The following is a 117416-nucleotide window of genomic DNA, read 5'->3' as shown; positions in this document are numbered from 1 at the left end:
GTGTCTGTTTTCCCAGGATAATCTGTCCTTGTGTATTCTTTTGATTTCAGTTGGACTTAGGTTCCCTTTATTACTCTATAAAAAAATCTAATTTAATATAAATTTCATTAATCTTTGGGGAAACTTAACTGGTGTCTTCCAACATTTTAAAAATATATGTTCTGGATATTCCTACATGCACAGAACAATGGATATTGTTTTAGTAGGTTTTGTTGTTTTAATAATTATCGCCTAATTAATTTTACAGGTAAATTTGGGATTCAACACTGGATTTATTAGCAAAATTATCATGTGTTTTAGAGAAATGTGGGGCTATTTTTGCCACATTTTCATGCTAATAAATAAATAAAAGATAGACTTAAAATGTTGAAATATTGGAAAAAAAAGATAGAGACTGAAAATTAAATTCAGTTAATTAATAAACAAATTTTAAAAAAATCTTTAAAAGTTTATAAGTTTTTTTAATATATATACATTTAAAACAGATTCTGAATATATTTATATGCATTAATTTGTAAGCAATAAATGAGATTGATTCAATTATATTCAAATTCAAGCTTGGAAATTATTGACACATGTTTATGAAACTTCTTATAATATTAATTAATTCTTAATCAATTATAAATGATGAAAGTGATTAAAATATGATATGTTGAGTCTGAGTTGGTCCAAGCGGTTTATTCCTTGAATGCCAACATCCTTTGATCTACCGGCAATTTACCTGTACAATTTTGTTGACGTTCAAGGAATAGGTGTCAGTGGTCATTACAACAAAGGTGCATGCTTATTAAAACATTAATACTAATTAACAGATAGGTAAATTACAGGTGACTTATTTCAGTTCATATTTCAGATAGTTATTCCAGTTGTTAAAATCTGTTTTTTTTTTTATTTGTCTTTTTTTGCTGTTTCTACTCATGCATTTCTTCATAATATCATACATGTACATGTATAGCACAATAGACATTTGAATTATATTTGTAGTCCAATAACTTGAAGATATTTCAATCGATCATTCAAGTTATGTAGGAATACTAGTACTGGAATAGTTACTAAGGATGAAGTTTTTGTTCAGTTTAATAACACAATGTAAAAAATCCTTTTTTGCTGTAAGTGGTTTAAGGACTATACTCTTATTACTATAAATTGATATCACATGAGGCATAAAATGTAGAAAATAAATGTATTCATATTAATTAGTTAAAACGTTAGTATGATAAAGAATGAAATCATTAATATAAAGTTCAGAGTTTGGAATAATGTTTATTGAATTTCTGAATTTCTTTAATATTTTGTTATATTCTTGCATATTTTTAAAAATCTACTGTTTTCCATATAAGAAAGGTTTATTAATCTCAACAATTAAATACTTGTAAAACATTTTAATTGTTATAAAAACACCTATTGTTATAATATAAACATCTATTGAAATATTTTTGTTGGCATTCAAGGAATAGGTAACATATAAAATGTTAGAATTCGAGGAAGACACCGTCCAAGCTCACCAGTTGGTGAGATTTGTTCATTTTGAGTAGTGCAAGCCATATATTTCTTATAAATATGCTGATTTCTGTGATTTCTGTGATTGGAGTCAAATGCACAGTTAGATGTTACTTCTATTACCAACAGACTAGGGAACCAGAACCTGATACACATTGGGTTCAAGTTTTTACAAGACTTGACGTGGTGACAGAATTTACTGGCAGTGTTCTACTCATGACAGCCGTGCCACCATCAACACTCTCAACATCATACCTCCCATGATAGCCGGTAACCACAACCACCAGCCAGACCCAGCCAAACTCAGTTGACACAGTACTCCAAACTATGAAAGACAGAGACGAACTCACACCAATACCCACCATCTTTGAGGAAGAGTTAGTAAAACTTCGCAACAGAGAATGGAATGACGACACCCAACAACTAGTTCAACAGATACCTACCTCCCAGTCATGTAAAGACCAGTTCTACAACCAGCGACACAAGACAATACCCGCACTACCTACTTCACTACCAGAACTACAACTACAAGGAGAATGGACACTCGCCGACGACAACAACACCAACGGATGCATACTACTCTTCAGTACTAGACAGAACCTTACCCATCTTGCCGCAGCAGACACAGTTTATGGTGATGGTACATTTTGTGCTTGCCCTACTCTTTTTTACCAGCTCTACACTTTCCATGACATGGGTGACGGTGTAATGTTTCCACTCGTGTACAGTCTAATACCCGGAAAAGATCAACCCGTTTACACAAGACTACTGACCTTACTACTAGACGCTTGCCAGAACTTTAATATCAGACTCTAACCAACCACACTCTTTCTTGACTACGAAGTAGCCATCAGAAATGCAGCTGCCCAAGTTTTCCCAGTTATGATAATATTTCTCGTTTGTTATATCTTTATAGAATGCTTCAGAATTCATAAAAAACTAATGTGTCAGAGAGCACTGAAGCAAAAACAAATTAATCATTAATATAGATAATTTGAATTTTCCAATATGATTATTGATAATTTTGTTTTAATAAATGTAAATTATTATGACTTATCTAGCAATAAACTTTAATGTATGTTTTTTTTGGTCTATTTTAGGAATAAACATCAAAGGCTGCTTCTTTCACTATACCCAATGCATCTGGAGGAACGCACAGAAACATGGTTTGCAGGTACCCTACAAGGACAACGACGACATCCGTACCCTAGTAAGACGTGCTGTTGTACTACCGTTATTGCCACCCGACACAGTTGAAGACGTTTGGTTCTATGCACTGGAGGACATCGATGACACTGACATCAACATACCAACACTTTATTGACTACGTTACCAGGTACTGGATAGAGGGAAACCGTGACCTGTGGAACCACCATGCAACAGAGGGATCAAGGACTACCAACCATCTTGAGTGCTGGCACGGGAAACTAAAGAAATTGGTGAAAGCCCCGCATCCTAACATCTTCAACATGGTGAAACTTCTAAAGCACGAAGGAAACGTAAATGCCGAGAGATCGACTCCAGACTAACAACACTAAAGACTCGTCTACAGAACCAGCAACTCACACCAGTCCAGTTTGCTGACGCTCTTCTCATCTTTTGCATCTAGAGTAGACTTGTGAACTTTTGATTAGTGTTTGAACTGTTGTGCTTTGTATGTTTTATTTATTGTATGATTCTTTTAAACAAATAATGAATACTTTAACTTAATTTACTGCTTTTTCATTTATTTACAATGTTTATCAGTGCTTGAATGTTATGTACTTATAAAGGGTGTATTATCAATGACTTATTGTTATCATGAATATTGAATATTTAATAAAATTATGAAAAAAAAAGCTTTTTATATAGAAAGGTCTGAAAAATTCCAAACGATGTTAGAACTGTCAAATATGCTAAGCAAATTTTTGATCGTTCCCTCTGCGTGACTCGAACTCGTACCGCTGTGATATCTATGGCAACACCGCCTGCACTAATTCCAGAACTGACAAGGTCTAAGGCGCTGGACTTAGTGCAGGTGGTGTTGCCATAGATGTCGCATATATGTATGGAAAAAAAGAAGAAAGGGGTGATTATATTAAAAGTGCTAGAGGGGGTAATTTTTCTTCAGCTTTAGAGGGGTATACACGTAGGTGAGTCTTCGTGATATGTTTTTCATTTTAGAATAATTGAAAAATTCTTTTGGTTGCCTAAACTGCAAAGAAAACTCTTTATACCTACGAAATTATAGCCTATATTAGCATAAAATTTAAATAATAATTTTATATGGATATTGAGGTTTACTTTTAAATATAAGTACACATTTATTTTTCAAGTAAACGGGCTATGAATTCGCTTTCAAAACATGAATACATTATTTTAGATCAATTAAACATTTTATAGAACCAAAATTGGTTATAAAACAATAAAGTTACGAAGTTTTACTTAAAAAAATTGATTGTTATCATGAAATTTTCAATTGTTTATTCAGCTGCTTTTTTGCCAACCAATTTGACACTTAATGATTAGTGAATATATGACATCTTTTGTCACTCGTCGCAACTTCGGTCGAGTCCGTAGAGTAGCGGAGTCACCCGAGGTTTGCCAATTGTGTCTAACTAGAAAGTCCGAGGTGTTTCGATTGTCCACCGAAGTGACATGTAAACAAATTTGTAAATTTTGCCACGTGGATTTCTAAAAATAGTGATGAGTAGTTTTAGACGAGACGAACAAAGATATTACATACAGTATAACGAATAAAGATGACACACTGTTTTTATGTGATGCGTCTTGAAAAAGGATTTAGGCACTGAAATTGGTTTACGAATGTTTATTTTATGCGTATTTAATGTGTCAAAGTGATACCTTTTGTGGATTTCGTTTCTTCATTTATGTATTCAGATTCCAATATGGCGCCGGTAGGAGTATGAAAATTTGTAGTGCATAATTTTATAGCCAGTAGCCGTCTTATCAGCATTTTGCTCTTAAATTATAATTTCCTTTTTGGAAATTAAAAGTTAAAAAATCTTTTCAGGTACCACATATTTAAATTTGAGTCCTCAACGTTATGTAAGGTCTCATTTCAGTACGATTTCCCAAACTTTCTGTTTCACTTCATGACTTCCATAAATTACCTCTTTTCTAAGAAAACCTTATCAGTTTATCAGTTCATAAGTTTAATGTAAAATTAATTTTATCATTCAGTTACGTCATTCTCTTTGCTGCAGTCCTACAAATAAAGGTACATTCATATTACCTATACGTGTCAATTAACTTAAATATTTACATTATACATTTTTTTGTAATTTTTGTTAATGCTATTATTTATGATGATTTACCTTCACCGTAGACCTGTTATTAAATTTAGAGGAATCTCTTTGTCTATTGTTTGCCCACATTTCTTGTATTTAAGCACAATTCTTCCTAAACACTCTCAATTAAGTGATTTTGATAAAAAATTTGGCAGGCAGGTACATTGTAAGGCATCATATATACATTGTACATGTAGACAAGTATAAAGGACTTGTTGTTGTCTGAGGACTCTAAATGAGCGATAATCCAACTCGAGGGTTGAACATTAAACTCCATAAAGGAATAGTAAAATTTTTAATTCTTGAATTTTCTTCACTACACTTATTCTAGTCTGAATTTCTTCTGACACAGGAACCCTCCTCGTTTTCATTTGAATATTGATATGTCAGTTGGAGTCAGAATGATGTGCCATACAAAAGGTTTGTAGGCATAAGAAATCTTAAGTAGTTCATTTAGAATTAGATTACTGTATTTTTGGCCCTGTGCAGGTCCGGGTGTTAAAAGAATAGGCCTGCAGCAGCGCTAAGCTTGCCCACAGAGCAACTGGGATGTGTGCCCCAGGTGGTTGAATGGGGTACCCTTGGTGTGTTACATGCTGGGGTTGTCAGGCTATAATACGGAAAACCTGACCACAAACCATAATGGTGCACCTTGTTGGGAAAGATGCCACGTTCCTCGCACGTTAAAGAACCCTACTGTGGTATTCTCCCGGAGTAGGAACCATAGGGCTCCGCCACAGGAGGCTAAATTGCCCGACCCTACCCACCTCTCCCTATTTCCAGTGGCAATCAAAATTTGTCGACCCCATTGTCCTTTTGTCCCATCCCTTTTTCATTTTATCATCAATTTCATATTCATCGTCTGAATATAGCTGAAATATTGCTGCTCGGACGTTAAACCCCCACAAACAAACAAGCAAACAAAAACTGTATTTTTGCGAATCTTGTACAGCCATTTGAGTCTTAACACATTCTCATCAGTTATTAAGTTTTATTGGCAACTTTCTTGCTTTTCTATTGTTTTTTCTGCCTGATAATTTCTATCTCATGCTACTGCCTTGATACTGAAAGAGTGAAAGATACATTTGTATTTCCTATGACAACATTATGTCAAATCAGCTGTGACATTGCAGATAAACAGAATAACATTAGTTTTGAACATCTCAACAGAACTTCAAATCTTACCATAACAACCTCCTTGTGATAATTTCTGTTTCAACTTCAATTCTGCCATTAAGCTGTATGATCTTCTATATCTTAATGCCATTCATTGCATACCTTTTCTGTGTATTAGTATATCATGAATAATTCTGATTTGAAAACTAAAGGAACAGTCAATTTACATGTACATATATTTGTTACAGTTTTCTTGTGTTGCTAGTGTCTGACTATGGCTTCCTAAGCAGCCATTGTTTTATGATCGGGCTTCATATTGCCTAAAGATAAATCAGATTCTAAAATTATCTACATTATACATTATATATGAACAGTTATTCACACTCCACCAGGAAATGATAAGTGTGTATGATACAATTTTACAATTAGAAAGGTGTACATGTACATGTACATGTACCACTGGGGGAGAGTGCTCATGTACATTGTACCTGTCCTGTTCCTGGTAAGGCCAAGAAAAAAAAATGTGTTTCAGGTTAGATTGAATGAAAAAATAAGGTACATGTAGGTAGGTGGTAAAATTATTATAAACATTTATGGGTAAATTTCTTTACTCAAATAGTGCTCGACAAAAATTAAAAAAAAATACTAATATAATGTGCTACAAATACATGTGTAGGTAGGGGAATCTTAAATACTCATTTTTTCTTGGCACAAATGCATTATTTTTATCATATCCATACAAGTATGTATAGATGATAGGAGCACAAGAGAATCTCTAATGTATAAATCTTCAGGCATGTAAATGTACATGTACATTCTTGCTTGTCAGTCTTCTTAGATGAGATTTTTCAACTTATTCAGGGTATGACGTTAACATTTTATGAATCTTGAATCTTTTTTCCAACACAGTCGGTATAGTTTCGCTTTTTACCCTTTGACCTTAAGGACACTCTTCTATGGAAATGCAAGTCGCCTGATCACAATTCTGTTTCCCAATTGGTCAAATACTGATAACTTAGTGGCATTAACAACAAACTGTATAGAAAATTTGAATTGCGTGCCATGTGTTATATTCTTGAAAGAAATGTAGAAACTTACGTGTAAAATTTTACTGCGTCGGCTATCTTTTTTTTTTACTTGTTATTACTTGAACCTTGTAATTTCCTCTAAGTGAGTTCTAGAGCATTTCCCTTGATGAATGTTGCACAGTAGCAGTGTTAACTCCTTGCTGACGTGCATCATTCATGAGGAAAACCATTACAGGGGTTAATCTCATTACAATATCTGTAGCTGGTTCAGAATGACAGCCCCTTGATGACCTCTGCATTTGTTATAATATCCTATATTGCTCATATTCTTATTTATTTCCTTGTGTATTGTTCACTAAAAATTAACATTTTTGTAACAACATGTATTATTGTATTACATGTATGATGTCAATGTATCTTGCCTTACAAGGACTCATGATTAATGTCTAATGTTCTAAAGGGCAAGTTTACGAAAATTTTACTACCCCTTATTAAAATGGTAGATATTTTTCTTGTCTGAATGGTACATGTTGTTTCACTTGTTTTGGGCAATAGAGAACCTTTAATGTCATACCCTGTTATGTGTGAGTATAAAACTGTGTATCTTAATGGATTACAGAAAAATGGAGATCCAGTTTGAAATCTTCTATCTCCTTTGTTTATGATATTATAAGCCTTGTTTTGTGTTAAAGTTTATGGTGAAAAAGAGCAAATTTTGCTTGGAGAAAGATTTCAACCCGTGCAGGTCCGGGTGTCAGAAGAATAGGCCTGCAGCAGTGCTAAGCTTGTCGTAAAAGGCGACTAAATAGTGCTCAGAACCTTAGCGGGGGGCTAGGGCGCTCTGCCCACAGAGCAATTGGGATGTGTGCCCCAGATGGTGGAATGGGGTACCCCTGGTGTGTTACATGCTGGGGTTGTCAGGCTGTAATACAGAAAACCTGACTGCAAACCATAGTGGTGCACCGTGTTGGGAAAGATTCCAAGTTCCTTGCACATTAAAAATCCCTACTGTGGTATTCTCCCCGAGTAGGAACCATAGGGCTCCACCACAGAAGGCTAAATTGCCCGACCCTACCCACCTCTCTCTATTTCCAGTGGCTATCAAAATTTGTCGACCCCATTATCCTTGTGTTCCATCCTATTTTTCATTTCATCATCATGTTATGTTCATTTTATCATCCACTTCATGTTCATCGCCTGAATATAGCTGAAATATTGCTGCTCAGGCGTTAAACCCCAACAAACAAAACAAACATGGAGAAAGATTTCAGCCAGTCATAGTGTTTGTACCACTTTTCACATTCTTTTTAAAATTCTGACAAACATGATGTACATGCCAATATTGATTCTATAAACAGCTGATTGTATATCAAAGAAGAAGATTGTCTGTTTGAGTGTCATAGAATCCTATATTTCTATGTTTTAATCAACAAAAAATACCAGATTATTTAAATCACAGTCAGGCAGTCTGCAGAGAGAATAAAGGCAGTTATAGATCTTAGGCTCATGAAAATAAATTTCTTGGGTCTCATACCATTTACATGTATCATGTAATCCAATGATAGAAAGAGACATTTCCTTTTAAGTTTATTTTGCCCTGTAAAGTGAAGACGTTGCTTTTACATTGTACATAGCCAGGTCAATGATCATATATTTCCTTTTATAAGGCAATGGATAATAGGGCAAGGAATGTCCTGAAAACCAAGTAATTAATTTTGTTAGGCCTAGAATAAAAAGATGATTCTTTTCTATTCGAGTTTATTGATTTACATTGGTTGAATGATTGATAGTACCCTTATAGTTGAAGTTTAATGGTATATATTTCTTGCATTTCAAGGATGTAACACTTTGATCAATCAATTGTCCCTGCTACATGTATGTAGGAAGACAGACATTCTTAGTCTTTAAGGGTTTTTAATGAGCTAGCTAAAGAGGTGTGATGGACTGAGTAGACATTCAGTATTTGAAGTTCAGTTTGTTTGTTTGTTGGGGTTTAATATCCGAGCAGCAATATTTCAGCTATTTTGAAGTTCAGGGTTGACCTGTTGTCAAAAAACTGATGTCCATTGATCTGTGTGTTACCAGTTATAATCTTACTTTGTTTTGGGGTAATCGATAGGTGATAACCTTTAAAAATTCAAAAGCCTCTCATCTCTGTCCTATTTTCTTAAATTTTCCTAAAGTGGGAGATATGGTGAGGTTTTTTTTGCCAAATGTTTTATGTTTAGAACCAGTGACCAGACCTTATTTGAACTTAAATCCAATTTCACTGCATCAATTTCTCATGACATCTCCTGCCCTGAAAGAAGACATGCAATGTTTCCCTATACAACCATAATAGCAAATTAATGGTTTTTATCACAGGTTTGAAATCATTTTATTTGGACAAGAAATTAAGTGATTTATTACAATTTTAAGCTTAAAATTCAAAGAAGGCGGAGAAATTTACAAAGGGACCTAAATCGTTTGTTTTGATATGGGCATGTAAGCAGGATATTGTTGATTATTTTTTTATTTTTTGAAAAATTTGGATGCTTTAAAAGCAGGGGACTTAAGTGTCATTCTCTGTAAGAATCACCTACATGTATGGGCAATCTATTATTTTTATGAGTTTCAACTGCATCAGGTACATGTACCGGTATATGCACATGTATGTCAAAGATTTAGATGCTAGATCAGAATTTATAGCCTCTGCCTGTGCCTTATACCTAGTAATAGATAAGACTATTACTCTTACAACATTTTGCCTGACACTTTTAGCAACAATAGAAGTAAAATTGTAAATGCTCTAATTGCCTCACTTTTGTGATTTTGTAAACACCAAAACATTGATTTCAAAACATTCAGAATTATTTAAAACCTTGTGATTAAATTGATTCACTGACTGTCCATACTCTACTGGCTGACAATCAATAGTCACTAGATGTTACAGCACAGTACCCTCACAGGAAAAGCAGGAATTGAATTTCTGGCTCTGCAGAATCAATACACATTGATGATTTAATGTCCAGATAAAATATATCTCCATTCTTGATTTATTATAAAAGTATTGCTAGGATTTCATTTGTGGTTTTCATGTCTAGGATGTTGTATCTTTGAGCTGTGAAGTTTTCTTGTGTAGTGTTAATAGAATGTTAATTGAATATATGCAAATGGGATGGTCAGAGGTTATGTCAACAAATGTCAGATTTATGGGACAAAGTTAGGCGAGTGGTATTGACATTTTCCTGTGGAATTGATACAAGTGGTTTTAGATTCTCTTTACCAATAATGACTAAGGTAGGGAAAATGCTGTCATTACTGTCAAAGTCTTGAAAATAGGAATAAAACTATTTGAGATGGCATGTTATATAAATGTTCAAAATTTCTATGATGTTTTTTTTCTGTTTTATTTTTTTCAAAATTGCTCTAAAAATAGGAATTTTGATACACTTACTTTTTTCGGGAATATTGCATAATGAGATAATGAAATTTGTTAATGCAGTGAAGAAGATCAATGTAAAAAATGGCCAAGCATACATTTTGTAATTATCATGATTATTGCTTCAAATATATTTGTCAAGAGTTCATTCCACAAGAAACTATTTTATGCCCATCTTTGTGATTGACTTACTATGAGAATTGTAGGGAATACTGTTTTAAAGTAATTATACTAGAACATTTTGGAAGGATACTTCCATTGTTTTCAGTGGCTTAGGTAAAATTTGAGGGCTGCCTGTGATAATTCCTGTAAAAAGTTTTAAAGGAAAGTTTTTAATCAAAACTGGTATCAAATTTTTATTACATTTGTTAATTTAACTGGTACATTTGAAGTTTTTTTCATATTTTTACACCATGTTGATCATTTTATTTACAGAAAATGAAAGCAGTGAAGTGTCCAACAGATGATTTGTCCTTAACAAACTTTGCTATTGTCAGTGACAAAGATTTTGATGAGAAAAAAGTCAAGTAAGTTTTACATACTGATTTCATAGGTTACTTTTATTTCAGAATCAAGGCTATTTAACATACATTATTTATTTCACAGTAATGCAGAACTTCAACATGAAATAATTTGTTCAAAACATTTTGGTTCCCAAACATCCAAATCCCCATCCCAAACCTGCTGCATAGAAGAGGCACACTCAAATTGCAGATAAAGTCAACCAGTGCACTATTATTTCTTTCATTTTAAGCAGGTGGTTTATAATGTATGTTACTTTATAACCATCAGATGGTGATAAAATTTTTGCGAGAGATTTCCTGCCATTTTACATTTTCAATTTTTTTTTCAGATATCATTGGGGAATCTGATTTCTTTATTTTAACTATATTTCTCCACTCTCTGTAGTTGAATTAAGATTTTAACACTCTTGCTAAAGCATGTATGTTGAATATCTTAATTTTACATGTACCTGTACTATCTCATATGGAGAAGTAATATACGTATAAACCAATCATTGAAGGAGAATCTGTATGTAAATATACATTTTAAGGTATTATGTGGTACTTGTATATTTAGAAATAAATGATAATGGATATTTATTGATTTAGATATTGTCATTGATCTCAGTATTGGACAAATTTCTCTGCTTAATCAAGAAAGACCATTATGATCACCATGGCTCAAGTTTATTGCAAGAGTGTTAAAGGTGTCCTTATAAGAATCGTTACCTGCAATATTTGTCTGTTTCAGCCAGTCTGCCATAGAAATGAGTGTCAAGGTTCAAAGGTTATGGTCATCTTGTTATCAAAAACAACTTTTTTAAGTTTTTTACCCAGGAGTATACTGGAAACTGATGTTTGATTTCTTGAGTATTATACCATCATATAACCATGATAACCCTAGATGAGAAATCCTCAAGTAATATCCCCACTAACTGTGAACTCAAACATATACCTATTTTATGGTTGTATTTTTTGTTTCAGACATGTTGAAGTTTACACAGCACCACATCAGAAGTATTTGTTCTCCATTAAAACATTCCCTCGTATGGCTCCAGGTACAATAGGATTCAATTTAATGCAGGTATGGGTATAATACTTAATGATTAATATGAAGATTAAGAGGAGAATAAAATGATTGGTATTTCATAGAAAGAGTGAATGTTAAAAAAAAGCCATGGGTGCCTAGGAATGCTATAAAGGAGTGTGCAGAACTTGGTAATACATGTATCTTTTGCATTTCATCATGAGTAATTATATTTTGGTTATTCAATATAAATAATTGATTAAATTTTTCATTTTATAGTTTTTTCAATGCATGTTATTTATTAGTATTTCAATTTTTTTTTAATTAGCAAATTGATATACCTAATCACCAGTGAAGTTAAATAAAGTTTGCATCACAAGTGAAAATTGTGACGTTTTGCACCAGAAAGTCCAATATTTTGTTTCATATTTGAATTATATAAATTTATTACAATAGTTTTACAAGCAGAACATTTGTTCAATAAATCTGTGTGTATAATATATTGAAATTTCCAATATATACGATTAGTATTTTTTGTATTTTTATAGTTAGTTCATAAGTCTTTAGCATGATTCTTATAAAAACTTATACCCAATTACTCTTCCTATATCTCATTTATATTATGTTGTAGAGAAAATGGGCAAATTTATCACTGAACCAGGAATTAGAAGTCAAACCTGAGATAGTTAGTGGGAAAGCAGAGTCTATTGGGACCATCACTCTAGAGGTTGACTTCTTACAGAAAAAACAGTGAGTAGTCATGACAATGTTTGGGGTAATCAGCAGTAATTTACATGACAATGTTTGGGGTAGTCAGCTGTGAGAAAAAACTTAGTAATCATGACAATGTTTGGGGGTAGTCAGCTGTGAGAAAAAAACAGTGAGTAATCATGACAATGTTTGGGGTAGTCAGCTGTGAGAAGGAATAGTGAGTAATCATGACAATGTTTGGGGTAATCAGCAGTAATTTACATGATAATGTTTGGGGTAATCAGCCATGAGAAAAAAACAGTGAGTAATCATGACAATGTTTGGGGTAGTCAGCTGTGAGAAAAAACAGTGAGTAATCATGACAATGTTTGGGGGTAGTCAGCTGTGAGAAAAAACAGTGAGTAATCATGACAATGTTTGGGGGTAGTCAGCTGTGAGAAAAAACAGTGAGTAATCATGACAATGTTTGGGGGTAGTCAGCTGTGAGAAAAAACAGTGAGTAATCATGACAATGTTTGGGGGTAGTCAGCTGTGAGAAAAAACAGTGAGTAATCATGACAATGTTTGGGGGTAGTCAGCTGTGAGAAAAAACAGTGAGTAATCATGACAATGTTTGGGGTAGTCAGCTGTGAGAAGGAATAGTGAGTAATCATGACAATGTTTGGGGTAGTCAGCTGTGAGAAAGAACAGTGAAATACTTCAATCATGACAATGCTTGGGTTAATCAGCCATGAGAAAAAACAGTGAGTTACGACAATCTCGATAATGTTTGCAGCAATTAGCCATGATTCAGCACATACATTCTAGAAACCAAAAATCAAAGGTACATGTACAGTCGAACCTCAATGTGTCGAACTCGGATTAGTCGAAATCTCGGATAACTCGAACTAATTACAAAGTCCCAGCAAAACTCCCCTTACTCCAATACAATTTGACCTCGGATGACTCGAACTCGGATGAATCGAAAACTCTGATAACTCGAGGTAATCAATCAGTCCCCTTGATAGGACTTCGAGGTTAATTAACCCTGATGTCTCGAAGTCAACTAATTAGTCGGAAAACTGATTGCTTTATTACCCACCATGATTGAAGTGTGTTTTAACAACAATTAGCTTGGCTTTTAAAATTAATTTGTTGACAATCTTTATGGTTTGATTTGTTTATTTATTTAGTTTAAAAATGTGCATGTTGTTAAAAGAAACGAATTTTATTGAAAGCACGTGGGAATTTACACTAACAGTGATATGGGACATTTTGATATTTTGAAAAATTTTATAAAAAATACAGACGAATTGTATTATGGTAACAGACTATTTAATGAAACATCAGACGATAGTAAGGGTATTACAACGGCTACATTCGTTTCTCTAGTGATTTTGAAATTTTAATGTAATATCGTAGAGCACATGGTTTGGCGATACTCCTGATCATGAATCAAACAAAGCAGCATGTTATGAACTATGACGTTTTTGATATAGAAAAAAATAAAAAGGAAATTTCACTAAAACACTCGGTGCCATTCAGTATTTCAAACATGATATACAACTAAGAAAAAAAATGTCTTCCAATATGAAATGCATGACATTACCAAGTACTGTGTAAAGCGAAGTACATGTACATGTACAAGCACAACAAATGATGTAACTACAGAAACAATCATGGACCAAACTACTAGTATTTCCAGTTGATCATCGACCTCGGATTACTCGAACCTCGGATAACTCGAACATTTTTGCATGGTCCCTTCGACTTCGACTTAACGAGGTTCGACTGTATATGTATATTTGGTATGGTATTGTATGATAACTGTTTCTTGGTTCAAGAAAGTATCTTAATGTATAAAATTAAAAATGTAAATACAGTGTACATACAGTTTAGGATGCGCTGCTTAGCCATAACCATAGATAAGTGTGAAATTACTTGATACATGTATTTGTGTACATTGATCATTTGCTGATGCAATATGACCTATACTACTGTCTGACTGTCCGTTATAACTCAAAACATGTTGATTTATTGTTACATTGTTGGTCTTAATTGACGGAAGGTTTTAGCAAAATTACTGAACTTATGAACTCGACAATAGTCAAAAGGAAAGTCCATATAAAAAATTGCAATTTCAAGGTAAAGTTGGGAACCACCACAATGGTCCTTACTTGGTACTGGCATTTTGTATGGAATGGTGGGTCAAGCTAGGTTTTATAGCATGCCTAATCTCCCGCTTTCATTCTGGATAGCATAAAATTGCCATCGGTCAAAATTGGTTAAAACCATAGTACAGAAAATATGAATAATAAATATGTGAAAATAAATACAATTAAAATACTAGTAAAACAATCAAGTCTTTTTTATAGAAGAAAAATGTGACTTTGAACGTAAGAAATGGTAGATGCATGCATTAAAAAAAAAGGGAAGATAATTATTACATGCTTAATTAATTACAACATTCAAAACATTGGCTTGAATCAGTGTTTCATTACATTACTTATATAGACCATTATTTTAAAAAGTAATGTCTTATGCTTACAGTGCCAACAATGATCCATATGACTCTGACAAGATGGCTGCCGAGTTTCTCATGTCTTTCAACAGTCAAGCATTTACACAGGAACAGATCATGGCATTCCAGTTTGCTGACAAAAAGTTGTTAGGTGTATTTATTAAAGAGATTGAAGGTAAAATCAATAAGTGTTCTGACTTGTTTTGAATGTGTAAAATGACATTTAAGTGGAAGTATTTGTAAGAATCTGGCAAAATAGGAAAAATCAGAAACATGCATGTCAAAAACCCACAGATCTGACATTGTGATATCAATATCACTCGAGGATACTTTCTCTATCTGAAAAGACCATTATTTGATCTATGCATCACTGGCTTTGCTCAGAATTTTTTCAATAAAATCTTAGAAAAATGAAGTTTTTGACAGAGTTATCTGCCCTTGAAATTATAATTTTCAGTGCATTACAATGAAATTGTAACTCAATGGTCCAGCATGATATGGAAAATCTTGTCTGTTTTCCTTGATTCTGATGGTACAAATAGTCAAATTACATTATCAAAATGGTAGGTTTTTCATACCATGTTTTACCTACTGCCTGATTCTTACAAAGACTGACACTTAATGCATTGTCAGGTCAATGAAGACAAATATAATCTTTTGTAATGCCAAAATTGACTATTGAAAGTTATACTATATCTGCTTTAAATTTAAGTCTGTAATAGTAATATCTCTGATATGTGTCTATGTTAAAGTGAATCTATTTGACTGCATCATAATGATTTATTTCCTAAAATTTTAGCAAATCTTAAAGAATCAAAATAAAACAGAACACTTCATCATGTTTATTTGATGTAACCAAATCATGTTTATTTGATGTAGCCAAATCATAAGTTTAAGTTTTATTTACATTTTTAATCTTTTTTTTTTCAGTTGTTGATTTTACAAATGTTCAACAGTCTGGTCAGCCTACATCTAGAAGGGTATGTGATAAAAAGATAATGTTGCTTTTTCTGTAAAGAACATGAAATCTTGAAACATAAATAAATATTTCATACCTGCTAACCCTCCCACATTAGGGGGAATACTCCTACAAAGACAATGAAGAATTTGAATCTCCTAAAAAACGTAAAATTTGTGGGAGGTTTTTGGTCCCAAATAATATATTTTCTGTGAAAAATACTGAAAAAATGAATTTTTACTTAAAAAATTCCTTAAACATCTACCACATGAACTGTTCCAAAGGTTAACAGGTATGAAATAAGAATGAAGAAAAACAAATGAAAGAATGATTAAAGAAAATATATTGAAAGGAAGAATATTTGTAATTTAATTCTTGTATTTGACTTGTCATAGACAATTATAAACAGCAAACTTCCAGCAAGTCAAATGTACCTATAATTCTCTGGCTTTTGGGGCATGTTCAGCTTTTTTAAAATAATTTCATTCTATAATATATTCCTGAAAATATTTTTTTGAGTCTATGATTAAAATAAAAAAAGATGTGAATGTTGAACTTTATATTGCTACAGATATTATTGTATATTTTTCATCTCTGTAGGCTACCAGGGGTATGCTGACTCCTAATTCTACAGTAATATTTGAAAAGGCAGAGAATTCAACGCTCAACCTAACCGGTAAATCCAAAAGGTAAATCTGTTTAACTGAGTGACTCAAGAATAATCTACATTATGAACCCTAATTTCAGCAATGTACAGATACGTGAAAGAATTGCTATTAGATTTATATTGTTGATACAGAAATTGTTATGATGTTATTTTTATAGCCATAAATTTAAACAAGTAACCAGGATAACTGACTGTTGCATCATTAAAATGTTTTACTCAACTGAATCATGATTTAATTTAATGATGCAAAAATTGAAAGGCTTTTAATGGTAAGCAGTGGCTTAATAAATCAACACAAGATTTCTGAATGTATAGTTTCAAGTATATCTTAATCAGTGAAAAATGAATTGATAAATTCCATACTCTACATGAAACCTTAGTGTAGAGGAACTATTTGGTTTAGAACTTTGTCTTGGAGAACAATATTTTTACTTCTTGAAATGATTAAGATTCTCTTTTATGATGCAATTAACCGTATGTCATAATTTGATAATTTTCACAAGTTTTTGACTTCATGGTTATTGTGATAAAGAAATAATCTTCAAATTGACCCTACTGGTCTTTTTTGTGGAAATAATATGGGCTTGACAGAATTTTCTGTAACATTGGCTACCTCATGGAAGCTTATTCTCCGATCATGATTTACTACATAAACTTACTTTTGTTTCAGTAAACAGGCCTACCAGTCTATAATAAACCCAGACTGGGACTTCAACAAGATGGGGATTGGTGGACTGGACTCTGAATTCTCTGCCATCTTTAGGAGGGCTTTTGCTTCCAGAGTCTTTCCTCCAGAAGTGGTGGAACAAATTGGTAATATTCAAATGATATTAAAACTAAGAAACAAAGTTGCAACTTTTCTATGTTGTTAAAAAAATCTTTATGTGAAGAAATACAGATCAGCATACTTTCTTTCAAAAACCTTAAATGTTTTGGTTTCCTCTGGGTTCTTGGTTAGCACTACAACTCATTTAGATAACTGAAATTACAATGTAACAATATTGTTCTCAAATGTTCATGATTAACTTGAAAAGTGGAACTACAAATTCTCCTAATGTTTGGTAACTGTATTGCAATTAAGATGTTGGGAGAATTTGACAATGTAAAAAAAAAATATATTATTTTATAAGTTTAAAAAAAGTAAAGAAAATCAGCACCTTTCACTATAACTGATTGATCATTGTATGTTTCCACTCAGAAAAAATCTTAACTGAAGTTTAATTGAAATTCCACTATTTAACTTTCCAAATGGGACAATTTAAATAATCCACTTGTTTCAATTTAAAGTTTTATATTGTTCCTAATGTTCTAAGGTCAGTTCTTTTCTATCATAACTCACTCTCTTTTTCAAATTTATTTTCATACAGTGAAACCTGTACTAAACCAAGCCCTGTTTTGTACTGTACAATTATTTTGGTTATTGACACCCAGATTAAAAAATGATTTAAACTTATATGAAGATACTTCAAAAAGTATATATTTGGTCAGTTTTTGTTTGTTTTATTTGGATACTGTATTTTGTCTTTATTTTGTTTTTTAGGTATAAAACATGTAAAAGGTATTCTGTTGTTTGGTCCTCCTGGTACTGGTAAAACACTCATGGCTAGGTTTGTATTATTGTTAAAATATTATGGAAAAAAAAGTTTAATACTGTGAAAGTACTTAAGATCGTGGATTAGAGAAGAAACACAAGTTTGTGGATTCTTGAATTCGTGGTTTTGAGGTTTTCAGTTTACACTTCAAATGAAATCTACAATTCGTTGGGAACCAAATTCGTGGATTGGCCTTCCCACGAAAACCATGAACAGTATCACTTTTAACTTACATTATTTAATTTTTTTTTGGTACTAAGTCATGATAATGGAGGGGGAGGAGGTGATATAGGTCGAGGGTTGATACAGCATGTGATACAGATTTGACATTTAATATTCAGTATTTTATGTAACATACTTGTACTTTCAGACAAATAGGTAAAATGTTGAATGCTAGAGAACCTAAGATAGTCAACGGTCCTCAAATTCTGGATAAATATGTGGGCGAATCTGAGGCTAATATCAGAAAACTGTTTGCTGAGGCAGAGGAAGAAGAGAAGAGGGTAGGTGGGATCAGAAACTTCAGTTGTATGATATTGTTTACCATACGTAAATGTATGTTTACAGAGGATTAAAAATAATTGAGGCTATTACAATGTTTAAAAAGGAAAAAACATGTTCTGGAACATTTTTCAAGTGTAGAAACGAAGAAATTTCCAAGATAAGAAGTATTGCCTGCTAATGTTATTAATTTGTACAATGCACCTGAGTAAATGTGTCAAAAATATTAATTACTCAGTAGGATTGCACCAATATTATGAAAAACTTCCTGTTTATTTTAGTTTAAACTGTTATCTTCAGAGAAATTACATTGTTATTAATGAATTTACATTGGTGGTATTGACATATTTACATTGTTGCTTGAATGGATTCATTTTCTGTTTCAGTGTGGACCTCACAGTGGATTACACATTATAATATTTGATGAGATAGATGCTATTTGTAAAGCTAGAGGCTCTGTGGTATGTATTAAGAAATGCATAGATAACAATGATGCTTTGCTATTGGAGATGTCAAAACATTTCATTATGTCATACATGGTTTATGCAAACCATGAAATAGAGACACCAACTTTAGGATCCTGAGCCATGTTTTATATGATTTTTATCAATTTATAACAAAACAAAACTAACCAAGAAAAAAAAAATCTACATGTATGAAATGTAGTGTTCCTACAGTATTGTGTGCATATTGAGCCAATACATAAAATATTCATTAAAATATGCAGAGATGTGATTTTTCCATGCTTTCTTAATTTTTTCTTTTACAAATCTGTATTTTGAAGTAATTTTTTATTTTACTTTTTATTAACCATGCAACTGTAAGTACCATTTTATGCTACCATGTTGTTCCTCATCTCTCAGAATTTTTTTTTACTTTTGGGAATATAGTGACAGTATTTTCAAAGTAAGGAATTTAAAAACCAGACCAAACATTCATAGATTTTAAATTTGAATTATTTGCAAGTGAGTTTATACTACATTTACTTGTTTATAATACAACATTTTTTATGATTCTTTTTATATTTTATAGGCTGGTAACACAGGAGTCCATGACACAGTTGTCAATCAACTTCTAGCCAAAATAGATGGTGTTGACCAACTCAATAATATACTTGTTATTGGTAAGGATAATTTAACTATTGCTTAAAATATGTGTAAATTATGTCTTTGATGGAGAGGATTTCTATTTCGAATATATTATAACCATTATTTCATAACTAAAAGTGAAGAGAAATTGTAAATCAAGATAAGTTTCGAAGAAAAGCAATTTTTTCCATAAAATTTCTACAAAAAATCTAAAAATATAACAAAACTTGAAAATTTTTCACAGACTAATAGCTTGGGCAAAAATTAAAGAAGTCCTATTGCTGAAATGTTTCCTTGATTTTGATGGTGCAAATAGTCATATTACTCATTAAAAATGGTTTTAAATACCATGTTTCTCCCTTTGCCTGATTCTTATAAGACTGACACTATTAAGAATTTAAGATAAATATGTTACCCATCTCTCTTTCTCAGGTATGACCAACAGAAAAGACATGATAGATGAAGCTTTACTGAGACCGGGTAGACTGGAGGTACAGATGGAAATTGGTAGGAAAAACATGAAACGGTCACATATTTATCATAGAAATATTCACCCTGTAATAATTGTAATGAAATACATAGGCAAATAGGAAGTGTTCATTGAATCTTTTACAAATAAAAGGCAATCAAATAACCCATACTTGTTAGCCCTTCGACATTAGGGGAGAAGACTACCACAAAAACAATGAAAAAGAATCTCCCACATTATATTGTAAGCTTTGTGGGAGGTTTTTGGTTGAAATTTCTCTTAACAGTCCCTTCTATAAACAGGTTTACCGGATGAGCATGGTAGAGGACAGATTATAAACATTCACACCACTACAATGAGAGATAATGGTAAAATGGCACCTGATGTTGACCTTGCTGAGTTAGCGGTACTCACCAAAAATTTCAGTGGTGCTGAGATAGAAGGTTTGGTGAAAGCAGCAACATCTACTGCCATGAACAGACTGATCAAAGCCTCATCAAAAGTAGAAGTCGATCCTGATGCAATGGAGAAGTTACTGGTGACGAGAAAAGATTTTATGCATGCTCTGGAGAATGATGTCAAACCTGTAAGTTATATTGTTGGTGTATTGGTATGCATTTATATTGGTGAATATTGTCGACAGCAGATAATTTTTTGCTTGGGCTTCATTTATTTATCTCTCCTTTGAAATTATTTTCCAGAGTACCATTAGTTCTAAAATTAGGTTATATTGATATTTATATGATAACAATCTGGTAGTTTCAACAACAAATACATGCATTTTGAAGTGATTGGTATCTTCCAATTTATATTGATATGACAATAATGCATTATTATTAGTCAATTTCAGAACAAATCGTTTTTTTTTTTTTAAGATCAAAAAGATCAAATAGCTTCTGTCAAAATACAAGAAATATATAGCACACATTTCGAAAACATTTTTTTTATTAAGCACATGATAAATTTAAAGAAACACACAAACTTGATTTAAAAAAGATAGAGTAAATTATTAGAACAAAATTATTAGTTGTTCCCAAAATTTCTGATCTTCACAAGAGATATGAGCTCATTTTTTGTTGTATTCCATTTATAGGCATTTGGTAGCAGCAAAGAAGAATTTGAGAAGTACATTATGAATGGTATAGTTACGTGGGGAACCCCTGTATCCAGGTTATTAGAAGATGGCGATCTATTAATATCCCAGTGTAAAACTAGTGCCATGACTCCATTGGTTACAGTCCTGTTAGAAGGTATTTATAGACTTGACAATTGATAACTTTGAATTAGTTCACTTGACAGAATATATGAAATTCAACACCCATGAAAATAATATTTAAAGTAAAATATAAAAATAAACTTATGCCGTTTGTCATTGGGTAAATAATTATATTCTAACTGTGCATTTATCATATTTCATACTTTATTTCCAGGTCCACCAGGCAGTGGAAAGACTTCTCTGGCAGCACAGATTGCCAAGAATTCAGATTTCCCATTTGTTAAAATATGTTCACCAGAAAATATGATTGGTTTTACAGAACCTGCTAAATGTCAGGCAATCAAAAAGGTATGTTTGTAAGATGGTGATACCATTAAAAACCTTTCCATAACCAAATTTAAATTATTTTAGCAAATTTAAATTATTTGTAGAAATAGTCTTTGCATGTACTTGAAAAATCAAGAACTGTTATGATGCAGCATTTGTCTATCTTGAGAATGCAGTATTGCGCATCATTCTAATTCAGAAAATGAAAAAGTATATTCTTTGTTAATATTAACAATTAAATAGTAGTTAAAAACCTTTATAACCTTTTTTTTTGAGTTATTTTATGACATGATGACAGACTGACAAATGATTAGGTGGGTTCTTTGAATTTAATGAAGATGGGTGTACATACTTTTTATATATATTTTTTGAGTTATTTTATGACATGATGACAGACTGACAAATGATTAGGTGGGTTCTTTGAATTTAAAGAAGATGGGTGTATATACTTTTTATATATTTTTTTTGAGTCATTTTATGACATGATGACAGACTGACAAATGATTAGGTGGGTTTTTTGAATTTAATGAAGATGGGTGTATATACTTTTTGTATATTTTTTTTAGTTATTTTATGACATGATGACAGACTGACAAATGATTAGGTGGGTTCTTTGAATTTAATAAAGATGGATGTATATACTGTCCAACTTCACTCGGATGGTTTGAACACCAAGGATTTTTCGATCTATCACAAATTAAAGTACTTAACTTTTCTCCTATATAATCAATACAAATAACCTTGGTTTTCTTGAACTTAGATTTATCAAACACTCGAAATAACTAGTCAGTCTGTTCAGTAATAGATCTTTGAGAAGAATCTCACCAACTCGAACTTATCAGCCATTTTGTCAGCTTGGGTCATAAAAGGTGCGAAAAACTGAAATCCTATCATTAATCAAACTGTAATTTTTGTTAAATATAGATAATATTTAAGTCATCACTAGTTAGGTTATTTTACTGATTGAAGTTCGAAAATGTTCCGAGATTGGCATAATGAAAGCATAAAAAAGTTAGATGAAAAATTATTGACCAAGGAACTTGAATGCTGAGAGTTTTTTCAAATAACCTTCTGAACATATATAAAAATATCTGAGAACAAAAATTTGTAGCAAGTAAACAACCTCTAACAATGAAGTCAAAATTGGACCAACAACAAAAAAATCTGGAACTATACAGACTTTAATTTTTCGAATTCCCGATAACTTGAACACATTTCAATGGTCCCTTGGAGTTCAAGCTACCGAGTTTTGACTGTATACTCTCTAATCTGTGTATTTCAATTATAAATCATTAATATTTTTCAGTTATTCGATGATGCTTACAAGTCACCATTGAGCTGCATAATAATTGATGATATAGAGAGATTACTAGGTATGAAAAACTGTGTTAGAAAAATAATCATACCAACTTTATTCCCACACAAAAAAACATAGAAGTTATAAAGGACCATTCTTTGTAAGAATCAAGCAGTAGGTGGCATTTCATTTTTCTTAATTTGGTCTTTTCTGTCTCAAATATCTTCAGTACATCTAGAAAGAGTAATCAAGGGAACCAAGGTTGTAGCGGTAATCAAAAGAATGTAATCCAGGGACAAAGGCCAGACATGGAAAACAGACATTCACAACAAAGAACATAAAGTAACTAAAATCATACATACAAAGTAACAAAAGTAAATGAGCAACTCGACTCCACTAAAAACTGGGAGCACGGACCAGGTGCACCGGTAGGGTAAGCGTCCTCTGCTTTTCTAGAAACACCTGCCGAGTTGCTCATAAAAAGTTAAGTCCGGGGTGGACAAACGAGGAAAGGAAAACCATGACCCGTTGAATACATCAGTTTTCATGGTCTGATGGATACACCATAACGATCCACGAGTTCATGATGACGACCATAAAACTTCTGTAGTGATGACTTTAATCTTGTAGCAACATAACCCTGTTCCAGAAAACAACCAAAAAGCTATTTAAATTTATCCTAAAGCATCTGTAACATAGATTTTGTTATATTGCTCATAAAGGAATAAAGTCCAGGAAAATTTCCCCACCATTTTTTCATAGTGCATTTTAACTTAATTTGACCTATCAATATCTTTAAAACAACTTTGATGGTTATTTCTGAATGTTATGAGTGCAGGCACTTGTCTCAGGAAGAAATCAACCCCTATACCTTATGGATCCATTTTTTCTGAGAAAAGTACCTGTGAAAAAATAGGTAATTGGGGAATATGATGACTCACAGAAATCTTTAAATGCATCCAAAAACTTTTACAGTGAAAAAGGCATACAATGAAGAAATGACAACTTCATTTTAAAAACTTTATTTACATGCACTTGACATTTTTTTTTACAGATTATGTACCAATAGGGCCAAGATTTTCTAATTTAGTACTACAAGCATTGTTAGTGTTACTGAAGAAACCTCCTCCTCCAGTAAGTATCTAGTTATATGTATTAGAATGCAACCTGTCATACAGCTGTTAAGTAATTTCAAAATGTCTCTTGTAATGTGCATTTATTGAATTTGAACTATTGCACAATTTAAAAAAGGTTAGTTTTTCCGATTTTAAATTGAAGGGGATTGAGGTAATTTTTAAGTGATTTTATACCCTAAAAACTCATTGCTTTAAGCACCATATACACAACAAATAGCAGATCTACAAATAGAACTTAGGTTCATAAAGTTTTATTATAAGTTATTGTATGAGAAACAAAAATTGAATTAATTCATGAGTTATCTCCCTTCTGTAAAAAAAAATGTTTATATAAATTACAACGACCCTAAATGCTGTTTTGCTCATATTTGTCTGAAGGTGCCCTATTTCCATCCGTCAGTCCATCTGTTTCTCTTTTTTTGTGCATTTGATTTATGCTAGTGAATCTTAAATTACACAGAATTTCAGAATGAGCCTTTTCTTTAAATGTATTACTGGGCATTGTGGTTGCTTACTCTTTTAAATTAAAAAATTTTTTCTATATAGATTACCTCACAAACAAGTATCGTCTGAATGTAGCTGAAATATTGCTGCTTGGACGTTAAACCCCAACGATCAATCAATCAATCAATCAATCACAAACAAAGCACAATTCTGTAGTTATACCAATTTGTTATCTTAAATTCTTTTAAACCAGCTTTTAAACTAATTATGACTTTGTGGTTTCAGGGTAAAAAGTTACTGGTTTTAGGCACCACAAGTAGAAAGGATGTATTGGAGGAGATGGAAATGGCGAACGTCTTCAGTACCATTGTACATGTATCTAATATATCTGCCAGTGATCAATTAGTTACAGTGTTAGAAAATGTTGATGCTTTCGGTGAAAAAGAGATACAAATAATACAGAAAAAGACCTGTGGTAAAAGGTATGTTTGAATAGATTTCTTATTGGTACACGTTTCGAAATATAAATCTGCTTTTTTCTCAAAATGTTGTGAGTTGTGAGGTCACAATATTTTGATCTATTCTGATGTCAGAACTTACAATTAATTTTACACTTACAATTTTTTGTGAAAAGCTGTAGTCTGTTTCACAGTCATCAGTGTAAAATTAGTCATTTAAAGTGATGACGTCATAATAATAAATAGCATTGTGATGTCAACACTTGTGACAAATTCTACACTTACAACATTTTGTGAAATCACACTGAAATCCTAACTTCATTGACCGGAGAGGCATTCTTATTGAAGGTTTATTAAAAATTTAAAGTGGTTCATCAGTTTGTGTATTTAATAAGAGCATCTCTGGATTAAGTGTTAATTTCACTTGTATTGACATTTGATTTCTATGAATAATGAAAACCACAAAAATTTTATCATGGCACTTCACAGTTCATACTGGTATTTGCTTTGACCAGAATTTTTCTCATCTTTTTATTTCATTTAATATTGGGTGTTTTAGATCTTCCAAATGTTTTAAAATGCCTTATTCTAACATGGGTCTGTACTTAATTTGTTCATATTTAATTTAATTTACTGTTTTGTTTTATTTTGGGTTTTTTTTTTGTTACAGGTTGTGGATAGGAATAAAGAAATTACTAGTTTTAATAGAAATGGCAAGACAGGTAAACTTGATAACTTATTTGTCACAAACTATATTTATAAAAATAGTTGGCTGTGGTTCAAGTTCTGAAATTCAAAATGTCAAAATCATTGCTACATTAAAAATGCTATTGTAAAATATTTTCTCATCAGGGTTCCCATATATATGGAAAAATTTGAACACCCCAAAAATTTTCATGCCCAGAAAACATGTTAAAATATCGCTGAAAAATTCTTGAAATATGAGCTGCTTGAAAATTATGCTGAATTGAATAACTTCCCTTGCTCTTCAATTGTGACAGATTTAGGGAAAATACCAAATGAGACCTTAAATTTCATGTCATGAAGAGTTGAAACTCAGTTTCATAAAATGACATAACTGTCTTTTCAGATAAATCCTATTGATGAATTAATTTCATTTCATCCACATAATTATTTTTTCATTTAAATACATTTTTTAGCTCACATCATTTGGTGGCCGTCGTTGTCGTCCTTCTTTAACGATTTTTTAAAACTCATCTCCTCATGCACTACTCAATCGATTGAAACCAAACTAGGTATGAATGTTCCTTAGAATTGATGTGGGGATATTTGATTAATGGAAAAACCTGGCTGCTGTTACTAAAAATAGAACATAGGGGTCAGACAGTAGTTTTTCGCATATACAATAATGTATTGCCAAAACAGTTAGGTTTAGCCAAATTCTTTTAATTGCTGAAATGATCCTTTTTATAAGGCCTACAATAGTTTCCAGGGATAAAAGTTGTCAGAGGACTCTTTGTAAGAGTTATTGTCCTTGAAAGGGGAAAAATAATTATTTTTTTTTACAGTTTTCAGCCAATATCATGAAAACTATGAAAGATAGAAACGAACTTTCAATTAGTGAAATGATTCTTATAATAAGTCCTACCAAAGTCTTCTGAGTTGGACAACTTCTTGTTAAATTTATTGCCCTTGAAATGCAAAATTTAACAAGGTGAGCAATTCAGGCTCCTGGGAACCTCTTGCTTACATACATTGTAAATTAATAGTGCTTTGCAGGGCCAGATCCAGGATTTCAGGCTGTGACGATGTAAATATAACTAAATGCAAAGCGAAGTATGGCAAGAATTTTGGGTAGAATTTGTGAAAATTCGAGAATTATTGCAAAAAATTCATGTTTTCCAAATTTTTTTTCAATTTTTTTTTTTTTTTTGGAGGTGGGGGGGGGGGGGGTGGGGGTTAATACACCTCTCACGCCAGTCATTGGATCTGTGACTGCTTTGAAACTTAAGTACTTGTATTTTATTTACCTTGCTTTCTTACAGAATGAAGAATCCCACAGGATACCTAAGTTTTTGTGTCTATTAGAAGAAGAAGCAGGTTTAGAGATGTAGTGACACATTCTTCAGACAATAGTGTTAAGGAAATATCCATTCCAAAACATGTCTCAGACTCTCAGTCAAGCTGACATTTTTTTTTCAGTTTTCTTACACTATGACTTTATTTTTGTTCATGAAATATAAATTTTATGTTCACTCTGATTAGCGGTATATAATAATCATTATGTTGTCACATTGTTTGTTTACAAATAATTATAAAAAAAAACAACTTTTATTGAAACCAACTTATTTTAGCAATTTATTTTGGGTAATTTCTCAAGGCAGAATAAATAGTCAAATAAATTGCAGTAATTACCTTAAGTTTCCTATTTTCAGGCAATATTATAAATCAACCTATGAGTTATTGAACAATTTTAGTAAAAACTCCATGTTAGATTTGACCAAAAAGAGCTTCACATCATTCTTTTATTCGTGATCTGGGTTGTTACTAAGTGGGATGAATTCCTGATGTTCCAGGAAAAATGTTACTAAGGAAAATGGTTTTTATTGAATTATTTATTAAAGCCGTTTAACATTGATATTGTCAAAAGGATAATTAGACCTTGATTTTTAGATATAAGTGATAAAACTTCATCAAACTAGAATTGCCTGAAAATAGTAGTATCAGAGTAAATGTTCAGTATTCTATATGTATCAAGATCTCTTTATATGAATGTTTTACTAGGTGTAGAAATTGCCTAAATTTTCCAATTCAAACAGAAAAATTTATTAACTAGATTGACAGTGTGTAAGTTTGAAAATTTCATTAGCTTCTGTGTTATATTATGATTATATTAAATACTCTCCTTGAATCAAGGAAGAATTATATTGTAAAATCTTACAGTACTTAAATTTGTGGATACCAATTTTCATGGATTAGGGAAGAAACACAAGTTCGTGGATTCTGGAATTTATGGTTTTGAGAATTTCAGTATACCCATCAATGGAAATCTACTTTTCGTTAGGATCCAAATTTCATGATTTAGTCTACTTATAAAACCACAAAATTTGGTACCCCACGAATTGTAGTTCTTCCACTGTAGTAGATTCATTATTTTACTACTAATGAATAAAATGTCTTTCATTTTGGTGAATAATATATAACCATCTCCTTTTCTGTAACTGTGTCAATCTGCCTTTATTTCTCAATGTGGAACATAATCCAAAATCCAAAATATATAAAAGCCGATTTCTAGTTCAGAAATATAGATAAATTAAGAGAAGGTTCTAGGCCATCATTTTCCATATTTGCCCTCATTTTTCACAATATTAGCAAATTTCCCCAATAAAAAGGGGGAGCATAATGGCTGGAAACCTTCCCCCGAAACCACTGTGGTGCAAAATTAATTTTCTTACATGTATATACTAAGGATCTCCCAATACTAGATACACACAGTCACTCATAAACATGTAATAGAGATTTGTAGAGATATTTGTGCATTGTTTGACAGAATTCAAGCTGTTTATGGTGTAGAGATATTGGTGCAGTAACAGAATTCAAGCTGTTGATGGTGTAGAGATTGGTGCAGTAACAGAATTCAAGCTGTTTATGGTGTAGAGATATTGGTGCAGTGACAGAATTAAAGCTGTTTATGGTGTAGAGAAATAATTTGATGTGTAGTAACTGTGATTGTGGATTTGTTGAGTTATTTATTTTATATTCCATATGTGCAATAAAAGTACAAAGGACAAAATGACAGATGTATTTTAATTGTTTACATTATGAGAGTAATCATGGGAACTAAGATTTTTAAATGGAAATCAAAAGAATATATTCAAAGAATAAAGACTAGACTGGGAAAATAGAAACTCTTAACAAAGAAAATGAAATGACCAAAATGACAGGTACAAAGAAATAAAAATGAGCAACCCATACTCAATTAAAACTGGGAGCTTGGACCAGATGCACCGGTAGGGTAAGTGTTCTGTGCTTTTCTAGAAACATCTGCCGATTTGCTTATGAAAGGTCATGTCCAGGGTAGACAAAAAAGAAAAAGAGGAAAATAAAATTGGCTCAATTGAAATTAAGATCATCGAAGTATAATTTGAATCTAAACTGAGTAGATTCACAAAAGGAAACCCTTTAGATTTATGAGATGTTGTTCATTTAGTTTGATTACCTCCCTTAACAACCACCTTTCAATATCTACCAATCATGCTAGTTTAATCGCAATATCAAACCTTCAAGTGAAGTTAAATGAAAATCCACGGAATCTTTTAGGTGAATTCTGCTTACACGGTTAATGGACAGATGGACAGGCAGACGTTGGGATTTCCAACTTTACCTTGTCTGAAATATTACTGCTCGGACGTTAAACCCCAACAATCAATCAATGCAACTTTACCTGTAGGGACCCAACAAAAAAGTATTTAATTTTCCCAATTTGTATTAAGTACTGAACTAATTACCTATATATATATATTTTGTGTATTTTTTAAAACTCGGAATAAGGAATAGAGAATCAATGTTTTTATTCTAAGCACCTTAAGACTAAAAACATAAAGCGAGATATCCGAGGAAACATCGATTCTTTATTGAAGTTAAACTGATTCTGTAGTCTGTCCGTCCGTTTACACGATGATAACCCACGCATCACCCACACATCGTCCGATAACCAAAACATTGAGAGGTATGATACTTTTCACCCCCCCCTAAAAAAAATAAATAAATGAAGACAAAATTTGCTTTAGCGCAGCCGTTTATTCCAAAGCGAAAATTTTGGGTAACCATAATGCATCTTTTATTTTATGAATTCTTTACAGAATATAAAATAGTACCGCCTCCTTTCACGACCACTATCAACTGTTTCTTGTCTCTATCGTAGACTACAGATGTCGGACATTTTAAGTCATTATTTCCCCCAAGCAGCTGGTGACAAGAGCTTCCGTCGGGAGATATTGCAACTAAATTGTTAGCATCCATACTAGTTACGTAGATATTAAAATTTTCATCCATAGTTATTCCGTATATGTCGTAAAACAGCCTATTTTGTACTTGGAATAAAATTTTATATTCGGAGTCTAAAACTGTTACAGCATGCTGTCGTTGACTTGTGTAGCATATTCGATTGCTATTTACAACCAAGTTTGAATCTTCCGTAACGCGTGTATCTGCGAACACACGTTCTACCTTATATGATGGATTACCATTAATGCTAACTCGGAAAATTCCTGAAAGTGGAAAGCAAAATATAATATAGCCATTGAAGAACACAATGCCACCAACGGCTTGTTTTGTTGGAAGTTTTTTAACACATTCATTTTTAGAAATATCAACAACTGATAATTCTGCTGTCCTTGGGTTAGTCACAGCAACGCGACTGCTATCAATGGCAGCAATATGACGCACTCCTTCATTACCACGGAACTGAAACTTTGATTTCAATTTGAAGTCGGGAGTCAAAACCAGTATACATTGTTCTGTACTGTTTGGGAGAGCTGTCAGTCCATTAGGTAGTAAACAACAGCTATAGTAGGTTCCAGGTGGAGCTGCAAACTGATGCCCGTATTCTTTTTTCTTTACAACTGCTACTTGAGCCTGATTGGTTGTACTCGGGTCAATTGGTGTTTCTATGACATTTACTGGAGCCTGCTTGGTTGTGCCCGAGTCGATCGGTGTTTCCATGACAACTTGAGCTTGACTGGTTGTGCCCGAGACCAATTTTGTTTCCATGTTCTACAAAACAACAAATTCACGGACGCTTGAGTCTCATTGTGCTATCACGTATCATTAGTTGTAAATATGATTATAGACTTCATGCACTTTGTAATAGCACATCCATGACCTAATGTTAATCAATGCTTTCAGAGAAAGGAGACCAGATAAAACATCTTAAGTTGACTTCCTGTTGGAATCACGCGGAAGCCTGAACCTTCCCCACATTATTGCAGTAAAACCTTTTCTAACCACAAGTTGAAGCCCCTTTATGTAAAATACAATTATGTACATAGGAAACCTGTTAATGACTGTAAAGGTTTGCATGGTTTAGACAGGTTTCACTCTTCACATGTAGCAATATAATCAAATCTATTTGTTTCCTACCGTAAGAAGCGGTACTCCACATTAATACCCTAAATACTAGAATTTAACTTATTTCATTTGTAATATTTTAATTCCATTAATCCACACTGTAGGTGATTAACGAAACGGTACTATTATATACGCCCGTGTATGTTAAACAATGCTTGTAAATGAATACACTTGCGTTTCTTTACTGTATTCAAATTTACTATGGCGTTAATTGTAAAGTCTAATAATTTTACCCTTTGTTCTTTCAAATTTCGATTTATAACCATTTTGTTCATATAAGTTGACCCCAGTATTAGCCCGATTTTCACAAAAGGCATTGTCTCCCCCACAATGAAAGGTTAGCTGTACCATATTGAACTTTGATCAAGATTTTCACTTATGATATTTATAAATATGCATTCAAATTTAATGAAAACACTAAAGGGAAAATATTTCATGGTAGAAAGATGAAGAAAGATACATAGAGTGGCCCCAGTTTAACTTTCATTTACCATTAAAGCATTCAAAATACTTTATTAAAATGGTTTTTTTTCCTGACTCTAATTTTAAGTTTATTACAGTTATTAATGAACTGCAGATTCCGATGTCAACCCACAAAAAGCGAATTCAGCATAGTTGAAATCGATTACCATGTGCCGAAGTCATACAACCAAATAAATCGTTCCGTTATATTCCTTTAAAAATTCCACGGAATATTTTACAATTTGGTCACTGCTTACAAAGAAGCCGCGCCCGGAAACATATACCAGACGGTCACGTTAAATTAAACCCATATCAACAAGACGAAGATGTGCAAGCAGAAGATAAAACGCCCGGATGTTAAATCAATCAACAAGTTTGACAGAAATAATCACATTGTTTTGCTCCTTCTTTTATCTAAATCTAATTAATTCAACGAAGTTAAATAAACATTTTGATTCTGGGGTCTCGGTATATCTCAAATTTAGCCAAACAAGTCATTTAAATTAGTAAATATTTGTATGTACCAACGCTTAAGTCTAGAGAACGCTATTCAATTTTATGAGGCCATTGATAAGGGAATGGTGAACAGTTTATTAGGTAAAAGCTTGTTTAAACGTGTATTGTCAGCACTGACTTTGCATTAACTTGACAGCGACTCTGAAAATATCTGTTGAGAGCGGATCTGCAAAAGGGAGACAATTCGTAGACAAAACACACGCAGTTGTAACATAAAAAAGAAAACTCAAGAATACACACACACAGACAGGAGCAACAAGGACTCCACTTAAACCGATTTGCGAAAGTTAGCCCAGAGCGGACTTTAATTCCGCAACTTATCACAGCCGTTCACAAACTCCCATGCTGTACATGAAATATTTTTCTACAAGTTGATGAAATAGCATATCTACCCTGTGAAACATACCATGTATACATTTCTCAACTAGTTCGATGTTAGACTTTAATGAACGAAATCTCTGTAGTACCAGTAAATTGTTGAGTCATAGTTTTCGTTGCCATAAATTAGTGAAGAGTTTTATTAATTTCTTCCATAAATATAAAGATTTGATGCCGACGTTTGGTTGTACTTGTCGCAACTTAAATAGAAATGGGATTTGACATCCAAGTTTTTATTGTAATGTGATAAATAAATCTCCAAAGTTTAAACAGAATCCTTTTATTCTGGAAAAAATATTTGAATAAACTTGGGGTTATCTTCACTGTATAATTGTCAAGTCTTTGAATTACATGTATGTTTTTATTGGTTCTAAAATTGAATTCTCGTTAATAAGTTAAGTATGAATTGAACATTTTGTCCTACTTTCTGCCAATATTTTTTATCTTGAAATTTGCACCACGACCTTGTTTTACTTTGTTTTTTTATGATATATTTTAAAAAAATTCATGTTGGTTAGCATACAGACAACTGTATGATCAATTGATACAAAGGTATTCTATTCAATGTTTTCTAGTATGCCGGTGGCGTTTAATATTTTTTCACAAAGTTCAAGATTAACTAATCCCAATATTGTTAGAGTGACTTGTGAACGTCATTGCTTTTTGTCTTGGCATTTCCATAAAGGCTTTGTTTCACCCAGACAATTTTTGATGTATTTTCACTTTTACCGTTGAACATGTTTTATTGATACTTTTGTTCGAGTAAACAAGCGTGCTAAAAGTTGCTTTGGATTTTGAGATAGCTTACATTGTAGAGAAAAAAGACTACTGTTTCCACGTAGAAACAGCGTGTTCTTCTTTTGTCCTATTTGTTCAAATGTTTGTATTCTGTATCGAATCAAAATTCAACATTTTTTTTATAGTTCGTTTTATTGTTGTATTTTCCTACCCACAATCCCAGGTTAGGGGAAGGGTTGAGCGGTCAAAAACATGTTTAACCCCGCTACATATTTTATGTATACCTGTCCCTAGCCAGGAACTTGTAGTCCAGTGATTGTTGTTTTATGTTCATTGTTATTCGGTTTACGTTTTTTTTTCTATAGATTAGGTCGATTCTCGTCTTTGTGATTAATTTTACTTCCTTTATTTTGGGGCCTTTTACAGTTAGCTTTATGGTATGAGTTATGTCCATCATTGAAGTTGTTGTGACCTGTGGACAGACAGTAAGACAGACCCATGTGGTCACTTGTAGCACTTGTAGAAGTTTAATTGTTCGTTGCCTCGCTTTTAGTGAATGACTGTCACATTGACAATCATACCACATCTCCTATTTTATATATACATTAAATGTCTTTGATATGTTTTCTTTTAGAATTCAATATGAAAGAATGAAGTTTGACATCGACGTTGAAATTTTAGAAAAATGTGGACAGACAGTAAGACAGACAGAATTTCTATATATCCACCAAACCTTGTTTGCTTGGACGGGATATAAACTGAAGATGATATAAAAGTAAATGTTCCGTACATAGCCCGTAGCTGATATATACTCCATTTTTTCACAGGGTCAATATACCCTTAGAGAACCCTTGAGAACACATTAGAAGATAGTTTACAGAAAAGGTTACACTTTAATTTGATCAACATGCAGATTAGGAATTCCAATGAGTGACGAGAACGGGTAGACCGAGCGAATATTTTACCTTTTATCATCAATTTTATAGCTACCGTTATATAAGGGAAAATGTTGGGTGAACTTAAACTTCGGGACACGGCGTCGGGTTTGTATAGTTCGAAACCATTTAAGAAAGCATGTGGGTAAACAAGTATAGTGCAGTCAACCTTCAGAAAGATGCGCAGACTGTTATTTGAAGTTTTACACTAGTAGTCACGTGACAGTGAATTAGTATGAGAATAACTATATTCACTATTTTTGACCAAGTAAAGAATCGAACTTCGATTAGGAAAGATTTCACATTTTTTTTAATATAATTTACTAAAAATAAAAGACAGGGGTCCAAAAGTAATTTTTGCAATTTTTCTTCAACTATAGTAGGGTCATGGACATAAAAAAAACTATTTTACAAGTACAGTTTTACTCGTGGATCATTACGATGTATCCATCTGCACCATGAAAACTGATTTGTTCAACGGGTCATAGTTTTCCTTTCCTCTTTCGTCTACCCCGGACTTTACTTTTTATGAGCAACTCGGCGGGTGTTTCTAGAAAAGCAAAGAACGCTTACCCTACCAGTAAACCCGGTCCATGCTCGAAGTTTTTAGTGGAGTCCGAGTTGCTCATTTACTTTTGTTACTTTGTAAGTATTATTTAAGATACTTTATATTTTTTGTTTTCTTTGTTTTCCATGTCTGGTCTTTGGCCCTGAATAACGTTCTTTTGATTTCAGCTAGAATCTTGGATCCCTTGATAACTCTTTAAATAACAAAATGTAGATTTATTTTTGAGTCTCGTATAAGCAATGAAAAATAACTAACTAGTGAAGTTCATGATTTTTTTTTGCGAAAATGAATGACTTTTTATCTTATTTGATTTATTTACACAATTCTTGATTTGTCCAATAAAAACATAGTACTGTAATAACATTAAGTTACTACCATTTACAAATTTCAAATTAATCAAAATATTTTAAATTAAACGTTATAACGATATGTCATTTGTTATTGCACACTGAAATCAAGGAGACATTATACATCATCAGTAGCAAAGGAGACAGCATGTATACACCATCAGTAAGAAAAGAGACAACATGTATACACCAACAGTAAGAAATGTAGTATTAACTGTTGCAATGTAAATACTTTTGGTGTTGACCATGATACACCATATGAAAACAGAACTATAATGTAAAATAACAACTCAGAAATTGACAAAAAGCAAACAAACAAACAAACAAACAAACAAACAAAAGACAAAAACAAAAACAAAAAAAAAAAACAAGAAAAAAACCAAAACAAAACATTAATCAATTAGGCAACTTTTTAAGTCTCGAAGAGTCTTTCTACTAGGGCAAACTAAGTATCAGAGTATTGATAGCCGCTCATGTGTTCCCAGTTTGCATCATATCTAATTGTAATATGTCGCTTGCTGTTTATGTTACCGTTTGCTTTGATTTCATTTGGCATAAAAAAAAACAAAACAAATCAAACCAAACAAAAACAAACAAAAAAAAAAAAAAAAAAAAAAACCGACCAAACTATCGCATGTTCACTCGCAACGCACATTCATGACAAAAAATTAACAAACAGTCACGAGTTGGATTTTAGCAGAAAATTGAGAATCACGTCGAGATTTACCAATATCATTCCAGTCACAGCTTCAAATTACTACAGCCGTTAAAAATATTCGCGTGCAAGTTTTGACACATACTTTCTTATTGTCTACAATGATGTTATGATGTAAAACACTTGTAAATATTCCAGGTCAGAAGTTTCTCAAACATATGTTAATCAGTGAAGCCCTAGTTCGACTCATTTGAATCAAGGAAAACTACAATTTGTTTAGTTATCGAGTAATTTTACAATGTTACCGCATACTTGCGTGATGTTAGTTGTACAGAATTACGGTAATAAAACAATGGATAATAATGAAGAAAGATGCACAGATTATTTGTTGGTAATTTGCCTCGAACAATGAAATATGTCAGGTTGTACCGCCTTGACTACTTGAAAAAAATGAGCGGAAAACAAATAAGAGTAATGCTTAAAATTATGTAAAAAGAATGTAAACCAGGGATAAACACCAGACATGGAAAGCAGACAAAACAACAAAGAACATTAAGAAACTAAAATAATACATACAAAGGAACAAACATTAATGAGCAACTCGGACTCTAAAAACTTGAAGCATGCACCAGGTGCAACGGTAGTGTAAGCGTCCTCTGCTTTTCTAGAAACACCCAACAAGTTGCTAATAAAAAGTCAAGAGTACATATCTAGAACCTCTTCTTCTTTACTTAATCAGATAGAAGTGGTTATTTTACTTACAGGAAATATCATGGTATTCTTGGCAAAAGACCTGATTGATGGTATAAATATTGTTGCATCCAATGAAGGTTACAAAAAATTTACCGAACTGATAACACCTAGTCAATAGCCAAAAGGAAATGTCGTATGACAAATGGCAATATCAGGGTAAAATCGGGAAAGTTCGAAACCATTCAAATGGTCCTACAAATCAAGAAATTACAGTTTGATAGGAGTTGTGTTGTCATGCAGATAGACCTTTTTAGGAAGAAAATTATTTCGTGGTTTTAGCATCTGCTGTTTTCTGCCTGTTTCATACATATGTCTGTCTCTGTAGTCTTATTAAGAATTGGTAATAATAAAAAATTAGTCTATTGAAATATAAAAAAAATTCCATCCATGTGCATATTGTGCAATATAAAGTGCAATAAAGAAAATATGCACATGGAAAATTTATTTTATTTTTCAACAGACAAAATGTTTATCATAGCCAATTCTTATAAATTAATTTTAAAATATATCTTTATCTTTAAACATGAGAAAAGTAGCTTTGAATTTAACTGAATAGGGGCGTGTCAATATTTTTTTATCCATTGAGATATAACAATTTTTTTGAACCAATCAGATTACAGTATTTATCTCAAATTAATTTATTTGAAAATCAACGCTAACACAAAGGATGGACGCAGAGTAACGCTAGAGAAAAAGACGACGTGGCGTCCAGTGATGTGACTAGAGGTTGAATACGTACATGATAATCTGATCTGTAAAATTCTCTGGCTTTTGTTGATTTTTAATGATTTTTCACAGATTTTGCTGCCAATTTCGTTGAGCCTGTATAATATATTCGATGACAAATCGAAGGCAAACTGTTTTTTTTCCAATCTGTTGGAATCGTTTTCTCGTTCTTATATTATTTTTGTTACTTTATGTTCTTTGTCGTGTTTGTGTTTTTTCCATGTGTGGTCTTTGTCCCTGAATGTATAATCCAAAATAAAGAAAAAGAAGTTCGAGATATTTACTATTCCAAATTAAGGAAAAAATTGGTTCTACATGTGAACTTCTTGTATTCCAAAGTAAAGAAAAAGAGGTTCTAGGTATATATTATTCCAAGGTAAAGAAAAAGAGGTTCTAGGTATATATTATTCCAAGGTAAAGAAAAAGAGGTTCTAGGAATGTATTATTCCAAGGTAAGGAAAAAAAGGTTCTAGGTATGTGTTATTACAAGGTAAAGAAGATTTAAGTAGTATTATAGAAGACATTCTAATTATGTACTTATCCAAAGTATCAGTAGTCTACTAGAACAGACCGTTCACCTGAGATGGCCCGACCATTTGTGGTTGGAAAACAGCACATTAACCATGTATTATTAATAATTCACAAGTTATTATTTTTATTTGGATGTTCCGTCTGAAACGAACATATCCGTCCGGTAACTCAACAGACAATTACAACCATTAAGATGGCTGAAACATTCTTATATATGTAGTTTTATCAATTTTTCTCTGTTTTTAAAAAAATCATTGAATTCTTCATGAAGTATATTTTGGCATAATTGGGACATGGGGTGAAAAGGTCTTCTAAAAGTTTGGTTAACTTGGCGGAAGAAAAAAATCTTGCCAATCAGGTTTCTCTAACAATATTTCTTCAACTATTTGAAAAAAAGTAACTCGTATTGAGTTTTTCTTACATTTAATAAGCTTATGTTTAACTGTTTATTACTTCTGTAAGTACAATTGATGGAGTAGGGACTATCTTGACTTTAGGTAACTCGCTAGGGACCCTTTCACATTGTAATTACGTAATTTACAGATAGCACAGATATATTGAATGCCTATATATCCTTTCCCCTGACTACGTTAATGACATTATCAGACTTTGTTTCCGCCACGCACTTTGCTGTTGACAGAAAGTTAACTACATATTTCTTTCCTTCTGCAGTTATTTTACATTTATGCACCAGTATATTATACGCTAACATTGATAAAGATGATGTCAATTCCGCGTGAATAACTTGATATAAAGCGTTATGATTTGCTACATAACTTTAAAGTTGACTTACACGGTAGGTCTTCTGTTTCACGCAAATATTTTGTAAAAAGGTTAAGGAACTTATTCACCGAGGTTTCCATTATTCATCAGTTTGACAAATTTATAAAAAGAGAGGAAACAAAATACGAAACTATATACTTGTATAAGGAAATAAATGAAAGTAAAATTGGTTAAAACACGCCTCACCCTCTTTTCGTAGATCATTTTGTTAACTCGATTCTAGCCAATCAAAATACATGTAGGCGAAACGGATTAAAAGTACCTGAAGTGAAAATATAATAATAGGGAAAATAATACGGCTATTTTGATACAAAATAAACCAGTTTTATATATTGTATTATGTAGGAAGTTCATAATTGAACAATTAGTTGTATACAAGAAGTACTCAATACTAAACTATCGAAAGAAGAAGCCAAATCCATCACCGAGAGGATCTACCATATACAATTCAAGGAATGAAGCCTCAGTGTTTTACGTATTTTTAAATTTGGAATACTGCAAGTTTTCATAAATAGGGTAGATAAAATATGATATAATTCGGGGTCAGATAAGTCTGACTACTGGATTGGTAAATACCCTCGAGGACCTCAGGTCCACCAGCAGCGGTATCGCCCCAGTGGTTCTTAAATACAAATATATCAGTTTTATATATTGTATATATAAGTTCGATATGCTGTACATGTATTTCAAGGAGTAACCTCTCATCAGCAGATTAAAATCAAATATGTAGAATAACTGAATCATTATTACCAAAAGTAATCAAGAGAAGTAAAATTTTGTGGAAATCAAATGAATGTAATCCAGGGACAAAGATCTGGCAGGGAAATCAAACACAAACAACAAAGAACATAAAATAACAAAATAATACGTACAAAGAAACAAAAGTAAATGAGCAACTCGGACTCCACTAAAAACTGTGAGTATGTGCGCATGTATATGGCTTCCTATTTTGGAAAGTTTTGGTTTTGAGTATTTTTTATACATCGTTTAACTCGTTTGTCAACCCCGGACTTGACTTTTTATGAGCAACTCGGCGGATGTTTCTAGAAAAGCAGAGGACGCTTACCCTACCGGTGCACCTGGTCCTTGCTCCCAGTTTTTAGTGGAGTCCGAGTTGCTCATTTACTTTTGTTACTTTGTATGTATGATTTTAGTTACTTTATGTTCTTTGTTGTGTATGTCTGTTTTCCATGTCTGGTCTTTGTCCCTGGATTACATTCTTTTGATAACAGCTATAACCTTGGTTCCCTTGATTACTCTTTAACTAGATCTTCCTCTATTTTGTTATAATCCTGCTGATGAGAAGTTACTCCTTGAATTGAGTGCACAGCAAAAGCAGGAACCTTTAATTCTAAAAGTCAACTCTATACTATATATATAGTTTTATTTGCTCAAACAATTCGTTTGTTTATTGACCATATTTTTGTGGCTTTGTTAGATGTAATTTTGTATCGTATTGGTTTATATTTGAGAGAAATTGTGATTGCGTTTGAACTTAATTAATATTCTTAACATGGATTTTACAATTTTCTTTGTTCTTGTTTTGTATTATTCCTCGAATTGTGCAATATTTATATTATTAGTATTTTTTGTAATATTTAAAATATGATTAAGACTAAATGAGTTTCTACTACATTCAAGATTAAATTCAGGCTGAAAAGTAGATTCATATTAAGGAGAGGTCGCTTATCCTACCCGTGCACCTGGTCCGAAGCCTCATGGATTTTGGGGAATTGTGTGATTCTTTAAATTTCGGTACAAAATTCGGTAGGATATGATTCAAGTCTGACCACTGGCTATCTTATATATGTATCACCTTCGGTGGCATCGACCTACTGGGTTTAAACAAAGAAAACAAAAGATACAATTAGATAAAAGAAGATTTATTGGAAATAATTCTGGAATCTAATTCATACACAAGTAAATATTGTTAGACTAAACAACAAGAACAAATATACGTTAATAAACAAATAATTAATTTGAGCAATATGAAAATGATATAAATTCAGTAGATCTACTGCATGTAGTGGCACGCGTATAAAGGTTATATACATATATGTTATATTGTTGAAATTTATTGAACTGTTCTTCTGTATTTTCATTTTGTATTAATTATTAAAGAGTAATGTAATTTATGTAAAAAAGCATTTTTGTCACCATTAAAAAGAAAAAAAAACAAAACAATTTCGTTCGATTATGTGGTCTAATATCTTGACAACAATTTATGATTTTATTTTTTTTTCAAATGTCACGGAAGCCGGTAGGTATTTTTTTATTTTCATGACAAGTTATTTTTATTGATAAGTTAAATACAAAAAATTTAATATTAATAAATGACATAAAAAAAACTATATTAGGTATCACCGTTTTGCTGGCACTGACAAGTTTTCATTGAAAAAAAACTGGAAAGATTCAGATAAACATTGTTCGTCCTGTTTTGTTTCCGCCATGTTTTACACCCAATTAGAGATGTAACTTTCATGTACATTTTGGTGTGTTGCTGTTTTTACTTTAGAACTTGTCAATTGTCATCACGTGACACGTATGGTTTATTGGCGCGGATTTTGTCAGATGCAAACATAAAAATGACATGAACATTATCTGTTGTCAATTTAAAAGTTTGTTTATGATACTTGTGGTCAATCAACGAAAATATAGTTCATGTATCTGAGTTGTAATAATAAAAGTAAAAATAATAAAAGTAGTAATTTTGTTTATGTACACATAATAACTTTAAAATAAGACTTGACAAGAGTCTTTTTTCCTTTATTTTTCAGTTTTTGGATCTTTATCAGAATAAAAATTCACTGAGAATTCATTGCTGAAAAAAAATGTGTAGCAATAATTTTGGACTAGACAAATATATATGTATTGAATTAAAATTTGTATAATCCGCTTGATTTCTATTAATATTTTTTTATAAATCCGACAGTTTTTGTGCTTAGAATTACTAAAAGAATCAAAATATTTTATTGATTTAGTTATTTACTGTTTATCACTGGATTTCGTGTATTTTGAAATAACACAAGCGCTAACTTAGATTGAACATGTGTGAAGCTAAAACACATCGAAAGCATCGAAAGAACCCTCATACAATGAAGTTGTTACATGTAATATAGGGTAAACATTTTGAATTGGAGGTACATGTTAATGAAAACCTTTTTTTTATTTTATTATTATCTTTTTTTCCGTAAATGTTTTAAGGGATTGTATGATGTTTGACATATGTTGGTCGACAATTTTCTATAAAAAAACTGGAGTAAAGGGTGTAGCGTACGGTCTCGCACGCAAACTATAATTTTTGTATTATTCTATATATTAACTCTGAGCAACTCGGCGGATGTTTTAAGAAAAGCGGAGGCCGCTTATTCTCTCCGTGCATCTGGTCCATGCTCCAAGCTTAAGAGGAGTCCGAATTGCTCATTTATTTTTGTTTCTGTGTACATCTTAGTTTGGTTGTTTCTTGTTCTTTGTTGTGTGTGTGTGTGTATGTTTTCCCTGTCTTGTCTTTAAACCTGAATACATTCTTTTGATACCCGGTACAATTTGGTTCCCTTGATTACTTGCAATTTAATGTAAATTACTTTCAAATATTAAAAATTAGTTAATTCCAAACTTTGTTCATGCTGTATTTTGTACACTTTTTACATTGAAGTATTTCTACTTTTTTGTTCTTTGATTAAAAAAATATACATATGGTTTACATGAATACACTTTGAAATCTAGACCCACTTTTCATGCGACCCCATTCTGCTTTAGTATTGAACCAAACATTTTGAAAATTTCTCAAATTTCATTTGATGCTATTCTGTATGATTCGGCACACTCCGAATGTTGACATGCTACTCGTTCTCAAGTACTCCGAAATCAACACTTTAAAGTCAGTCAAATCAACACTTTAGATCAATTGAAGTGCTGTTTACACGAGAACTCGAGTCGTTGTATACACCTCAATTGACAAACATCTTACAAGTATTGTTCTAATAATACATTAATGGACACTTTGATGATGAAAATATTTAAACTTATCTAGATAAGTAGAGAATATATTTTATCAACAAACGATTGACATAGATTTCACTTAAATATTATGATGATATTGTTTTGGAGATGTTTGGGATATTTTTTCTTCTGACCGATTTAGGCGAAAACGTTTTTTTTTTTTTTTTTTTTTTTTTTTTTTTATCAAATTTGTTTGTAATTATAAGTGACAATACATGCATCAGATGAATATTGTATGAAAAAATGAACAATAAAATCACAACTAATAAAATTAACGTTTAATCGAATAAGAATTAAAATAATTTTAGACGTGTAAAATAAAATGCAACGTGGACCTACGCAACATCCAAATGCAATACTGAGCGCTTCCTCTGTCCAACGTTAATCAAAAGCTTCACTTTGAACAGCATTATGACGTCATGAAAGAAATCAAACTTTGTGTTAGGACATCATGTTTTTGATGTGTGCCTTTATACACGGGAATAGATGTTGCATGAAAACGCGTTTTACATGATATTTCAAATGCACAATTCGTTTACTTTTCATTCAGAAGTCTTTGTTGACGAAAGAGTTCCTGTATATATTTTTCGAATACCACTCATCCGTCACCTGTTCATATGAATGTATGAGAGTTTCAATTCGTTCTTTTTTCCAAACTGTTTCTTCCCTTTTCCTTTTTTTCGTCTCGGCCAAATTTCCATGTACTTTTATTTACGACTGATGTTGCACCTCTATGAACTGAAAACTGTTTTTCTGATTGGTCAGAGATACAAAGTAGTATGTACCTTAATATCCCATAATAGAACAGGGTCTATCCTGAACTGAGTAGCATGTAACTGAATCTGGCAGATGGTGCCATATTTCTAGAGAAAACAGAAAATGCCATATATGAAATTCTCAAGAAATTGGTGATGAATATCACTATATTTTTACACGTACATCTTTTAATGAGGAGAGAAAACTTTATTTGAACTCAAAATTTTATTTTCGCCCGCACATTTTGACATTTAATGAACAGCAGAAATGTATTAGATCTTAATAAACTGAAAATTTATACGAGTGATTTACAATAAGATAGAATCTCCAGGGTAACCGCTGATATTGTTATAATTATCATTATATGTTTTTTTGAACACTATTGTTTTATATAATTTACCTCTGTGCAGTACATTCGTGTAATATTGTATTATTATATTAACTGTTTTTTTGGTTTCTCTGTACCCATTTTTAGAGAATAAAGTTTAAAAAAAAATGCATAATAATATTTCCATGGTATGATTTTTTTTATTGTCACCATGTAAAGAATCTTCTAAAGAATGTTAATACTAATGAAACGCCGTTATGCATATGGCTTTAGGCGTTTTTAAGCAACTGTCGTCACTATCTCGCGCCGTGTATGTCTATTTATATAAAATATAATAAAAAAAAAAGAACTTCAATCGAAAACTTAAAACAGTGAAATAATCATCTGTAACGATCAGCATATATTTGATCACTTTTTATTTCTTGACTTCGTGAACTGCCTTTGATAATTTTATAGGTTATGACATAAAAAAAATATATTACTAATAGTATTAACTGCTCAGAGGCAAGGATTGGGAAATTTAAAAGTGAGATTATTATTATCTATCCGAATCACAATTAAGAGTGCAGTTCCCCAAATTATGTGAATGAGAAATTTCTATATGTTTGGTACATCTTGCCTGAAGGACATTCAGTAAAACTCATAAAATCGATAACGTAACTATTTGTGGTTTTATACTTTTTCTACAATATTCTGACTTCTAAGACACATTGTTCCATTAACAATACAAATCTGGAAAGATTACCAAACCAGTTTATCGTAACGTTGTATATCATATAATCCTTAGATTTATTAGTTAAGTAACCTTTCAAAATTTTATACTAATGGAAAAAAACTTTAAATACGCAGAAAATCCTTAAGGATGAAGATATTCGCATTACTTGTTTCACCAAACCCCGAAAAAAGCTATTTTATTACAAAATGAATAGTGTAAACTCTCCACGGAAAATGATGATTAAATGTTTTCGTTGGAAATCATAATAAAAATCCGATATTTGAAATGTACGCAACGTTTTAAGATGAGATTTGTGAATCCATTTTTCGAACCACTTATTTTTTGAAGAGAGTTTTAATTTTTTCGATTCCCAATCATGAAAATTTGAATTGGGATGTTTTGGAAAGGGAAATAAATCAAACATGTGTTAAAATCTAGAAAGAAATGTTTTCCGTTTTGAAATAATTGAACTCGAAATGTGTACGCAGTATCGTTTAATACGTTAGTGTATAACTGGAACAATTTGTTTTATTTTAACATTGTGTAAATGAGATTCTAAAGTTCTTACATTCACGGATTCAAGTTTTTTTCCAACGCAGTCGATATTGATTTTGCTTTGACGTCACGTGACATCAATGTTGCTTAACCATTTCAACCCAACCGATGTAGCTTACAACCTCGCGTTTCATTGGGTAACTGTGATAGCAACCGTGAAATTTAAGGCTCTATTAGGGGCATTGGTATCCGGAATACCTTCGATCACTTTTATACATTGAATAATCTTTTATATATTGAAAAACTGAAAATATTTTACTTGCTGAACCAATAAAATAATAAAAATACGAAACATATTATAGTGATCACATAGTTCACTAAATAAAATCTTTATCAGATTTTGTATTAACAAAGCGAGAATATGCATCGGCTATCTTTTAAAAGAAAGTACTTAGTATGGCGTGTCGTATGATTCGTCGAGTTTGCCAATCTACATACATGTATATATCAACAGAACTTGTAGAACATTTATATACATGCAAAAACTAAATTTAAAAAATGTCATTCCATGTATAATATTTTTATTACAGACGACCGATTAGATTATTATCACGCTTGTTTCCAAATTTCAAAATAAGTTTGTTAAGTAAGATTTTAATCATATGAAACGCTCTATTGTTTTCCATAAAACGTCATTCATATCTGCAACAGAAATTTGGTACTCGCTTCATGACGCTTCATAGATTCGAAAATTGTTAGCCTTTGTTTGATTTCTTTTCATGACACAGTTCCTTTATCATATTTTACAAAAACAGTTAGAAATCTTTTTTTAACAGAGAAGTAGGAAAGTCTACCTTTCGAGTTATTTGCTATAATGAAGCGCACGCTCTTTAATTCTCAATTTTATATTTAACATATTTTCTGTTCTCTATATTGTGTATGTAGATTGTCTTCATATTCAGGCATTTTTTTTTATTTTGACGTATTTTAATTATCTCAGTGCTGACGCTTCGATATTTTTTGTCAAATTTTCTTTTGGTTTCGTCGTGTAGTTAGTTTCCTTGTTGATGTTTGTCTGCGTTTTGAATGTCCCATTATCGGTATTTCACCTCTGATTGCACTTACCTGACGTTACTATCATGATAAAATTTGCCTTAGAGTATCATATTGATCGATTGACTATAGATAAAGTACCTCAAGGTGCAGCATGTGGCAGTTTACTGGTGTGTACATGTTCAATCACTTCCACATTTGGTAATAAACATGCTGTTTATATTATGTAACATATATCCATGTTAAATTTTCTATTTGTGGTAAACACTCCTCCGTGGAGTACCAACAAAAAAAAGATGGCTTTCATGGTAAATGTCCATTTAATGATTTCCGTTTTGAATTTTTTTTGCAGTCAACTAATGTTACACCGTTACTACATCATTTTTGCATTAAATTAAAAAAAAAGAAAAAAAAGTGAGTAAGACTAACTATTTACTTTCAAATATTAATTCATGTTTAAGATTTAAGAACATTCTAAGAATTAAAAACACGCACAAATTTCAATCCCCCCCCCCAAAAAAAAACCCCAAAACCCCAAACAAAACAATACCATACAAAAAACATACAAACGCACAGGAAAAATTGATCTGAAACATTGAATTTCAAGGCTGAGTAACATATAAATGATATTTATTTCGAAAGTGCTTTTCCAATATTTTTCAATCAAAATCACAGTATATATCTTCTTTTAATGCATACATTAGTAAATGTGAAATCGTTAGTGATTGCATACTTGTATATTTTTCGATTAACACTTTTACCAGTTTCGTGTTATTTCGCTCATAGACTAAAGCAGTACATAAAATTGTTAACTTACTGAAACAACAACTCCAGTATTGAATTATATCTGTGTAATATTTTTTTTACCATAAAAAGCTTAGTTCGTTAAAGGTGTATTCGCAAAATTTACAATGTAAATACTTTACACCTTAAGTTATAAATAAAAGATATTTAAACGAATTTTGTACATTTTAACACATTACTTGAGACAAGACAGAAAACATTAAAACATGTGCTAATTTATGACCCTATAACTGACGAGGTAGTATTTACTTCGTGTTGACAGAATATATCTTAATTTGTTATCTGTTTAGCAGTAAACTATGTTTTACATACATTCGATGGTTATAATAACATTGTAACCATTCTTGAAGCTTTTTCCATCTAAGACGTGTTAATGAGAATTTTTTTAAAGCATTTAAATTTAAGTTGGTACAAAAATGACATTTTTGTCTGAAATGTTTGTTTCATCAAAGAGTTTTTTCATTATAATATTCTATTTTTCTTTAGTCCAACGAATATTATAAATCTGAATCTATTTTTTCCATTTGGATAAAGAGTAATCAAGGGAATCAATGTTATAGCGGTAATCAAAAGAATGTACTCCAGGGACAAAGACCAGACATGGAAAACAGACATACACAACAAAGAACATAAAGTAACTACAATAAAAAGTGGAGTATTATTTACTCACTCAAATTGTTTTTTTTTAATTGGAAAATATGAAAAAGACAAAACAAAAGAAAACGTCCAGTTACATGTGACCACTAAAATACATTTTATCCATTCATATTTATAACCTTTTTTAACGTATTAATTGGAACGGTTACATTCTGAAACAATCTGCTGAGTGAAGTTGAACATCAAAATAACGTAAAAAATACATAATTATAAACAAGAATCATCTTGTACCTTAATTTCAAATATATAACAATAATAATAACAAGTAATAAGTTGTAAAAACAAATATTTTTATGAACATTGTCACATTAAAGGATAGTGTGTTTCTTGAATAGTTTAAAAATCAGTTTTTATTAACATTTTTCTCTCCTTTTAAGTGTTTTTATGGTCTCAGTTGTTTATTATTGTTTGGTCATGGTTACTGATTGTGGTATTAGTGGTTTGTTTGGTCAGCTGTGTAATAAAGATTGTGGTTTTATTGTCTTTTACACTGGTATCAATCACTGAAATCAAAGATTGACACTTACAGAATATCAAAGATAATTAATATCATACGCGATGCAACTTTGCACGTCATTTCAACCAAGAATAATCATTTTTTATTGCCAAATTTTAAATGTTAGCAGTAGAAGGTTGCCACGTAGCTAAATGTTCTAGATGAGCATGAATGTGGCTAATTAAATTTTGAGGGTGGTCTATTTAAATACGTTTGACATCAGCCAATATTTCTCTAAGCCTTCATTTTCAAAACAGAACAAATTTTGATAATCTGGCAAGGAAAGAAAGCACGAGTGAAGAATTTAATTTCTGAATTTTCAGGCATCTGTCAAAATTATGGAAGTTTTTTTCTCTCGTCTGTTATAAACAGTTAGGGTTCTTCTTGGTTCAATGTTGGTGTCATTCGCCTCTTACCAAGGCCGTAAGACTGTAAATTTAGCACACCATTCTGTACTAAAACGTATCATTTATATCTTATTTATATTCAGTTCTATTTTACCTTTTAAAAGGGGCTACTTGCTAATTGTACAAGAACTCATCACTAAAGCAGCATTCATATAGGAATTAGAAGCACTCAATATGCTGCATTCCGTAGTAAAATTTGTCTTTCTAAACCACTTTTAAATCTTGTATGAAGGTCAAAGATTTTTCCAGTTTAAAGATAGCTGTATTTATGAATTTAAGAGTAACTTCATATAATGCACGTTAAAGTATTAACAACACTACCAAACTCATAATCACTAATCGGAGTGACATATCAAATAAAATAAGGACTGGCAGAGTCGAGAATAAATAAAAAAAAAAAACGAATAGCTTCTATGTCCCGACTTTAAAAGTGAAAAGATGGATTAAAACCATGTTTAATGGCTATCCAAACCTCCGTGCTTTCATTTTGGCCATAAGGTAACTCTGACTTTCAGTGAAAACGAAGAATTACCGGAATAGTAGTATCAATAGCAATAACAGAACAAAATCATTGTCATAATCATTAACAAGTACAAAATTGTTTCCAAAAATCGTTTTTATTTTGTACCTCAACCCATAAAGGAAAATGGATAAGTTATTTTAGTGAATTTTGTATAAAATAAATCATCTCCACTCAAAATTCATATATTTAATGTGGTTACAAGTAAGCGATGACAAGTTACATATATTTCATAGTTATGTCAACATAAATTAATAATAGCTAATTTGTAATATAATGTTAAAATGAGAGTGCTCTAAATTTACAATATTTATGTATTTTAGCAGTTGAGTCAATTGTTTCACGCTGGTTGTAGCATTTTTTTCTTTTATGGCTACATTAATGACTTATTTTTTAGAGAATGTCCACGTCTACAGTTCACTAATTCATAAATTTCACACATTCGGAACATTTAACAGTTCCGAAGAATAACATAAAATTATTGGCAGATGAAAACATATTTGCGGTGTATTCGGTCGTTAACTGGACACAATTCAAGTCAATGAATGATATAAAAAGGACGACGCATGTACGAATAAATCAACGCGATACAAGATTAATGGCTATTTTAAGAGAAATGGATTGATAGTAATGAACAATTGTACGGCACTCCTCACAAAGATAAAATCACACCTTGTGTGCTTAATTTTCGTTCATTGTAATTAATCGTGAAGGGTTCCGAATATTGCCTGTCGTTACAATTTATTCACCTCCGTTAAGGGCGCACCGCTACAGCCAAATAAAGAGATGGGGCGGTGAAATGGTTCCCACAGCATTACACCTATGTAAATGATATTACTTTCCGTTTTACCGTCCACTTAGTAATACCTTTGATGAGTTGAGTGCCTCTTCAATAAGTATTTAAGGTTACCTGTGTGAAAATGTTTTAGTAAAATTTTCTCATTCGCTAATTTTTCTGAGGTGGATGTAGCATGGGTTGTTACCTTACCACCAAAAATATAACGTACAATCAACCTTCACAATGACATAATATTGTTAGTCTTCGACGAATCAATCAACAGCTTGGACAGAACTTATAATCTCGATTCAGTGTCTATGTATATCACCCTGTGATCAAACGTTCAGAGGATCTTGTAACATCCAAACGATTAAGCGCACGTGTCGTCTGCTCAATGAACATGGATGTGGTACAATCTCCCGCGGTGAAACTCTAGGCAAAAATCACGAATTCAGAAAGTACGGAAAAATCTAGTTACTTATGAATTAATGTTAATCCTACAATAGTACGGAGAGAAATTTGATAAATTTAAATTTCACAACAGGGAACAGTAAGTTCAAACAAAAAATTGTCATCGCTGCGTTGGAATATTTTAAAGTGTGAATGTGTGATGGACATGATAAATATTTGATAAACTGACTCTGGTTGACCCTTGGAAATGATACGCTATTTTGTGAAAACATTTTGAAAAAAATGTTCTGAGTAATTTTGTTGTTTTAGTTGACAATGGAACATAACTTCTGCACTTAAAGTGTCGGATTGTGAGATTTTATTTTGTGAGAAATTCTATAATTGTAATATTGAATGGATAAAAATATTGTAAAAATGGAAACCTGGTTGACATGAAATTTGTGAAAATGGACGACATTAAGCGGCGCCTCACACAATGTTACTAAACCAACTTGTCTTATTGTTTGGAATATTTTGCTCGATTTCGTCATCAGCCACTGTCTTGGCATATTTTGGGTAGGTATTGCTTTTTCTTAAGTTTCTTAAGTTTCTGACGACTTCTTAAGTTATTGGGCCATCGAAAAGAAAAGAGTATCAAATGGTCGATTAGCATTTTAATTTCATCAATAGATAATAAAAATGTATCTACATTTTGAGGCTGATTATACAAAAAATAATACAAATTTTGAATGTACTTCAACATTGATTTAAGAAATGAATAAATGGAAGGAATATTGGAGGAAAATCATCATTGGTCCAGCAATGCTACTCTTGATGCCATTATAATACCCTGTTTTAATAATAATTCTGTAAAGGTAGGGAAGTTTAAATTTCAAACGGCATTTTTTTTTCTTTCGAGGCCTGCATTTAAAAAAGAAATGAAGATTAACAAAAGGCTGAAAATTTGTTATTTTTTTTCTTTTTAAAAAAAACACATGTTTTGAAGAAAGAAAGTAGTAAATTTTTATCTTAATAACTTACACGATGGATTATGTGAACTTGAAGCAAATATCATTTTAAATGATAGCAAATTCTATTGAAGGAATACTTACTTACTTACTTACTGCCCTTTACGCCACTGGCATGTAGGGCAGCATTTTTTGAAGGAATAGCGAATTTATATTTCGTTGCTTACAAATTTTAAATTACCGATTTTTTTTAAACAACCTGCATTTGTCGCTGGTTCGTTTATTATGAAAAAACTCTTCTAGCCTTATGATGTGAACATGACGGAAAATGAGTTTGAAATCCATTCGCTGCTCAAGAGTTTTTGAATCTCTGTTTTAATTGTTCAAATTATCCTGTGTGGTGTATAATATGAAACGCCAAATAAAAATTACATCTAACCTTTGAAAAATAAGTAGTAGCCCTTCAGACCCTCTTGAACTTACAAGGCCGAAAACTTTTGGCTAACATAAACAGAAAATTTCCCTGATCCTAAAAATATCTCTAATATACATGTACATGTAGTATTATCATGACTGAGATCCCACGCACACTTCTGATTATCAATTCTATTAATAAGTTCTGGTGATGGAATTGTGTACTTTAGTGTCAGTGTAGAACTCTCAATGGTCGCTGATACATGTATTCGTAAGGGAGTAAGTACACATTTTATGGTCGAATTGAAACAAAAGGCATTGTTTCAGTTTACCATTTGCTTATCTTCCCTAAACACCAGAACCCCGCCCCCCCCCCCCGATCCACCACTAGCGGGGAAATCAGTGTTTATCATAATTTCTTAATTGCGCGTGACTTTTTGGTTGTCGCCCTTTTTAATACGACTAATTGTTATCGCTCAATTTTTTACCATGAGTTTTGATCACCCCACATCCTTTCCAAAGTAAAAAAAAATGATTTACGTGCAATTCCACATGATTATTTTTTTCACCGTTGTTTCAAACACAAACAATTAAAGCATTAAGTGTTTAACAGATGTTTTCTCAGCGAATGTTTTCTCTAACATGTATAGAATTAACAGACCTTTTTCTGACCAAGTGCTAAAATTCACAAAAAAATACTAATTTTAATTTTCTTTCATTTCGCTACCATTTCAACTGATCTGGACGGATAGAAATCATTTGAATAAAACTGCCTATATGATAATAAGCCCCTGTTTATTTTGGACCACAAGCTGTCTACATTTCAGGTGTGATTTCGCCACAAAAAAATAATAATTATTGAGTTCACCACTAGCAAACATCATACCATTTGTTTGAATACCCTGAGAAAGGTTTAATTGACCTTGCATCTACAATTAAGACGAACATTAGTCCGAGTTTCTCATTTGCTTTTGTTACTTTGTATGTGTGATTTTAGTTACTTTATGTTCTTTATTGTGTATGTCTGTTTTCCATGTCTGGTCTTTGTCCCTGGATTACATTCTTTTGATTACCGCTATAACCTTGGTTCCCTTGATTACTCTTTAAAGAATATTAGAAGTAATTTTGCAATACAAAGAACCAGCACGGGGAAATGTCTGTGTTGTAAACAAAACCAAGTACGTAAAGGTCAAGTAGTGTTAGAGCTGTCACAACTCAAGAGTTCATTTGTCTGGTTATTTAAAAAATTAGAGACCAGTGTTTCTCCCGACATCCAAACTTCGAAACAGAGACTGCAGCGTAGCTCCTATATCCAGTTAATACTGTGTTTGAATGACATAGGCGGTACAAGGACCCTGTTTCAGAGTTTGTGCCTGTTTCAACTTCCTCTGTCGGGTGGGCTGATTATATCAAGTTCAAATAGGGAAAAAATAGGAGACGTGTCCTGTAGTTCTCTGGTCACGCTTGGAATTTCTTTTATTTCTACTAAGTTTTTGGATTTAACCGTTGAAAAAATGACTAAGCACTTTAATAAAGGCGAACATTTTTGCAACATTTAATGCGATACTGAAATCGGGATTAATATGTTCTATTTATTTCCGATATAATGTACCACAAAGATTCTTGAATTATCCAAGAAAATATTGTCATGAAACTGAATGACGAACAAGATCATTAAAAAGAAAAATAATAAAACGTCAATGTCGATGTCTGTTTTTTTGCTGTATATGCGTCTATGTTCCATAGTTATCGAGATTTGGGCTTACAAATATAGGTGTGAAAAAAAAACGACAGGCATATTTAGGCATAACAATATAACAACGTTTTATAGTAACAGTTGAACTATTTTCCGCTTGTACATTTATAGTCGACTCGTCAGAATCCAATTGTTTGAAGGGAAATCAAATATATTAATAAATCGATAATAGACTGACGGACACCCATATTTCAATATACCACCCGCTAATGTCCAGGACTGCAACATTATGCTGTGTGAATGCGTCTCTCTAAGACGAGTTACACAAATGTCTCGCTTAACTGTCGACATTCATTTACATTACTGAGTTATTTATATATAAACATTGTGGAATGAACACACACTTTGTGTAAACTTCAGCATCAGGCTTACCTCTGAATGCTAGGATTACATACATAACTTTTATTTTTAATGAATTTTTATGGCAGATAAATATTCCAGAGGAAAACTGTAAATATTAATATGCCAGATAGTCTAATTTTAAACATTATTTTTTTTCAAGGAGTAAAAAAAAACTTAATAAAAGCATTAATTTGCATTTTTAGTAAGATTTTTAACTATTTTTATTCTACATTTGTAAAGCCGATTGTTCCTCTTTCCAAATGTAAGACACATGTTATGTATTTACACTGTTAGTTTATTGAAGGTAAGGGTCAATTTTTGTATTGTATTTATAAATGCGTCTTTACGTCTTTTCTGGTAGAATGGTAGTCCGGAATTCTGTAAAATCTAGTTTTTTTTTACTGGCCCTGAAATGGCCAGTTTTCAATCTTTCTTTTTATCAGTCATAACTGACTGGTCCCAATAAACGCTTGGTTAGGCCCTTTCCACTATATGTTTTGGTCTCCTATCGGTGACACTAAAAGAGGCTGTGATTTCTGACTTCATTCGTTTGTCTTTCTTTCCATCATTGCGCGGATCTTTTTCATTTCCGACTTCTTGGAACGAGTTGAAGATATTGCGTTGATATTTTTTATTTTAGTGTTATTTATTTAGGTAATAACTTATGTGTCATTTGTACATGCATGGCTCAACTGTAACAAAGTCAATGTTGGAGTTTATTAGAGTTTTGTTCCACAACCAGAACACGTTCGTCCCCTGTTATATTTGATGTTGCAACAATCTTTTAGTTTGCCAAAAAACTTTTTCAGTTACTCGCCCGAATTATTAATTTCAACTTTACTAGACTTGGGCGTAGGGCTAGTGTCCAAATACACATTCAGACCGCATTTTCCGATGCAGTCGGAATAGTTTCGCTTTTTACCCTTTGACCTTAAAGACGCTCTTCCACGGAAACGCAGTTCTGTTTCTGCTTTGCTCAGACCTAGATGAAACCAGGGGTATAATTAGTTCATTGTCATTAGCATTATACTATCAACTTCTTCACAATTTTATCAATTCCCAACTACATGAAATTCCTTATGTAAAATGTATAGAATTCAGTACCACAAAAATCACATTTCTTCCCATCCTTTTGACAGAGCTATTCGTTTGATCACGGATCAGTATTTCCTGCAGGTTTAGCTGGATCTTGGCCATGTGGAAATTATTGTTAATAAAGACGTCTTGTTTCGCAACGAAATGGCCATAAAATAGACATACCTATCATAATGTGTTTGTCAAAGATAGCTCAATGTAGTTTTGTTATTTATTTGTTGTTTTTGTTTGTGTTTGATTTGTAGTATCAACGTCTCCCATTTCGGAATAATATTATTTTTAGTTCTGTGATCGTTTGAACATCATCAAGCTCCATGCAGCGGCAGACGTTCGTTTTCTTTCTAACTAACCGCTGCAAACACGCCTTTCGAATTCTCGGACATTGTTCAAATTAAACGTCGTTTGACAATCGGATAACGTCGCGTAATGTTATTAATTTTTCTTGCATTTTCTGGGTGGGCTGGCTGCAGCGTCAGGAGTGAATTTCGAATGTCAGATGCTGTTCGGAACATGGAACATCTTGTTCAATATCTGTTCAATACTTTAATTATGTTATATTTTAACGCATTTCTAAAAGATTTTATCGTCCAGCGACTATTGCAATCCTTAAAAGCGCTGTTTAGGCTTTTCATTTAAGTGCATCATATCTATTTGAGCATTTTGCACATTGTTATTGCGTCATCTACGAAAAAAGCTACAATTTGATAATTGCTTGTTTGTTATTTCTGTGATATTGTTTTATAATTGTTTGTTTATTTTGATCAAAGATTCTGTCATACAGACATTCTTACGAGTCTAAATACTTTCTTCCCTACACTCATGTTTCCAAGTGTAAGAAAACGGTTGATAAAGTCAATCAGAGCCTGACAGTTTTCATGTTTGTTACTACTAATGGGTATATCATTATTTCCATCAAACTACAAAACATCTGATATACATGTAGGTGATCGTAACTATCATAATTAGATTTCATACATTCGGCCCTGCTTGCACATTGACTACCAAACATCTGATATACACGTAACTATCATAATTAAATTTCTACATGTTGCTATATTTATTCAAGTAAAGAATGTTCGCTGGTCATGTTCAGCCATTTTTGTTACACTTTTGAACTCCTCTAGTTTTATCCATTTCATAGCATTAATATTTGTTGCGCAGTGACCCCCCATTCTTTTCATAATTTCATTAAACACACCTAAAATGTTATTTAGAAAGTTTTTATGAAATCCTTGTTACTTTTTAGTGGTATCAATAGATACAACCTACTAATACAAAACGTATGGAAAATCTTTTCCCGCCAAAATTTTAAATTTTAGATGAATTCCTTGTTATTATTAAATAGATCAACGAACATATTTAATATCATTCATTCAGTTTTCTAAAACCACATTCAAATGTTTTAATAGTTAAGAAAAGAAAATAATTAAACATGGCATTATTATATCACGGACTAGGACAGGGTACGAGATTCCATTACTATAAACCTGTTATGGTCTGACCCACCTCGAGGCACACTGTCCCGCAGGGTTTCTGTCAAAAGTAGGCCTGAGACTGGTTCATTTAAATATCTGCACAAGTTAAAGCGCGACCTTTGACGATTTTAGTTTTAGTTGTCAGTATGCAGCTATGAAGCTGACACAATCTCAACTTAATATTGCGAGGTCACAAGGGGTTTTTAAGATATATGAATCATGATTGAAAAACCATCTGAAGTTATTAAGTCTGACAATTTCTATATGCATTTACTTGATAGAGTAATCAAGGGACCCAAATCTTGCGGAAATCAAAAGAATGTAACCCAGGGACAAAGACCAGACATGGAAAACAGACACACACAACAAAGAACATAAAAGAATCAAAATAATGCATAAAAAAATAACAAAAGTAAATGTGCGACTCGGATTCCACTAAAAATTAGGAGCATGGACCAGGTGCACCGGTAGGATAAGTGTCCTCTGCTTAAGACTTGAGCCGCCGATTAGGAATTGGGGGCACAAAAAGGGACCAGAAACTAGCAGCTTTCTGATTAATGAAATATAACTTGAGTAAGAAATTTCTAATCGTAATACAATTAAAAAGCTTAGCTTGTTTAGATGGTGCGTCCATACTTTCCCAAACTGTTCAGGGTTCGACCTTTGCGGTCGTGTCAATCTGTGACATGCGAAGCATTTTATTCCTGATTGTTACAAAGATTTGTATAAATATTAAATGAGATAACCATACATTATACATTCTCCCAAGTCAGGGTTTTGAGCCCACCCTCGCTCCCTCAAACCCCTGACATCACTCATTCATATTTAGCGGGTATCGTTCAGCGCCATCTAGTGAGTTACTTAAATTTAACCCGGATCCAAAATCCAATCAAATCAATCGTAATAGAAACTCTTCGATATAACTTACAAAATGGCTACACATAACGTCATTTTTTTCCAGTAAAGACTCTAAACAGAATCTGCAGTTATCATTCTTCCTCATATTGCATCATTTGTGACATCATACATATCGGATCGTCCATTAACTCGTATTATTGTTTACCTTTCTACAAACATTTTATGTTAAATCGATTTTCATTGGTGCTTCGCTCCCGGAGAAGCAACCAATAGGCATTGGCTGGACGATACCCGCTAAATATGAATGAGTGATGTCAGGGGTTTGAGGGAGCAAGGGTGGACTCAAAACCCTGACTTAGGAGGATGTACATTATGGTACCTTGGAAATTTCAAGCTGAATTTTTGGCAACTTCCATCTTGTTAAGTACTTATAGTACAGAACGTAAGGAAAACTGTAAACTTTCGTAGGATATAGAATTGAAGGCAAGAAACCGTAAATTCATTACATTTTAATTCACCCGTCTTTAGTACTTCAGTATTTACTGGGATAGACCGGACGTATATTGAACTAGAATTGAAACTATACTCATATATTCATGTATATACATATTAAATGTGACCCTTTAGGGGGATTTGAAATAGTGTTTGGCTGGTATCTACATATTCAAAAACAAATTTTGTCAAGAAATAATTGAAACGCATTCCTGTATTTTTTTGTTCAAGTTTTTATTTTGATGCTTCGAAAAGTTTGAATTAAAACGTCTCTCTTAAAGAAATGATATCTTGAGCTCCTGAATGACATGAACGTACAACTGTAGTTCATGTAATAAATTCAAATGTTGGAAATGATGTAGCGTCATATACTATACATCAATAAAATCTTACTTAATAGGTATATACGGAATCCAGTACATGATATCGATCAAGTTTTGCATTAAAAACCAAATGAACACTTGCATCCTATAAAAGCTCAAAATAACTCAGAAAATGCATTTCATTAAAGTCAAAACGTCCATAGCCTCGGTGTGTTGACTCCATATCTGTCAACGTCTTGATGATGTAAGCATTAAAACAAACACATTTGTAACATGGTATAAAGGCATTTGTCAGAAACGACATAAATTCGAAGAAAAAAGAAAAACAACAATTGTCAACGAACTGTTTTTCGATTCAGAAAAATTGTGATGTAATATGTTAAAATAATGTTTTAATGCTCATGGCGGCAGCCATGTATATTATTGGAAAAATACGGTACTCTAATTCATAGGTATCCGAACTGCTCGATTTTGTCTCATACGTGTGTGCTTCCACTTGATACCGGTAACCGGTCTTTATTGTCTTGAAGAGTATGAGAATATCGGCTATATTTATGTCACTGAATTTAATTAGTAAGACGTGCTCGATGTAGTAAGCGAAATTCGATTAGCATCATGAAAAAAAAATCGTTTGAAATATTCGTCTGGTGCTTTGAATTATGATATATATATTTTTGGTTTCTTGATTTTCCCACTCCTTATCTGTTCATTTGTCACATTAATATTGACAATTGTTACAAAGTCCATATTTTCATTGAGATACCTAGGTGGTAATATTTACAATCAGTATTTGACATAGGTACGTCATCTTGATAAGTTCAGGTTGACACCTAAAAATTTCAATATTGATTTTTCAAGATTTGAACAAAATTAAGTAGACAGCAACGTCCAACGTTTGTGCCCTGAAGATGAGCCCACCATCTAATTTAATTATTGATTTTTTTATGTTATGTGCAAGTATATAAAGATTAATTCTACAAGCTGATGAAATTTTTCACAAGTAGTTATAGAAAATAATAACAACAACTACAAAATCTTGTTTTTATCTTACTTTAAAAGATCCCCTTTGATTCGCCTGTTGGGATTGAAATACCCTGACCGACGTTTTTAAACCAATACCTGGAATGTTGAGGGTAATAAAGTGATTCCTGGGACCGTTACACATGTGATTTCTAAGAGGGGGTTTCTGAATAACCACAAAACAAAATCTTAATAAACCTGAAATCATGACTGTAAAATATGCAGCACAGGTCATGGTCAATTACATTACTGTTCAACTTTCACCCATAAACTTTTAACTGCGGCGGGATTTGTGATTCCAGATTAACCATCTCTTGATATGAAATTAATACAGGTTCGCCTAACGATCATGCAGAGGCTGATAAAATCCACAGATACAAATGATTTTTCTTAAAATAATAATGGATTAGGTTGTTTTGAAGGAGTAATTAATGGAACCAAGAAAACAATCTTGGTTGTAGAAAGATGAAATTTTCTCGACTTTTCTTTCGTTCTTTATTTGAATAATTCTTTGATTAATCTGTTTTTAATATGTTTAAATTTCGGTAACATTCAAAGTCAGCAGTTTATATCTTCTCGGTCCTATGTACAACGATTTACCACACTATCATATCGGTTAATTTCAGCTTAAGCGAACCCCATCACAAATATACAAGACGCATTGAATGAATTATTAGTAAAAAATCCACATTTTTTCTTACATTCCGCATGATGCATATAGGTGTAACTGTAGGATTTTATGGTCTTTTTATTATGTTATACAATGATGCATGAGTCCTCTAGAAATATCTGATTTATAAATCTTGTCTATATTATAGATGAGGCTTACATTAAAACACCTGCATCGGAACAATATTTGGACTTCCCGGGAAATATTCCTTTGTTTGAGACTTATTACATGTAACCACACTTCAGTTTGTAACTACATGTATAATTTCTATAAGTTATTTAACCGTTGTTTCATTTTATAGCACAATTTCGTAGTTTCTCTCTTCCCTTAAAACCCGGACTTGATACAACGGGTTTTTCTATATGGAATAACGGTGTCCGTCCTTCCGTTCGTTTCATTGCACGATAACTTTAAAAATGTTGCTACCAGTTTTTGGGAAGCATAGTTGTTGATTTCTTTTGATTTGAGCTCATTGTAGATTTTCATTAATTTCCAAATTTACGATCATGAGTTATGGTACTTTATTCGTTGAAAGATTTCGGAGTATAACTCAAAAACTCTTAGCAATGTCAGTGAAACTTTGGTTTATTTATCTTGCTGTTAGCTCCTTTAAATTTCGATTTAAAAAATATATATTTGACTTTATGATTTAGATTTACGGGACATTATTCATTAAAGGGGTTGCAGTTTTCAGACTTATGATAAGTTAATAATTGTTGCGCCCATTTTTATGAAAATTTGGGAAAAAAATGTTTGTCGGTTGTTGTAAGGCCCCTCCCAATCGCTATCAATATCCGATTTTAGGACTTTATTCTTAAAAAGGGGGAATTTTCCATATTTGCCCATTAACTTTAAAACACTTTATTAAGCGATTTTCATGACACTTTGTGGATTTGTTTTTGGTATCTAATCATGTAGTCTACTTTTAGATTTTTTAAAAGTCTTTTGGAGAAAATGTTATGTTTTTAAACTATAAGTCAAACTTTTTTTATGTTTGTTTAACAATGTTATTGATCTTACCCTCAGATACAACATTTGGATCCCTGTGTCCGTTCGTCTTATTGTCTGTTCATGCTGTAATCTTTTATAAGTCTTATTGCAAGTAATTTTAGTGATTCAACCATTTTCATTCTGGTCCTAACTTGATCGGTATCAATTGTTTAACCATAATCATAATTCAGAGAGTGTATAAAACTTTAATTTTGTGTCCATATTTTCCGCATCTGTTAGACATCTGCGCGCGTATCTAGTTGTGCTTCGCATTTTATTAATCGAGTCAGGATTGTCCATTTGTTCCTTAGTTTATGTGTGCATTATTTTAGTTTATTGCTGCTCTTTTCGTTGTAACTACATTCTGGATGTCTAGTTTTTCCCCATAATTATGGTCTCTTTGCTTTTATTTTACTGCACTGGGGAATTTTACATAAAGGTTGAGGCACAATTCACCCCTTTATTTTCGTGAAAATTGTTGTTACAGCAAACCTTTACTACCTGAACTAAAGTATTAAGCCTAAAGTTTAATTACCTGTATTTCTAACTAATCTGTACTGCAAAGTTTATGCAACCCTTTTGTTGAAAATGTTAATTTCGTGCAAAATTTGAACAAAAGTAAGCAAATGATAATACAAATATGAATTTCTCGCCCCCGCTCTTTCCTCTTTCCTTATTTAGACACTTAGATGCGGTAATATTATGGTGTTGTCATGATGTATACCAACATCAGAGCAACCACTGAATATTTCTCTGAAATCCTTTATACATCTGTAACGAGACAGGAATGAATTCATTGACTGTGTTAATTCTGTGATGATGTACGATTAATGTAATCGACTTTGACAATCAAAACGATGCCGTATGCGTCTACGAGCTCCTAGCCAGGTTTACCCTCACAAATGAATTTCTTTTAACCTCATCTTCTATACGAAGACTACGACACGTCTGCAAAATGTAATTATTAAGGGTTCCAGAGCAACAAGTAGCCTACTACCACGTCAAACACCCTTCCCAAAATTGTGCGATGAGGACATACGCGGATCAAAGGGGGGGGGCACTTACGCTCGAAGATTTTGGTTGAGTATAAAAAGCACAGGAATCAGTGGATTTCTGAATCCGACATTACTCTCTGCTACTACGATATCGACCATGTTTCCTCCATTTCGTTACACATCTGCAAATTTGATACTCAATGGACAAGTTGCTAAGTCAGATGTGCACATATGTGCGGAGTATATGACCATATGTACAGAGTATATGACCATATGTACAGAGGACATGACCATATGTACAGAGTATATGACCATATGTACAGAGGACATGACCATATGTACAGAGTATATGACCATATGTACAGATTATATGACCATATGTACAGAGTATGACCATATACATGTTTAGTATTTCGTCGATATGTGTCGTTATGGGTTATTAAGTAAAATTTCAAAACAAATTCGTCGCCTGTGCAGTCACGGTTAACCATTTGTAATTTGTATTCGATTTTAAGCATTAACCTCTTGATATTTACATGTTTCTTATTCTTAGAAAAGTGAAACGTGATCAATAAAAAACTTAACTTCTAAAACACTTGGGAATAACCTGTGCTTAAGAATGAAAACTACTCTATGTTTAGATTATGAAAGGAAATTTTGGTCCATGTGTAAATCTAGTATCTAGTAAAAAACGTATGAAAACACTGCTTGCATGGACAACAAACAAGCAGAAGTTATATAATATTACTTCCCTCACTTTAATATAATTAATGTCTTCTTTCACCCAGGCAGATGTATCGCCATGTAGATATTTGTTAATTAGACGTACGTACCAACATCTTAGTTATTCTTGAACTATAAATATTTCAGAGATTGATACAAGTTCAGCGTATCTTGTTTCTGACATAAATACTTTTCTATAAATATTGTTAAATGTTATAGTCACTATTTTAAAATCTTTACTTTGGATATGATGAACAGCTTATCTTTAAATCTAGTCTAAATGATTGGGCGTGTCGTACCTGATCCATGCTAGCTATGATTTGCACATTGATCCCCAAAGTTAGCAAAAAACTTACGTAGTTTTACTTTAAAGCTTTGATAATTTGGATGTTCAGAAAACGATAAAGCACTCCCATTCTCGGTCAAGCACGAAAAATAAATAAGTTCGACAAGATAAACATATGGGGAAAATTTTTTTTTTCAGTATAAACATATATAAGGTGTCCTCAAAATTTCAGTCTGTGGTTGCTGAATTAATTAAAGTTTTCTGTCTTCTGTTGGCATTTGCCAAATGCTGTGCATTCTTAACAAAGTTTGGGGTATATAGATTTCACTCTGTCTGTCTGTCTGTCTGTCTGTCCGTCTGCCCGTTTATCTTTCTGTCCAAATTATGTGCTAAGTAGGTTGCAGTATAGTTATGGAACTTTGTGGTATCTAATATAAGAAAATGGAAATGTGCATGTTGTCAGGAATTTATGCTTGTACAAAAATTGTAGAAATGATAGATTAAGCATTTTTTAGCAATACTTGGTTCACTTACTTGGTTTCATGCGTTGTCCACAACTCCTCCTCAACGACTGCAAGACTGTAATGAAACTTATTGTAGTATTAAATTACTATAATGGGATGCGCATAATGTCAGGAATTAATGTTTGGACAAAAATAGTAGAAATGACGGCTGTTGGAAATGAAGCATTTTTCAGCAAAACTTGGTCTGATGCATTGTCCACAACGCCTCTTTAACGACTTGAAGGATTGTAAAAGAAACTAAATGGAGTGTTAGATTACCATATGGAGATGTGCAAGTTGTCAGGAATTGTAGTAAAAATTGTTATTGTGTTGTCAACAACAAAAAAATACTGATTGCTGTTTGGAGTTGGGTGTTTTAGAAATGACAGCAAATTGTGTGTCAGAAGTGCTTAATCTATCCATTAAAAAGTGTGTCCAGTTTGAATTGTACGTCAATATTGGTCCCTAAATGTACAGGGTTAAACAGGCTGCGTGGGGTATTAGCCCCTTTACGGGGCAATGTCTAGTTTGTCTTTACGTTTCTCTTTGGTGTATAATACGGAGTCACGATAGGGACATGCAATGTAAACAACAAGCTTCACACAGCGGTAGACGTTCGTTTCCTCTCTTACTAACCGCTGCAAACATGCCTTTTGAATTTTCCAAGCGTTATTTAAATCATACGTCGTTTGACAATCGGATAACGTCGGGTAAAATAAATCATTAACTTTTTTCCCGACTTTGCAAGATTCTTGCATTTTCTGAGAGGGCTGGCGGCAATCAATATTAATTCATCCACTTTGTCAGACAAAAGTGGTGCTTTTTGTGTATACCTAAAAAATCTTCAAAGGCAAAATTGAAAATTTCACTTTTAACGTTTTGCACCAGAATAACTTCAGGTGTTTTATGGGTGCGCGTTTCTTTTTGGCAATTCCGAATAGAATTTACATTATGGCGGGATTATCTGGATTAATCTTTGGCGGTATACTATGTCTTTCGTAATTAATGATGATTTAGCGATAATCCTTGTGTAATTAACGTGTGTAAGACAAAATATTCACCAGTAGTACATTGTCAAGGCCGAGTAATATAGTGACGTAGATTGAAAATACCATTGTGTCGAAATTCTTATTTTTTTCCAAGAAAAATATTTTTAAATGTCGGAATGAAAAACTTATCACAAGAATATTGCGTTTTAGGTTCTTGCAAAAAAAAAAAAAAACAAAAACAAAAACAAAAACAAAACAAAAACAAAACAAAAGCCAAGGAAATTATGAGTTGAATGATTGCATTGTTTGAAACAATTAACAAAGATTCATGTTTCTCTTTTATCTATTTAAAACAATGATGTTTCCAAATATCAGAATGGTCATCCAAGAATCAAAGGACTAGTGTTTTCGGTTTGTGCTTAAAGTTTTTGATGAGGTCCGAGTAGCTTATTTTGTTGTTTTTTTTTCTGAAAATCGTGAAGGGTTTCCTATAAGTTACAAAATGAACTCATATTATGGCAAGCCGTTGTGGAATTTATTCCCCATTTATTGATATCAATAATTCATTTATTGATATTAATAAATGAATTATTGATATTAAGGATTAATTATTGATATCAATAAATTGGCATTTATTGATATCAATAGATCATACATATTTATTAACCTGTTAATAAATATCAATAAATGATTTATTAACATGTTATTAAATCATCTATTGATATCAATAAATAGCTGAATTAATAACGTGTTGTTAAAGAGGGCGCCACATACGCTCTTTAATCGTGATAAGAAAAGTGTTTGTAATTCTTATTATCATTTACAAGGTATATCGAATAATTACCCAAGATGACAACATTCAACAAACGTGACAAAAATATATTAGCGAGAAATTCTAAATAATAAAAATGAAGTTGTCACTCTTGGTCAAGGAGTACCATTATTTTTTAATCTATCCCAAGGGTTCATGGATGACACTTCATTTCCAACCTACGTTGTGAAATGAGGTCAAAAACAAAATTATCTAGGAAAATCGAAACCCTGTAGATATGTGATGCTTTATTAACCTTGATGGTTTGTTTGGACATCCTGATCCAATCATAGTTTACCACAATATCCTTCTCTATCTCCTGCCATTAACATACATGTATTTATTGATGTTTTCATTGTTTTAGCAATTAGCGTCTTTGATAACTGCAAGATCAAAGGTTGTGTTAGATCACATGACCAGATAAACAGGAAGTTGATAGAGCGCCATCTGGTTAACAATTACATGCCGTCTGGTTAGATTGGACATTGTGAACTAGACTGCAATTCATGGCGGAGAATTTACACATTGAGCGAGTTAGATAATAGTCGAATATATTTCAATTGAGATATTCCACTCGGCGACAACTGTGTAACTGGTCCCGTTATTACTTGTAGTCATGAATTCCCGTTTTAAACGAAGTTTCGTGTGTTTCTGTTTTAAGTTTGTTTATGTTGTTGTTTCTGTCTTTTTGTTCTATGATTTTTAAAAATACTGTTGACACTATCTGCGTATTCACTGTCGGTTTCATTTTTCCCTTGACTTTAGAGTTTCTTTATGGCTTTAATTTCCCTAGATTTCACTTGTTTTAGAGGACAGAAAGCATCAATTAACGTATGATAATGTTCAAAATATATATCCTGTATATAATATTGATTAAATCAGTGCATCCGGGTTAAAAAAGGTTGTTCGCTCACGTCACAACGGTACGTGATAATAGACGAACCGTCGTGATTCAAAGTTGCGCGCTAAATTCCTTATCCTCTAGTAAAAAGGTGAGACATTCCGAATGATTCTGTCTATAATTACGTGATACATCTTAGCTTTCATGTCTATGTGATTACAATAATTCATTCATATTTTACATTTTTGTCTTCTACTTCTTTAGCATACCACGAACAGCAGGTGTCTGCACTGTGCTTAGAGATCATTGATTATATGTGATCCAATTATTATTTGTCTGTAAGGTGTAACGAACTGCAAGTATAGGACGTCATCTATATAGCGTATAATCAATTACTACTTCAAGCTTATATATGGTCATAGATGGCATAATAGAAGTGGGTCTGCCATTTTGATTTGAATATTTGTTTTTTTTTTCGTATACTTAGCTTTGAACTTAAATATAGGAATGAATATAATCACATTTCCGTTGTAACACATTTTTCGGTTAGGGGAATTATTGCATGAGAATCCTCCCTTTTGAATAGTTCGTTTAAAAACCTTATGCTGTGATTTTGCTCCTAAATGACGAATGAAAGCAGTCGAGGATCGCAAAGGACTCTTAGGGTTGGAATCCCTTTTGTAGAAAGATTTTGTTTATTTCCTGCATTTATGCTGAAAAAATGACGATTTTTGCCTGTAATCCCATTTTACCCTCGCTCTTGGTCCACCACTGGGAAGTCTTCTGTTGTCCCAACATTTGGTTTACTGGTGATATTTATAATCTGATATTTTGTTTTGGTTTGAATTAAACATTAAAACTTTTGTTTTTCAGGTTAACTTCGCGGGAACCAATTATCTCCCTTTTGTCTCAGTGGGAACACAATTCTTTAGGGGAACAAAAAGACATGATCCACAAAGACGAACTCTGTGATATGTTAAATTTACATAACAAACAAAAGCGTATGTGCCGAAAGGGAACCGGTATAGCGGAAGCTTTACTGGAAGCCATACGAATATCTGTGATAGAATGCCATTACCAGTTTCGGTACGAGAGATGGAACTGCTCACTGGCTGATCCTTACCGCCAAAAACTTCTACAGAAAGGTGAGTGAAAAAATCAATTACCCATTGTCGGTTGATTCGAAATTAATGCCATGTACATATTTTTCGTGTAATATAACGATATATAAAAATAGGAAATTCAGATAAGGCAAAACAAAAAAACAAACAAACAAACAAAAAACAAGCAAAAAAAAAAAAAAAACAAAACAAAATAAAAAAATAAAAAAAAACAAACATGAAAATGTCAAATTTTCCAATAAAAAGGGGGGTACACTAACCCCCTGAACCTCCTGGATCTGCCACTGCCTTTTCTTGATAGTAGCAGGAAACGAGACTATTATTTATTTTGGGCATGACCATTGGCTATGCTATTTGCATGATAGTTATCATTGTTTTTTCCAATATCTTATAAATTCATGTTGCCTTGTCCTATGATACCATTCATTTCTGAGTAATTCGTGACTTTGACGAACTCACAAAATCTTGGTATCTGCTTTTTTTCTGAAAATATCTTATCATTCATTGTTTATTAAGAAAATTTTGTGTATGGAACAAATCATCTGAAAAAGTAAAAAAAAGTATGTCATCTGCCAAAAGTAAGAAATTAAAGCAGCTAATTTGCTGGCACAACTTGGATCTTTATCAAGCTAACATCATAGGAGGTGCGTTTTGTAATTAATAACCAAAATAAAAAGGAGAACATTTTTTATCTTCTTCATTTGTTAAGTTGAACATTTGTATATTCTTGTTAAGTGATTAGATAGACGACATTATATTTCAGTGTATATAGGTATCGAAAAAAATATATTTCATAGCATTGTACGCTCCCTTGTTTACCAAATCAAATATCTCTGTAAATTCTCTCTATCTTTAAACTTGCTGCAACATTCCGTAAAATGCACCAGCTCTTTACATGCCGCATATGGGATAACGTTAAAAGTTGATTTCCGTATCAAGTGAAACAATTTCGCTCTGGAGACCGTTTCTTCGGGGTTGATCCGAAACACGACATAAACCGTTACGTAAGTCCTATTGGTTTGGTAAAGATTTACGTGTACGTAAGTCTTAAGAGTGCTTTGTGGTTCTTTAAACATAAAAAGCAGCACATTTCATTTATTTTAGGGTGGTTTGGTGAATGGTTTCACTGTAAAACGACAGAAGTCGAGAAATCATGGCATAATATGCGATCATTTCCCATGATAAGAAATAACCAGCTCTTTTTAAAATCAGATTCCTTTAATCATTGAGCGATGTTTGTCAACTCTAGATATCTATCTTTACATAATAAGTCTAAGGTGTTTTTGATGAAAATTATTTCGTCATGAAATAAGACATGAAAGCGAGGCTCACGGCAGTATAGGAAGGATATGTTGGATTGTGATCAGTGAATATTCTATCAAACTATTTGAATATGTCTTATCAATGAAAATAATTTCTGATAAGCTACCAGACCAAAGTGAAGATTTAATAATAAATATTGATATCAATAATTATGATCATCATAAAGTCTGAGAATAATTAAGATAGAAGTTGATAGATGTATTAAACTGTGTTTTTGCAAACAATTATTATATCATAAGCATGCTTACCGAATATTTGAAGAATAAGTAGATCTGTAATAAATGATAGTTGATATTCATTAATTATCTTTGCTGCCGTTTCTGTAACAAGAAAAAACAAAACAAAACAAATAAAAAAACAAAAAGCAAAAAAAAAAAAAAACAAAACAAAACAAAACAAAACAAAACTATAAATAAATACACAAATTTGCAGTGGTCTATTCTTAAAAAAAATGGGTATGGAGTCTGTGGCGTAAAAAATTGTTTCAGAATTGTTTTAACTCCAATCACGGTTTCAATTTCGATGATGATACAGATAGGCATTTTCTCAAACTTACTTATTTCTTTTCAAGTTTTATGACATTTGGGCTGGAGTGTACTAAGGAAATAATGCACCTAATGGTATACTCAATCGACTACAACAGTGACTTTTTATCAAGCTTTAGTAGTCCTTTATGGTCCCCAAAATAGTCCCAATGTGATACACTTTCACCACCTATTCTGTGTGCGGGGCTTTTCTATATTCTTTACTTTAATGGACCTCGAACACGAGTGTTGAACGACCGTCCATCATTTTGTTGGTAAACATCGACGTTTGTACAGTCATCTGTTAAACAAACTTCCGATTCAATTATGCTCAGATACGTGCGCATAAATCACGCGAAAATGGCGACGGATGCTACGATACGAATGAGAGCTTACATGAAAATTATCAATTAGCAGATTGAGGTTAAGATGTTATGCGTAAAAGTGGTTGTTAGTAAAGAGATTTCCTTTGTTTCGTAGCCTTTAATTTCCATGACTATTGTGTCAAATAGTGGAGGGGTATTATTTATGGTAGTGGCTTTTAAACTTATGGTCTGGGAACTTGTTTACTGGTTTTAATTAAATTTGATATGTTTCTTAACGTTTAATAAACTTATCATTCCTCCTACACATGAACGAGATATGCTGGTTTAGCGAGATCTCTGGATTCATATTCAGCCGAGCTGTTGAACACAACCATGAAAATATAACATAATACATGTAGTTCAAACATGCCTATTATGATTATAGCTATTGAATGTTTTTGTATTCAGTGATTTTGAATCAGATTACAAGATGTGTGATTAACAACTACTTATTCTATACTTGGCTCGGTTTCACAAAACATTTCAAATTGAGATTTTCCTCAAATCCTTGAGTTTTCCTCAAATCTTAATTTCAAGCAAATTTGATTGGTCGAAATTTGAGTTGAGGAAGAATTTGAGGAAAATCTCAATTTGAGATGTTTATGAAACCGGTCCGTGGCCCCAAGCAGTCGGATATACAATTATGCAGTCTTCTACACAAACCAGCTAGTAATGTATCTGGTCCTGACTACACTACTGTTTGACTTTATATCGCTTATTGTACCTCCACAAAACGGGGAGTTTTTAGTAATCACGCCGCCCGTTGGACAGTGCGTCCGTATTTAGATACCATCTTCATATCCATAGAATTCAATGATTACAGAAACATTGACACTAATACTTTGGATTTTAACCGTTTTTATGATTCAAACAGTAGATTTTATTTATGGTAGCATGAGAACCAAACTGACACTCAGTGACATTCATTCTACCACTTAACCGTTAGGTTCCCCGTGGTCAAACGTTGATCAATACTAACAACCATTTCGCTGATTACACCGTGGGTCAAATCTTGTCAAATACAAGATAGATAACGCAGTATTAAACATTTAATCGGTCAATTTAAGAATTAATCTTCGGTAAATAATGTCTAAATTTGTCAGGCCATACTTCTTATTGTCACGACCTATGTTATTAAAGAGGTAAGCTGACCCTTAACTTGTATAATACCGCTATTCAGGGTTTTGTACCATTTTGTCAAACGTAACGCCTACCTATTAAGAGAATTTTCGATTATTTTACAATTCATGTTGCAAATAAATGGAATACTTCCACAAGTAAATAACCCTGGATAGAATGTCCACTTATACGATGTGACTTTTAGAAAAAAAGCAATGAGAAATTAGTTTTCCATTAGTGACATATCCCCTGGTTGTACTTCATGTTGCAATGCTCCAATGCTCTTGGTTTTGTATGTGCTGTCCTAATTTCTTTTTTTTCCCCAGTATTTATATATGTGTTTTATTCTGTTGTCTACGTTGTGCAAGTTGATCATCTTTGTTTCTTTAATAACTGATTTGTTAATTTCTATTCTCTCACCCTTTCAAACATACAGATTAAAGTGAATATAGTTTTTGCTAATTTTTCTTTTGTCTTTAAAATAACTATAATTTCTTAAGTTGGAATAGTTCAGGTTAAACTATTATAGATAATCATATTTTCTATGCACTTACATGCCAAATGTTTCAATTGCAATAAACAGTTGAACTTTCTCTTAAATTTCTGAGTAATCGAAAAAATAATTTTTTGACTGTCTTGCTTGACTTTTATAATAAAAATAAAAGGGGATCAGTATGTCCAACTAAAAGGTTCCTCATACTGGTATTTAATACGAATTCAACAATTGACCGTAGAAGCAATGAGAGCCTGATTTAATTATGACAGGAGGATGTGTTACCTGGTAATCTAAATAGATAATAATAGTATATGTAGTAAAATCCCCTCGGCAACCAGTTAAACAGAGTCAGGCTCTTACATTTAGTATTTTCGTATTTGTAACCAGTAACTCAAAGTTTTATATAGTAATGGAGAGAAATAAATCCCAGTTAATGAAAACTATAGAAGGCATAACTATTCTTTAACTATTCGTCCTCTTACCAGGTTACATCTTCATCATATTAATACAACTAGAATAAAAAAAGCAACTGAAGTACTTATTCTATTTGAAATTGACTTTGGAAGAAAGTGTGATAGTTTAAAACATATGCAATAAATATACAACATACCAATTTGAAATATAATGTTGTTGATTTTAAGATTAATTTGGCAAGCAAATCCAAAGAGGTTAGTTAGTAAAATTTCTTGTAAATGACTTTTCTTAGTAAAAGGTCGTCGGTGCATATTGCACAACACAATCATCTGTGGCTGTGACGTATTGCGCGAGAGAAGATGACATCAAGATTTATTGTCACAGCGCATGTCACTTGTCATCTTTGTCGCCGGAGGTTGTCATTTCGTGACCTTGAGGTGCCGTAGTCATTATTTTGTAACAAGTTTATGTCAAAGTTCACGAGATAATTTTTTTGACGAAATGAAATGTGTAACTTAGTTTTTAGACAAAGCATGTATAAAATACGTGTGGCTGTATGAACCACTGGCTATTCATATATTACTATGTGACAATTCACAAATTTTCATTATCATAAAGAGAACATAAGAAATCCCGCTTTTCTTCCGAAAACTAACGCACTTATTTAAGTAGCAGTCTTCCAAAAATCAGACAGGAGGTGATTCATGCATGTCGAAATCTCACCGATTATTACTAAATAGTACTTTGATTTCGAACTCAGAAAAGTAACAGACCACATAAACAGTCTTCGTTCGCCATTCGGTTGTTGCGCTTTCGAGACAAAAGATATATGTATAGATTGTGTAAATAATTGGTACTTTGCAAGAGTTATCGTTCTTCATTTGATTTTGCTTGGTTTGGTTGATTTCAGTTGGAGATGGATATGTGGTTTTCTCAAAAATTCAAATCTGAATACAGAGAAGACTATTGTTACAATAAAAAAAAAAACATCTAAAGACCGCTAAAGCATTGTTTGTTCAGTTGTTTGCTACTCGATGTATCACTCTACCGTCGATAGGCAGTGCCTGAATTTCATATGGATTGGTACTTGAATACTGGCTGATTGAATGGGGGTTTTCCTTTTACTTATCTGTAAATATTTGTACAGGTTTTTTTGTATTGGTTTGTCAATGGCTATTCATATAGTTCTGAGTTATTTCGAAATGTTGTTCAGTTCGTTAGTTTTTTCCTCATCTCGATTCCATTTTCAACGAATCCTAAGTACACTGGCCACTCCCCTTACTCTTATTACAATATATTACAAAAAACCATGCTATAATAATAGTGTAATTAATTGGAAAGAGAGAATAACCAAAATACTATCACGAGTGCCGAAGAACGTCTAGATTTAACGAGTGTGCTGAAATTGTTCCACGCACGAGTTCAGTCTTACTGCGTTCTTGGCACGAGTGATTATGTTTTGGTCATTCACGACAACCAATTGATTATCCTTTTTATTTTATAGAATTCCTCCATTATTCGTTGCTATTTTCAATACAAATTTCAAATTTTGTGAACGGCGGATTGATACTAGCGTTGTGACTTTTTGGCGGGAGAAAGCCCGAGAGTGAAATTACAGAATTCATTTAACAGTGTGAAACATCGATATAATTTACACTAAGAAGATTCTGTAAATCAGTGCTATCTATATAATAATCTCGATTCCATTCTTGTCTATTATACACAATTTTACAACATGCCTTAAAAAATTTATAGACATAGTACCTACATTTGGTGAAATAAATAATTACATTTCTAATTCAGCAACATGTCCACCTATCTGGTTAATTAATTTCGTCGACAAGAAAATATATGTAGTACAATAAGGAATATATCGTCATCAGGAAGACTTCTCGTTAAAGGTTTACGATTTTGTACTCTCGTAATTTTTCCTCGGCCGTCGAAAGTACGCTATTTGTGGTAAATATGTTTACTTCCATGACATTATTCTTTTCCGTGTTCATTAATGTGCCTTTATTTCTGAAGTTCTCTAGAATTAAACTTTAAGATAAAAAAAGAATATTCGAAGAGGTTTACATGTGTTTGTTATGTGCAAAAGAGTAAGACAAATTGTTGAATTTACATCACTTTTAAGCACCCTTTGATAGACATACAAATGTGTTATGTTTCATGTATATCACTGTCCGTTCGTCCGACGTCGTCCAAAATGTTATAAATGAGGAATTTTTATTATTTTTAGGCCAACAACATCATCTTAAAAAAAAAACCGCATTTGTTAATATGAAACAAATCTATAAGTGTGTTCTTGAATGGTGCCATAATAGGAGAAGCTTCAGTATGTTGCATTAAGTTATTTTCGCAGTAGTGTTTCCCAACAAAGATCCGAAGTCAGACACTATAAACCTTGACTTTTTAAAAACTTATCATAGGTATCAAATTAAATTACTTGTCATCACTGGTAATGTTTCCCCAAAAAAGATACAAAACTCAACATTTTACACCACAACTATGGTGATGTTCAAGGGAAAGAGTTGGTCTTCCCTTGTTACAGCGCATTCAGTGGTGATGTTCGGGGGATATAGTTGGTCTTCCCTTGTTACTGCGCATACAGTGATGATGTTCAGGGGGTGGAATTGGTCGTCTGTTGGTACAGTGCATACAATGATGATGTTCAGGGGATAGAGTTCCCGTAATCAAAGGTATGCAACTGAATAATTGGTGCTCATTCTAAAAGCATTCGAATCGGAAGTTTAAACCTATTTGCCAGTTGTAAATTGTACAGTTACATGTATATGTATGTATCTAGGTCAATTAGGCATTTTTCATTTAATTATTGGAAGACCAACTCTGTCAAATGAACATCGTCATTTTATGCGTTATATTCTGAGTAAGGTCAAATTGCTGGTCAGTATATAGACATATGTAGGGTTGATTGAGTACTTATGACCTAATTCCAGTTCAACGCACCTTACGGCTTAAATCATAACACATTTATTAATATTTAGATGTATGTTCCCTGTGCATCCTTCAGACACCTGCTGTTCATGGTGTTGTGCATAAGAATGAGACAAAAATGTAGAATATGAATGAATTATAGATATAACAATGTAATGAAAATCCCGATGCATCACACAATTATCATTGCGATAATTTCTTCGGAATGTCTCGTTCATTTTGTCGCAAGATGAATCACGTTTTGTTAGATCTTGGTAATCCGTCCGCTTCTGAGTTGCGAGTTTTGTGTTTCAATTGTATTTTGCCCAGTTAAAAAGTTATTTCAGAGTTAGGGACTTTGGTTCCTTGTTCCAATATAAGAGTTTACATCTATTTAGTACCTAAAGCATCCATTTTGTATCTTGAGAATCCTCCTAATTCACTGAGTAAATCTTAATGAAGCTTCAGTATAAAGCACTTTGATATTTCGAAAACGACTGCTGTTTCTCTAATACTTGAATTTTGGTACCGAATGACCATTGTTTTTCCTTTAGTATTTGACTTTGACTTCACCGTTATCTCTAATAGATACCCATTGTATTTTGGTTATGTACACCTTCCGATCTGAACACGATTTGGGTTTATATTATAACTTCAGATCAAACAGAAAGTTCAGAAATTATTTTTGCACTTTTACGATACAGATGCGCGAGAGACATGACACATATGTGTGGGGACACGACACATTGGCATGATATAGAGAACATGACAAAAATGTGCTAGGGTCATGACTTAGAGGTGTGGGTGACATGACAATCATAGAGGTACGGGTGGCATCACACAGAGGTGCGGTGGACATGACCCAGAGGTGCGGAAGACATGATACAGAGGTGTGGGAAGCATGAAAAAGAAGGGTTGTGGACATGACCCAGATGTGTGATGGACATGACATAGAGGTGTGGGGACATGACACAGAGCTGCGGGTGACATGACATAGAGGTGCGGGTGAAATAACACAGAGGTGCGGGGGCATGGCATAGAGGTGTGGGGGACATGACAAAGATGTGCAGGGGGCATGACACAGAGGTGTGGGGACATGACATAGAGGTGTGGGGGACATGCCACAGAGGTGTGGGGGACATGACAAAGAGGTGCAGGGGACATGACACTGAGGTATAGGCGAAATGACACAGAGGTGCGGGGGACATGACAAAGATGTGCAGGGGGCATGACACAGAGGTGTGGGGACATGACATAGAGGTATGGGGGCATGACAAAGAGGTGCGGGGGACATGAAAAAGATGTGCAGGGGGCATGACACAGAGGTGTGGTGACATGACATAGAGGTGTCGGGGGCATGACAAAGAGGTGCAGGGGACATGACATAGAGGTGCAGGGGACATGACATAGAGGTGCAGGGGACATAACACAGAAGTGCAGTGGGCATGACACATAGGTGCAGGGGACATGACATAGAGGTGCGGGGGACATGCCACAGAGGTGCGGGGGACATGACAAAGAGACGCGGGGGTATCCTTTTATGAGCAATGCTAAAAGTAATTTCCCTCTGATTTCTCCCCTTTGTAGTTCACACATATAGTTCCTGTTTATATTATTTTATTTTTTGTGCATATGTGATGCATAACATCTGCGTTAGCTTTATTCAGTGATGTTATTACGAATAAATGATCACTGCAAAACTGTTCGTTTTCAAACAAACAAAATTGACGAACAAACGTAGCAGGAAGCCAATTAAAATAGAAAATAATGCGAAATGCAAGCTAAATTTAAAAAAAAATAGTAACATTTAGAAACAATTGTTAATTAAATACGTGTACAAGTAAGCTGTCAGTATGGTCTTTATGCTACCTCTTGGAATTCTGTGCGTTTTTGTCATTGCTATAATTCTTCTGTTAAAAGACTAGAATAGTACACATTATTGCATTGTTTTTTATCGTTCTGAATCAAGTTGTCTTGTTTATTGTTTTATTCATTTTGTACATAATAAAACCTTCATATTCAATTATTTACATTCTTAGGCAATTATTCAATACACACGAATATCTACATATAGTTTCTGAAACAGTACAAAGTATTCATAAAAACGGGGACTTCCATTTAAATTTTTTTTTGTAAAGACTAAAGACCCGCTCTGGTAGAATCAGTTACAGAAAACTTTAAGTATTTTTTGACGGAAAGATGCATCGGCAGAGTTGAGACATTTCAAGTTTTAATATTTTGATTTTTTATTTATACAAATGCAGGATACTGTCCTTATAACGGTCATCAATACTTAGAAGCATTGGTAGATCAATTTCAGCCTGACCGGAAGTTAATTTGTAAAGCAAAGCAAGGAATTGTTTCGTATTTATGACAAAACCAAAATGTTCATAAAATTTTGGTAAATTGCGAATAAAAAAATTCTTAGTTAATGTAAAACTACATATAAAATAAAATATCGATTTACTCAACTGTATCCTCCTACAGGTTACACCTGTCTAAAATTGAAATATCGCTCGTTAAGTAGTACTCCAGATCAGAATTATGCAAAATGTGAATCATGGTAGGAAACTCTTCATATTTTTATTTTTTATTATTTTGTTTTAAAATGTTATAGTATACAGAAATTAACATGTGGCGTTTCATGCAATCCTTGTTCTTAGGAGATAAAAATATATATAGACTGTAATGTAAAATTTCAAAATTTTAGGAGGTACATTGTATCTCTGTGAATGACACTAAAATAAAATAGAAACTGTTGGATTTTCAATGTGAATAATTTCCTGAGAACAGACAGATTGGAATGGATACATTTCATCATATAGACCTATAAAGCAACTTAATTACAAAAATAAAAATGTGTAGCATTTTTTGGGGGTATTACATAAATTATAGAATTTGCATGATTTTTACAAAGACTGCTACTTAATTCATATCCCTTATATACATGTAAAACAAAAAGAAGCTATCTCTTTCGTCATGCAATTTAAACAAGAAAATGTATGATTGTTTTATTGCTAAATTGTTCAGTATTATGCATGCACACTTTAACGACAAACGCCGGTGACTCAAGGGTACTCAACAAAGATTATCAAGTGCAGTACATTACAAATTCGCCTCATCATTTTATAGTCGTTGCACCTCTTATTCCGGATTTTAAGGTACGGCAAGTTTCTGATATTATTAAACGATTAAGTGGGATTATGGGGAATAAAGCGGTGGTACAAATACATTATTATTGAAATATTTTGATGGTTAAATATGAATAAATGCTTGTAATTGTCAGATTATAGCTGACAAGCATCACATTAGCCCCGATAGCAGATGTTGAACAAAAGAATGGGAGTTATTCTGAATGCCATTTGGATTTCGAATGTATTCATAACTAAACAAGTGAAATAACTCAAACAGAATTGAATGTATTTTGCATGTGGTCCATGAAATAGATGGTATTACTAATGGGAAAACAAGTATGCTGTTTTACAAAGTGTTTCCACCATGGACCACCCCAGTCTCGGTATAGAAGGGATACGGTGGGAAATTTCAGGGACAATATGAGAAGATCTTACAATCTAATTTCAAACTAATATTGCTAAATTGTATGTTAAATATTTTGCAGTCTTATTTGTAAAACATAAGACCGTACAATGAAAATTGTAGTGGTAAAGGTTTTCTGCTATAATGAAATTTTCGCTTTATATTTATATTTTCACCATGTTCTTAGATAATGGTATTTAAAATCATTCGATGATATAAATGGACATTTTCACCAAATCTCGCCTGCATTGCACGTTCAGGGGCGTAGCTGCCTATACGCAAATACGCAGTTGCTTACTTTCGGAAAAAGTAACAAAAATAAAAACACACATTTTAAAGATGAAATAAAGGTTTTATGCAATGACAAATCCTTTTTAATACATAATGATACTCCAATATACACCATAAAGTAATTCGTGATATCAAAACCATCAATTCAGGAAATTTTGTACTTTTCCGTATACATACGTTTACGTTTTATCACATATGCATACCATGAACGTAGTATAGGCTCTGAAAAACTGGCTCCAAAATCGTTAAAATTCAGGAGTTTTCCTCAGGGCTTTGCCTTGCCGGACTCACTGGGGGCCTTGAGCGACCCCACCAAGACCCCTCGCCGTAATTTTGCGTACAACTAAAACAGGCCTAGCTACGCCCCTGACGTTGCAGTGAACTTCAAAACTCCAATACCAGTGCTATTAATTGAAATGATTCTACGATGACACTGACAATTTTCACTTGTTCTGTATGTAAATGTTGGTAAAAAATCCATGTGGTCGAGTTTATGAAGTGTGAAGCACTTAAGCAAAACAAAAAAACAAAAACAAAAATTGTCAGTCTATTTAGCTTGCATCGAAGGATAGTGCATGTTGTCCAATACAACTGACTTTGTCCTTGACATATAAAGTAAGCGCTTGTCTTTTAAAATACAGTTGTCGTTTCACCTGATCTGGCGATATTGTTTTGGACCACATAAAGCAAATTAACATGTACATGTATTCCGTTCGTCAAAAGCATTTCATTAACAGAGGCCTCGGCATGATACGCTCCCAAAAGGAGCGTTTATGGTTGTATTATCAACTTGGTTCTGTATACTTATGCCAAGAAAAAGCATCAATATCCGGTTTGTACCTGCATTTTTGGAAGCTGAAAAACAGCATAATGGCAAGCTTCATTTGCGTATACTTGTAAATGTGTGATTGAGAGCCAAACCAGTCTCGAAAAATATTTGCTAGTTTCGATAGTTAAATACAAATCGAATCATAGATTTCCAAGATAGGGTTGGCATTATAGTGTGCAGTATGGCGTCCAGATGTTTACGAAAATTACGTAATCAATATTACCCATAATTCTCGGGTCATAAAAATTGCAAAACGAAAACGAACCAAAACGAAACGAAAATAATCGATAAAAGAAAGAATCGAAACAAATCAATTCGATAAAATGAATCAAATCGTTATAAAAACATAATTTAACTATACAAAATGGAACAGAATGAAGCGAAACTAAATGCAACAAAAGAAATCTTTGAAGACATTTTGCAAATGTAAGAACCATAATGTTAACCAGTGCCGGACAATTCGATCCAAAGACATTTCGGACCATGACAACCAATAATTCCTTATGAATGCCGGACATTTCAGCCAATAGACATATCAGACCACGACAATCAGTACAATGCTTTAGGACATATATATATCATTACAAATTTGCCATACTTGAAGGTTATAAGTATAAAATATCAAATCAGAGCTGACAAAAATTATCAAAGTTGTTTTTAATTAATGTTTCTTCGGGAGCGTTAAAAGGTTTCACCTTCATCATATTAAACTATTTATTTTTTTAACGTTTTTGAAAACCTTGAAACTTTTTTGTCCCTTGATCTTCTGACACTGTAGTTGTCCATTCTTTCATTCTCAAATAGTTCGTAGAAAGGACAAAGTATTCTTAGTTTTAAATTCTTTAGCTTGTCTCATACGGTGTTGTAGTAATTTTTGTTTTTAATATTTTTTTCAGGTTTTAAGGAAACATCATTCCTATATGCAGTATCGTCTGCTGGGCTTGTTCATTCAATTTCCCGCTCGTGCAGTACGGGTCGTCTGGACCGATGCACGTGTGATGAATCAAAACATTTAAGGAACGAGGAGGCATGGCGATGGGGCGGATGTGGGGACAATATAAAATTCGGACTCAAATTTACGAGACGATTTTTAAGGAGAGCCAAGCGCCATGGGAAAGATGTATTAGCGAGAGTGAATCGACACAATAGTAATTTAGGAATTAAGGTACGTAGTTAGTTTGGAATAGATGGATAGATGGCGGATTGTGAATTATTGAGCATTTAGTTATCCAATCACTGTGTAGAGCAATAATGAAGTATGATTCCATTCGATGATCAACCCCCCCCCCCTAGAAAAAGAAAAACAAAAAAAAAACAAAAACAAAAAACATATAAACATAAAAATTAGTGGAAGCAAAATCTAAAGAATGATATTCTAAGTCCAAATTTCTAATGACTCAGTAACTGTCATATTTTATCCACACAACAGAGATAGGTATGCCGGGTCTGCATGGAGAAGCTTGGACTTCATGCTTTTATACATGCTCCAACACAACAGTGTATCAATCATCAAAACCGATCTCCTGTACTATTTATTATCGATCAAAGAAGAGCATTTCTTAGAATACCGAGACAAATGACCTATCCTTTATTAAGTACTTCCATTTTTTATAGTTCCGCACTGGAGAATGTACAATCAGTCATTGGTTATGACATTTCATCAGTCAATGAATATTAGACAAAGTCCTCATTAAAATACTTTTCCGATTTGAACGATTGGGAAATAGTTTATTATTATTTTTTTTTATTTTGTTATAGACAATTCAAATAATTATGAACTAAATGAAACACACTCTTAAAATATTTTATTATAGGATTAAGCAGCTATTTCTGTCGTTCATGTATGAACGGATCTCGGAGCTCCCATCCGTTCCTACATCCATGAACGACCGAATAAGCTGTTTGATCCTAATAATTCTATCCCGAAATTTGGGATTTTTTTTCTCTTTTTTTTTTAAATGTGTTGAACCGGTAAATATATTTATAGAATCTAGTTCTGGGACAATTTAATTTTGGGGCGAATTTACTTGTAGTTAGATTTTAAGCATTTGTAAGTTTCTTTCCCCGAGCTGGAAATTACTCTTTGTAAACAAACTGTACCGGTAAAATCAATGTGGATGTAATAAACTATTCTTAAGGCTATATTATGCCGTTTAGTTCGTTGCCACTACACAGTCGTCATTTTGGTTTCAATCAGACCGGCCTTCATGCATGTACGATCGATTTGAAGAAGTTCATGCAAGTATAAACTTTCTGGCAAAGACGTTCTCGACCAATCAAAAACGGCAATAGGCATGAAAAATCTTATGATTAGAATTATAAACTGATGAATTTGTATGGGGACTTGGAATTCCCATAGAAGCAAAGAAACCTGGAAATTAGAGTAAATCATGCACATCACATGGCAAAACAGTTTGAACCAAATGGAGATTCAGAGATTTTGGAAGGTACTTCCAAAATATAAGTGGGAGGGAGATTTAGGCTACCATATGTTTTTGGACGGAGTTCGTAAGTTATATGACGTCATAGGTTACGGGTCGAGTTGTCCCGTATTTTAAACTTCCCCATTTGCACCATGTCATTTGCACAGCATATCATTTCATGTCAGACTGAATTCAAGTTTTAAGGTCATGGGTTAAATTTGTATAATTTAAGTCCATTGCATCATTTGCCCGGCCTCTTTCGCACGGCCATAACAATTGTTTTTGTTAATGATAATACAGAAACAAATCAACGAATGACATCTATTATAAAAATAATCAAATTTGTTACAGATGCACAATTTCCATCAATTTCTCTCTCAGTTGTAAATAATTCGGTCAAGTCAAGGCTACTGTGTAAATTAATCAATGTTCATGAGTAATTTGTATAATTATACAAATGTCTACAAGATTCACCTGCTGTCACTGTGGTTACGGCTTTGTGTATCTATTCGTCACGGTACTGCATTTTGTAAGACCCCTTTTGCCAAGCCAACATATCGCAAAATCGACTTCGTTCTATAGCTGTCACAAAACTTATTCTTGCAGTTTTAATGATTATATGACCTGCTTGTTTTTTGGATTTGGCGGAATCCGTGTGTTTCATCTATACTCCGTGTTATGTATGTTTTCCGCTTTTCCCTGTTTTTTTTTAATATTTTATTCCCTCGAAGTTATTCAAATATTTTTCATACACCATAGTACATTTACCGTAAACAAATGACAAAGGCTGTAGTTAGCCATAACGATATAGTAGATATAACTAGGACTAAAAAGCAAAAACAAAATACTATCTCATTATTTTAAGATGGCATTTGTAAAGATGAATTCATAGAAAGATTGAGCCACCTGCCCGCAACATATAACAATCTGTATTAGGTGTAACCACCAGTGACTGTACCTACCTACATGTTGGTATTTTTATGCTTTTACCGTCTCTGTATTTTTAGCTTCAATTATTTAAGTCAGATTAGTCACTGTAGAACTTCGTCAAGATAAATTGCGTAAATTAACAAAAGATTCGTCTCCCATTTAATTTGTTGATTTGTCATATGGAACGTATTTGTTCTAATGCCTCTCTGCTTCAAGTGCGAATACGATGTACTGGTAAAGCTGAAGCCATATTGAGACGAAAAATGATAATGCCTCCTTCATGGGTATGTTTTTACAGGGACACGTAGGAATAAGTTCAGATGGGATGGTTATTGGAATGCCCTTCCTGACAAAGTGTTATATAAGCAGTTTATCTTTGCATGCTGTTGATTCATCGTAGACGAAGCGGGGATTTAGCGCGCTATAAAACCCAGTTTGACTCTTTTCCCACCATTTCCATTCGGAATACCTGTACAAAGTCATGTCCATTGTGGTTGTTTCCAATGGTCCAGTTTTCCAGTTGCTACTGCCATTTTTTATGCGGACTTTCCCTTTTGCCTAATTCTCTTTAGACTATTGCCTACAGTTTATCAGTTCGGTATTTTTTTATAGAAAATTTCTTCATGTACATGTAATATCGTTTTTTGAGACGCTTCTAATGACAAGCAAAATAAATATTTTAAGACAACGCATAGATGAAATCCATAACACACGTTTCATAACTTTAGAAGTTCAACGTATTGAAATTCTCATGTTATATAAATAATTGTTGAAATTATGACAAAATTCTAATCCTGTGCAAAAATTGATGACATTTTACATATTTCAGAATCTATATTTGATATCAAAATGAAAAATAGAATTGTTCACTTGTTTACAATTAGATGATGATCTTTGATCTCTAGATGAACTAAATCAAACTATGAAAGCACGTGTGTGATGCATCTTCTTCTTATGTTTGTCAGTTTGCATCTGGGGATTTTCCTTGACCCGTGACCACTGTATGCGAATCTCGTTTTCATGTAAATGTAGGTGAACTGCAATCAGATCACATCTGATGTTAAAAAATGTGATGAATTGAATGTTAATATAACAAACTGATATATATTAAGCAGAAGTATTAATGACGTTTAATTGCCTTAGGTAAAAGTAAATATGTCTGAAGCACCATTTATTCCATTTGTTTAATGAAGGGGTCGATCATTTTTATAACCCACGCAACCAAATTGCGAAGGATTTAATGTTTTTAATCCGTCAGTCCGTCCGTCGTGCCGTCCGTCCGTCAGTCAGTCCGTCAGTCCATCTTTAGTTTTCCGGACCTTTTTTAAACGCTTGCAGACATGATTTTTGGTATAAAAGTTTACTATGTTAAGTTGCAAGTCAAGTTTACGTTTCGTTCTGCTCTGATGATTTTTACTAAAACTACGGGCCTTGAACTTAGCCAAATTCACAGAAAAAAACGTTTTCTAAATGCTTGCAGATATTGATATGATTTTTTATATATAAAGTCACCATGATAAGTTACAAGATAAGTTTGTAGTTGGTTCCGCTCCGATGATTTTTACGGAAGTTACAGGCCTTGAACTTAGCTAAATTCACAGAGATAACCGTTTTTCGGACTTTTTTCTAAACGCTTACAGATATGACATGATTTTTGGTATATAAGTTCACCATGATAAGTTACCGGTCAAGTGTACGTTTTGTTCCGCTATGATGACATTTACTTTGGATTAACTCAAAGAAATCACAGTCTGAAGTTTGAAACTACCATTCCGAGTAACAGAATTTAGTTAGAAGATAAAGGTCTAAAGCCTGGGAAAAACACTCTTATTCCCTTTTTATCGGGTCCTTCTACATGTATTTCTCTTACGAACAAATTTACTTAAGTATCCAACATTGGGACGCGTAGGGTATTTGAACGCGCTCACTAAGGTTCTTTAATATTTTAAAGGGTGCTTGGAAGATTTCTTAAAGTAAATGACTCAGCCTTATTTGAAAATATAATTGATCTTGTAGATGAGAAAACAAATATTTCGGTCCTTCCAAATCACTCAGATCCGAACATTTTAGTTTTACATAAATGAACGAAAACTCTTGTCAATATCTAAAGGTAGCACCGTTATGGAGAGTGGAAGTTTGCATGAATTGTTCAAACCGTCTTTGACGTTTTATACCCCTCGTTGAAGAAAAGAATGTTACCTTTATCCGTCCGTCACTCAAGTTTTTCAATGGCACAACTTCCTGTGTAACGACTTTCGGTTTATGGAGACCGTATATAATAAACTTGGGGTCCGTGAGTTTCATTAGTAAGCATTGTCTGGCAAGGCAAATAGGAAAAAATGGGGTGGGAATTTGCAATGGAATTCAACCAATTCTGAAATATGACAAAATATCCTTCGCTATTAGTAGTGCATCTTGGCTACAAAATCTTAATGGACTGTTTCTGGCGTTACGGTAGATTTAATGGATTTAAAGGTCCCTTTACACTATAACGAATTGAGCGAATGAAGTGCTAATGAATTGAAATAAAAAAAAAGAAAAAATAACATCACCTGTCAAATGAACAGGTGATGTTTCGAAGCAGATACGAACGAACATGCAACGAATAGAGTACACCCAGAACGATGTTTTATCGGCAAAATTACACTTTCCATGAGTAACTAGGCAAAACAAAACTTCTGTAACCTTGCCTGCTTTTCCTATTTGTTTGCTTGATTTTATTCGTAGATTTTGATTGGAAGGTAATTCATTTCGTGATTTCGTTTTCTTTCGTTTATTTTAGATTCCATTTTGTTTCGATATGTTTCATTTCGGCTCGATCCATTTCTATTCGCATTTTACAGGTACATTGTACCTTTCACTAAGGAGTTAAATGATATAAATCATTGGTTGCACATGGTCCCGGTCCTTACAGTATTTAGTAAACGTGAATGAAATAATTCGAATGTCAAAAGTTTCTTAATGGGGTATCAAAATATTGAAAGTCTTTTGAAATATAAGATGCTGTGTGTATCTGATCGGTAACTTAAAAGATAATTATGTATAATTACAACACAATGACGGGATAACAGATCGTTCGATCCAATCCGATTTGTTCAATGTCAAATTCAAATCTTACTGTGGCAGTCATAAATTTGGTTAGATATGATTGTTATCATGGATACCGGACCAAATCACAGTGAAATATATATTTAAAACTATACAAGAGAAATTAGAAAAGTTCAATGAAGAGATGAAACAGAATCTGGCTATAAAGTTTGGTATAATTATCAACAATTACATAATGGCGAGGTTGTAATTTCAAATGTTACTTTATCAGCCCAATCAGTAATGTTCTTATTGTTTGCAGAAAGACAGAAATATCCGACCCACCGCTGACTTCAAAACCTAAAGTATTCTTAATTCTACAATTATATTTGGTTTGTTTGAGGGGCTTATACTTTTAATACAGAATAAACATGACTTGGAATGTTTGGCTGTTTTGAGAACAATGGATTTTAAAATGAAGGCTATTTTTAAAGTTTGACGTGAGGAGGAGATATATTCTTGTACAAGTACAATCAATGTAATATGTTGGTCTTTATCGAGAATAGCGTCGTGTAGACAACTAGTTTTTCGTGCGATAACTTGAGTACAAGGTTTCAAACCACATAAGAAAAGTTGGTATTGATTTTGGGGGATATGACCCCAATCGTTTGAGAATTAGGGGCCAAAAAGGGGTCAAAACAAGTATTTTACGGAATTTAACTCCATTAAAAACATAGGAATGTCTATGACATTATTCCTCAATATTCTTTGCCATAATGGTCAGACTCGGATTGATTTTTGGGATAAAGACTAGTCTTGAACTTTTCAAATATTAGTAGCCAAAAAAGGGAAAGGGAGAGAAACATACATTTTCCGGATGTCCAGACAATGGCTTGACTATTAGTGAATGAATCCTTTTGCAATTGTATCACTAAGTGCCATACCCCAAAAGGAAGACTAGATTGATGTTTGGGGTTGTGACTTGGGCCAAGTAAGAGTAAGTGGTCTCATTTGGACCAGAAACAAACATTTTATCTGATTTCTCGACCATAGCTTGTTTATTTGTGGTCTTATTTTTTATGTTTTTTTTTTATTGAATTTTTCATGACTTTGCCTAATTTTTTCAATCAAATTGCAGAATTTTTTCTTCTAGTTATGTGTTGAAAATGTGAATTAAATTCACTTGTATAAATATTACAGCGCTAGATTACTAAGCTGTTTGATGATTTATTGAACTTATTAAACACCCCTCTTGATTCCACATATGAGGATGGAAACATGCAAATAACGTTTTTTATTTACTCAGCCGGTTGATGAGTTTGGGGATATTTTTTTTTTTAGAATTTCTATCAGCCGGTTGATGAGTTTGGGGGTATTTTTTTTTATAGAATTTCTATCTTATAGTGTTATCTAGCTTTTAATTATAAAACATTACTATATCAGATATTATTGAATTGAAATTTCTGTAACGAAAAAATATTTCCTTGACTTTGTCACTGATAGAAATAGATGACATCAGCATTACAAACTAACGTGAGTTTTCAATCCTCTAATGATTAGAGCGTAACCAAAACTATTTTAGCGTTAAATCCAATTTACTATTATGTATACTCCACCTCAAATGATTTTCATATTTGTCTTTGTACGACTCAATTCTTCATGCTTATATGTTCGAAATTTCCGTCTATGTTTTCGTTTAAACAAAATAAATACTATTCTGCATGCGGCAGTAATACTACTGTTATAAGCTAAATTACCACTTGTACTTTAAGTTTTAAATCTGCAACTGCTCTTGAGACGGAGGAAAGAATTAAAAATCTTTATACGAACGAGTTCACATAAACACACACATTTGTTTATATCTAGAGAAGTAGAACCTGAGAGCTTGTAGTAAATATATTGATTGATGTTAGAAAATCGTGTACTTGGCGTTTCATTTGATTCTGTAGAACATCAACTCGATCATTGGATAATTAATAAAATCAAACCTCCACCAAACATGTTTGTGTCAATACTTTGACACGAGAAATAAAGAAAATGCATCGAATTAATTGTCCATATCACGGAAAGTCACTTTTGAATGGCGGAAACTATGTAATTCAGCGCCATTTTATTTTGTGCGGGACTTGTACGATTTGTCATTATAATTAATTGGTTATCCAATCAGTCAAGTGAAATAATTCCGTGCACTTCGGTAATAAGTTGCACTTTGAATGTCACGAGCCAGTAATAGCTATCACAGCTATTACACACTTTTATCAGTATTTTTTTAAAGAGGAAGAAAAATAACATAAATCGTGACAAGAACATGTTTTCATTTTTAAAATAAATACGAACACTGCGATATATAATTGTTCAAAAACTGTTTGCAAATATCAATAAAAAAGAAACATACCAAATTCAGATTAATACTAAACATATTCTGAAAAAAAAATGTTTATTAATATGCAGTTCCTAATATTTAATTTAACCATTTGTACAATAGAGCTGTAAGTCTCACCGCGTGACCCAGTGAATTTAGTAATACGTGATTGGGTCCCATACTCCATTCCAAAGCGGTTAGAGAAAAAAAAGGACTTAAATCTACGAACTAACAAGGCGTAGATACGATGATGAAAATATGACGCTTTTATTTTTTACAGTGTAAAATTTTGTTATAACACAAAACAGACAATTTTGATAACAGTGTTTCATATTGATATAACCAGAAGTATCAAAACACAGATCGGTCTTTGGATTTCAATACTTTTCAACAGTAGAAATTCCCGATAAAAATAAATCGAGAATGAGACTAACAAGCATTGTTGAAAAATAAATAATTAATTTGTATGTGTGCTATTTAGGAACATCACTTTGTTCCATTGATAAAGTGGCATAATGTATGCTAACCACTAACGACCGATATTTTAAAGACAAGTTCTCTTAACATCCAGGCACTATTCATGTCAGCGTCTTAAATGTAGATGCTCAATCTATTCAATAGCATACGCGCTCCATATAGTACATGTAAGTGTATTTTCTCTATGCATATTATTTTATGTTCAAATATAATATCTTTTGACTTTAACATATACATGTAGTTTTAAAATGAAAATGAAAAAAAGAAAAAAAATCACTACAAATGCTTAAACCTGTTATACATGTAACCAATCCTCTAAGAATGTACGTAGCACCCCATGGCAGTCTTGGTCATGTAACGATATTATTCGGGAAGTAAAAATAATTCGGTGTATGACACTACGTTTAGGGATTCTACGTTATTTCCAATTTATTTTAACACAAAATTATGCATTTCCTGCATAAAGATCGCAAGGCACGAACATTCATTCTGAGCAGAACTTAACCTTAGACCTACGTGTCTAAATTTAAACCGATACAGGAGAGAATTGCCCATTATGTGTATAAGGAATTATGTAAACTCGATTAAAATACATCCATTAAAGTTAAAAGTTTGTTAAATAAGGAGAAAACATTAAACTTATTATCAATAAAATTTAAATAGCTGTTTTCAACTTGTTTCCGGAATGAAAATTGATGAAATTTAACTGTTATGTTATTTCACTGTATACTTCTAATAATGTTTCCATTTCACGGTAAAAATGTTAACAGATGTTAAGTAGCACTCCAGCTAAGGATCATGCAAAATGTGATTCATGGGTAAAAAGCCTACATATTTTTATTTTTGATATTGTTTGAAATGTTATAGTAAACAGAAATAAACATGTGGCTTTTCATATAACCCGTGTTCTTAGGAGATAAAAATCACATAGAGTGCATTGTAGATTTCAAAATTAAGGGAGATAACTCTGTAAATGGCGCTCAAATACAATAGAATCTACTGTATTTTCAGTGTCGATTATCTCCTAAGAGCAGGCAGATTTGAATGAATAATTATATATTTCATAGTATAGACACATAAAACAACTTAATTACAAAAATAAAAATATGTAGCCTTTTTTGGGGTGTATCACATTTTTTCAGATTTTGCGTGATTCTTACAAAGACAGCTACTTAACACGTTTCAATGCCAAGGTGAAACTGGACACACGAAGAACAAATAGACTAAAGAAATAGTTCGATCTGATGTGTGTAGTTCAACCTGCGTATGGAATTTTCATATCACTACTCATACGTTATGACACCCCCACCTTTGCGGACTTATTGGATCGTTCTTGACTTCTTACAGTTAGGCTACTGGAACAGGATTTTGTCGCTACATGCACAAGATTGAAGTCGTTACTACAAAAGTTTTATGGTGGTCCTCATGAATTCATGGGTTGTCATGGTGCATTCGCGGCCAAGATATTTTATTAGCAACTCGAGGTGTTCCTAGAAAATCAGAGGACGCTTACCTAACCGTTACACCTGGTCCATGCTCCCAGTTTTAGTGGATTCCAGGTTGCCTCATTTACTTTTTGTTTCTTTGTACATGTTATTTTGGTTATTTCATGTTCTTTGTTGTGTGTGTCTGTTTTCCCTGCCTGGTCTTTATCCTTGGAATATTATCTTTTTATTTTCACTGGAATCTTGGTTGTCTTAATTAGTCTTTCTGTTACGTAAAGAAACAGGAATACTGTAGTACTAAGCACATGTCATTGACGACAACACTTCTCTTATCACACGTCATTGGCGATATAACTTCTCCTAGGACAAGTAATTGCCGATACGACATCTCTTTTTACAAGTCAATGGCGATATGACATCTCTTTTTACAAGTCATTGGCGAGATGACATCTTTTAGGACAAGTCATGACACTTTATTTGCTATAAGACTCAGGACAAGTCATTGATTAAAAGACTTCTCTTAGCACATGTCATTGGCGATAAGACTTTTCTTAGTAGAAGTCATTGGCGATAAGACATCTCTTAGGACAAATAATTGGCTATATAACTTTTTTAGCACAAGCCATGGCGATGTGATTTTTTTTAGGACAAGTCATTGGCGATAAGACTTCTCTTAGCACATGTCCCTGACTGAAAGACTTCTCTAGCGCAAGTCATTGGCTTTGTGACTTCCCAATGATTTCTCTTAGTACATAATTAAACCTATCGATATTGCAAATGAATATAAGAATAACTGTGTATAAAGCTCATTTGGTGATTACCCCCCCCCCCATAACGCTGGGATCCCTTAGTCACTCAGATGGAAAATAAATAGGAGGTTAAATATAATATAAACGTTGTGAATTTTTTTTTACAAATTCCATTCAGCAGATTTAGAGGAGTTTGGGTTTGGAACATTAATCGGACAGTCAGACAATGTGATCCCTTTACCCAGCAAAGGGAGTGGTGCAATCAAATAACAATCCTAGTTGTTCAGAAAATCATATTGAACGTAGTTTGTCATTGTCAAAATGAGGGCAATTATTGATATGTTTAAATATCTGAAGTTTTGTGTTAACGTTTGTTATGGACTGTAAAATTTTGAAATGATGAAGTACAACTATATTATTCTTGAGGCTTCATTCCTTTTATTGAAACAGGGCTACCATACGCAGCTTTTTTGACATACTCTGGTAGAACTAATCAACGGGATTTTGTATTTTATAATGCATACTGTTTTATATACTCTTGAATACGTACAATTGTGTGCATGTAAGGATATTGTTTTCATCGGGAAAATTTTGAAAAACAATTATATTCTCTTTCAAAAATACAATATTACTGTATTAGAATATTGAACAATTTACCTTCTGAATTTTTTTTTATTGTTTTCAATGTAAAAAATTAAAACAATTATAAAAAAAACGATTTCAATATAAAGACTTGCCTTTGGTTTTATTCACATATTGCCACTATAGATTTTGTTTATTTTTTCCAGGTTGTAAAAAACCACGTTGAGACGAAGTGTAAATGCCATGGTGTCTCTGGATCATGTACTGTTCAGACATGTTGGCGCCAGTTATCTCCCTTCAATCTCATTGGAGAGATACTTAAGAACAAGTATGAGAATTCCGAACAAGTAGAAACGGACAATAACCACGCCAACAGGAAAACAGCGCACAAAAGACGATCTATAAAGATGAGCACTGTTTCTGATAAGATGCAGCCGAAGAGAATGGATATGATTCATATTGACAATTCGCCGAGCTATTGTAAACAAAGTAGATATTCCGAAGGGACAAAAGCGCGGGAATGTTTGAAAGATCGGAACTGCAATGCCATTTGTTGTGGACGAGGCTATAATGTACAAACTAAAGTTGTGGCAAGACCATGCAAGTGTGAAGTCGTATGGTGTTGTCAGTTCCGTTGTCAAAAGTGTTTTATTGAAGAGGAGGTTCACTCTTGCAAATGACCAGGAATACATATGGGAACAAATGCAAATTGAAAAACAAAGCAACCAAAACACATTTGCATTGTACATGCGTTTAAAAATGTATGTAGGGATAAAATATGTTAGTCTTTCTCTTATGGGTAGTCCTGTTATTTTGCCTTAGCTTAAAGTTTGTTTCCATGGTGATAAAAAACTGTAAACTTAATTTCTACTCATTGTTTAAGTACATGTTCATGCAGTCATTATAATCCTCAACAATAATCATTGTGAATTATTACCCATAAGGAAACACTTTCATACTTTTGAATTTTACACAATGAAGGTGCTACTAATGTCATGTGATCAAACTTGAATATGTCTCAGTTGTCAGAGCGTTTGCAGGCAGCTTGTGAAAACTTATATACTGTAAAGAGTTTGAGAGATATAGAAGCTCTGAGAAACATTTTGTCTTCCATGAATACCAAAGACTTTCAGAGGTTTATGTATATGCTGGATTTTAATTTATTTTTTACCGTTCATGTTATTTATATGAATTCATTTTAAATTTGTGTATATGATACATCCCTCACATCTCGTCTTATAGAAACGCGTACATTCACTTTTATATTATTATTGCTTCTAGGTCATCATGGTATTTCAAAGCGTTTGAAAAAAAAAATGGGAAAAGACATGGTTTTGAAATACATTCTCTTACATATAAATATATGTTAAAATTCAATTTTAATGTCTTTAAATTTAACATGACACTTAGAACTAGAATTATTATCTTTTTCACTGGAAACCATAATTTTACAATTTTACTAAGAAGATTTTAGTCATCTGTTGAAAAGTGATCAAACCGGTCCCAAATATGATTTAAAAAACATAATATTCCTTAATTCGGCCTTAGTTCAGGCTACGAAGGGGTAGGAAAACCTGTTAAATTAATACACCATTTAGTTGTTTTCATAAAATGAGTTCATCTTTTGTATCTAAAATCAGTACTTACACACAAAGCATTTACATACATTGTTATGTGTTTAATTCTAACCGTTTATTAAAACCAACACAACAAAAAAAAAGTCATTTTTGAAAAAGATTTGTTATTTTATAATTTAGAGTAGTTCTAACACAATGTGTACTAATATTACAATGTAGCCTATCATAACATACACGATTTATATTAATTTATACTTTTCATTATTAGCGGTTAAAATTATTCTGGGTAAAATGGCAGGTCAGACAATGAAGAGCAATGGAGGTTTTCACGCGGGAAAGCGTTTTTTATGGACTTAAAGTAAAACAAATAGATTCCTAAAGCCTAACTTATTATCTACAAAAAGAAATCTGGCTTCGATGATCTTCTTCTTGGAATACCAACAACGTTTCAGAGAAAAATTTTGTTATATAAATAATTATCATATTTTTCTTTCCATTAGGGCTTTATAATTGCGAAACAATTCCGGATTTTCCAATTTGGAATAACGTCTTTTGTAGGTAGGTGCTCGGTTTGCCAAGATGCATTTAAAAAATGTTTGTTTAAGACATATTTTCGGATCATTCAGGGTTCGTTTTAGGCAAGTTTCACTGTACATGTAGATGTTAATGATTAAACTGTTTTCTTTTCAATACAAATGTCTCAAATGCTTTAACTTTCTATTTAATACAATTGTTTCATTGATAAGTGTACATTTATTTCCTTTTGAACGGCATGACAGAATGGAAACGACATAAAAACCCGGAGAAAAATGAATAAACAAACACGCACAATGAGCCAAAGCGTAGTATAGCGTTAGGTCTTTATATGGCTATTTTTTCTACAATTAAAATTCAATCTCATGTTCAGAAATATACAATACCGAATCAAACATCCTTATATACAATACATCAGAAGGAACCTGTATGTTCTCATGAATTTTGGATCTTTATGTTCAGGATAACACATCCTCAACTCGCACTGCCAAAATTAGACAATTTGTTTCAATGACACATGGGATTTTTATAAAACACAAAGACTAACTCAACACCATGACTTTACAGTTGGTTATCAATTGAGAACTTTAGTCGCGAGAATTGAAACTTAAATTCATAGTTCATGCATGATATGACGAAAACGTAAAAACATGTTAATTTACTTGAAACCAAGACGATATATGTATACCATATAGACAACATAGTGATAAAGTATGTAAAAAAATAAAGATAAAGTACGGCACACAAAAACTACACTGGAATATGATTTTCACCGAAAGAAACCCTACAAAAACAAAATATTTACAACAAACAAACAAACACATCTTGAGTGTCGTCAGGTGCTCCGAAAGGATAAGCAAGCGGCGTCAATCATATTGCAAATGAGTATTAAATGTAAATATGACTTTTAAAATATCTTGTTCTATCTGAGATATAAATTTCACATTCGTCAGTCAAATTGTGATAGCGACCATGAAACGTATGTGAATTTGACATGAACAAAGGCTGAAGCTATACCTCCTCGTAAGCTTCTAAAACAGTATTTTCTCTCTACAAAGAAAGTCCTAACAAATCACATACATGACAGCAATTGTTATACTGAAGTACTTACTAATTACAGCACACACTTATTGACAGCGTATTCTAATATGACGTGATTCAAAGGTCTTTAGACCACAGCCGTGGTAAAAATTTGATAAACATATGACCAACGTCACAGACGCATGAAAGTAACGTTTCTATAGGCTGCGTCTTTTAAAAAATATGAAGAAACTAGTCCTTTTACAATCAGAATAAATGACGGAAACTCTGTTTAATCATTGTTTACCACGGATCGGCCATTATAGGGCGACATAAATGGCCAGTCAGTAGTTAAACAATGATAAAATGAAATTTCCGTGATTAAAGTCTTAATTTGACCTGTTTGATGGAATAGCGTTTCAACAGACGATTGACATCACGGCACCAACTGAGCACATCTTTTGCCGATATTTTCCTATTTTCCAACATGGCAGACTTCATTTATAACGTCCTTCAACGTTGACACTGTCCTTTCTTCTCAGCGTCGCGTCAACTGTAGGTTTGATATTCCTAGATAGGTGATTATCTTCCATCTCATCTACTGAATCAAAGCTTGATATTAAAGACACAACTGGCACACAGAAGCGAGGTCTTATCTTGATTGAATGAAAGGAGAAGCTCGATGAATAGACGTCTTGGATTCCCCCATTTTCAACTAAATACCACTTTCAATTTAGTTACATTCAAGCTGCTCAACCGTTATGAGTTGTGTAAAAATATTAATTAAATCAAAGTGCTGAGGAACTGAGTCAAGGAAGACCTCATAAATATTCATGTAACCAAATTTCAAGCTACAAAAAACACGATAAAAAACTTAGTCATTTTAAAGAGAACCACCTGTTTCAATGAAATGCATATAAATACTGCTTGTTTATTAATGTATTTATGGATCTTCTTTTCTTTTATTGTTTTTGGTATTTCTGGCTGTGTACGTTTATGTCCTCAAATTTCTTGACACTTTACACCTAAACCAACATTTCTTCAAAAATATTATCTCCACTGTGAATCACTGACTATCAATATTGTATGGATTTTCAAAGTAAGAAAAAATCCACACTTTGAAATTTCGGGTTGGAGATGCGTGAAGTAGAAATGAATCCTTTGGACATGGGGAGCTAGGTTGACCAAGGACCTAATCTAAAGGCAGAAATGAGCCAAACAACCCATTCTCCTTGTTTGTGCTCTCTTTGACAGTGATTTGTAATAGATTAAATGAACAAATATGTCAATATTGTTAGTTTTCAAACAGAATTTACTAAAGCTTGTCCTTGTCGTTGTTTAGATTAGACCCTGAGTTGAAAATGTCAAAACTATACACTTTTTTTACAATAAATAATTACCTTTCTCTAGGAATTTTTCAATTCAAACAAGGATACAAACTCTTGTTATCAAAATTACTATGCAGTTTAAAAATCTTTAAACTAAAAAAATCTTTGGTTGTACCTCATATATTTTAGCAATTTAAGATTCCAATCAAGATGGAAAGTCAAGGATAAAGAGATGTAATGAATACAGGAAATATTTTCTCTTTCTTTATAACAAATGCACTTTGAATATAAATCCATCTTTTCTACTTTCCAAAACAAAAAGGTTGTGAACCCATACCCCATGAGTACCACTTTTTATGATGAATCATTATTGCGCTTAAACAGAGTGTTTTATACCTGTCTGCCTTCAATAATGTATGTGCATTTCTTTCATTTTTTCTGCATGATTGTTTCACCGATATGCATGAGAAATATTCTTACATGTACATATAATTGTCTGCAAAATCAGGCAAAAATAGAGGTTATCATTGTCCCAGGTTTTTATTGGTTTTTAAGCCACCTAGTCAGAACTGATTGATTGCAATTGTGCAAATAGTATTTCTGTAGCATTATAATATCTCTCCCACATTATAAAAATTAATACAATAAATATATATTATATTTTAGTGTTCTCAAATGTTATTCTTAAAATATCTCTATCAGCTGTCTTAATTAAGAAAAAAAAAACACTTCTTTCTATAAAAAAAATCAAATTTATCTTAAATAAAACAGAACAAACTTTAAAAAAATGTAGTACAGTGTACTTCATGAGCACATCTTTGTTTCAATAACTGTTAATAACAGGTAACATAAATAAGAGTAGAATAGGTTACTTTTCACCTGGCTGACAGGTGGTCATTGTTAAAACAACATCCCCTCATAACCAGGAAGATCATTAAAGTGGTTTGAAGTGGTGAGTTTAAAACAATAAATTAAAGCCATTTCATGTAGTAGACAAAACTTCTACATACAGAAACTGGAAAGTTTACTAATGCTATTGCTTTAGGGCTTCTTCCATGTATGGTTTCTAGTTACCTGATGATTTATAATGATGTCTGGACCCCCAATTTCAAAATATCTGTATCCATCCCTGTATGTTGATTTATTTATGAGCAATTAATATCACACTGTAAAGTAAATAACAAACTTGATACATGTATTATTATATTACAAATATCATAATTTCATGTATGAAATGTTTAATTTATACTGTACTGCATATTCCAGTAACCATAGTTAGAGTACATGCACATGTATTTTTGAAGTTTTTGGTATAAAGTTCCAGTTCACAGACATACAAATGTAAACTGCAAATTTTGCTAAGACATATGACAACTGTTTTACACTAGCAATGTTTACAGCAGACCTATCACCAGTTCTGAAAATTTTAAATCATTGTGTACATTGGAAGTATATGAACAAACTTATGTATACCTTCACTTACCTAATACATTGTACATGTATGAATGTCCCTGAAAATCAGCTCTTAGGAAAGATCTACTTTTGAGTGCCTTGATATCCATCATATTTTCAATCCACTTTCATGGACATAGAATTTCTAACCTAATTGTTTGTGTCCTTCATGTGTCATGAAAATCCTGTATCTAACTTTAAGATCTGCATTCTAACTGTATATCTTGACAATGAACTAAAAAAGAACCATATTGATAATCAAATATGACTTCCATGTATATTGATATAATACACATTCACATTCCATTCTGAATATTACATGCCAAAATCTGTATCACATGCGGTATCAACACAAGACTCCTACGTCAACCCACTTAGGGCTATTGGTCGCGGGGTGATGTAGGTCGAGGGTTGATACCGCGTCAGATACAGATTTTGGTATGTTATGTTCATCAAAACATATATTTTAATTATACTTCAAGTGTGTTCTGTGTAGGCTGTGATATAAGGTATGCAATATAGGTCTAGGGGTGTGATATAGGGTATGCAACGTAGATCTAGAGATGTGATATAGGGTATGCAACGTAGGTCTAGAGATGTGATATATGGTATGCCATATAGGTCTAGGGGTGTAATATATGGTATGCCATATACCCGGTAGATCTAAGGGTGCGGTATATGGTATGTCATATAGGTCTAAGGGTGCGGTATATGGTATGCCATATACCCGGTAGGTCTAAGGGTGCGGTATATGGTATGTCATATACCTGGTAGGTCTAAGGGTGCGGTATATGGTATGCCATATACCCGGTAGGTCTAAGGGTGCGGTATATGGTATGTCATATACCCGGTAGGTCTAAGGGTGCGGTATATGGTATGTCATATATATGTAGGTCTAGGAGAGTGATATGCAGTATATGATGTGTATATTATGTATGACTAAGGGTGCGAAAAAATCCAGCGGTGTGATATAGGGTATACGATATACATGTAGGTCTAGGGGTGTGATATACAGTATGCCATATAGGTCTAGGGATGTGATATACATGTGCACAGTATGCAATATAGGTCTAAGGGTACGCGATTGTAGGTCTAGGCTTGTGATTTAGGGTATGCAATATAAGTCTAGGGGTGTAATATGGGGTATTTAAATCACAGGTCAGCCACAATGATAATGATTGAAATTTGAGAATGGGGCAATTTCTAATACAATAAAAATGTAATCAAATCGTTTTTAACGTATTTAGGAAAATTTTCAGCAGTAATGTCATAAGCAGGGACTCTTTATACTCTAAAAGTTTGTTTGGCTACATATAAATACCTAATTTTTACTAGATATCCCTCTTTTTGATAGATAAAGATCAACTGCTGAATGTGTTAAATATGCCACATGGCTTCATTTCATCCCAATCTAATTCAGGTTAGATTGTAAATGCTCCCCCTTTTTCCTTTGTCGCATGACTTCATGCGACATAGAAAAAAGGGGGAGCAATTAAGATCTAATTTTAATTACTTTGCCTTTCATTCTTACCTTTGAAACAGGCATTGTTTATATTTCTGCTTTCGAAATCATATTAATTTAACAATTCCATGATTCAAGTGTTTATTTTCTAGTTTAAATACTTCATATTGTTTGCTACATGTACATGTGTATGTTTATTCATATACATGTACACATTGCTTGCATTTTGAATTCCTGGGATCAAATTAAACACACATGATATATATAGGATTTACATGTATTTAACAGTACAATGTGTACAAAATATAGAACAACTTGAAAACTCTTAGCATATATAAAAATATTTTTTATCAAAATTGTTCACAAAAGTACCTGTAATTTACAAACACTAGAACACTTTCTCAAGCCTTCAGGACCCAGCTGGCAGAGGCAGATCCACACACTTTGAAAATGAGGGGTGGCAGCTTGGGTCTCTTAAGAAAAAGGGGGTGCTAGGATATTATTTGCCATTTTTGTCAATTTTACACATGAGAATTATACGAAAAAAAAACGAAAATCCGTTATTAGAAGCTCCCGACATTCGCAATAGAATTTTACAGTCATGATAGTAGTCTATAGTTAACTCCTTGGTAAGATTGACAAAAACTTCACACTTTCAAACCTACAGGACCCATCTTGTAATGGTAGACATTAACAATATACTAACAACTCAAAGAGTGTACATTGCAAGTAAAAAAATTCCGTCATTAAAAACTTCCGACACCTTCTTGTGAATGTTTGACCGGGTTGCTCGAATAACCAAAAACCTCGGTGTTATCCGAAAAAACAGATTGAAAATCCGAAAACCTAAAAAAAAACACGTTTTTGGGTGGTATAATTGCTAAATGTGTTATTTAAACACACTTGCAAATAAGTTTTTTATTAGTATTCCAGCACTTTCTAGATATCTAACGAAAGTCTGTAATAATTAATATGGCGTCAGTACTTTGAAATTAGTCACTTGTCCTTCCGACGCCATATTGTTTTCGGTTATTGGAGGTACCGTGTTTGCCGACGATCTCTAAGTCAAGTTCAGACCATAAATAGCCTTCCTTGACAAAAAGGACATGGTTTCCATAGATTAAGGTTATTATTTCAATTGGAGTCTCCTTTTTAAGTATATGACGAACGACCTCCATCCCCCCTTTTTCACTTTTTACGAGAAGCACGGCAGCTGTGTTGCAAGAAGCAAGATTTCAGCCCCGGACTTCAATGGTAAATTTTCTTTTACTTTTAGATTATTTGTACATCGTCTTAAGTCGTTTTGATGCTTTCGTCATTGTCTTGTCAACGCATATCTTCCATTCCATCTGCGTCTTTTTCATTATATATAAAAAATAAACACACTTAGTATTTTTTGCGCTTTCTTTTTCATAAAAGGACAACGTAATGACGTCGTTGATTGCGTCACATAATAAAAAATGAATGTTCAATTGAACGTTCTAGGTATGTGTAAAATAAAAGAAAGCTACCAACAACAACGGTTATCATAGAAAGGGAGACAATCAAAATAAAAAAAAAACATGTCAAATTTATACTACTAGTGTCCTTTAAAATATTGAAACTAGATCGAACAATACAGAAGCAAAACTCACTTTGTAACAATTTTCCACTATTTTCCCAACCTTTTCCATTTTTATTGGTTTTTAAATCACTAGTGGGACATGTTTGTTCAATAATTTACGCTATTAAGCCTTCTTGTTACATGGTTAGAAGTAATTTATCGAATGTTTCTTGTGTAAAAACTTAATTCGCTGTGCAATAAATTCGGTTACATCTCATATGTATCTAAAAAGTACAATAGTCTTACGTTTGATCCCTCAACATATTTTTCATATATTTCTCTGTTTTCGCAGTATGAAAAAAAAACATGAATTCTTATGGAGGTAGACCTAGGTTAAGGGACATAATTCTTGAAATCAGTGATATGTTTATATCATATTCAGTTTCACCAAAGCCTTTCAAGCTTTCATTTGAACAGAATGAAATCAGTCCAAGTTACTTTGATGCTTAAATGAGATTGATGTAAAATTGGTGAATACAAAAGTTCTAATGATTTTTAAGAGTTGTGTCCCTTACCCTAGGTCTACCCTCTTCAATAGAGATAAAGAAGGTCATAAACGGTAGAAAAATTCATTTAATGAAGTTAATTTGTTAATAGACATCATTAAATAACAATGTCATTAGCACATTCAAGTAAGAGAGTCATGGGAAAATAAATTAAAAAATAGGATCAATTATAGCATTTATGGACAAGATTTTTTAAAATGATTTATAAGTCTTCATTCAACGTCTACATCTTGAACAATCTTTAAGGTATGTTTTTATATTTGGCACACGTGTGGCTTTGCCGCTTCAATTATATCTGTAACAACATTTGCTTTTTCTGGATAGCACTGATTCAGGACATCCACTGTACAGCCAATCCAGTCATTCGTAATACTGAAATAGATTAATAAACTGCAAATATATCTGTTTCTCAGAACAGAATTCACTTTGAAAACAGTTCTAATAGTTGTATCATTGTTTTTGCAATATAAAAAAACAACACTTTTTACCTTTTATTTAATTGTAAATATACCGATATACACGGACAATATCTCTTCTGTAATCCGAAAAAAAGACACATTTACCCTAAAGGCTCTTTTCAATGTTTGCAGTTTTGAATTGAAAGTGTACTTGGACCTTTCGTTTGGTTTGAGTAGCGGCATCACTGCTATGAAGAACACCTACAGACCATGTAAGTCAAAAGTTGAAGTTTTCTGTTACTGTTGTTCAGGTTTAAGAAACGAGTGTAAGGACTGTCTATATTTCAAAGTTTCCATGTCCATCATTAAATAGTATGACTTTTTCTTTGCTGATAAAATTATTTTTTTGGTCCCATTTTTACAAAAGTTTACACAATGAAATGTATATTGTCCCCAGTATTAAACATACACACAAGAATTTCTTTCTTCATCTGTTGCCATCTGCACACGAACTTTCCATGTGTAGTAACAGTCAAACAAATCACCCTGGTAGGTCGTCATTTATACACGGCCCAAAAACAGCTTCAATATCTTGAGAAAAATAGCATGAAAAATCAAATTCATATTTGAAGATATTAGCACATCAACTAAAATATATGAAATATGTTTTAATTTAGAAATATGACGCAATTGAAAATGAGACAGAAGTTACAAATCACAAAGTGACATTTACCCAATATCATATCTCTATTTCACTATTCCAATTTCCGCTATATTTCCTTGTTCATTGCGGTACATTTAGCAACTTATACACACCATAGACTAAAGTCTGCATTCATGTATAAGGTCCTGCATGTCTAATCATTGTCAACGATTGAATGTAAGTCAGGTGATTACACACACATAGACTTAAGTCTGAATGTTCTCTTGTCATTGTCTACGGTACAATGTGAGTCAGATAAGTAAACACCACAGACACTATAGTCTGCATTCATATATAATGTCCTGTCTTGTCATTGTTTACGATCAAATGGTTAGTCAGATGAATACCAGCATAAACTATATTCATTCATATCATGTCCTTACTTGTCAATGTCTACTGTCGAATGTAAGTCAGATGAGTAGTAAGGGTAATCAAGGGAACCAAGGTTATAGCGGTAATCAAAAGAATGTAATCCAGGGACAAAGACCAGACATGGAAAACAGCATACACAACAAGAAACATAAAGTAACTAAAATCATACATACAAAGTAACAAAAGTAAATGAGCAACTCGGACTCCACTAAAAACTGGGAACATGGACCAGGTGCACCGGTAGGGTAAGCGTCCTCTGCTTTTCTAGAAACACCCGCCGAGTTGCTCATAAAGTCAAGTCCGGGGTAGACAAACGAGGAAAGGAAAGGAAAACTATGACCCGTTGAATAAATCAGTTTTCATGGTGCTGATGTATACACCATAACGATCCACGAGTTCATGATGACGACCATAAAACGTCAGTAGTGATGACTTCAATCTTGTAGCAACATAACCCTGTTCCAGAAGCCTATTTGTTAGAGTTCTATCGCGATACAAAAAGTCTGCGTGGTTTCGGCAAGCTATGGCATAACGTATGAGTTGTGATATGAACACTCCTTACGCAGGAGCCGAAGGGATGTTGCCACAGATGAAAGGAAAGTTAACAATTATGAATAAAAAGTCATCACGTTTGTCGTAAAGTTTGGTCAGTAGTTTTCCTTTATCATCGATTTCTAAATGTAGGTCAAGATATGAGGCTGACCTCACAGTGTCTGTAGTATCCTTTATCTCAAGTTCTTTTAGGTAGATGCGATGTATCAAATCCCCGAAATTAGGATTGTTTAAAGATAATACGTCATATATATATAGCGGAAACTGAGATTGAAGGATCTAGCCAAACGATATTCTTTCTTTCTGATCAGATCAGCTATAACGCCAGCCTCATAAGAGTGAAGGAATAGGTAAGCTAGTAAAGGAGCACAATTTGTTTCCATTGGACTGCCGACTGTTTGTTGAAAAACACGTCCACCACACTTAACAAATATGTTGTCGATTAAAAATTCTAGCATTTTGTAAACATCTTCCTCTGTATATTTGGAAGATGATTTGGAATTATTTCTTACAAAGTATGAGGAATCTCTACCAAGAACTATATATTTGTATCTAGGTGTACCATCTTTTTTGGAAAAACAACGATGTATAATGTTTTTAAGTAGGGATTTTAACTGAGTATGGGGAAAAGAAGTATACAGTGTTGAAAAATCATAGGTTTTAATGCTATTATATTCAGATAATAGTCTTGAACTGATTGTCTCCATAAGATCTTTCGAATTTTTCAGGATCCACATTGAATTAATACCACTACCGGAGTAACAAGTGTTGTGGTAGGAATAGAATATAACCTGCGTATAATGCCATGTCTTCTGATGGTCAGTCTATGTTTCGGTCAAATGTAATTCGAACGAATACATGTAGCTAACGTCTGTTTTTAATTATCGCCTGTAAGAGATTAAAAATGGTCGAGGACGTTAACACCAGCTTATTCAGTAACTTATGACTAGTCCAGGTGCTGTCTGCGGTCAATTGAAATTCAAGTGAGTATATAATGTTGTCCTATCCATGACCATAAAAATGAGAATGCATGGCGATTTATAATCTGATGTGAGATACCGAGGGGAACCAACAACAAATCGATTAAACTGACACATGTCAAATATGTACTAGAACTATGTCATATTATATCTATCACATCAAATACAAAAGAAAGATTATTATGAACTGCTTGTACAATATTTAAACAAAAATTAAATCAGGAAAAAAACATACTTCGAATGCTAAACAGAAAGATCCTTTCAAAAACGAAAACTAACCGGATTTATGAGAGCCACAAACCATTTCGTAAATAGGCTGTGCAGCTGACTAAATAGCTTTCGCAGTAAGGTGCATACTGTTTGGTACAGTCAATGTAACTTGCATAATAACTATAAATACAAGTTCATAAAATTTTTTGTTCACCTTCTTTTATTAAATCAACAGTATTTCTAGAAAAGATGAGGACGTTTACCCTGCCGGTGCTCTTAGTCCATGCTCCTAGTTTTTAGTGGAGTTAAATCAACCGATGACCTATTCTTTAATTTCTGTATGTATTCTGTTAAATGAAGTGCCTCGCCTGTTTTCGTGATCTAGTTTTTATCTCTGGATTATTTGTTTGTTACTCGTTCTAATTATATACCTTCAATGTTTTCTGACATCAGAAGTGGATAGGTTGGAAGAAAAATTGAAGTTATAGGGCATATTCAACCATCCCTTACAGATAGCCTTTAATATGGGGTAGGCATTGCCTAAATCAGCGAGCACCGTGAGCTTTACCATATATGTACCGTCTGTACGAGACTCGTAAAAATAATAATGTACATTACAAAGAGGAGGCGACCCAGTTGAAAATGTTTGCTTCGCAAGTGCAATAATTTCATTTGTATTTAAGCAGCAAGCAAAGTCAATATTTCTATTTTAAAATCTGTCTTTTTAATTAATGGGGGAGTTTCTTTTCAATAATTGAATAACTTGAACAATTCCCCGCCAAAAAAAAACCCATATCCCTTTCCCCTCGTTCTCAAAAATGGTCAATAACTTTATAGCACCTTGCAATACTTTACATTTTTATCCCTTAAGGGCATCTCTAGCAATATCCATTTCAGTTTTGGCATGTCAGAACAATCAGTACATGAACAAAAGACCGGAAATATTACATTTCGCCACGGATGGTGGGAAAATTTTACACATATCATTTGACGTAAACAAAAATTCAGACGACAGCTGCCAATTCCAAACAAGAAAATGATTGTCTTTCCTATCTCAGAAAAGCTATGCCTCGATTTGGATAATATAATCGGAGTTATATTTTTTTCCAAGGCGAGTTAGGTTCTTTACATTAGCATCAGTGTAACAGCTGAGATACACTTTCGTACATCCACGTGTTTCCCGAAGTTTTTAAAAACACAAGTCATAACATTCACTTCTTTAAATAAGTAAAAGAAATTAGAAAAAGACTTGAAAACTATAATGATAAGATGAATTTCTTTTTTACTGAAACATAATCTTAACCTATTTATTTTTTATTTGTTTGATTGAAGGAAATGATGAATTTTCTCCGTAAGGACAGTCACTTTTTTTACTTCCGGGACATGACGTTTTTTTCGTTAGTATATTGGGGAACCTTAAGGGAAATTTAGAAAGTACGCGTAATAACCGTAGACCTCACACCGCTTCGCGGCGCTCGCTACTAAAGACTTAAATGCTCACTAATTCATATTAAAATATATTCTTAATAAGAGTTTTAGCATAAGATAAACTTACGGACAAAGGTTGTCAAGAAAATCAGCGTAAACATAAATCCTAACTAAATAATTGACATCTCCTGGTAATACATCGAACAATTTCTTGTTGATTCTTGTGTTTCGTGGACATTGATGCCCTTGATGACAGACAGTGTCTGAAACATTCAAATATTTGACGTTAACAAATCATTCTTTCTCTTTTCGGAAAACTAAGTCAAATCGACCGTTGATAGGATGTAAATAAAACAGCAAGCAAGCAAACAAAATCTGTAGAACCCGAAAATCATAATATCATAATATAATAAATCATATACTATAAAGTATAGAAAAAATCAAACGAATACATAAGGACAATAATACGCTGTCTTTAAAAAAATAAAATAGATTCATAAAGAGTTGTTGAATATTTATCAATTATGAACGTTTAATGAAGTCAATACGTTATATATGCAGCAGTTCGATTATATTGACCGAGGATGAATACGGTACATATGGACCGGTTCAGATTATATTGACCGGGGACCGAGGTCCATATCTATCTATCTATCTATCTATCTATCTATCTATCTATCTATCTATCTATCTATCTATCTATCTAAACGTCTCAGACGATTCTATATCGGATCAAATTGATACAGGGAAGACAATGTAAACTTATAGAAGAATCTGAAAAATTCCCAACGATGTTAGAACTGTCAAATTTGCGATGTACATTTTTGGTCGTTCCCTCCGCGGGACTTTAACTCGTACCGCTATGGCAACAACGCCTGCACAAAGTCCAGCGCCCCAGATCACTATATATATAATTCATGATTTATAACGACATAGGAAAAATATGTGCACATTACATAGTTCATCGATATATGTAGTGTTACCAATAAAAATAATGCTAAAATTGCAAGTATTATTCCATGAAAAGATTAAAAGGATAATCAATTGGAAAGAGTGAATAACCAGACTATGATCACGAGTGACGAAGGACGCCTAGATTTAACGAGTGTACGAAACTTGTTCCGCGCACACGAGTCTTGATGCGTTCTTGGCACGAGTGATCATACTTCGGTTATTCATGATAACCAATTGATTATCCTTTTTATTATGTAGATTTCCTGCATTATTCATTGTTATTTTCAACATTAATTAAATTTTGTGAACGGCGGATTAATATTCGTGTTGTGACGTTTTGGCGGGAGAAAGCGCGAGAGTGAAATTACCGAATTTATTTCACAGTGTGAATAATCGAAAAAGAAAATTACACTGGGAACATTCGGTAAATCACCGCTATCTATATAATTTTTGATAACTCCTCAAACGTACGGAAAGGAGTCATCATAGTTTTTTTTTTACATTTTACACGAATAGAACCTTTTGTGGTGAGCATAGGTAGAGCATGCTCAATATACACTTCCGCGAGGTAAATCTTGGATAGAACAAAATAATTTTCCTCGCGGAAGTGTATTTTGAGCAAGCTCTACCTATGCTCATCGACTACCCCCTCCGTTAGCACAAAAGGGTCTATTTTAAATAAGTAATTTAACTTGGTTTATCGTAAGGAATTATTTTTTTTTTATAATTTTCCACCGTTAACTCATGTACTAGGTCTAGACAAAACTCTCAGTGTTTATCATGTCATTTGCCACATCTTCTTTAGGGTACATCCGATATATAAAGTGAAAAAAAAAATAGTGCATTAATTAATAAGAGAACGTCACCTATGAAGCGGACACTGGGGTAAATAATCTTGCCAAGTGCTGATATATCTTTTGAATGAGATCTGCTAATACAGTAACTATGACCATGATTTTAAACTTACTCTTAAAATACTGTATTAAAAATAATTGCTAAAATCAAGCAATAACTGATTCCTTAAACCTTGAAGGAATGCTATATAAAAATATCCCATTAATTGAACGTTTTGATACTGGCGTGTGTTTTATGGTGATATTTCGTTACTTGCATCTAATTTTGTCAATTTCGTATATTTCCCCACTATTTCCAATTTCTACGCTTACAACATGATACTTGATAAAACATGAATAATTATGCCCTAATGTCAATATTTGTTTGACACGTTCCGCGACACTGCAATTGTGTTGCTAGATTATTGCAGGATTATACTCACTTGCAATATGTCGGATGCCTTTTTGGAGCAGGGCATACGTAACCTTCCTGAGCCACTGATTTCATGTGACGTACTGTTTTCCCTATCGTCTGTTTTTATGGTTCATCCTTTTTTAATTTCCCTGAATTGTAAATGTTGACCGTCTGTTTCATGAGCTGTTTTTGGATTTTGAAGAACTGACGCTTCGGTATTTTCTGCCGATATTATCCGTGGTTAACATTAATTGGTTGACTCGAAATATGTGTGAACTATTCTTTTGACATTTCACAATGGCAAATCAACCTCTTTAGTCTTATCTAGATTATTATTCGAAATTACCAATTGATTCCTATCCCTTCCAGCTAATGTCATAATAGAATAAAACATCACGAACTGATGATTTTAAAACAATGCTGACATTTGAATGTAGTTGAAAGAAAAAAAGTTATTTGCAAAGAGTAATCAAGGGAACCAAGGTTCTAGCGGTAATCAAAAGAATGTAATCCAGGGACAAAGACCAGACATGGAAAACAGACATAAACTGCAAAGAACATAAAGTAACTAAAATAATACATACAAAGTAACAAAAGCAAATGAACAAGTCGGACTCCACTAAAAACTGGGAGAATGGGCCAGGTGCACCGGTAGAGTCAGCGTCCTCTGCTTTTCTAGAAACCCACCGAGTTGCTCATAAAAAAAGTTTAGTCCGAGGTAGTCGAAAAAGGAAAGGGAACTAGAACACGTTTAACAAATCAGTTTTCATGATCACACTGTAACAATCCACGAGTTCATGATGGCGTCCATAAAATGTCTGTAGTGATGACTTCAATCTTGTAGCAACATAACCCTGTTCCAGAAGCATATTTGTTAGAGTTCTAGCGCGATACAAAAAGTCTGCGTAGTTTCGGCAAGCTCTGGCATAACGTATGAGTTGTGATATGAAGACTCCATACGCAGGTGCTGAAGAAATGTTGCCACAGATGAAAGGAAATGAAAAGTCATCATGTTTGCCGTAAGGTTTGGTCATTAGTTTTCCTTACCATCGATTTTTAAGTGTAGGTCAAGATATGAGGCTGACCTCACAGTGTCTATAGTATCCTTTATCTCAAGGTCTTTGGGATAGATGCGATGTATCAAATCCCAAAATTTAGGATTGTTTAAATATAATACGTCATCTATATAGTGGAAACTGAGATAAAAGGTTCTAGCTAAACGATATTCTTTCTTTTGGATAAGATCAGCTATAAAGTCAGCCTAATACGAGTGAAGGAATAGGTCAGCAAATAAAGGAGCACAATTTGTTTCCATTTGAATGCCGACCGTTTGATGAAAAACCCGTCCACCACACTGGACAAGTATGTTGTCGATTAAAAATTCCAGCATTTCCGTGACCCTTATACATTTAATATATTTCCTATGGAAATGTCTCAGAATTTGATTAAAAGGGCAAACAAACGAGATGATTGTAAGTGAAGTTTAAAATAAAAAAATCCAAAATGCAAAATCTTCCATTTTATGCTTTGTTGAACATTTTTATTATGTAGAACTAGATATTTGTCATTTTTTGTCAGTATTTTTTAACCAAAAAAGAAAACAAAAAGCTTTTAATATTGAACCCATTGATGTGTTAATGATTCACCATGCATTTTAATGTAGACGAGGGCCCATTCTCATAAAATCACGGAGTCATGTGACGAGAATTACATACCCTATATGTATTCTAAAAGCTACTTATTAACCTATGTTTTAGGACATATAACTCATTTTCTTAAACAAACATGGATTAGATATGTGTTTTTATGCTTCTGATTTTATTTTGTTTACAAAATAAAAAAAATTCATGATTCTTTAGACTGTTATGAACCTAATTTTTCTAGGTTCTGATTAAACCTTAAATTTAATACATCTATTTCTTTGAAAATGTTTTTAATTGTTTATAGATGAATATCATACTGTTTCACAATCATCCACTTAATATGCAATTTCCATGCCTAGAACTCTAATAAATAGGCTTCTGGAACAGGGTTATGTTGCTACAAGATTGAAGTCGTCACTGCAGAAGTTTTATGGTCGTCATCATGAACTCGTGGATCGTTATGGTGTATCCATCAGCACCATGAAAACTGATTTATTCAACGGGTCATGGTTTTCCATTCCTCGTTTGTCTACCCCGGACTTGACTTTTTATGAGCAACTCGGTGGGTGTTTCTAGAAACGCAGAGGACGCTTACCCTACCGGTACACTCTTTTGATTACCGCTATAACCTTGGTTCCATTGGTTACTCTCTCTGATTAAACTTTTTTTATCATTGAAGTTTTCTTAAAATTGTTCAAATTTAGCTTTATATTATAATTGGAAATATTATGTGCTCCCATTCTTTGCGACCAAATCAAAGTATATCTCTTAGATTCAAAAGAAATTTGAAGAAAAAAAAATGTTTCTCCATCCAACATTAGAAACACCCTCTGATGGTCGTAAGACCTAGCTCTTCAGGTCTAATTGACAAGTATATTATAGACACTGTATCATTATGGTTATAAAGTGTAAAGTTAAACGGCTCGTAAATCCGGTATGAGATGAAACTAACTGAAGATATCATGAAGATCAAAATAAAGTTTTGGCTACTTGTTCCCTCTATTTTTTCTGTAGAAGCCCTATTAGAAATCTGCTAAAAACATTCATGAAGAATTGAATTTGTATGATCTAGTGATGGTAATTCGTCACCAGAGAATAATTCGATGGAGTAGGCATGTTTCCATTTGTTACATACACGACAGACAACTACACAATAGAATATCAAAACATTTGGAATATAAATAAATATTTGTGGTAAAATTTGTCCATTGACTGGCAGTAAAATGTATAAAAAATAAATCCAACACGAAACAAACCACTAAAACAACAGGACAATGACTCCAATTTATAGTATTTTAATTCGCCAATTATGCGATTCTTCTGTGAAAATACATCTAATTTTATGATTGCAGATTTGGTTCACTGCCATTAGTTTTTTATCTGTATTTGGCATATATATGGCTTTGCAGTTTCAACGACATCTGCGAATATATGTGCCTTCATTGGATTACACTTCGCCAGGACATGCAGTGTACAATTGGTCCAGTCATTCACAATTCTGAAAAGATTTGTTTTTTTTAATTACAGTGTTTATATCATTTGGACTTGGGTATTGTTCTTTCACCATTCACATATAAAAAATGTGCTTTGTAAGAAAATATCAGAAAAGCCGCATTTTAACCATTTGGAAAGTTCGTTTCAGCCTACTATTACTAATTATATCTAGTCCGTATATACAATGATTGATTTCTAACGGATAAAACAATGTTTTTTTTTCTTATTTCCCTGTAGTCGAAACTTTTTTTGTTGTCCTTATTAAGTAACCGACATTTATGAGCCATTTGATTTAAAAACATTTACTTACTGACAAGAATCGCTATTTTAAACGCACCTACCGACAATACTCTCTATATTTCCAAGTCAATTACCGACAAAAATCTCTATATTCCTGACTCAATTACCGACAAGAGTCTCCATGTTCCCAACTCAACTTGCGACAAAAACCTAAGTTATCTTCCGACAAGGATCAATATGTTCTTAACTCACTTACCGACAAAATTAAAATCTCTATCTTCCTCATTCGCTTACTAACAACAATTTCTATGTTCCTTACTCACTTACCGACAAGAATCTCCATCTTCGTCAGTTTCTGTCATCATCTGTTCTGCCCATGTTGTATAACAAATGTCAACCAGCTGCCCTTGGTAAATCAGGTCATTGAAACACGGCTCAATTAATGATTCTATGTCTAGTAAAATATGTACAGTTAAACCGTTTGTAAGCAGAAGTACAATATTATTATGTAATATACTATATCATATCAACTATATACTTTAAATTGGAAATATATATATATATAAAAACGTATCACCAGTCAAAAGATAAAACAAAAACTACACTAAATATGGGGAAAAATAGGGAGTCCAAATCTATAGGTTGTCGGTCTTTTTTTACAAGGGGAAAACGAAAACCTGACTAATCAACCAGACAATGAAAATAACAATAAAAAGATAGAAACTAGAAAACAATAACATAGCGAATTGAGAGATCAATAAAATGATAACAAACCTGATTTGTGATTTATGCATATCATTTCATAAGTAGACCGAATCGTAAGAAAAATTGCTTTTGATCTCTTGTCACAGTAAGGTTCATACTGTTTCGTGCATTCCTTGTATCGGGCATAGAAACTAAAAAAAAACCGTATAATCAGAATATGGAACACGAACGATTGAATGATTGCTATCAATTATTTTCTCAAACTTGGTACGCAAAATTGAGATTACTTTCGTAGACCATAACACATTAACTGGTCTCACAGTCAAAGAGTACATTTGAAAAGTTTATGAATGAAAACAGTTGCGAATAGTTTTGTCGGATGGAATTTGCAAAGTAAATTCGTGGATGGGTTTCTATCTATATAACTGATTTATTCCATAGCATACCTTAGTATAGGAAGTTGCTGCGGCTTTTGTTTGATTCTTCATGCTATGATAATCGTTTTCCTTAACGTATATTGTTACTTTTACCGTCCGTTATTCGTTCATGCATTTTCTATGTTTTGCACTGTTCACTGCTGAAGCCATAATACAATAGTTGAATATCAGTGCTATCAATAAACTAACATATTGTAACGGGAGAAAATTTGACTCACAAAATTTTACCGCCGCAAGCGAGGATCGAACCCTGGACCGCTCGGTCGCTGATGAACCGGTTCGTATAAAAAATTACTTCATTAACCAAACCAGTTAATTGACTTTTTAAATATCATTATCTAACATATCGCAGACAGGCTGTCATGCCTCAGTATCAGTATAGTCAGAATTTCTTAATGTGAATTTACAAACAAATGGGAATTGTAAACAGTTCTTATGTCTAATACTTTCTCAATAACTCTTCAGAATCCTCTAATAAAAGCATGTATCAACTTACGGGCAGAATTGGTCAAAATAGTCAGAATGAACTTTCATTTTCCACTGGCTCCCTGTTTCATCTCGAAAATAATCGATCACTGCGTCGGAGTCAAACTCTTGCCCTTTCCCAGGGCATGAATATCCTTCGTAACATATGCTGTCTAATTCAAAATTAAACAACGTATATATAACTTTTATGAGTTTTGTTAGCGTTGTTTTAAGAGCAAATATATATAAATATTTTGAATTTGTAAAGCAATACCAAAAGAGTTTGCTTTGAGTTGCAGTTCAATCCGAATAAATTCATGCAGATGTTGATGGATTTTCAATGAAGCTACACAGGCAAATGTGCCACACACGAGAATCATATGGTTTGCATCATATGATTATCATATAAATCGAGTACCATATGATAATGATATGTTTTGGTATACATATGATTATTGCATGATAATCATATGATAATCATATGTTTTTCACAAACATATGATTGTCATATGTTTTTTAAGTCAAAATTACCATATGATTATCATATGAACCGAGCACCATATGATTATCATATGTGGCACATTTGGCTTTGACTACAATATTGTTTTTACGTTTTTAAGTATTTACATTTTTTTGTCATTTTTTCACATTCATGCTATAAAACAATTATTAAACAATACAAAGATTTGATGTAAATAACATAAAAAATTAAATGAAACCTGCAAAATATTACAGTCTTATAAACACATATATTGCCATGAAAATACATGCATAAATACAAAACTGCAGCCGCTCAAATTAGAAAGGAATGTCTAAATCTAATGAGATGCTATTTACTTTGTTATTACTCGATGATACATTGACTGGTTTAAATGTTGAAACGTCATTGACTTGAAATGGAAATATAGCTAAACCATACCGTTTAGAAGAAAGTTTCATTGATATTCCATGATACGTACCATTCAGTTCAGCTAACGCAGAGGCAGCAAGGAACACCAGACATAGAAACATCATTGTGTTACGGCTACAACAATGTATTATGGTAATGAAACTCTTACAATTTTCACAGCTGTTGAACTTTTAAATAAATTAGAAAATTAAATAATATCAAATGGAAATTCTTCCAATTTTATAATCAGGACATTTATCGCCAATGGACTTATTTTTCTAGCCTCAATTTAACCACGTTTTATGTAAAATAAAGGTTAGTTTAAAGCTACGTTTATGAAACCCAAACGTGTTTGTGAAACCTAGTGCACTGCCAGATCTTTTCAAAAACTGGTAATTGAAATGTCAAAAGAAGAGACATTGATTTGGAAATGTGCAAATGCATAGGTCTCACGATCAAGGTTTTTGATCAAAAGTGATGTTAGAAAATGGCATTTGAATGTTTCTAATTTGAGACATGCATCTGCACCATGAGAACTCATTTATTCAATGGGTCATGGTTTTCCTTTCCTCGTTTGTCTACCCCGGACTTGACGTTGTTATGAGCAACTAGACGGGTGTTTTTAGAAAAGCAGAAGACGCTTACCCTATCGGTGTACCTGGTCCATGCTTCCAGTTTTTATTACTCATTTGCTTTTGTTACTTTTTATGTATGATTTTAGTTACTTTATGTTTTTTGTTGTGTATTTCTATTTTCCATGTCTGGTTCCTGGATTACAATCTTTTGATTACCGCTATAACCTTGGTTCCCTCGTTTACTCTTATAAATAACCGAGTATCCATTTCATTTAATTGCCGTTAGAACGAATTTCCACTCATGAGAGCTTTTATTTTTTTAAAAGTTGACATTGTTATAATATTTCTAAGATAGACATATAAAAAATAGACATAGTTGCATTGGGTATTTATTGCCTCTTATCCCATCTTGGCACCAACGTTACAATGGTGTTTAAACTCATTGAAATTATAGTTGTTGTATGCCTCACTTACTTGATTTGTCCTTGAACTTTGACATTCGTTAAAAGATTTCAATGAACAAACATTAAATTATATTCTCCCTACATTTAAATAAATTATTTAAAAGTGAAAAATTTTAATACAATTCATAAAATTACTTCCGGTCAGAATTTAACTGACATCTTCTAGACATTTCTAGTTGTACTCTATTGTACTACGGAAGCTTCGTATGAAGTGAGATATGAACTGCAGAACCATATTTATAAGTAGTAACAATTCCAGACTGCTTTTACTCTTAATTGCATTAAATACTCTGTGACAATCAGGCATTTGGTGAAAGATGGTGAGAAAACTACATGTCTTTCCTTGAAATCTGATTAAAAATTTAATGCAGAAATGCAATTATACAAGGTATGAATTTTATAAAATACATTGAAATTTCATCATGAAAAGGAGAAACTCACTTTTCCTTTATCTCGCTTTTTTGCATCCTCTTACACTTCTAAGACGAACCAACTGTCCATTAGCCTTCAATTGACCAAACACTATGTGCCTATATTTGAGTGATTTTGTCTGAACATGAATATTTTTTTTTAATTTGGCCTTTTAACACTTAAGAATCTGACCATGTATACATCAAGCAGACCCTTCGATATGAGTGGCACACAGTTAATTTCATTTAACTGTTTTTGTTCCAATGGTTAGTACATACCATCTGTATGTCAAAAATAGTACAGGTTGTTTTTGCTTAAATAAAGTTATCTCCCTTTTTCAATGCATTTCAGTGCTTTCTATGTAATTTATTTCTCTTTTATCATTGCAGTTATTCCAATATCAACATTCAACTTTGAAAAAGGATACATTTGTAATATTAATTGGGTGATTAAAAAATAATTGCCTGGACACCTTCTTAACTCTACAATGTAAATTGTATATCCAAAATTAACATATGAGAATCATATGGTAATCATTGACTATGCGCACCTAGGCCTAGTTGGATTTTAGCGTCCAAGGGGTTTTTCCTTAATTTCTTTTAAAAAGACAGCCAACTAAAAATAAATGAAAATCGAATCTATGAGAACATGTGACCTCAAAACAAATAAAAAAAAAAAAAAAAAAAAAAAAAAAAAAACTGACGGAAATAGATAAATTAATATTTGGGAAAAGAAAAGAAAGACGTTTGGAAAGAAATGGAAAGTAAAATACAGGGAATATTCTGTATATTTAATAATTGTTCCTTAGAACTGTACTTGTAATTAAGGTAATAAACAATGATAATTCCATGTTCTGTTTATCTAAACTAAATATTTATCCTCGTTGATTTCTTTGTTTTCGTTCTTATTTAAAATTAAGATATTCTTAAATGTGAATAAAAATTAGAACATGCTCACAACTTATAAATAGCCATTTACGGGGAACCAAACGAATTTTTAAGAAATAAAACTAGATTTATTCCCCTTTGAATAATAAAACAATATATTTTTTTCCGTATAACCGAAACTTTATATGAAAAAAGTAACAAACAGCATCATGAACGTCAAGCTTATCCACGCATATCTACTGTACTTCATTGTACTAACACAGAAAAAGAAGAAACGCCTACTGTAAGTATTCTTTTCTTTCTTTGGTATCAATTTTCGCTGTTTTTAAGTACATTAGTTTGTGGGTTTTTAAGTTCGAGGTTTTCATATGGTCATCTCTGTATTAGAAATTCCACCTTAATCTGAAATTTTTACTTCCTACTTTGGCTGACCCACGACCACTACAAAACATGGTACTCTTTGAAAAATGGTTCTGTGATAGATACATTCACCATACTTAAAAAGCAACAGAAAAAAACAAAGAACATATACAAAAAAAAAAGGAAAAATAAAAGAAAGAACTTTGTTGAATATATACCAAAGAGAAAACAACTTCACCGGGGTAAAAAAATGTCAGCCCAAGGCCATCCATGTCTCTTTGTGTTTTCAATGAATGACAAAGTAACCCTCACACCACAGGTCAGGCGGCAGCTGACCCCAAAACAACATTATGCACAGGTACATTGAAATAATTGCCTCCATATCCTCCAGCGACATAAAACATTCTTTGACCATCGAGTAATAAAGCATCTCACATATATATTTACCTTAAATCACCACATTCTGAATTAATATATTGGTTTTGATGAGTAGTGTTCGTTAAGATTTGTGTAATGAGTGACAGAGAGATTATATTTTAATTTATATTATTTAAATAGAACAACGAATATGTGTAAAAAGAGTTTTAATTTCTTGGCCAGTATGTCTGATAAATCATAGATATCTGTTTTTAAAGAAGAAAAACAAGAAAATGAGTATCCAACTATGAAAGGAAAACTTAAATCAGACTACTAAACTAAGTTGGCATGTTATACCCGAAACACATATTTGTTGCATCGACAAATAACTCAATATAACAAGAATGGATTTGTTGAATATATCAAAGCAACAACAACTTCTCCGGGATGAAAATGTAAGCTCAAGGCCTTCCATGGGTCTTTGGGTTTTCAATGAATGACGAGGTAACATTCACTCCACAAGCCAGGTGGCAGCTTGATCCACAACATCATTATATAAAGGTACTGCGAAAAAGTTGCCTCTATATCCTTTATCAACATAAAAGTGAAAGTCAATCTTTGTCTAAAACATTCTTTATACATCGTACTATCTAGTATAAAGGGCAGATGGCGCAATCATAAAACGAATCACTTATGAACTTTTATTACAATCAAAAGAGTATGCTTTTTACATTGCATTTTAGTTTTGTTTTCTGTCTTAGTGTATTTTATCAAATAAAACTGTATAATATAAATTGCCACTCATACATGCGTTAATATGTAAATTTTTGGTATGGCGTACTTGTTTCGCCAGGAGCAATAGAATCAAGTATAGATAAAAATAAATTACATACATAAACTTAAAACATACCTATCGAAAAGGGGAGCAAAATCCGGCACTGAAAATGGATAAGAATGAAATGACACAGCCAAATATGGTACCAACATCATTTCTATTTCTCCTAAAAAAAGATGGTCGAATCCATTGTAGTTAATGGCCATGAGAGAGGCAATAAATATGGTTGTAAACAAATGTACTGCATACTATTTTCCCTGAGCAAGTCAATATGGAAATACAAAAATATCATTTCCATTTTAATAAAGCATCACAAATATATACATTTACCTTAAATCAACACATTCTGAATTAATATCTTGGTTTTAATAGAGAAGCCTTTGTTAGATTTGTCAAATGAGTGATTGAGTATTATTATTTTTAAGACAGAGATTTATTATATTTTCATTTATATTATTTAAAGAGACGAATGCATATGTGTAAAATGAGCTCAGTTTTTTTTACTAGTATGTCTGATAAACAAGAAAATCTGTTTTAAAGAATGAACATATATTTATCTAAAGTGGGTGTAACAAGTACTGGTTGAAAATGATGAATGAACATTGAAATTGTAAAAAAACCCGCTGCCATACATTAATGTTAGGAAGACGAAACGACTGCTTAGAGAATAATAGAAACAGGTTAAAAACTATTTTT

At 32.8% G+C, this 117416-nt stretch overlaps 3 protein-coding genes and 3 long non-coding RNA genes across 13 annotated transcripts; 3 read left to right on the top strand and 3 right to left on the bottom strand.

Moving 5' to 3' along the window:
* The first annotated feature begins 4160 nt into the window (after positions 1-4160).
* LOC148599349 (vesicle-fusing ATPase-like) lies at positions 4161-29003 on the top strand. Of its 4 annotated transcripts, none has more exons than XM_088557390.1 (21): positions 4161-4397; positions 10791-10882; positions 11843-11942; positions 12517-12635; positions 15126-15271; positions 16027-16076; positions 16655-16743; positions 17392-17534; positions 18262-18328; positions 18684-18816; positions 19201-19275; positions 19847-19937; positions 20335-20409; positions 20674-20957; positions 21465-21621; positions 21802-21935; positions 23221-23287; positions 24266-24345; positions 25077-25273; positions 25920-25971; positions 27256-29003. In XM_088557390.1, exons 1-21 carry the CDS (start codon positions 4371-4373, stop codon positions 27322-27324), a joined length of 2247 nt encoding a protein of 748 aa, XP_088413516.1. In that variant the 5' UTR covers positions 4161-4370; the 3' UTR covers positions 27325-29003. The 4 variants fall into 4 exon arrangements, with proteins under 4 accessions (XP_088413516.1, XP_088413518.1, XP_088413519.1 ...); XM_088557392.1 differs by having other exon boundaries at positions 4182-4513; XM_088557393.1 differs by lacking the exon at positions 4161-4397 and adding an exon at positions 5142-5210.
* Positions 29004-42999: 13996 nt separating this feature from the next.
* Positions 43000-50029, bottom strand: LOC148599348 (uncharacterized). Its single transcript, XR_015917815.1, has 2 exons — positions 49875-50029; positions 43000-43596 (listed from the first exon to the last, which is right to left on the bottom strand). It is a non-coding gene; the product is annotated as an uncharacterized LOC148599348 (long non-coding RNA).
* A 58-nt stretch (positions 50030-50087) lies between these two features.
* Positions 50088-92953, top strand: LOC148599347 (protein Wnt-9a-like). Of its 2 annotated transcripts, none has more exons than XM_088557762.1 (4): positions 50088-50708; positions 66557-66828; positions 79533-79801; positions 90838-92953. In XM_088557762.1, exons 1-4 carry the CDS (start codon positions 50629-50631, stop codon positions 91309-91311), a joined length of 1095 nt encoding a protein of 364 aa, XP_088413888.1. In that variant the 5' UTR covers positions 50088-50628; the 3' UTR covers positions 91312-92953. The 2 variants fall into 2 exon arrangements, with proteins under 2 accessions (XP_088413888.1, XP_088413889.1); XM_088557763.1 differs by lacking the exon at positions 50088-50708 and adding an exon at positions 51725-51793.
* A 5993-nt stretch (positions 92954-98946) lies between these two features.
* Positions 98947-110274, top strand: LOC148599345 (uncharacterized). Its single transcript, XR_015917865.1, has 3 exons — positions 98947-99258; positions 100704-100783; positions 109954-110274. It is a non-coding gene; the product is annotated as an uncharacterized LOC148599345 (long non-coding RNA).
* On the bottom strand, positions 100177-107487 carry LOC148599346 (uncharacterized). Of its 4 annotated transcripts, XR_015917863.1 has the most exons (4): positions 106987-107487; positions 104884-105019; positions 100981-101102; positions 100177-100485 (listed from the first exon to the last, which is right to left on the bottom strand). It is a non-coding gene; the product is annotated as an uncharacterized LOC148599346 (long non-coding RNA). The 4 variants fall into 4 exon arrangements; XR_015917864.1 differs by lacking the exon at positions 106987-107487 and having other exon boundaries at positions 104884-105041; XR_015917861.1 differs by lacking the exons at positions 104884-105019; positions 106987-107487 and adding an exon at positions 101328-101400.
* On the bottom strand, positions 109881-112959 carry LOC148599344 (uncharacterized). Its single transcript, XM_088558088.1, has 5 exons — positions 112902-112959; positions 111974-112115; positions 111110-111231; positions 110663-110789; positions 109881-110099 (listed from the first exon to the last, which is right to left on the bottom strand). Exons 1-5 carry the CDS (start codon positions 112954-112956, stop codon positions 109970-109972), a joined length of 576 nt encoding a protein of 191 aa, XP_088414214.1. The 5' UTR covers positions 112957-112959; the 3' UTR covers positions 109881-109969.
* Between the last annotated feature and the right edge of the window lie 4457 nt (positions 112960-117416).

The sequence above is a fragment of the Perna viridis genome, chromosome 13, assembly GCF_037379345.1.
Source record: "Perna viridis isolate PV_CMFRI_1.1 ecotype Kerala chromosome 13, ASM3737934v1, whole genome shotgun sequence".
NCBI classification, from domain to species: Eukaryota; Metazoa; Mollusca; class Bivalvia; order Mytilida; family Mytilidae; genus Perna; species Perna viridis.
The sequence above is the reverse complement of the archived record's forward strand: the minus strand, read 5'-3'. Positions and strand labels throughout refer to the sequence as shown.

Excerpts from the sequence above, each read along its gene's own strand:
- LOC148599347 (XM_088557762.1), top strand. The coding sequence starts at position 50,629 with ATGTTACTAAACCAACTTGTCTTATTGTTTGGAATATTTTGCTCGATT. Across the intron at positions 50,709-66,556 it reads ACTGTCTTGGCATATTTTGG|GTTAACTTCGCGGGAACCAA; the intron begins GTAGGTATTGCT and ends TTTGTTTTTCAG. Across the intron at positions 79,802-90,837 it reads ATAGTAATTTAGGAATTAAG|GTTGTAAAAAACCACGTTGA; the intron begins GTACGTAGTTAG and ends TATTTTTTCCAG.
- LOC148599349 (XM_088557389.1), top strand. The coding sequence starts at position 10,115 with ATGTCAGATTTATGGGACAAAGTTAGGCGAGTGGTATTGACATTTTCC. Across the intron at positions 19,938-20,334 it reads CAATAATATACTTGTTATTG|GTATGACCAACAGAAAAGAC; the intron begins GTAAGGATAATT and ends TCTCTTTCTCAG. Across the intron at positions 23,288-24,265 it reads TGATATAGAGAGATTACTAG|ATTATGTACCAATAGGGCCA; the intron begins GTATGAAAAACT and ends TTTTTTTTACAG.
- LOC148599344 (XM_088558088.1), bottom strand. The coding sequence starts at position 112,956 with ATGATGTTTCTATGTCTGGTGTTCCTTGCTGCCTCTGCGTTAGCTGAA. Across the intron at positions 111,232-111,973 it reads TATTTTGACCAATTCTGCCC|TTTCTATGCCCGATACAAGG; the intron begins GTAAGTTGATAC and ends GTTTTTTTTTAG. Across the intron at positions 110,790-111,109 it reads ATGCATAAATCACAAATCAG|ACATAGAATCATTAATTGAG; the intron begins GTTTGTTATCAT and ends ATATTTTACTAG.